This window comes from Acinonyx jubatus, chromosome B1, assembly GCF_027475565.1.
Source record: "Acinonyx jubatus isolate Ajub_Pintada_27869175 chromosome B1, VMU_Ajub_asm_v1.0, whole genome shotgun sequence".
NCBI lineage: Eukaryota > Metazoa > Chordata > Mammalia > Carnivora > Felidae > Acinonyx > Acinonyx jubatus.
The window spans coordinates 47,867,100-47,986,542 of record NC_069382.1 but is presented as its reverse complement, the minus strand read 5'-3'; the positions used below and the strand labels follow the sequence as shown (position 1 = coordinate 47,986,542).

Sequence of the window (119,443 nt, the reverse complement as noted above, 5' to 3'; positions counted from 1 at the left end):
CATCTTGAAGGATAATTGCAACTAATTCATTATTTTGAAAATTGATAAATGGAAAGAATGAAGCATTTATTCAGATTCTTTAACTACACAAAAAATAGTAGCTGAGAAGATGGGGTGCCTGGGTGGCTCTGTCAGTTGAGCATCTGACTTTGGCTCAGGTCATGATCTCATGGTTTGTGGGTTCACAACCCACAAGAGCACAGAGCCTGCTTCGGATTCTCTGTCTCCCTCCCTCACTGCCCTTCCCCTGTTCATTCTCTCTCTCGCTCAAAAAAAAATAAGCATTAAAAAAAATTTTTTTAATAGTAGCTGAGAAGAAACCACTAAATGAAAAGGAACTGGTAGAACTAAAATATCAACTTTATGTAATCTCCAATAAGTTAATGGACCTAGGGACTGAGCATCAGTAACTACTGTCATTAAAAGGGACACAACTGGATATTCTGTGCCTCTCAATGAAAAAACGTGTGACCACTTAGGGTTTAATACACTTGAAGCAAAAACTAACAAAACCAAAAGAAAGAAGAGACAAATCTACAATCATAATTCAAGATTTTAGCATCCTTCTCCAAACAATTGATAGAAAAAGTAGACAGAAAATCAGTAAGGATGTAGAAGTCACTTATGTAAATAGAATCTATGTTGTTCTACATTTAGAACAACTCCATCAATCAACTTGATTTAATTGGCCTTCATAGAGTAATCCACTCCAAACTGCAGAATATACTGTTTCTAAACATGAACATGGAAATTTCTCTAATATAGACCATGTGTTGGGTCATAAAAATAAGTCTCAATAAATTAAAAAAAAATCTTATAAAGTATGTTCTCTGACTAAACGGAATTAAATTAAAAATCAATAATACTAAGATATCAAAAAAAACTCTTTTAATGTTTGGAAATTAATAGTCATACTTCTAAATAAGCCTGAATTAAAGAATAAGTCACTAGAGAAATTAGAAAATATTTTGAATGAAAATATAATGAAAATGCAATATGTCAAAGTCTAACTAAAAAACAAAAAAACAAAAAAGGGGGGGGCGCCTGGGTGGCTCAGTTGGTTGAGCATCTGACAGGGGCTCAGGTCTTGGTCTTACTGTTCATGAGTTTGAGCCCCACATCGGGCTCTGTGCAGACAGCTCAGAGCCTGGAGCCTGTTTCACATTCTGTGTCTCCTTCTTTCTCTGCCCCTCCCCCACTCACGCTCTCTCTTTCTCTCTCTCTCTCTCAAAAATAAATAAAAGTCAAAAAAAATCTATCTGATGCAGCTAAAGTAATGCTTAGAGGGAAGGCATGGCTTTAAATACTCATATAAAAAAAAGAAAAAATATTTAAAATTAATTATCGTAATCTCCACCTTAAGCTAGGAGAAATATTAAAATCATTTTATTTTATTTTATTTTAATTTACATCCAAGTTAGTTAGCATATAGTGCAACAATGATTTCAGGAATAGCTTCCTTAATGCCCCCTACCCATTTAGCCCATCCCCCCTCCCACAACCCCTCCAGTAACCCTCTGTTTGTTCTCCATACTTAAGAGTCTCTTATGTTGTTGCCCCCTCCCTGGTTTTATATTATTTTTGCTTCCCTTCCCTTATGTTGATCTGTTCTGTGTCTTAAAGTCCTCATATGAGTAAAATCACTGTATGCGAATTTTGATTCAACACGAATGAAAATAAACGCATTTTTCAAAGTAGACCTCTCCCCGATTTTTTTTTTTTTTTAAGAAACTTAACAGAAGATGCAAAAAGGCATGCTTTCAGTCTTGATCTGGCCTGGAATTTCTAACTATGTACAAATGAATTTTTTACATCTAAACCACAAGGGAAACTCAATGTGATGTCAATTCAGCTTGGTGTAAGCCTTTCCTAGCTTCCTTTCCTTCCAGCTTTCAGTCTCTCCCCACCACAGGGGAACAATATGTGGGAAAGCCCTTTGGCCTTTTCCCTCTTTCCACCGCATTCCAATACTCTTCCTGAGAGACTAACCTCCTTTTGTTTTGGCAATAGGCCTCTAAAATCCTCTTACGAGTTGATTCTGCCCAGCAAACACTGTCCAGATTAATTTTGTCCACCCAGCCCACCGTCACTGGCCAGTTTAACCCTCCTCGTTTCTCACCTGGACAATCTCCAGTTGTCTGCCCCAGCAACACACACCGAGGAGATCTTTCCATCTAACATCTGAATCTGATTGTACAACAATCCTGCTTTAAACCCTTCTATGACTCCCTACCACCTGCCAAACAAAATCCAAATTCCTACCATTAGAAAAGCCTATGATCTGACTTCTACCTATTTTCCCAGTCACATTCCCTGCTCTGTACTGCTCTAAGACTATACGTCCTTTCTCATGGCTCCATCCCTCTGTCCTCTGCTGGGAGAGCCCTGCCACTCCTGTTCCACCCACCAATCAGGATGGTAGGGCAAACTTTTCATCCTGCAAGACCCACATCAGAGAAAGCTTCCCCACCCTTCAAGCCGAGGCTCTCAGTTTTCTACTTGACACACTGTAGGGTATGTATTTGTTAAGGAGCCTATGGGCTTCCTGAAGGCAGGGTGTTTTTGTTTTTTGTTTTCAGCTTCCTAACCTTTAGCACCTGGGTCAGGATCATTTGTGCAACAAAGAAATGAATGAGTAAGAGAAGGAGGGAGGGGATGAATGAGTTCACCCACTTCTGGAATTCTCAGGAGCCCGTTCTTAAAGTGTAGTTTCTCTTTCCATGCACAGGAAAGAGCCTCATCAAAGTCTACCTAGTTCCGGTTTCCACTTCAAAGAAATAAATAATTCACTCCTGTTCACTGTAACACCCACTTCTTCATAGCTATATAGCTAGCTTAAGACTGATCCAGGATTACTGAATTTGTGCTGAGAATATTAACAGGTACATGAAGGGTCATAACTTTGGGGATTTTGGAGGGTCCTTCCCTTCTGACATCCACTTAGCTCTTCACAGTCCCTAAGGAGTAATTATTTTAAAAACTGGGTGTGTTATGTTACTGGAAAAATGATCTCTGGTTGGTGTTTTGGTGGTAACATGCTTTGGGCTTGTTTTTATGGTTCTGCTTCATTGGTTTTAATATATGGTGCACGTGACCAGCTTCTCCATTGAACTATCTTCCCGGGGAAACGGCCCTGCACCTATGATTTTCAGATGCCTTGAGATCATCTGGTCTATTTCTCATCACACAATCTGTTGAGTAGATGCTGTTGCCTTGTGGCAGGATAATTTCCAGGAGGACGAAGCAAGCAGGCCTTCCGATACCTTCATGCTCCCTATACATTCCAGGTGGGTATTGAGTAGTTAAAATATAAACCACCAAAAACTCCCTCCTATTACTCACTGTATTGATTCATCCCAGGAAGCTGAGCATCAGGAAAATGTTTTCTGGCTGAATTAGAAAGCAAAGAACACTGTGGAGCAAAAACAATGTCAGGGTGCCCAAACTGTGGCCACATGTCAGGGCCAGCCCAGAAGTCTCCCACAATCACAGAGGCTGGAATACTCATCTTTGTTAGGCATTAAGTAGGCTTCTCCCCAGAGGGAGGTTAGAGTTCTCTGCCACATCTTCTCAGGTCTCTGGACCACAGTGGAGGAAGGAACTCATCAATTACAGGCCACTCCGATCCCAGCACATTTTCCAAAGCACTTCTTGTTTTTCAAGCCCCGTATTCCCAGAACCAGCAAAATTTCCCTTCTCATTGGGCGGTAGGGAAAATCAGAGAGCGGCAAGTGGAAATCTTTAGCCACTGAGGATGAGTAAAGACTGGTGGAGTTCAGCCTTCCTAGAGGCAGCTGTGTGGATGGCTTCCCAGCCCCTGCTTTGCTCCAAGGCCGCAGCTGAACCCTCTCCCAGATCCTCAGCCTGAAGACGCCGCTCCAGCCAAGCAGAGTCCCTCTCAGAGTTCACTGATATTCCCATTCCTGTTTTCGCTTTTCTATCCTCGAACGTCTCCATCTCTTGATCACAATCTATCTGAACTGATGGCCCTTTTTTCTGTCCTCAGGGGGAGGGGGCAGAGTATGAAGCCAAAAGTAGTTAAACTATGCCCAGTGTTTTACCACTTCCCGTCTTCACATAGGTGCCTCCATGAAGCAGACGACAAAAATTAGGCCAAGGTGGTTTCTTTGTGAGAGTAAGTGCAAAGGGCAAAGGTGATAGAAACGTTGTCCCGAGGCTGCAGCAGGCTTTGGCCGGCATGTGGATCCTTGTGGAATATGGTGTGAGTGAGGAGGGTCAATCCACACTTCACCTCCCCCAGCTTCTGATGGCTGCTGGTGTTCCTTGGCTTGTGGCCACAGGGCCACATCTTCAAATTTCTCTCTGCCCATCTTCGCATTACCTTCCCCTTTGCGTGTGTACGTGTGTATGTGTCAAATCGCTTTTGCCTCCTCGTAGAAGGGCACATGGGATTGCATTTAGGGCTCTCTGGATAATCCAGGATAAATTCCCCATCTCTACATCCTTTAACTTGATCCCATCTGCAAAGACTTGATTTCAAATGAGCTAATGCTTACAGATTCCAGAGATTAGAACCCTGGGTCTTTGGGGGCCATTAGTTTAGCCTTTTACAATGTCTTTTGCCCATTTTCTGTCTGGACTGTTGGTTTTCTCCACTGTTGAATTTTCAGAGGGTTTTATTTCAAAGTCTAGATACAAATCCTTTGCAGATATGTGGTTCACAAATATTTTTTTTTCCCACTCTCTAGTTTGTCTTGTCACTCTCTTACAGGGTCTTTTGCAGAACAAAAACTTTTTGTTGTGATGAGGATCAATTTATCACGTTTCCTCCTTGTAGAGCATGCTTTTAGTGCCAGGGCCACAAACTCTTCACCTCACCCTTGGTTCTGAATTTTTCACCCAAGTCGCACCAGTTTATGTCTAGAAGTTTTATGGTTGTGCGTTTCATATATATTTTTAAAAGTTTTATAGCCTTATGTTTTACATATGTTTTTCCTGTTGTTTGCCATAATGAACTTTATTACAGTTATGAAAATCTCTAGTATATCATGGTGGACTGTATTGCTACTTGCATTATTCATTCTCCCTCTTTCTTTTTTTCTTTCTTTTTTTTTAACGTTAATCCATTTTTGAGAGACAGAGCATTAGCGGGGGAGGGGCAGAGAGAGAGGGAGACACAGAATCTGAAGCAGGCTCCAGGCTCTGAGCTGCCAACACAGAGCCCGAGGCAGGGCTTGAACTCACCAGCCGTGAGATCATGACCTGAGCCAAAGTCGGATGCCCAACCAAGTGAGCCACCCATGTGCCTCTACTCTCCCTCTTTCTTTTAGGAGGATTTTATATCGGTGCCCATTGACAGGCAGGAAATTGAGACTGGGAATGTCAGGTTCAAGGATATCTACCATAGGTGTAATCCAGGGGTCAAGAGACCACCATTGCCATGCAGATGTCTTTTAATGCCCACAGGAGTGAGTGACTACACACTAGAACACAGCTGCAGAAACCCCCCAAACCCCACAATCTGCTTACCAGGGGACAGAGGTGAAGGGGTAGGAAGGGCGATTCAACTCACTTCTGCCTTCCAAACTGCACCAAGTACATCTCAGTGGAAGTCAAAGTCAGAATCAGAGCCCATGCACTGTGTCCACTGAGCAGGTTACCCAACTTCTCAGCCTGCCTTCCATCACACATTTTCTTCTCCTTCCTTTACTTTGTTTTAAAGCTCCTTTGTTGTAAAATATAACAAAGAAAGTCAGGGCGCTTTGTGTGTTCGAGCCCCGTGTGGGACTCTGTGCTGACAGCTCAGAGCCTGGAGCCTACTTCGGATTCGGTGTCTCCCTCTCTCTCTCTCTGCCCCTTCCCCACTCTGTCTGTCTCCCCCAGAAAAAATAAACATTAAAAAAATTTTTTTTAACAAAGAAAGTACTCAAAACAAAAAGTTCAGCTCAATGATTGATCAAAGCCAGCCCTCAGGTAGCATCGCCCAGGTGAGGGTTAGAACGTCAGCACTACAGAGCCCTTCCTGTTCTCCCAATCGACACCAAACCTGATTGTTATGGTCACCACCTTGGTGTTTTTCAGAAACATGCATACAGTAAAACCTTGGATTGTGTGTAACTTGTTCCGCAAGAGTTCCACAGGACGAGCAAACATTTCTAATAAATTTTAACTTGATAAACGAGCGATGTCTTACAGTACGAGTAGTACATGACACCAAACACGACATGATCACAACTGAACCAATGGTTTCTCTCTCTCTCTCTCTCTCTCTCTCTCTCTCTCTCTCTCTCTCTCTCTGTGGTATTGTGGGTCATCTTCTCCCATGCTCGGATACTCGGTCTCGGGCCATGGTGTTTGGCAGAAATCAGCGATTTTTCCGAATGTTGGAAGGTGCCCACAACAAGCACTAGTGTATTTTTTGTCACTTCCAAGAACCTATGGACAGTCCTTTGCTTTTCCATCCAAGAGTAAGCTCAGGAATGCTTTGCTTCATTCTGGATCATTGAATAGGTTCCTTGTTAAAGCTGCACGACAAGAAAAAGATTCCATTGAACCAATAGATAGCAGGGATTCTGTTAGTGATAGTGAAAGTCGTCCTGCACAATAACTCTCCTGTCTCTTGTCTCCCTCACACCAGCCACAAAGGTTTTCAAAGGTAAGTGCAGGTTAATTTGTTTATTTTCCTTTCTATTTTGTAGTTTATTTATTATTTTGTATTACATTACAGTATTGTAATCATTTTTTATATGGATATTTTTGAGTTGTGGAATGAATCATCTGAGTTTCCATTATTTCTTTTTTTTTTAAGTTTATTTATTTTGAGAGAGAGTGTGTGTATGTGGCAGGAGTCAGAGAGAGATGTAGAGAGAGAGAATCTCAAGCAGGCTTTACACCGTCAGTGCAGAGCCTGATGCAGGACTCAAACCCACTAACTGTGAGATCATGACCTGAGCTGAAACGAACGGTCGGACACTTAACCAACTGACCCACCTAGGCACCCCAGAGTTTCCACTACTTCTTATGGGCAAATTTGCTTGGATATACAAGTGCTTTGGATTACAAGCATTATGTTTCCAGAACGAATTATGCTCGTAAACCAAGGTTTTACTGTATATATTTTTTGCCAGTTAAACACATACCTCTAAATACTATGGTTTCATTTTGCCTGTTTTTGAGCTTTATGTAAATGGAATTATGCCATATTATATTTTTGTGTTTGGCTTCTTTGCTCAGCATTGTGAGGTTAATCCCAGTTGGTGCAGATAGTGACATTGTTGTATAGTATTCCACAGTAGAAATATATTACCATTTATTTAGCCTTTCTACTGTCAATGGATGTTTGGGTGGTTTCCCAGTGTGACTATTACAGATAACACTGCTATAAACAGTTATGTCTTCTGGTGCACATACGTGCATTTCATCTGAAAATATATCTGGGTGTGGACCATGTTACATTCTGAGTTAACTTTTTTATAGGTGAGCTTTGGGTAAAGATTCTTCTTTCTTTTCTGTTCTTCTTGCCTATGGATATCCAATTGCCCCAGCATCATTTGTGCAAAAGAAATGACAGGGTTGTTGGTTTTCTTAATGTTTATTTATTTATTTTGAGAGAGAGAGAGAGAGAGAGAGGAGACGGCGCATTAGCGGGGAAGGGACAGAGAGAGAGGGAGAGAGAAAATCTCAAGCAGGCACCTCGCTACCAGCACAGAACCCGACATGGGGCTCAAACCCGTGAAGTGTGAGACCATGACCTGAGCCAAAATCACGAGTCAGATGATTTACCGACTGAGCCACCCAGGTGCCCCATAACAGGTGTTTTTTGTTTTTTGTTTTTTTATGTTCCCTCCAAAGTAATCTTCCTTAACCAAAAACCAGACCATGTTATTCTGCTGTTAAAATTCTTCAATGGCTTCTTACTGCACCAAGAGGCCGCTTAGCTCTCCAGCCTCATCCCGGGCCAACTTTCACATACCTTCCACTATATCCCAGCCACCTTTTCCTCTCTCTTCTCAGCCCCATAAACAATCCAACCGCTTTCGCGCTCACCTTTCCTTCCACTTGAAAGGCTCTTTCCCTGGTTCTACCCAAGGCTGGCTCCTTCTGTTCCCCGAAGCCTGCGTTTAAAACCATTTCCTTAGATAAAGCTTCTCTGACTATCCTATGATAGTAGAACCTTCTACATAAATGCCCATTATTCTGTGTCACAGCAGCCTGCCTATGCTCTCCACAGCCTTGATCAGAATTTGCAAGTGCTTTAATTACTTATCTATTGTCTACCTTCCCCAGTAGACAGTTATACTCTAAGAAAAAAGGGGCCAAGTTGTTGGTCATAGTTAAGGGCACACCTGGTTGGCTCAGTCAGTACAGCCTGTGACTCCGATCTTGGGGTTATGAATTCGAGCCCTGAGTTGGGTCTAGAAATTACTTTAAAAGATATATTAGTTAAATGTTGTCATTAGGCTAGAGTTTGATATACATCCAATTTAAAAAAGAAATTTCCTGAAAACTAGAGCTGTGTGAGAAGAAACAGGCTGCTTGGCATATCCAAAGTCCTCTCCCTGGAAAGGGATGACACAGAGGCATTTCCACATCTTGGGAAGACTGACAAACCGTTCCGGATGCCTAAACAGCACCCTAGGGACATGTCAAATTGACTGGTTGGATATACGGATGTGAGAAGATGAAAATGTTGAAATGTATTTTTCTTCCTCTTTCCAAAAAGTTCCCACCATTCTTCTAGCCAATCATTAGATCCATATGGCCTCAAAGAAAATGCAAATGTGGCGCGCCTGGGTGCCTCAGTCGTTTGGGCATCCAACTTCGGCTCAGGTCATGATCTCTTAGCTTGTGGGTTCGAGCCCCATGTCAGGCTCTGTGCTGACAGCTCAGAGCCTGGAGCCTACTTCAGGTTCTGTGTCTCCCCATCTCTCAGCCCCTCCCCTGCTCATGCTCTGTCCCTCTCTGTCAATAATAAATAAATGTTTAAAAAAAAGAAAGAGAATGCAAATGTAACAGCAGCAGGAAAAAAAATGTTAAGATTTTTTTTTTTTGCTTCCAACTAGGCTCTTGAAAGTCAGAAGAGAAGGCCTTGAACGGAGAAGCTGGAATTTATGCCATAAAAAAGGTGACAATGCAGATATTCCTTTGGGTACAACCAGCCCAGAGCCAAATAGAGTTTGGGGTTCTTTTGCCTAAACCAAGGATTCCAAGCCATTTACACCCTGAAAGAAATAACCAGTCCAAGTGGGAAGCTGTTTCCATGACAACTGACTGGCATGCAGGATTTTGAGATTTAACAATTCCATTTCACAGGCAATAACATTAAGCTTATGAAATTCAGATGTTTCTCTCAATAATCTCTGGAGATACTTTTTTGGTTGCAAGATGGGAAACAGGATGGTTATAAGTCTTTACCCAAAGGCTTTCATTCTTGTGAATATTTTCTGCCTCATGTTACACCTGTGTCAATACCCTCATCTCCCTGGAGTTTTTTCCCACAAGTAGTGGTTAATGAAGCTCTAAGTCTCTAGCTTTAGGCAGGATTTTATTAGCCAGTAAGAATAGAAAATAGAGAATTGTAAAAAAATAGGATTTAATTAAAAATGTAGAAAATTATAGATTTAAAAAAAAATGAGGAAATTAGAGGTGCCTGGGTGGCTCACCCAGTTGAGTGTCTGACTCTTGATTTCACCTCAGGTCAGTCAGCATACCAGGGGCATAGAATGGAGCCCCAAATTGGGCTCTGTGCTGAGCGTGGAGCCTGCTTAATGCGCTCGCTCTCTCTCTCTCTCTCTCTCTCTCCCTCCCTCCCTCTCTCTCCCCCTCCGGGTGCCTGCGTGGTTCAATCAGTTAAGCCTTCAACTTTGGCTCAGGTCATGATTTCGGGTTCGTGGGTTCAAGCCCTACATTGGGCTCTGAGCTCCCAACTCAGAGCCTGGATCTTGTTTCAGATTCTGTCTCCCTCTCTCTCTGCCCCTCCCCCACTCACACTCTGTCTCTGTCTCTCTCAAAAATAAATAGATATTTAAAAAAAGATGATGAGGTTTATATTATGCCTCTATAAAAAAAAAAAAGTTAGCGTGCAAATAGGAAGGTGCAATGAGATCATCTATGCTTAGCAGAGGGTGACCAAATGGGAAGGCTCTGGAGGTGGAGGGGTGTGTGTGTGTGTGTGTGTGTGTGTGTGTGTGTGTGTTGGAAGAAAGTTTGAGCACATTTGTTAAAGAAGGAGTCCAAGTTCAACATGGGTTCAAATTCTGATTCTACCATTTATTAGCTCTGTGACTCTAGGCAAATGACTTAACATCTCTGTGCCATAGTGTCCTTAATTGAAAAATGGGTTTACGATCATAATGACCTACAAAATAGTCTTTTTTGTATAATGGGGTGTGTGTGTGTGTGTGTGTGTGTGTGTGTGTGTGTGTGTGTGTTTTCTTAGGGCATTTCCTCATCCCTCCCCTCCCACTCCTACTCCACAGAGTCTAAGCTCTTCCTGCTCAGGAGGTCATTCTATGACTTCATCTGTGTGCCTCTTGTAGTAACTACTATAGTCCATCCTGTGCAGTGGTGTTCGATACAAACCTGGCAAATGGTAGGTGCTCTATGAATGAAATGAACAAATGTTGAACTGAAAGTGGTCATTACAAGAATTAGCAAGATTTCTAAATATTTTTCTTCATAGCCAAAAATAATTGTTACTCGAGGCTAATGCATTTCTAGTTAGAGTGTTTCATGACCAAATAAATCTGTAATAAAAATTTATATAATGATCATCACACATTTTGAGACCACTGTTTGTAACTGGGGAAGAATTTCAGCCTTAAGTACATGTATAAATATTCTTTTTAACCGGAGTTGTCCCTGTGGAAGGCTGACCGTGGCAATAAAAATCTGTTTGTCCTTTCGTGAGCTTCTTCCTTTTATTTGTCTTCAAGGCGTCCCCGTTTGATAGCAAGATATGCTCGCGGAGACTAGGAAAGGCCGGGAAACGACTTGCGAGAACAAGCAAGAACGGCTTGTTATGTCCTTCGCGCCACCCCGTAGTTTACGGCCTCGCAGGGGCGGCGCGCGCGGTTTTGAAAGCGGGGAGTGTCCCGTCGCAACGACTGTTAGCAAGTTCGCGTGTTGGCAGGTGGCGGGGCGCTGAGGCAGCCGCTGAGGGTCTTGTTGGCGGCCACGCGGGATCAGTGTTCAAGATAGCCTTGGCCTGGACCTCTCCACTCCAGCGCGGCTGCGGTAAGGGGAGCTTTTTGCGGACCCCCGACCACGCGTGAGCCCGGGTTGGAGCCGAACGCGCCCCCGCCCCCAGCCGACTCCTCTGCGTTTGCTTCGTGACCGTTCAGGGGCCTAGAGGGAAAGGTGAAGACGTTGGGAATGTGGCGTTACACTGGGAATGAGTTTTCGAAAAATGTTTGCAACCCAAACCCGAGTCTGAATCACGGATAGGTTGGGGATTTCAAGAAAGAAATTGCCTTTTCTCAAGAGCAGCCTAACCATGTGTACTTTTAAGGAATATCCGCAGGAGAAGGTGATGGTGAGCACCCGTCTAGCAAGGTGTCTGTATTTTACAATTGGTTTTATAGACCGTGTAGGCCCAGGACTCTGGTGTCTGTCTGCTTGAGGCTGGACCCCAGTGTGTAGGTACAGCTTAGATGCACCAGATTCGAACACAGGGGCGCGTGCCTGGTGGAAACGGCGGTTCATTACCCCCCAGCCGAGTGAGTCTCTCTACCTTTCCTGCCCATTTTCCTTTTTTCAATTAACGCTACCAATTCTCTCATTTTGTTGTTTTTTTCTTTTTTTCCTGTCTGTCTATACACTTTAGCTCTACCCAGTAGGATCCATGTATTTGTTTAGTCCTAGGGTGGCTTAGGGTCCAAAAGTTATTGACATCTGATCCAATAGATCTTTTGATTAGCTTGCTGAGCTCTGTTAATTTTTAAATACTGCTTCTTAAACAGTACTTGATTTTTTAAAAATATCCTAAATACTCCATAGACTATGAAATTTTGCCTAGCCCTACTACTCTCATTTCTAATGTATCTTCATGTAAGATAATCACAATTTTATGCTGTTACCTTCGTAAGGATTTTGTGATTTAGATTACAGTGGTTATTTAGCAATTAATATATAGATAGATCTATATACAGAGAGAGATTATATATAATATGAGAGTTTGGGCTTGTGGCCAGAAGCCATCTGTCAGACTGAGACCTAAACTGTGTATAGATGCCTCAGGCATCTTTTTCCACGACAAAACAGTTTAGGCATAGATAGGGTGTGGCCTCTTTAGATGTAAGTAGCTTGGAGTGGAAAGTGGAACTGAGTCCTAGAGTGTTCTAGAAAGTAATGTTAAAAGACTTGTTTAGGGGCCCTTGGGTGACTGTCAGTTAAGTGACCGACTCTTGGTTTCTGCTCAGGTCATGATCTCACGGTTCATGAGTTCCAGCCTCGCATCTGGCTCAGCATCCATGGTTACTCTTGGTTACATGAGTAACATGGTTACATCTCAGGTTACTCTTTTCCTCATTTCTTACATTCATTCCTCAGAGCTCTGTGTTTTCTATCTGTATATACTCTTTAGGTGATCTTATCCAGTCTCTTGACTTTAATACCGTATACATGCTAATGTGCCACAAATTTGTATCTTCAACTTGGATTTCAGACCTATATCCAGCTGCCTACTTCACGTTTTTACTCAAATGTTTAATCAAGCATTCAGAATTGAGTTCCTGATTTCAGTAATGGCACCTCTATTCTTTCAGTTGCTCAGTCTAAAAACTTAGAGCTATCCTTGACTTTTCTCTCATTCCTAACAAAAATCCAAACATTAGGAAATCTTATTGGTTCCAGATTCATAATAACATCCAGAACCCAGCAAGAGCTGAAATCCTTATGGTGACTGAAGCTCTGTGGAAGAAGCTGAAGTCTTTATGGCTTCAGTGCTCTGCTTGATTTGCCATCCTGCATCCCCAAACTCTTGTTTCTTCATTTCCTTCTCCCTTTTCCTAGTCCTGCCCTCTTAGCTTTTCCTTGAACATTTATTTCTGCCTCAGGGCCTTTATATTCACTACTTTTGTCCTGCATACTTCCCCTAGATGCAGCTCCCCTGGGCTAGCTCCCTCACTTCCTTCAAATGAATCTCTTCAGATGAACCTCCTTTGACCACCCTAACTCAGATTTCAAGCCCTTTCCCAATACTCTGCCTCCCTTCACTGGTGTATATCTCCCCTGACTATATATCGTTATCTTATGTATTTCTTCTACTGTTTGTTTGGGTCTTGTTCACTGCTGGGTCTCCAGTGCCTAGAACAGTGCCCAGTACATGGTACATGCTCAATAAGTGTCTGCTGACTGAGTGAATAAAGAATAGCTTCCCTTAGGTAGACAGAAGTCTTAGAAGGTCATTGCAGTGCCCCCTTTACAACTTCTCGTGAGGGTAGATGAATGCAGATGGAAGAAGGGGAATCAGAACCACATGGGGAAATTACTTCCAAAGTAGAAGTAGCTGCTTCAGCCCACTCTGTTAAAATAGTTTATCCTTCCTGAAAAGTATGAAACTTGTTCTGAAAAAACGTGTTCCTCCCTTCCAGTTAAACGTTTCACTTGGTAAAATTAGTGTATATTTGCATGGAAAGGGGATCTTTGGTGTTCTAAATTCAGGTAAATCCAAAGACAGTGGTGACTGTAGCTACATTAAAAAAAAAAACTACAGAGGTCTCATTAATAGACAAAGCTGGGCCTTTAAGGTGATTTTTCTTGGCAGAGTTTTTTAAAATGCTATTTCTTTGGGCTCTATACAAAATTTAAACATATGGTCTCTGTCTCCCAATATTTAATTAATTAATTTATTTTTTAATTATTTTTTTAACATTTATTTATTTTTGGGAGACAGAGAATGAGCAGGGGAGGAACAGAGAGAGAGGGAGACACAGAATCTGAAGCAGGCTCCAGGCTCTGAGCTGTCAGCACAGAGCCCAACACAGGGCTTGAACTCACCAACCGTGAGATCATGACCTGAGCCAAAGTCAGTTGCTTAACTGACTGAGCCACCCAGGCACCCCATATTTAATTTATTTTTTAATTTAAATTCCAGTGTAGTTAGCATACAGTGAATACAGTTAGAATATAGTTATATTCATTTCAGGTGTACAATATAGTGATTCAGCAGTTCTGTATATTACTCAGTACTCAAGAGAAGTGTACTTTAAAAAAAAATTTTTTTTTTTTTACATTTATTTATTTTTGAGAGACAGAGTGAGACAAAGTGAGAGTGGGGGAGGGGCAGAGAGAGAGGGAGACACAGAATCCGAAGCAGGCTCCAGGCTCTGAGCTGTCAGCGCAAAGCCTGATGCGGGGCTTGAACCCACAGACCATGAGATCATGACCTGAGCTGAAGTAGGAAGCTTAACCGAATGAGCCACCCAGGCACCCCAAGATAAGTGTACTCTTAATCCTCTTCACCTATTTCACCCATCCTCCCTATCCTTCCCCCTGGGAACCACCAACTTGTTCTCTATAGTTAAGAGTCAGTTTTTTGGTTTGTTTTGTTTCCCCCTGCCACCTTTGTTCATTTGTTTTGTTTTTTGTAATTCCACATATGAGTGAAGTCATATGGTATTTGTCTTTCTCTGACTGGCTTATTTCACTTAGCATTATACTCTCTCGATCCATCCATGTTGTTGCATGTGGCAAGCTTTCATTCTTTTTTAATGGCTAATATTCTATTGCATGTATAAACCACATCATCTTTATCCATTCATTTATTGATGGACACTTGGGTTGCTTCCATTATTTGGCTATTGCAAATAATGCTGCAATAGACTTCAGGGTGCATGTATCCCTTTGAATTAGTGTTTTGATATTCTTTGAGTAAATACCCAGTAGTGAGATTACTGGATCATAGGGTAGTTCTATTTGCAATTTTTTGAGGAACCTCCATACTGTCCTCCATAGTGGCTGCACCAGTTTGCATTCCCACCAACAATGCATGAGGGTTCTTTTTTCTCCACATCCTCATCAACACTTGTTTCTTGTGATTTTGATTTTAGCCATTCTGACAGGTGTGAGGTGATACCTCATTGTGGTTTTGATTTGCATTACCCTGATGGGGTGATGATGAACATCTTTTCATCATGTGCCTGTTGGCCATCTATGTCTTCTTTGGAAAAATTGTCTGTTCGTGTCTTCTGCCCATTTTTAATTGAATTATTATTTGGTGTTGTATAAGTTCTTTATATACTTTGGATACAAACCAAGCAAGCTTATAGACATGTAGTGACAGTTTGCTTTACAATAGATCTGATATGAAACCTAACTTTTTTTTAAAAAGAAAAAGTAATATTTAAAGTTTTTATTTAAAAGATTCCTTAAGAAATATGTTACAAAAGAAATAAAAAGCTTAGATTAATTGCTTGTATATGAAGTATGTACATTTTCTGTTAATAGATAATTTTTACAGAATTTATTGAGATATAATTCACATAAAATAAAATTCAGTTTCTGAAAGGATACAATTTGTGATTTTATTAGGAATAGTCAGAGTTGAATATGTTAAGTCAATACCTAATTTTAGAACATTTTTATCATCACAAAAGGATACCCCGTACCCACTAGCAGTCACTCTATGTTCTCCATTCTCCTCAGCTCCTGGCAATTACTAATCTAATTTCTGTCTGTGGATTTGCTTATTTTGGACGTTTTGTGTAAACGGAATCATGCATGTGGCGTCTTGTGTCTGGCTTCTTTCCCTTTAGCATAATGTTCTTAAGGTTCATTCACTTTGCAGTATACATCAGGACTCTTTCTTCTGACTGAATAATATTCTCTTGTGTGTGTTGTATACCATATTTTGTTTTTTCATCATCTGATGAATACTTCTATTTCCTTTTTTTGGCTATTATAAATGAATGCCTCTTGCATAGACAAGTTTCTTTAAAGCTTATAAAAGACCTATGAACAATGGCCCCTGGGAAGTGTGAGAGGGAAAGTTAACTACACCTTTTTGTACTGGGTGATTTTTTTTTTTTAACCAAATGTATATATTACCTTTTTTTTTTACCAAGTGCATATATTGCTTTTTAATTCAAGCAAACAAACAAATAAACAGTGACCTTGGGTAAGTAGTTGTACCTCTCTAGATTTTAATTTTCTCATTGTAGATAAAATTAAAGTAAATATTTGTTATGGTCTTTTTCAGTTCTCAAATTTTATGTTTATAGGATAAAATGAGTCATAGTGTTATAGGATTTTTTTTTCATGAATGAGAGTTGTATTCTGCAGAACTGGAGTGCAACTTTCAATTTGTTTTCATCATAGGACCTAGAGTGATTATTACAATGGAAGAAATCAATAATTTCAAGACACCAAGCAAATTATCTGAAAAAAAGAAATCTGGTAAGATATAAAATCTTTCTTCATTGTTACTGCTATTAGAAATGTCTTAGTATTATTAGAGTTTGATCCTCTAGTTATTATTTATCATACACAAGTAATTTTAGCATAAGTCTTCTTTATAATGTTGATTTTAACAAGACTTATTTTGTAGGCCAGGGTTTGGCCATCTTTTGGCTAATTTTGTTGACCTCCTAATAGATTTGGACGTTCTCCCTGGTGAAGAATCAATTTGAACCATTAAGGAACTACTTTATCTTTCCTCTTCTCATACTTGCAGTGCTCCTGGGAGGGAAAGATATTTTCTAAGGCAATTCAGTGGATAAAGGGTAATCTTTTCAACAAATAGTATCCTGAAACCATGCTAAAGTCACTTATTCTATTAGCTTTTTTAGAGATTGCTGAGGCTATTATATACATAGTAGGTACTGTCTTAGATAAATAAATACAGTGTTACTTTTTTTCTTTACCAGTCTGTATTTTATTTCCTTTTTCTTTCTTTATGTCACTGGCTCTAGTATATTTTTTAATAGAAGAGGTGCAAGTGGATACTTGCTTGTTCCTAGTGAAGTTAGATTTTGGTTTTTCATAGTTATCCTTTATCAGGTTGAGGGATTTACTTTATTTTCTTCTATTCTCCTTCATCAGGTTGAGGGTTGTTATGAATGGATGTTGACTTTGTCAAGAACTGTTTCAGAATCTATTGGGATATTTTGCTTTTTTAGTTTTCAAGGTGGTAAATTATGTTAATTTTCGAATGTTAAACCAACCTTTCCTTCCTGGGGTAAAGCCAGTTTGGTCATGATGTATTTTATATATTGCTTCAGTCAGTTTGCTAATATTTTCTATGTTCATAAGGATTATTGGGCTGTAGGTGTCCGTTTTTGGAATATCTTTCTGATTTTGATATCAGTGTATTCTATATTTATACAGTAAGGTGGAAAGTGTTTCTTTCTTCTTGAAGAGTGTATGTAGAATGATAGTTTTTCCTTAACTGGTTTTCTTCCTTTACTGATAGTAAAGCCATGTGGCCTGAAGTTTTCTTAGGAGGAAAATTTTTTTTTTTTGCTTTATATTTTATTTATTTATTTATTTTTCAATATATGAAATTTATTGTCAAATTGGTTTCCATACAACACCCAGTGCTCATCCCAGCAGGTGCCCTCCTCAGTACCCATCACCCACCCTCCCCTCCCTCCCACCCCCCATCAACCCTCAGTTTGTTCTCAGTTTTTAAGAGTCTCTTATGCTTTGGCTCTCTCCCACTCTAACCTCTTTTTTTTTTTTTTTTTCCTTCTCCTCCCCCTTGGGTTTCTGTTAAGTTTCTCAGGATCCACATAAGAGTGAAAACATATGGTATCTGTCTTTCTCTGTATGGCTTATTTCACTTAGCATCACACTCTCCAGTTCCATCCACGTTGCTACAAAGAGCCATATTTCGTTCTTTCTCATTGCCATGTAGTACTCCATTGTGTATATAAACCACAGTTTCTGTATCCATTCATCAGTTGATGGACATTTAGGCTCTTTCCATAATTTGGCTATTGTTGAGAGTGCTGCTGTAAACATTGGGGTACAAGTGCCCCTATGCATCAGTACTCCTGTATCCCTTGGGTCAATTCCTAGCAGTGCTATTGCTGGGTCATAGGGTAGGTCTATTTTTAATTTTCTGAGGAACCTCCACACTGTTTTCCAGAGTGGCTGCACCAATTTGCATTCCCACCAACAGTGCAAGAGGATTCCCGTTTCTCCACATCCTTGCCAGCATCTATAGTCTCCTGATTTGTTCGTTTTGGCCACTCTGACTGGCGTGAGGTGATATCTGAGTGTGGTTTTGATTTGTATTTCCCTGATAAGGAGCGACGTTGAGCATCTTTTCATGTGCCTGTTGGCCATCCGGATGTCTTCTTTAGAGAAGTGTCTATTCCTGTTTTCTGCCCATTTCTTCACTGGGTTATTTGATTTTCGGGTGTGGAGTTTGGTGAGCTCTTTATAGATTTTGGATACTAGCCCTTTGTCCGATATGTCATTTGCAAATATCTTTTTCCATTCCGTTGGTTGCCTTTTAGTTTTGTTGGTTGTTTCCTTTGCTGTGCAGAAGCTTTTTATCTTCATAAGGTCCCAGTAGTTCATTTTTGCTTTTAATTCCCTTGCCTTTGGGGATGTGTCGAGTAAGAGATTGCTATGGCTGAGGTCAGAGAGGTCTTTTCCTGCTTTTAGGAGGAAAATTTTAACTGCGCCTTCACGGTTAATAGGTATAGGGCTCTTCAAATCATTTATTTCTTCTTGTGTAAGCTTTGTTAGTGTTTTTCATAGAATTTTTTCACTTTCAAGTTGTCAAACTGTTATCCATGTATACTCTTAATACCTTATTACCCTTCTAATGTCAGTAGGATCTGTGGTGATATCTCCTTTTTCATGTCTGATACTTGTATTTTATATTTTCTTTCTTGACTTGACGTTTATCTATTTTGATGAATGTTTCAGGCACTTGGAAAGATCATACTTTCTGCTGTTAGGTTCAGTGTTCCATGAATATCATTTAGGTCAAGCTGGTTGATTTACTTAGGTTGTTTCGTTCATATCTTCTGTGTCTTTACTGATTTTATTTATTCTCTTACTGAGAGAGGTGTCTCCACCTACAGTTGTGGATTTACTTACTTTTGAGTTCTATCAGTGGTTACTTTGTGTATTTTGAAGCTTGTTACTGGACACCTATACATTTAGGATGGTTATTTCTTTTGATGATTTACCCCTTTTTTTAATTAAAAAAATTTTTTTTAATGTTTATTCATTTTTCGGAGAGAGAGAGCATGAGTGGGTGAGGGGCAGAGAGAGAGAGGGAGACACAACTTGAAGCAGGCTCCCGGGTCTGAGCTGGCAGCAGAGCCCAGTGTGGGGCTCGAACCCATGAACCGTGAGATCATGACCTGAGCCAAAGTTGGACGCTCAACCGACTGAGCCACCCAGGCACCCCTGATGATTTACCCCTTTACTATTATGAAATGTCTTTCTTTATCCAGTGTTGTACTGTCTGTTTCAAGTTCACTTTATGTGATCGTAATAGAACCAATCCGGTTTAATTTTGATTAGTGTTTGAAGCATATGTTTTCCAACTTTTTACTTTTAACCCGTCTGTGTTTTTCTATTTAAAGTAAGTTTATTATAGACAGCATGTAATTATGTCTTGTTTTGCTTATATCCATTCTGAAACTTCTGCCCTTAATAGGACTGTTTAGTCATTAGCCATATGTGCTGATTTAAATTTAGGTTCAAATGGGGCGCCAGGGTGGCTCGATTGGTTAAGCATCCAACTTCAGCTCAGGTCATGGTCTCCCCATTTGTGGGTTCAAGCCCTGCGTAGGGCTCTGTACTGACAGCTCAGAGCCTGGAGCCTGCCTCAGATTCTGTGTCTCCCTCTCTCACTGCCCCTCTCCCGCTCACACTCTGTCTCTCAAAAATGAATAAATATTAAAAAAAATTTTTTTTCAATTTAGGTTCAAATGAATTAAAATAAAATACAATTACAAATTTAGTTCCTCAGTTGTACTACTTTTCAAGTGCTCAATAACCACATATGCTAGTGACTACCATAGTGGACAACACAGATACAGAATATTTCCATCATGACAGAGAGTTCTATTGGACAACACTGTTTAGACTATTTACCTTTAATGTAATTCCCTGTGATTGGATTAAATCTATTTTGCTATTGTCTAATAGCTCACTGGTGATTTCTTTATATTTTTCCTTTATTTTTATTATTTTTACACAGAGAGAGTATGAACACACACGAGAGCATGTGCGAGCAGGGGAGGGGCAGAGGGAGAGAGAGAAGCTCAAGCAGGCTCCACACCCAGCAAGGAGCCTGACAGGGGACTCTGTCTGACAACTGTGAGATCGAGACCTGAGCTGAAACCACGAGTCAGAAATTTGACTGAGCTACCCAGACACCCCTGTATATTTTTCCTAGTCTTTTTTTTTTTTTCTGTGCTTCATTTTGGTAGTTTTTGTTGCTTTGTCTTAAAATTTAGTTACTTTCTCCTCTAAGGTGATGTTATTCTTATCCATTGTATTTTTTATTCCTTGAAGTCCCATGAGGTTGTTTGGTTTTTTTTTTTTTTTTTACATCTTCTTTGCTTGTTCTGCTCACATTTTCCTTTACATTACTGAGTAAGATTTACATTTTAAGGTTCTTAACCTCCAAAGTCTCCGTTACTGTCATTTTATGGTATATTTCTATTGGTTTATTTTTCTCCTGGTATGGATTATGTTTCTCCTTTCGTGCCTGGTAATTTTTTTTCGGCTGCTGGACATTTTACATTGTTGAGGGCTATATTTTCTTGTTCCTTGCAAAGGTGTGTGATTTTGTTATGGTCCAGTTACCTGTACATTATTAGCTTATTTCTTTTGAGGCTTTGAAGCTTTATTCTAAACCTTTTCCTTGGGCTAAAATATAGCTATACTATTAAATTGTGACCATTTAGAGGACTTTAATCAATACCCTGTGTGTTACAGAGTTACCACACTCTGGCTGATGGTGAGAGAACTATTCCTAGACCTGTGTGATCTCTGACTGTCGTTGAGTCTACTGCTTGCATTTGGTGCTTTCCTTGACTTCGGGATGTTCTATTCATCGTATGTCAGATAACCAAACACACAAAGGGAGACCTCTTTTCAGCTCTCTGGAGCTTTCTCTCTCATTTTCTGGCTCCCTGTAGTTCCCTGCTCCACAAATTCTAGCTTCTGAGGCCTCCTTGACCCTTGATCTCCATCTTCTAAATTTGATTAAGATTTCTGGGCTCTATTTCTTTGTGCTGCAGCCCAGAAAGTGCCTTCAAGCAATAAGTTAGGGCAATGCTAGGCCTTACCTCAAATGTTTTTCTTCTCTCAGACATTTATTGTCAAATGTCTGAAAACTTGTATCAAGTTTTTTAATTGTTCATGATGAGAAGATTGTTCAATTGTTCACGAACAAAAGTAGGACTCCTCTATCTCATCTTTTTTAATGACTATCATGCTCTGTAATACAAATATAGTATAATTATGACTCCAGTGATGACTACTTAGATGTTTTGTTTGTTTTTTGCAGTCACAAAATCAGATCCCCAGTATTCAAATATATATGTGTGCATGCACGTGTGTCTATGATGTCTTTCAATCATTGGCAAACAGCATATAGTAAATAGTTCAGGCTTTGTGGGCCACATAGGGACTCTATGGACTGTTTTATTTCTAAGTAATCTCTACACCAAACATGAGGCTCAAACTCACAACCCCGAGATCAAGAGTTGCATGCTCTACTGACTGAGCCAGCCAGGCACCCCTCATATTCTTCTTTATTTATTTCTTGACAACACTTTCATAATCTAAGAATAAATCTTAGCTTGTGGGCCAAACAAAAATAGGCTGTTTGCTGACCCCTGCTTCGGTGTTGCCATAAGATAGGTCTCCAAAAGTAGACATAGTCAAAGGATATCCATTTAAAATTAGGGTAGATAATAGTATCAGATTGCTCTCCAAAAGACTATGCCAATTAATACTCATATGTTGAAAATATTAGGATGCTTGTGTAGAGGTCTTTTCAAACATTAACTTTCTATTTTTTATTTCTCTTTCTGACATCAGCACTATGTTCAACTCCATGTATAAATATTCCTGCCTCTCCATTTATGCAGAAGCTTGGCTTTGGTACTGGGGTAAATGTCTACCTTATGAAAAGGTGAGTATAACATTCCAGATTAACCTTTTCACATGAAACATAGATGCACTGTACTTGGAGACAAAGAATATGAAAATTCAAATATTTTGATTTGAGGTATGTTCCTGACCTTATCCGACTGCTATATTCCAGTCCTAGAACATTTTATAATTTGTCAAGAGTTTTTCCTGGTATACTTTTCTCCTAACTTCCTGGTGATGGGTTACTGAAGAAGTAATTTACAATTTTTCCTTGGCTTGTGTGGGAAGGGAAAGGGATAGAGGAAAGGGGTTCCTGTATGGTAACAATGCAGGATTCTCAATAAGAAAATCTCAGAAAGGATGCTAATATTGGGGGATGTCAATGACTGCTAATCTCTGGAGAGTGGCCTTCTCAAGATGCTCTCATTTAAAGAAGTAAAGTTTTTTTATTTCTTCTGTCGTTAAGTGAGAAGGGTTTATACAGGATTTTAAAGCAGGAAATTTGTGTTAAAAGAAAAATGAAATTATAAGTGTCAACAAACACATTCTTAAAAAAATTGTTTCTGTAGGGGCGCCTGGGAGGCTCAGTCGATTAAGCGTCTGACTATTGATTTCTGCTCAGGTTATAATCTCACAGTTTGTGGGATCGAGCCCCTTGTCAAGGCTTTGTGCTGAGAGTGCGGACCCTGCTTGGGATTCTGTCTCTCCCTCTGTCTCTGCTCTTCCCCACTCTCTCTCAATAAAAAAATAAAAACTTAAAACAAAAATTTTTTTTTCTTTGACTCATTACTCTGTACCTAGTTTCATGTTTCTTAAGTGGCAAACAACTTAGGTCAATATATATTCTTTAATGCATTCTTAGAATTAGCCTGACTTCCACCGTATCCTTAGCTTCATCTAGGTTTATGTTGTTTCCAAATAGAAATGCTTTCTTCAGTAAAAAGCTAATGAATTGAGGGCCGCCTGGGTGGCTCAGTCAGTTAAGCATCCAACTTCGGCTCAGGTCATGATCTCATGGTTCATGAGTTTGAGCCCCACTTGGGGCTCTGTGCTGCCAGCTCAGAGCCTGGAGCCTGCTTCAGATTCTGTGCCTCCCTCTCTCTTTGCTTCTCCCCTGCTCGTGCTCTGTCTCTGTCTCTCAAAAATAGATACATGTTAAAAAAATTTTTTTTAAAGCTAATGAATTGAGAATAATATAGCAATTATATATAAGTGGCTATTCTTGAAGAATTTTTGCAGTTTAAACACCTTCTTTGTGTGTTTCTGTGCTATTTGTTTTCTGGACATTCTTTAGTGTCTAAAAACTCTTGTCCAAACTATTTTGAAAGGAAAACATTTCTCACAGGTTCATGGTTAGTCTCGTTTTCCCCCCTTTTAAAAAAAATGTCCTTAAATGTAAACTGTGTTGCCAACAAAGTTCTATGTATGAGAGACTTAATTAGAAAGCTTCACATTGTTGATACCGAAAAATAGCCCTCACTGCCTGACCATACCACTCCTAATGTGGCCCTGTCAACCCGGGATTTTCTTTTACTGGGAACCTGGACATTTCCTTTACTTCTCTAGTGAATTGGATCCTGTTTTTCTGTATCTTACATCTTACTGTTTCTTGGTTTACATTTCATTTTGATTGAGGGCATTAGTAGCTCCCCATGAAAAGATGCACAGGAAATAGATTTTTGAGAATTTGCATTTTTGAAAATGTTTTCATTTTACCCATGTACTTGAATGGCCCTTTTTGTTTTTCCGGATCACAATTCTCCTCTGGAAATAATTTTCCTCTAGAATTTTGGGGGCATTGCTCCATTGTTTATTAGCTTATAGTGGCGCTCTTGACATTTCTGGAGCTTTTTATATGATCTGTTTTATGTAATCTGTCCCTCCCACTGTCCTGGAACCTTGTATGATCTGTCTGTCACCAGTGTTCCTGAAATTTCACAATGACATACATGGGTATGGACCTTTTGGAATCTGAAAATTCCTACTCTTAAATTTTAAGATACTATTTTTTAAATTACTTTGTTGATAGTTTTTACCACCTTTCCCCCCTACCCCCCATTCTCTTCTCTATCAGGAATTCCTGTTATCTACCTTTTGCGGGGGGGGGGGGGGGTGGTTCTTTTTTCTCTCTGTCTTTTTGCCCTGTTTTCTGGGAGATTTCTCCAACCTCATCTTCTGATATGTCTATTTTTTCATTTTTATCTCTCTTTTTTTAAAAAATTTTTAGACAGAGCATGAATGGGGGAGGGGTAGAGAGAGGGAGACACAGAATCCAAAGCAGGCCCCAGGCTCTGAGCCGTCAGCAGAACCTGAAATGGGGCTCAAACCCGCAGACCATGAGATCATGACCTGAGTCAAAGTCAGATGCTTAGTTGACTGAGCCACCCAGGTGCCCCTGTCTGTCTTGTTTTTAATGAACTATCTGAAAGTTTTCCATTCTAAAATGGCATCCTAAGTCTTTTGAGGGTGCTATAAGTGCTCTGTATCCGGATCTGGATATTAATATACACATGTGAAAACACATTGAACATTTAGTGTGCATCTGGCCATGAATTACCCTTTCCTCGTGTGGTTCACAGGTTCTCAACTGTGCCAGTACTAATCTCAGTTAAAGACCCTCTGCCTTTATCCCTTCCAAAGCCAGTCACCAGTCTTCAGAAGCCGGGGGATTAGGAGGTGGACAACTGCTAGTGATACAAAATTGGGGAGGGCATCTAGGAATTCATCTGCTTTTTTTTTTTTTAACGTTTATTTATTTTTGAGACAGAGAGAGATAGAGCATGAACAGGGGAGGGGCAGAGAGAGAGGGAGACACAGAATCTGAAACATGCTCCAGGCTCTGAGCTGTCAGCACAGAGCCCAACATGGGGCTTGAACCCATGAACCGGGAGATCATGACCTGAGCCAAAGTTGGTTGCTTAACTGACTGAGCCACCCAGGTGCCCCTGTTCACTGAATTCTAAACACTCAGGAGTTGAGGGGTACCCTTTGAAACTTGAAATACATATTTTTCTTTTTTTTTTTATGTTTATTTATTTTGAGAGAGAGTGTGCATGTGCCTCATTGTGAAGATTCCAAATTTATTTCTAAAAATGACTAGCCTCAAGTAAAATTGTGGTGTATTATTTTTCATATTTTTAAGTTTATTTTGAGAGAGTGCGAGCGCACACCAGCAGGGGAAGGGCAGAGAGAGAGGGAAAGAGAGAATCCCAAGCAGGCTCTGCACTGTCATTGCAGTGGAGCTCGATCTCAGGACCAAGAGATCACAACAACCTGAGCCGATATCAAGAGACGGGCGTTTAACAGACTGAGCCACCCAGGCACCCTGAAAAATATATTTTTCATAATAAAATGGTATGGAAGAGGTCATCTTCAAATACTGTTGTTATCTAAAACTGGAGGTTTAAGAATAGTTCGGATAAACTTGTGTATGATAGATGTATGTAAATTAGCAATCCTTTAAGTGCATGTTTTTTTGATTTAAAAAAAGAGAGAAAAAAGGTCCTGTGATCATAGAGCTGTGTTCATGAAGTGGTAGGTTCTTGGCTCTGTCTATTGTTTTATCTTCCTATTGTTAAACTTTTTATCTCTAACTTTTGAGGCTCTTTCATTAGCTTTTGTGCCCATATGTCGCATACACTTTGTCCTTGTTAATTTGCTGTACCTATAAATAACTACCTACTTTATCAGGTAAACTTTTCCCTGACTTTGTTTTACCTATTTATTTAGACTTCAAAATGTTTACACCTTAAATATTCTTAAAATGGCTGTATCTTCCTAGAAAATAGACACTTTATATTTTTTTCTCATTTGTATGTTTATTATCTCCTTAAACATATATCTTTTGAGTAGATGGTGAACAGTATAGGATGGACTGGCTAGTGTAGGGACACAATATTTGTTGGTTAAGAACAATCTGTTATTCTTTGCATGATCATATATGAGTCAAATGTTTTTTGTACATCTCTTCTTTAAACTTCTTGGACATTAATGTTTATTATTTACCATTCTGTAACTTGCCTGTGGTACATATAGTTAGGTATTTGATAAGTAGTTGGTAGTCTGACATGCTGGAACGGAAAAATTAGAAAATAGTATAATTTTGAAGTTTAAAATTTATAACATTCCATCTTTTTCCTTCTAATTGTCTCTTTTTAACCCATCCCTTTCAGCAATAGATGTCAGGCTTCTCTTATAATTAACAGATATATTAGCTAGATATCTTCCTTAAAAAGGATATGGAGCAGAGGTGTTGATAGTTGAAAGTATTTTTTGAAAATGTTTAAAACAAATTATTATTGAGCTCTTTTCAAAATGTGTAAGTTCTTCCTAGTCATTTGAAATACACTGTGGTTCTTATTCTTTCTATATAATTTTTGATTATTTTTTTAAGATCTCCAAGAGGTTTGTCTCATTCTCCTTGGGCTGTGAAAAAGATTAACCCTAGATGTAATGATCATTATCAAAGTATGTATCAAAAGAGGCTAATAGATGAAGCTAAGATTTTGAAAAACCTCCATCATCCAAACATTGTAGGTAAGTTTAAATTTATTTCGTAGCAGTATGTGTGTTTATTCAGAAACTGTGTAATAATCTCTTAACCAGTTTCACTAATAAAAATGAAGATGATGGTGGAGTTTGGCAAGAATCAAATTATTGTGACTGTTTTAGAATATAAGTTATTATGTAATATTTGTCATTACAACTCGTCAGTGACACGTTTTCGATCACTGTAAAAAAACATAAATACAGTTGTTCTTCCCTATTCTAGTAAGAAAATATCCTGTTTTCTTTAAGGTTATCGTGCTTTCACTGAAGCCAGTGACGGTAGTCTGTGTCTTGCTATGGAATATGGAGGGGAAAAGTCTTTAAATGACTTAATAGAAGAACGAAATAAAGACAGCCAAGATCCTTTTCCAGCAGCCATAATTTTAAAAGTTGCTTTGAACATGGCAAAAGGGTTAAAGGTAACCATGCCATTATGTTTTAAATGACTTCTATGGGACTTTATATACCTAATTACAAGGTGGGATTTTTTTTCCCCCAAAAGAGGTAGTTGCCTTAAGTTAAAGTCTTTATAAACTCTCCTACTGCATAGTGCACTATTTCCTTGTTTTGATCAGCAGAGTATTGTTTGAAGCCTTTACGTAGCCTGAAATAACCCAACCCAGGTAGTTTTGTTTATAGAGATCATGTGTTAGGTGTAGTTAAAAGGATTAATCAGTTTAACACAAATTTAGTAATTATTCCTGGGGGTGCAGCCTAACCCTTCTTTCATGTAAATAAACCTCTTAAGATTGTTTTGTGGGATGTTAAGTTTTGAACATCCGTTTACATGTGTGGGTTAAATGAAAAAAGCTCTCTCAATGTTATGCAAATAAATTGTTGTGACTTTTGATAGATACTGTGTAAAGAAGGAAAACTTTTGTTTTAAAGTTTATTTATATATTTTTAGAGAGTGAGTGCAAGAGAGCAGGGGAGGAGCAGAGAGAGGGGAAGACAGAATCCAGAGTAGGCCCCATGCTGTCAGTGAGGAGCCTGACTTGGGGCTTGAACTCACAAATGGTGAGATCATGACCTGAGCAAGATCAAGAGTTGGACACTTAACCAACTGAACCACCCAGGCACCCGGGGAAAAGAATTCTTTATCCTAATAACCAAACCGAAGTAATGCTGGTTCTAAAACACCGTTGAATGACTCAAAAGTGGATCATGATTGATACTGATATCAAAGTCGCATGTTAAGAGTTAGTATGTAAGCCAATTTGACAATAAATTATATTCATTAAAAAATACATAAAAGAAAAAAATAATTGTATTAGTTTTGGGGCACCTGGGTGGCTCAGTTGGTTAAGCATCTGACTCTTGATTTCAGCTCAGGTCATGAACTCACAGATTGTGAGATCAAGCCCCATGTCGGGCTCTGTACTGACAGTGTGGAGCCTGCTTGGGATTCTTTCTGTCCCTCTCTCTCTCTGCCCCTCCCCAGCTCACTCGTGCTCTCTCTCTCTCTCTCTCTTTCAAAATAAATAAATAAACTTTTTAAAAAAATCATAACTTAAGCACAGTAAGTGTTCCAAGATACATACCAAAAATTGTCTCTGCAGTATTTTCAAACCCAGCTCACAGAGTAGATGCTCAGATGCTGATGAACAAATAACAGTGTAGCAAGATTATTTTTGATTATGCGTGAGTAGCATTACTAAGAAAGAGTTGGTGTGTAAAACAAAATAAAGTCTTAGATTACATTTCTGCTTCCTCTTCTGCTTGTGACCTCTATGTAGGCCTTAGTCATCTGTTCTGCATCACCTCAGTCATTTGAGAAAAGTGTGCCTCATTGTGAAGATCCCAAATTTACTTCTAAAAATGACTAGCCTCAAGGAAAATTTGGTGAATTTTTAAAAATATATTTGTATTATTTAGAGAGAGCCATGAGCAGGGGAGGGGCAGAGAGAAGGAGAGAGAGAATCCCAAGCAGACTCCCCGCCCCGCCTTAAAGCCTGTTGGAGGGCTCAATCTCACGAACCATGAGATCATGACTGACTGAGCCACCCAGGTGCTCCAGTTGTGGTATATTTTTAAAGCTGCAGTGTCTTCTTTTAATAGACAAGTATGAGATGAGTTTGAAAATAAAAAAGTTAGCTTACCTATAAATGGACATTGATTTTCAAAGACTCCTTTGGGTCTGGTCAGTATGGCGGACTATGGTAACAAAGGATGTTCCCTGGTCTGACTTCAGATAGTTTGAAATGATGAACAGATACAATCCTACAGTTCAGGAAGGGAGTTCAAGTTGTTATTTTTGTTTGAAGGTTATGCTATATTTTTATCAGTTTATGTATTTGCTCAGATGTATTAAATTTCAACTGTTTTAGTATCTACACCAAGAAAAGAAACTGCTTCATGGAGACATAAAGTCCTCAAATGTTGTAATTAAAGGTGATTTTGAAACAATTAAAATCTGTGATGTAGGAGTCTCTCTACCACTGGATGAAAATATGACTGGTAAGTAGTATTTTTTTTTATTTTTATGCAATTCTTAGGTTTCTAATTTTTACATATTTAAATAGGTAATAAGTTTATGTACTTAAAATTAAAAACTATGTATAAAAAGTATACAATAAATAATACCACTCCTTTCCTGTCTCTTTTCCACCCAGCCTCCAGCCCCTTGCTTTGTCACACCAATACAAATTATTGCATTTTTATTAATATACTTTAACTGAAGATAACTTTAGGAACTATTTCTAACCTGGCTTGGGATTTTTATGTGGTAAAATATCTGGGAGTAGAAAACAGTTTTAATAAGGTTTTATAAAGGAACTCATTTAGTTTCACATAATGATAAGATTGGGGAAACTGTTAGAAGAAGAAATGGGTGGAAGTAGGAGAGAGGGGTGCTAATAAAGCTAGATCTTCTGCTGCTTGCCCTTTGGCCTGCCCCGACTCCTTCTCTGATGTAAATACTGACCATTCTCGACTCCTTCTTCTCTGATATAAATACTGACCATTCTCAGTGAATTTAAGATCTTGGTAAGAACCAAGAGCCAGCGTCATAAAGAAGGTCCCTGCTTTAAACATGTTATTTAATAAATAACCTTTAAATGTGCGTCTTCATATGAATATGTGGTAAAATGAAGGTTAATGAATGCTGTTTAGAACTTTTGTACACTTTTTTTTTTTTTTATGTTTATTTATTTTCGAGAGAGAGAGCACGAGCAGGGTAGAGGCAGAGAAAGAGGGAGACAAGGAATCTGAAGCAGGCTCCAGATTCCGAGCCATCAGCACAGAGCACGATGCGGGCTCGAACTCAAAAACCGTGAGATATGACCTGAGCTGAAGTCAGACGCTCAACCAACTGAGCCACCCAGGCGCCCCAGAACTTTTGTACACTTTAATTTCTAGTAAAAATCAGCGAGTTAAGTGAAGAAAAAAGCCAAGATGAATAGAGTGACTTTATAAAGATGTCTGTATTCATTCATAAAGATAGGACTGTTATGAGCCTTTAGGCTATATAACTGCTACCAAGTTGAAACTTTCGAAAATAAAGGAGAAATTATGAAACAGGATGCAAGTAAGATATTTTTGGCATAATTTTCTCAATCCTTAGGTCAAATAGACAAAACTAAGATGTAGAATATCTGAGTAGATAATAAGGTGAATCTCTATACATCCAAGTATTTATTAAAACTGAACTCACATAAAGTTACAAGAGAGAACCTGAGATTACATTGTCCTCAGTGCTGCAAATCTAGAAATTAGTGACACAATTGGAAACAAAACACCCACATTTTTCAAGAATTTAAAATATTTGTAAATCTTAGCTGAAATCAAATTCCAGCTATACTGTATTTAGAAAATCAAATCAAAACCTATTCGATATGGTCAATACTAAAAGCAAAACATTTTCATTATTTAACCTTTATGAAACTAAGTTTGAGTTTTGAATTCACATCAGGTAGAAACATAAATGAAGCCTTAGAGACAGAAAGCAGAAGTGAATGAATAAATCCATAAATTCTGCATTATCCCAACATGATCTGTTTTATTTTAGAACATGTCAAAGTTCATGGTTTGTAAACATGTGAAGTTCAACCTTGATACATGTTCAAACATAGCCAGGAAAATTTTGTGAAAGAATGATGAATAGGAATTTTCCTGAGGTGATGTTAAGTATTATAAAGCCACAGTAGTGAAAGCAGTGATATGCCTGCCAAAATAGGCAGAAAAATGTAAGGAGTCCAGTAGTCCCAAATATATCAAATTTACTATGTAACACTGACGTTTAGTAGTATTGAGAAAGAAGTAGTTGAGTCAGTAAATGATGATGTGTGGACATTTTAGAAAAAATAAAGCTGTTTTCCATTCTCAGTCTAATCCTTGTAGGATTAAGATGTGAGGATTAGGATTTTAAGATGTTAAAAAAGAGTAGTGAAAAAAATTACAGGTAAATAATTCATTAAAATTGGGCTTAAGAAGGACACTAAAACTAAAAACCATTTTATGTTATGTTATGTTATGTTATTTTTTCAGGAGTAGGATTTAGTGATTCATTATTACATCTAACACCCAGTACTCTTCCTAACAAGTGCCCTCCTTAATGCCTATCACCCATCTAGCCCATCCCCGCCCAACACCCCACCAGCAACCCTCAGTTTGTTCTCTGTATTTAAGAGTCTCTAATGGTTTGTCTCCTCTCTGTCTTTATCTTATTTTTCCTTCCCTTCCCCCATGTTCATCTGTTTTGTTTCTCAACTTCCACACATGAGTGAAATCATGTATTTGTCTTTGGCTGACTTACTCCCAAATTAGCTCAGCATGTACTCTCATACGCTAAGTATAAGTTGCAATTCAGGTTATCATTCAGTATCATATCAGGTATCATTCATGTTAGGATAAGTTTTGCTGTGGTAGCATACACCCTCAAAAACTTCAGTGGCTTAAAGCAACCACAGCTTATTCAAGCTACAGATCCATTATGGCTATGTTTCATTCTCATTTTTAGGACCTAAGCAGCTAGAACATCCGCTATACGGAACACTGCCGTCACTGTACATATGGAGGGTAAAAAGGCTCCAGAGCTGTGCAGTACAGTAGCCACTAGCTACATACAGTTATTGAAATTAATAAATATTTGAAAAGTTTAAAAATTGATTTCCTCAGCCACCCTAGCCACTTTTCAAGTGCTCAGTAGCTGCCTGTGGTTAGTGCCTACCATATTGGGACAATGCAGATATGGAACATTTTTATTAACCACAGAAAGTTCTGTTGGAAAGTGCTGCTCCACAAGTCTTGCACTAACAATTAATTGCCCCAGATTAGAAATGACACAAGCCACTTCTTTCACAACTCACTGACCAGAACAAGTCAGATGGCTCCATCCAACCTTGACAGGCCAAAAAGTGCATCCATCTTTGTGTCCAGATGGGGGAGAGTATGACCTACTTGATGAACAGCACTGGTAACTGCTACAATGGTACAGTCTTTTCAGAGGGCAATTTGGAAATCTATATTTAAAAAACAAAAACAAAACAAAACAAAAAAACCCCTTTCAAAATGCCCTTTGATCCTGTAATTCATTCCCAAGAACATATTCCAAAAAATAATTGGGCACTGCAGACATTTTTTATAGTAATCCGATATATTAATTTCTGCAAAACCAAGAGACTTAGGCTTGTAGAAGAAATAGAGTTAAGACAGAAGAATCAAAACTCATGCAGTGTTGAAAACACAGCAGTAACAAAAACGATAACAATCCTGATAAAAATACTAACACGTGAAATCTTCACTGGTGCCCAGCATCAGCCCATCCTGTGAAGCCGTAAACCCTGGGTTTGTGCTTCCTTGAAGGTGTATATTTGAGGGCATTTATTTTCAATACATACTTTTAATTAAAAACTTGATCTGGCTTTCTCAAAAAAACATTTGTAAGCCTGGGGGAAATGTCTCCGCAGCTCCTTTACCGGCACTCTCCGCTTCATCAATTTATGCTTATAGTCAGCATAGCAGTTCTTAAAGCTACTAAGCCAGCCATGCATTAAGAGAAGGCAGTTCTTTCTTTTTTCTCTTGGGCTAAGGCTTTCTCTTTATGAGGAAGTTTACTGCTAAGCACTTGAAAAATAACAGGTGCTGGGAGAGAAATTAATCTTTTTACTGAATTGTGTATGTACTAACTTATAAAAATATACATTGTAGCAGAATAGGCCATGCAAAACTTTAGGTGAATGTCCACCAGTAAGGAGTGGTTTAATTTATTGTACCACCACACAATAGAATGTTATTAAAATGATACAGGTTTATATTTGTAGGAATGGTATATCCAGATATATTGAGTGAGATGAACAGATCGTAAAATAGCACTTAAATATGTACACATTAAGAAAAGTTTGGAAAAAAATACACCTAAATCTTTAAAAGTTTTCTCTTTCTTTTCTTTTTTTTTCTTTTTAACATTTACTCATTTTTGAGAGATTGTGAGTGGAGGAGAGGCAGAGAGGGAGACACAGGATATGAGGCAGGCTCCAGGCTCTCAACTGTCAGCAGAGAGCCCAACGCAGGGTTTGATCTCACAGACTGCGAGATCATGACCTGAGCTGAAGTTGGATGCTTAACCAACTGAGCCACCACGGTGCCTCTTTACAAGTTATTTTTAAGTTTTGTGTTTCAATAGGTGGTATATTCCCATGTTTCACAACTATAATATAAGGTTGCTGTGACAAGCCCAGTTTTAACAGTGGTTATCTCTAGATTATTTATTTAACAAATATTGTTAATACTTAGTATGGCCAAGCACTGTGCCAGGTATTATGAATATAGAGGAAAATAGGATAGACACAGTCCTTACCCTTTCTTAAGAATTTTTGTATGTATTTTTTATTGATTTTAATTAATTGATTATAGTTTGATTTAATTATAGTTAGCACACAATATTATGTTAGTTTCAGGTGTATGATAAACCTATACATTACGCTATGCTTTCCCAAGTGTAGCTACCATCTGTCACCATACAATGCTATGCTGTAACTTTCATCCCTATGACTTATTCTTCCCATAACTGGAAACTGTATCTCCCTTTCACTCATTTTGCCCATGCCCTGCATCCCTCTCCCCTCTGGCAACCATCAGTTCTCTGAATTTGTAGGTCTGGTTTCTGCTTTTTGTCTTTAATGATGATTTTTAAAATGATTTAAAATGATTTTCTTTAAAAAAAATTTTTTTAATGTTTATTTTTGAGAGAGAGAGTGAGCTGGGGAGGGGCAGGGAGATAGGCAAACAGAGGATCCAAAGCAGGCTCTGCGCTGACAGCAGAGAACCCAATGCAGGGCTCAAACTTAGAAACTGTGAGATCATGACCTGAACTGAAGTTGGACACTTAACTGACTGAACCACCCAGGCGCCCCTGGAATTGTTTTCTTAATTTCTTTTTCTACTTTGTTATTAGTATATAGAGAGCAACAGATTTCTGTATATTAATTTTATATCCTGAAACTTTACTGTATTCATTTATTACTTCTAATAGGTTTTGGGTGGAGTCTTTAGGGTTTTCTGTGCAAAGCATCTTCTCATCTGCAGCTTACTTCTTCCTTACTAAGTTGGATGTCTTTTTTTTTTCTTGTCTGATTACAATGGCTTGGACTTCTAGTACTAAGTTGAATAAAAGTGGCACAAGTGGACATCCTTACATTGTTCCTGATCTTAGAGGAAAAGTTCTCAGTTTTTCATCATTGAGACTGATGTTAGCTGTGGTTTTCCATTTATGGCCTTTATTATGTTGAGGTATATTTCCTCTAAACCCACTTTGTTTTATGAATTTTCATCATGAACAGATGTCAAATTTTGTCAAAAGCCTTTTCTGCGTCTTTTGAGATGATCATATGATTTTTTTTTAAGTTTATTTATTTTGAGAGAGAGAGAGAGCACACATATGCAAATAGGGGAGGGGCAGAGAAAAAAGGAGAGAAAGAATCCCAAACAGGCTTTGTGCTGTCAGCTCAGAACCCAACACAAGGCTTGATCTGATCTCACAGACTGTGAGATCACGACCTGAGCCAAAATGGAGAGTCAGACACTTTTAACCGACTGAGCAACCCAGGTGCCTCAAGATGATCATATGATTTTTATCCTTTGTTTTGTTGGTATGGTTAATCACGTTGATTGATTTATCAATCTTAAACCATCTTTGCATCCCTGGAATAAAATCCATTGATTATGGTGAAGGATCCTTTTAATTATACCATTGTATGCAGTTTGCCAATATTTTATTGAGGATTTTTACATATATGTTCATCAGGGATATTGGCTGGTAGTTTTATTGGGTTTTTTTGTTTTTGTTTTTTGTTTTTGTAGTGTCTTTATCTAGTTTTGGTATCAGTGCAATGCTGACCTTGTAGAATACATTTGAATTTTTTTTTTTAATGTTTATTTTTGAGAGAGAGAGAGACAGACAGAACATGAGCGAGGGAGGGGCAGAGAGAGGAAGAAACAGAACTTGAAGCAGACTTCAGGCTCTAAGCTGTTAGCACAGAGCCCGACATGGGGCTTGAACTCACGAACTGCGAGATCATGACTTGAGCCAAAGTTGGACGCTCAACTGACTGAGCGACCCAGGCACCCTGTAGAATATACTTGGACGTTCTCCTTCCTCTTCTGTTTTTTTTTAGTTCTTAACCCTTTTACTGTTCATAATCTAGGACAGCAAGCTGCTCTTGAATAATGTACAGCGTAATGACTGTTATGATAGAAGGGATTATATAAACACAACAGTGCCACTTAACACAGCCTAGATGTTGAGAAAGGCCTTCCTAAATAAATAATGTTTCAGCTAAGAATTGAAGAATGAGGAGAAGCTCCAGTTTAATTATTTTTCAGTTTGGCATAATGACCATGAGAACTAAATCAGGTAATGTCTGCTTATCCTTTTTGAATGTAGCAAAGGGCAATAAAATACCATTGTTTCTGTATTGACAAAAAGGAATGAGTCAACCATCAGTTGATTATCACACCAGACTTTTGTCAGAACAATCCATCTTCACAGAGAAGCAGTCTTGATCAGTAACATATGTGGGGGAACCACTTCCATTATGTTTAAATTCTAATCTCACGCTTGGGCAAATATCCGCGTATATATACGAAATGCACTTGGCTGGCATCTCCAATTGGAGCTGATGTATTAGATCCTGAGCTCTAGAAAGCTATTTGGTGTGGTCCATCCCTGTAGGAATTTGACCAACATAGAATGAGGTATGACTGACTCCTTAACCTTACCACCAGACTCACTGCCCTTGTCGACCATGTCTAGACTCTTACCTAGTCGGGCATTCTATTAGGTGCCTCTTAGGTACAAGGTGGGATGGGGGAAAACCTTCAGGGAGCTTATACTGGACATGACTGCCTTCCAATGTGTACTGTCCGAAAGCTGGTGTAAGTGGAAAGGCTCTCATAGAGACATCTTTCGTCCTTGCCACCCGATGCTGGGTGCTGCCCCAGTCTGGCTTCTTCGTTCTCACTCTGTCTTCAGAGTGTACTTATTAGATGTACCCCTCCCCACCAGAATGTTGAATGAATGAATTAATGAGTGCTTGTCTACTGGCTCTTTGGTTTCCTGAGTGCGAGATTCTCATTTTTCTCTCTCCCTCCTCCCATTTGTTCTGTCTTTATTAATGTGAGAGGGAGAAAGGAAAGAAGGGAGGGGAGGAAGAAGGAAATGGAAATATGAGTAGGCCTATGTCATTCCTGGGCAGAAGCTTTCAGAGCCAATGTGTGATTTGACCCTTATCCTTTCCCCTGACATAGCAAGTACAGAAGCAGAGAAATGGTACTTCTCTCTGCCTGATGACAGTATGGTTTGAAAATGGAGAAGCTGGAGCACAGAGATGCATTGATCTGTTCACAGTCACACAACTCGCAAATGTCCTTAAACCCAGGCAAGGCAGTCTGGCTCCGGAGTCTGTGCTCTTGACATCCACAGTCTCTCTGTATTCCTGCCCCCTCCTAAGAGAATTGCTATTTCTCTACACCCTTGCCAACTGACTAGCTTTTTAATATTTAACAATCTGATAAGGAAAAAGTAATTCTTACTAATGAGATTGAGTGTATTTTCATGTTTACTGTCTGCATTTCTTAACCTTTAAAACTACCTGCTAAATCATTTGCCCATTTTTCTTTGGGTTGCTTGCTTTTCTTAGTGATTTCTAGTGCTTGCCCTTATGACCGACTTACTTGTACTCATTTCAGTGACTGACCCCGAGGCCTGTTACATTGGCACCGAGCCTTGGAAACCCAAGGAAGCTTTGGAAGAGAATGGTATTATTACTGACAAGGCAGACATATTTGCCTTTGGCCTGACTCTGTGGGAAATGATGACTTTATCTATTCCACACGTTAATCTTCCAGATGATGATGATGATGATGAAGGTATAACCACATATTTTTTTAACATAAATCCTAGTCTCCAGTTTGAACTAAAGATTAGCTTATAAAATTATATTTTATCTATTACATTGAAATTTAAAACAGATGTTTGATTAAGCGGTAGTGGCATGAGATGTGGATTATATTACTACTGACTAACTTGGTGCTATCTCAGTTTACTCTCATATAAATGAGTTGTAGGTTAATTGATAATAGGGAGATAAATTGAGAAAATCCTACAGAGCAAAACGTTTCCTTAAAAGTTCCTCTTGTCTTGTGGTAGGGTCCCCTCCCTAAGGAAATAAAAAACAAAACAAAACCAAAAAACCTCAAGGCAACCTGGCTGCATGCATATGTGATAACATCCCTCATGACCTTGTAACATGAGACCACTTAATCAGACTGCATGTTTGTGTGTTCGGGTACGAGCCCCACTGAGCCGTGCCAGCACGAATAAAGATTCCTGGAAAGAAAAGCCTCTGTGTCACGACTGTGTGTGAGAATCCTGCCACTACAGTCTAAGGAAAAGATTGGAAAGCTATCACAGTAAGAGGGTGGGGGGTTGTAACCTATAAACCGTGACAGTATCTAATCTTCACCACGGCAGGATAATTGAAGAGATGGCCTGTGCATACCGAAAACATAGTGGACGAGGAGTTCTTGTTTCGGGAGGGTGAGTTTGAGCAGTTGCTAAGCTTTTCCTGACTTAAAAGTTATTTTGTTTGTTTCAATCTCCAACGCTTTCACGAGCAGATAAAACTTTTGATGAAAGTGACTTTGATGATGAAGCCTACTATGCAGCTTTGGGGACGAGGCCACCAGTTAATATGGAAGAGCTGGATGAAACGTACCAGAAAGTAATTGAACTCTTCTCCGTTTGCACTAATGAAGACCCTAAGGATCGCCCTTCTGCCGCACACATCGTGGAAGCTTTGGAAATGGATGTCCAGTGATCACCTCATATTCATGACTGCTGAGCTTTCCAGATGGCTCATGTGTATAACTGTTCTGTTTACTGTAATACATTATATAGTTACTGTGATAATCCATAGTTATTAGACTTTTTGGAAGTGGCCTGTCTTAGGACCGTAGCACCTAGTTAACACTTGAACAGTTACAATATTTCTTAACATGCTTATGATGATAAGCATTTGAGATTGTAGTAGGTTTTCTAGAAAGTTTAAGAAACTAGCTACTCAAATATTTGGATTTGTACATACATACAAATTTAAAACCCTAGCAGTAGTAAAATGCTGTAAACTGTATGTCTAACATTGATTTGGAGTGACCATCACTTTTATTAATGTTTCTCACATATTCTTTATTTTTAATGGATCTGTTGAAAGCACTTTGCGCAGTACAACTTAAGTCTACTTTTGCTTATCTTTTAAACCATTAACCTTTTTGCTGGCCTTTTTGGGCTGATGTGCTCCTTATTAAATATGGTCACTGGAAGCCAAGAGAAATGGCTCAAAAGACTAGCTCCTTGGGTATTTCCAGACGTTTTTGGTTAAGGCTTGTTTTGTGCTCTTGGGTCTCCCCCGATCTTTGGCTTTTGCTTTATTTATTAAATGTATTTTCTGTATTGAGATCCCTTTTTTATTTTTTGTTTAATAATCTATACCTTAAGCATATCACAGTTCTGGTGTAAAAATAATAAAACTCTAATAGAATGATATAGAATAAAGGAGACTGTCGTTACCAGAAGGTGTCTTGTTTTAGATTTCATTAATTTGAGTGTCATTAGGTGTGTTGAGTGAATGTGGTAGGTTTGTTTCTCTCTTGTGGCCTCATTTGTTAATCTGAAATGAAGGTGATGATTTGGATCAGCATCTTCCATCTGTGTGCCACAGAAGCCACCTGGGAATTTTTAGTTAATGAATTGTCCCTGTGACTCCAGGTGATACACCCAGACTTGACTGTGGGAAGCGATGTGGAGAAACGGGAACCCTCTTGCATTGTTGGTGGGAATGCAAACTGGTGCAGCCGCTCTGGAAAACAGTGTGGAGGTTCCTCAAAAAATTACGAATAGATCTACCCTGTTACCCAGCAATAGCACAGCTGGGAATTTACCCAAGAGATACAGGAGTGCTGATGCATAGGGGCACTTGTACCCCAGTGTTTATAGCAGCACTTTCAACAATAGCCAAATTATGGAAAGAGCCTAAATGTCCATCAACTGATGAATGGATAAAGAAGATGTGGCATATATATACAATGGAATATTACTTGGTGATCAAAAAGAATGAAATCTTGCCATTTGCAACAACATGGACGGAGCTGAAAGGTATGCTAAGTGAAATAAGTCAGAGAAAGATCATGTTTTCACTCATGTGGATCTTAAGGAACTTAACAGAAGACCATGGGGGAAGGGAAGGGAAGAAAAAAAAAGTTACAAGCAGGGAGGGAGGCAAACCGTAAGAGACTCTTAAATACAGAGGACAAACAGGGTGGTGGGGGAGAGGGGGAAATGGGTGATGGGCATTGAGGAGGGCAGTTGTTGGGATGAGCACTGGGTGTTGTATGTAAGCGATGAACCGCGGGAATCTACCCCCAAAAACCAAGAGCACACTTTACACACTGTATGTTAGCCAATTTGGCAATAAATCTTATTTTTTTTTAAAAAATCCCCTTGGGGGGGTCTTGGATGGCTCAGTCGGTTAAGCGTTCAACTCTTGGTTTCAATTCAGGTCATGATCTCATGGCTTCATGGGTTTGAGCCCTGCATCGGGCTCTGTGCTGGCAGTGCAGAGCCTGCTTGGGGTTTTCTCTCCCTTTCTCTGCCCCTCCCCAACTTGTACTGTCTCTGTCTCTCTCAAAATAAATAAATAAACTTAAAAAATAATTACTGTCAGGGTGCCTGGGTGGCTCAGTCCGTTAAGCAGCCAACTCTTGGTTTTGGCTCAAGTCATGATCTCTCGGTTCATGAGCTCGAGTCCCAAGTCAGGCTCTGCACTGACAGCATGGAGCCTGTTTGGGATTCTCTCTCCCAATCTCTCTGACCCTCCCCACCTCACACCGGCTCTCTCAAAGAAACAAACTTAAAAAAAAAAAAACCTGAAAGCTGACTTCTAGAAAAATCTGAACAGTTTTGCGCCCTGATATTTAGTTACCCTCACTTTGACTTATATGTGATTTCATTCTTAATAGGTCTGCTAAGCTCACAAGGCAGTGTCTCTCTTGGTCCATTCTCCTGAATTACAGCTTTTTAACACATAATCCAATACTTTTTATCCCTGAGAAATTTGTGTCCACTTCCTACAGTTGGAATATTAAATGGAAACAAACTAATGCCCAAGGACCGCACAATGACCGGGCTTGTCGATGGCAGGCACTGCAAAATGATCCCGCATGCTTTCCATCTTGTGTCTGAATAGAGCCTTGAAGTCCTCAACATGGAGTTGCAGAAAATTTGCTACGAACTGTAAGAAAATTTTTTATTCTTATTCTGGAACTTGTTCTTTCAGATGTTGCCTTCCTTTTGGCCATTTGCCTCATTCGCAGAAAAGTAATGTGACTGGTTTGAGGATACAGTGGGACTAATCTTTTTGCTGTATTAATTGTAATTAATTATAGTTAGCAAATAGGCTCCTCCCAAGTAGCTTTCTCACTTCCCAGAAAATCTCCCTTTGCTATCAGTGTAAGGCCTCCAAGAGCCTATTTGCATCTCTAGAAAATGGAGACAGGGGCGCCTGGGTGGCTCAGTCGGTTAAGCGTCCGACTTCAGCTCGGGTCATGATCTCACGGTTCATGGGTTCAAGCCCTGTGTTGGGTTCTGCACTGCCAGCTTGAAGCCTGGAGCCTGCTTTGGATTCTGTGTCTCCCTGTCTGTTCCTCCCCTGCTTGTGCTTGTGCTTGCGTTCTCTCTCTCAAAAAGAAAATGGGGATAAGTAGCTGCTCAAGAAATGTTGAGGATTATTTATTGCCTCCTGGTTCCTACTTTAATCGACAATTTGTTAATTGAAATTAGAGATTTATAAATAAAATACTATATATAGGGGTGTCTATGTGGCTCAGTCCATTTAGTGTCTGACTCTTGATTTTGTCTCAGGTTATGATCTCACGGTTGTGAGATTGAGCCCCGAGTTTGGATCCGCTCTGGGTGTGAAGCCTGCTTGGGATTCTCTCTCTCCCTTTCCCTCTGCCCTGTGTGCATGTGCTCTCAAAAAAAGCAAATAAAAAATACATATATATAAACTTGTGGGATACAGCTGAAATTGTGATTATAGAGATTTATGGTCTTTTTTTTTTTAAAGTTTATTGAGAGAGACAGCATGAGCAGGGAGAGGCAGAGAGAGAATTCCAAGCAGGCTCCACAGCCAGCAAGGAACCTGACGCGGAGCTCGATCGCATGGATCATATCATGACCTGAGCCAAAATCAAGAGATGCTTAACTGACTGAGCCACCCAGGTGCCCCGAGATATATGGTCTTAAATGCTATTGAAACCTGAAAAATTGGTGAGCTAAGAATATAAGAAAAAGTAAAACTCCCTCCCAAAAGAAAGAAAGAAAGAAGTATAAATTTAAAGACAAAACCTACCATAGAAAATGGAGAAATCTATAATGGATAGGATCAACAATGCCAAAAGTTGTTTTTGAAAATACGAATAAAATTTATAAGCCTAATAAGCCTTAGCAAGAGTCATCTAGAGAGTAAAAGAAAAAAAAAAAGCATCATAAATGAAAAAAGGAAACATCAGTGCATCTCCTATAGATACCCAATCGCTCTCATGAACAGATGAAGAAAATCCTAAACAAAATAGTAGTAAACCAAAGCCAGTAACATAAAAACCTCAGGGCCAAGTTGAGATTATTTCAGCAAGACTAGGTTGACTTAAGAACAATGTAATCACCATATTCATCCAATGAAGAAAAATCAGCTACCTCCAAAGAAGAAAAATTTTGATAAAATCCAGAGTTAAATGTTTAAAAGCCTCTTAGAAAAACAAATGCCTCTTAGAAACCTAGGAATAGAGGAGCTTCCTTAACATAAGAGTGTATATCTAACAAGCTATGGTAAACATTTTATAGTTGCTATGGATTAGAAAGTTTGTCCCTCTGAAATTCGTGCTGAAGCCTAATCCCTAATGTGATGGGATGGGCGCCTTTGGGGGGTGATTATGAAGGCGGAGCCCTCAGGAGAGGGATTAGTATCCCTGACAGAGGAGCGCTGCCATGTGAGGATACAGCAAGGAGACCGCAAGCAAGGCAGGAAGCGGGCCCTCACCAGGTCCTGGATCTGCCAGTGCCTTGAAATTGGACTTAACTGGACTCGGGAACCAACCAGAGAGCTAAATTGTTAAGCCACCCAGTCTATGGTATTTCATGAAAATGGTATTTTCATGAAAAATGAAATGAGACATTACTTCAAAACTGAAAACCCAGGGGCACCTGCCTGGCTCACATCAGTTAAGCATCTGACTCTTGGTTTCAGCTCAGGTCATGATCTCACGGTTCTTGGGATCAAGCCCCGTGTCTGGCTCTGCATTGGGTGTGGTGCCTGCTTGGGATTCTCCCCACCCCCACCCCCTTGCTCCCACATGCGTGCAAGCTCTCAAAATAAAAAAAAAACAAAACCCAACAACCTGAAAATCCAAAAATAATCTGCAAATGAATCTTTAGAATTAAATTTAGAAAGGCTGCTGAACCGAAGATCAATATGGAAAAGTCTGTTGTGTTTTATCAGCAAATGAAACTTTAACAATCTTATTTCCAGCGGTTTCAAAGAAAGTATCAAATGCTTTAAGAGTAAATCCTAAAAAATTACATAACTACACTGAAAACCCCAAATTGCTGAGAAACTAAATGGGGAAATACACCAGAAAAATATATCTTTTACATTCAATCCTCCCAAACGGATCTGTAGATGTGATGCAATTCCAGTAAAATCCCAACAGATTTTTTTTTTTGAATTGGTGATGGCTTTTTGAGGATCTTAAACCGATTGTAAACTGTACATGCAAATGCAAAGGATCAAGAATAGACAAAATACTCCCGGAGAGAAAAAAGGTGGAAGAATTTACAATACCAACTTCAGGAATCTGATAACACAATGTGGTACTGGTGTAAGGATGACCAGCGAGGCTAGAGGGAATAAGCAGGCAGAAAGAGACCCATACGTTGGACGCAGTTTATCACAAAGGTAGCGTATAATGGCAAAGGTAGCAATGCTTATCAATAGTATAAATTATGGTTTTTTTTTTTAACATTTATTCATTTTTGAGAGAGAGCATGAGTGGAGGAGGAGCAGAGGGAGAGGGAGACACAGAACCTGAAGCAGGCTCCAGGCTCTGAGCTGTCAGCACAGAACCTGATGTGGGGCTCGAACTCAAGGACCGCGAGATCACGACCTGAGCCGAAGTCGGACGCTCAACCGACTGAGCCACTCAGCCACCCCAATAAATTACGGTATATTCTTTTAATGGAATATACAACCATGAAAATGGGTGTCAACTAGACAGAATAACATGGATGCATCTTGACAACATATTCAATTTATATTAAGCTCAAAACCAGACGAAACTTTTAGACATCAAAGGGTAGTTACATTTGGGGAAAATGATGATTAAAGAGAATGTGAGGAGGACTCTGGGCAGCTGGCAGTGTTTTACTTTTTTGACCTGGGTAGTAATTACGAAGGCATTGATAATGGAGATGTCCATTTTAGCTTTACAGGAAAACCGCAAAGAGAATTCCCATATACCCTACACCTAGCCTCCCCTATTACCCACGTCTTACATTAGTATACTTGTCACAATTAACATACCAATGAGCCAATACTGACACACTAACGAAGGTATACTTGATTCAGATTTATTTTGCCCTTCTGTGCCGGGACACTGCATTACATTTAGTTGTCGTGTCTCTGTGGCTATGATAATTTATCAGGCTTTCCTTGGTTTTTTTGTTTTGTTTTTTGAAGCTTTCAATTTTTTTTTAGAGCAATTTTAAGTTCACAGCAAAATCAGAGGAAGCAGAGATTTACCACACAAACCCTTTGCCCCTCACATGCATGGCCCCCAACTACCAACATCCCACCACTAGGGACACTTGTTGCAACTGATGAACCTACGTTGACAAATCGAGTTTTTTACTCTTGGTGTTGTCTGTTCTATGGGTTTGGACAACGTTAGAGATGGACCCGTTACAGTATCCTGCACAGTACTTTCCCTGCCCTCAAAGTCCCGTGCCCCACCTAGTTATCCTCCACTCCCCTCGAACTCCTGAGCTTCTCACGGTCTCCAGTTTTGTCTTTTCCAGATTATCATACAGTGGGAATCATACAGTCTGCAGCCTTTTCACATTGGCTTCTTTCACTCAGTAATATTAAGTTTCCTATGTGCCTTTTTGTGGCTGACACCTTGGTTGCCTCCAAGTTTTGGCAATTATGAATAAAGCTGCTATAAACATCCAGTGTGCAGGTTTTTGTGTTGGCTATATTTTCAGTGATTGGTTTTTGGAATCAAGGAGCATGTACTGTTTTTATAATCACAAAAATACAGAAAGAAAATCAATACATTTGGTTGTATAAAAAAATAGACAGAGAATATTGAGAAGAATTTTAATTGATTCATCACAAAAGCACTGAGCAAGCAAAATAATGTTAATAAAAATTTTTAAATAAAATATTTAAAACAAAAACAGCAGTGCAGAAAACAGCATTAAAATGTTTGCAAAATTACATCTTAACACTTCCATATTCTTTCTGGAATGCAGGCTTTTAAATTTTGGAAACATGTTACCTTACAGGCAAATAAAAGAATGCACGTGAACAGATTCTACCAAGTTATAACCTGGAAAACTACTTCCCTAGCATCTTACCACCAGACAGCAGTTAAGTGATTTTTAGAATCAAAACAATATGAGTAATTCTTTGCTCTTCAAAGAAAGTATCCAAGAATTATACTAGAAAAATGTGTGCATATGGAGGTGTATTTACATAATGTTATCACGAATTCTCCGGCCTAGATATATTCATTTACTAACCTCAGTTATATTACTATAAAATAGTAATAGTTATATTACTATTCATTTTGTCACCACCTTCGCCAGATGTCTCAGAACAAGATGTATTTTAAACATGCAAAAATATTAAAAATGTAACCATATGAATCATCTAAACGAAATGGGCATCTATTGTGTTAATGACATCAATCCCCAGTAACAAGTGTACTAAAGATTAGTACAGTTAGCATTTTCACACTGAAATGAATGAAATGACAATAGTGCAATTACTACGGTTAATTTTAATTGGATCTGATGACAAGTATGTCTTGATTGATATGATTTGCAAAAAGATTAAAACATTAAGCTACAGAATTCTGTTCTACATCAAAGGATATGGAAATTTTGCTCATTCTTTATTTACCATAAAGATGGGAAAGCCCTATTACAAATTAAAAATTCGAAACACTTGCTAAATATTTTGAAACTCAGTTTCAACTACAGCCAATACCTATAAACCTATAAACTAAAAATTTTGTGTACAGAATTTGGGAATTACCATTAAAGATTGGGCATGGAACTTATTTGCCTATCTTTAAATTTTATTTGCTTCTGATGGGGCATGAGGTAATCCCTGTGCAAAAGTGTGCTTCATAAGAGAGAAATGGTCACATTTCTGTGGAAACCACCTTGCTTTGTCAATGTTTTGATGAAGGAGGCATGTCATTTTCCAGTTAGAGCTATCAAGTTTCATAATTAAGGATTCCAATGCTAGTCAGTATATATTATCCAGACTTTTCCTTTTTTTGAGTCCCCAGATACTTTTCAACAAATTTATCCCTCACTTTTTGATTCATAAGAAATAAAACTAATACAGGTTTATGTGTATATATGTGTGTCTTAGTATTTTTATTTTGGTATCTATTAAATAGTTCCTATTATAGGATATGGGGCTGTCTGAAATCGTCCACACAGTAACTGTTCTATAGTAGAGACTGGCTTTAACTATTAAAATTATATACAAGGAAATTAGGGGTGTTGCAGTATTTGGTTGCAAATAACTTGCCATCTGGTGTTGGGTCAGAAAATGCTATTTCATCAGTCTTGAGAAAACAGCCAAACATGAAGCAATTCCTAAAAAAGAGGAAAAGACAAGTTAACAATGGAACTAATTTAAAATTCTGATTAAATGTTAGCATACGTATTTTAAAGCAGTCCAAATATATAATTTTGATCTCTTTAAGCACTTTTTTTTTGGTTTATTTATTTTGAGAGAGAGAGTATACGGGAGGGTCAGAGATAGGGAGAGAGAAAGAGAAAGAAAGGAGATGAAGACAAAAGAGTTAAGACAACTACATGCAATGTGATCTAGACAGGAAAAAGAAATGCTATGACGGACGTGGAGACACACGACAAAACTGATATATGGACCATACAGTAGAGGAAAGGATTACATCAACACTAAATACCCGGTATTTGATAACTCAAGTATGCTTACATGAGGAAGGATCTTTGGACTTAAGAAATACACGCTGAAGTACTAAAGGGGCGTAATATACATACCTTACCTTTAAATAATTCAAGAAGAAAGTAAATGTTAAAACTTGATGAATTTGGGCAAAGGTAAATAAGGGCTTCTTTTTCTATTCTTGCACTTTTTTATAGGTTTTATTTATTTTTGAGAGAGAGAGAGAGAGAGAGAGAGAGAGAGAGGCAGAACACAAGCGGGGAGGGGCAGAGGGAGAGGGAGACACAGAATCCGAAGCAGGCTCCAGGCTCCAAGCAGTCAGCACTGAGCCCAACACAGGCTTTGAACTCATCAACTGTGAGGTCATGACCTGAGCCAAAGTTGGACACTTAACCAACTGAGCCACCCAGGTACCCCACAGGTTTGAAATTTTAAAAATATAAAATTAAAGATTGGATTCAATTAGAAGTTAAGATTTAAGTATATGGTATACTATATAATTTCACACAAAGTTTATGGCTGAATTTACTAGAATCTAAAGCAAAATACTGGTTTGATTAAATAGAGCTTACTGTCTCACTTATAAAGTGACATCAGTTATAGAAAGAACATGAGATCTGTGGGTTTGAGTCCTAACTGTCCTTTTACTAGCCTGTGTAAATGTGTACTAATAATCCCTGGTGAGCCTCTGTTGCTTCTTACGTAAAACAACTAGGGGCGATATTCTACCTTTGTAAGGATTTAAACATATGTTGTCTGTATAAACCAGAGAGAATGAAGCCTAAGGCCCCTCTACAGGATAGCTGCCACTTATGTTACCTGTATTTCAACTCACAGATGTGAGAAGAGATGTGTTCATTCTCAGATGCATGTGTTTTTATTTTTCCTTTAAGGGAAACTTCTGCTTACAGATAACCTACTTACTGCCTTAGTACCCAGCGTATGATCTACACTCATCACTACCTGAGAGCATATCAGGAATGCAGAATCTCAGGCCCCACTCCAACCTACTCAATCACACCTGCATTTTAACAAGATCCTCAGGTGATTCATATGCACTTTCAAGTTTGAGAAGCATTGGACTACTGCCTGGTGGAACTAGGTTAGATACTGGTATTTCCCATGCCAAATTTGTATCTCTTAGTATAAAATATTTAACATAAAATATAAAAAATAGAGGTACTTCGGGGCACCTGCGTGGCTCAGTTGGTTAAGCATCCGACTTTGGCTCAGGTCAAGATCTCGCAGTTCACAAGTTTAAGCCCCCACATCGGGCTCTGTGCTGACAATTCAGAGCCTGGAACCTGCTTCCGATTCTGTGTCTCCCTCTCTCTTTGCCCCTCCCCCGCTCATGCTCTCTCTCTCTCTCTCTCTCTCAAAATAAACATTCAAAAAAATAGAGATTTTTCATAATTAACTATCAAATAAAATCATTATAGACACTAATTCTCACTACTCGCCTTTATAAGGTATGTGCAGGTGACTAGGATTATGGCGCAACACTGGATCCCACAGCGGTCTTGGGTGTTCTTTCCTAAAAAGCGTACAGGACTCACAAGGCTAGATCACTCCTCAAAGTATGGTCCCTGGATTGTAACCTGTTCTCTTAAGTATAGAGGTCGAGAGAGTAAGTGTTGTGAAACGAAACTCATCCATCCAACCTAGATCAGGTATGTTAACAAGCAAGTAAGTCATATCACTAACAGTTTAGTGAGTATGAAGTGGTATCTCATCATGGTTTTAGTTTGCGAATCCTTGGTGGCAGCCATATGTATTTCAAAGAAGAACTGTGTATTGGAATCCTTTGCCCATCTTTAATTGGGCCAATTGTCTTTTTATTGTTGTATAGGAAGAGTTCTTTTATATATACTGGTTATACTGGACTCTTATTAGATGAATTTCTCCCATTTTGTGGGTTGCCTGGCTAACTCATTTTTACATTTAGTTAGATTTATAAGTCTTCATCAATTACCGAGTCACACAGTAGTCAATGAACAATGAATGTACAATTTCTGTAGTTTTTTTAAGCCTGTATTTTGTTTGTATAAATTATATTTATTGCAATGTTAAATTTCACATCTGCTGAATCTAATAAAAATGGGGACTTGTATGTCTCATTTTTTTGTTTTCCTATTTCATTTTCTAGCAATTCATTTTCATTTTATTAAAGTGTTGCTGTGCAATTAAACTAGTCTTTCACCACAGGTGGTTTAATAAGCACTGGGCTACAATGTTTCACATTTGGAATGTTGTGCCCTAAACTGAGTACATCTAGTGTATTTGTTTGTTTGTTTTCCAGTGCCATTGCTGGCCTTAGCCTGACTTTGGCAGTATTTAAACATAAGTGTCTTTATAACATCGTTCCCTTTGACTCATAAACCAGGAAAGGTTCTGGGAAAGCCAATCTGGGTCTAGATCCATTTTATTTTATTTTATTTCTTACCTGAGAGTATCCACCAGTCGTCTTGCAATGCGCTTTCTTCGTTTCAGTCTGAAGACCCAGATTCTACTTATTCCACAAACTGCAGGTTCTGGTACATCTGAACATTGCCAAGCCCGATGACATTCTTTAGAGCTTGGACCCGTTGGTTCGGACAGGACACGGAAGGCCTACAATGATAATACAGACGCATCTAGAGCTAATAGTACAGTTGAGTTCACATTTCTTTGTAAAAAAATAGTACAGTTGAGTTCACATTCCTCAAACAAGACTTAAGTATCTAAAATTAATCTTATTACTACCTTCACCAAAAATGTTAAAATTCTGATACTTCCTAGATTCTTATCCACTTATAGTCACACAATGCATGGGGGCACCTGGGTGGCTCAATCGGTTAAGCATCCAACTCTTGATTTTGGCTCAGGTCATGAGATCAAGCCCCGCATTGGGCTTTGTGCTGTCAGGGCAGAACCTGCTTGGGACCCTCTCTCCCTCTCTCTGCCTCTCCCCCGTGTGCAAGCTCCCTCTCTCTCTCTTTCTCTGAAAATAAATAAATATGGTCACACAATGCTTAAAAAAATACTGGTGTTGAGATATTCCCATATTCCAGTGGATTACATACCATTATGGAACTTCCTTCTTCTATTGATTAAAAAATTATAAAAATCAGACTTACTTTTAATATAGTACATAAACTTCTCCCATTCTCTCCAGTCTAAACTGCATTTATTTATGATATCCTAAAAAAAATGATAACACTAAAGATTTTTGCATATTAACTATGAAATCTGGGTGGTATTTAAGGATCTTTAAAATAGTACAGAGGATCCATGTATCCTTCATCTGGCTTCCTCCAATGATTATATATTCTATAGGTGCAGTACAATACCAAAACCAAGGGTTTAACATAGGTATAATGTTTGCATATATTCCCATGTCATGGAACAACTTATCACATCTGTATCCATAACCAGCATACAGAGCTACTGGATCATCTCAAGGATCTTTCTCTTGTTGTCTCTGTGTAATAATGTCCACCTTTTCCCTCAACCATCTCTAAGCCCTGGCAACCTCAATCTATTCTCTAACTCTATAATTCTGTTATTTTGAGGATGTCATATAAATGGCAGCATACATCATGTGGTCTTTGGAGATTGGCTTTTTTCACTAGCACAATGCCCTTGACGTCTGTCCAAGTTGTTGCATATATCAACAGTGTGTTCCTTTTTATTGCTGACTAATATTCCATTGAATGGATGTACCAGTTTGAGTGATCATTCACCTACTGAAGAACAGTTTCTTTGTTTCTAGGCTTTGACCACTACCAAAAAAGCTGCTATAAACTTTCAGGAATGGGCTTTTGTGTAGAGTAGATTTTCATTTCTCTGGGATAAATAACCAGAAGTGGACTGCTGGGTCATATAAATGTAGGATTAGTTTTTTAAGAAACTGTCAAACATTTTGTAGTCCTAACATTTTATGTTCTCTCCAACAATGTCTAAAAGATCTAGTTTTCCCTGCAGCCTTGCCAGCATTTGATATTGTCACTATTTTTTATCTTTTTTTGAGAGACAGAGAGGAAGAGAGAGACTCTTAAGCAGGTTCCACACTCAGCGTGGAGTCCAGTATGGGGCTTCATCCCATAACTCTGAGATTGTGACAAGAGCCAAAATCAAGAGTCAGACACTCAACCGACTGAGCCACCCAGGTGCCTTGTCACTATTTTTTAATATAGCTGCTCTGATAGGTGGGTACTTAAGTTTTAACTACCATCAAGAAAACATTGCTCTTGAAATACGAAAAAGTAGAAGAGAATATATGTTATTTAGCTGTATTTGCTTATTATCACTACATAAATAGTCTACTTCTTTAGAATAAAAGGCCAAATTGACTACTAATACAAATCAGCTGCTTTTCTCTCCAGCTTCTGATAAACACACGAGGGACACTATATTGTGTGTGTGTGTGTGTGTGTGTGTGTGTGTATATATGTATGTATATATGTATGTATATGTATATGTATATATGGTGAAAAAAGAGAAAATAAGGAAGAGTAATAAAGATAGTAGAAATGAGGGGAGAAAGGGAACCACTTACACAAAGGTAAAAAATTTATGCTAGTATCATTTTCAGATGTATTGAGAAATCAAATATTTTTAAAAGGAAGGAGACCTAAGTGTGGGATCCTATAAAGTCAGGTAAAAAGAACACCTCTGAACTATAATTCTCCTTAGCTAAAGATTATACTATAAGCTCCTTGAAGGCAAAAACTCTCTCTATTCTAGAAAAAAAGCTGGCAACCTTTTTCTGTAAAGGGCCAAGTTATAAATATTTTAGGTTCACTGGGCCATGTGATCTGTTATACCTGTTACAAAAACAACCAGATAATATGGAAATAAATAAGCATATCTCTGTTCTAATGAAACTTTATAAAACAAGTGGTGGGCCACACAGGGCCCAGGCGCTGAAGTTTGCCAACTCCTCTTCCAGAACATTGCTCATTAGTACCTAAAATAGATTCTAATTAAGGGACAATAATTATTTTGCCAAATATATTAACCTGCACTAAGCCACATCCTCAATATCTGGGCTCTACAGATTTGCTTATTTAAAAATCACTAGTCCAGGTATGGAAATGACTACATGAACACAGGACAGACTTACTAATCCTGCTTTTTATATATGGCAAAATACCAAATATAATAGAAATAAATGACTTCAATTATCTATATGGTCCAGGATACTTTAGCAGGGGAAAATGTCATCAATGGTAGCATTTTTTTATTATTATTATTTTTTAAGTTTATTTATTTAAAGAGAGAGAGAGAGAGAGAAAGAGAGAGGGAGGGAGGGAGGGAGGGAATGAGCAGGGGTGGGGCAGAGAGAGGAGAGACAGAATCCCAAGCAGGCTCCACACTGTCAGCGCAGAGCCCGATACAGGGCTTGAACTCACAAAACACGAGATCATGACCTGAGCCAAAACCAAGAGTTGGACACTTAGCCAACTGAGCCACCCAGGCACCCCATCAATGGTAGCATTCTCAACTGCTTATTGAAGTCTTCACCCAATTACTTTATTTTGCTCACACATTATGCCAATAATTTAAAAGACATATACCACACCTGTTTGATGGGCTCTGCAATTAAACACCCAACTACTCTCTTTTCATCAGATATGAAGAGAAGAGTCTTGGTTTTGTTTGGACATCTGGGAACAACTTGGTGGAAGCCCAATTCGTTATCAACAAGTTCCTGGACATCTTCTACCTAATGATGTTAAAAAACAAAAGAGATTCATTTGTTTTAAAAAGAACAGAAACTATATATACATTTATGTACAGAAAATGTGTACCTTTTACTTCTATTTCCTAAATTTGCACACCCCCAAAATTATTTTACTACTGATGCATGTATCTGCCACTTTGAAAACAGAGTTTGAAAATCCTATTTTAAAGAGCACGTTCAGCAGAAAGAAATGCAGATGCCTAGGGGGAGTAAGGGGTGGGAAGTGCCAAAACAGATTTTGTTTCAGCTTTATTCAATGTGCACTGAATACATCCAGCCCATGAGACACGCAGTAACAACATAAGAGAGAGACTCTGGGGTCATTAATTTCTCAATACTGAAAAATTTAGTTTATCTTTCACAAGCGAAGACGAAGGTAAAAGATAAGCAATAGAGCCTTATCTGTTCTCTTAAATCTTTGACTGTCACTTCATCTTGTAATTCTAAATTTAGTTTTGTATAAACCACTATGAATTTGACGCCTGCATGAGAACCAGAATCACCAGAATGAATTAGCTATCAGCAAAGGGGTTTTACACTTCAACATGGGTTGAATTCTTGGTGACAGGAGAGGGAGTAGGAGAACAAGGATTAAGAAACTAATGTTCCATACCTTTCTGATAGCATAACTCGGATCATGTGGCAGTACCAACAAAATTTTCCCATCCCAAAACTGTGCTACTATACGTTCTTTTTTCCAGCCCTGACGAAAGAAAAAAAACTCAGTTTAATCTGAAGAGAGAGAAAACACACACACACACACACACACACACACACACAAAACCATTAAACAATTTGGTCTAGAGAGGACAAAAAGATGAACAATGAATGATGCGAAAAAGGACAAAATCTGACTAAAGGAATGTGGGAAGGGAAGTAAAAGATGCCTGAAATAAAGTACCTGTCCTCAAGAGACTGACTGACACCCTACATGCTGGGAGACATTTATATTATCTATTATAAAATAATGGAAAGTCAATTAAGAGGACTTCATAAGAATATAGAGAAAAAATGATGAATTATTAGGAGTGGGAAGGTAGAAGAGGGCTAGGATAAGCAGAGGTTTAATAAACCACACTAAAAATATTATAGAAAAAAAAAGAAATGCATTTGAATAGCAGGTAGAACATAAAGGACAACAGGATGCATCATACTAGAAAGGTGCTTGATGAAAAGGTGGAATCTCTCCTTTCAGAAAAGAAAAAGCCTGGAGAAATCACAGAAAAGCGGTTTTTCTAACCCTATCTACAAATACTCCTACTAACGTGAAGAGGTATGGGGAAGTAGAGTCTGCTCAAGTCTTTGAGTTTTATATCCTAATTGTGCAGCTCCGCTCAAAAGGCTAGAGTTAAGGATGAAGGGTGTTCACTCAACCTAGAACAACACTTATATCAGGATAGAAAGTCTGATATGGCACTTTTATTAAAAGTTAGCTCTTGGGGCGCCTGGGTGGCTCAGTCAGTTAAACATCTAACTTTGGATCAGGTCATGATCTCGCAGTTCATGGGTTCAAGCCCCATGTTGGGCTCCGTGCTGACAGCTCAGAGCCTGGAGTCTGATTCGATTCTGTGTCTCCCTCTCTCTCTGCCCCTCCTATGCTGACACCCTGTCTGTTTTTCAAAAATAAATAAATGTTAAAAAAGAAAATTTTTTGAAGTTAGCTTTTAAGTACCATCAGCCTCAAATATTAAGACAACAAAACTGTAGATGATATTTAAAGATACAGATCTTCCAATATTTAAGCAAAAGATATGTACCTTTTAAAGCAGTTTTACTTTTAGAACAAATTGAAAGACTGTTTTTGACTTACTGTATATTTGATCCCCTCCAGAAATCTGTGGTGATGCTGGACATGTTGCATTTCATCCTCAGGGTTGGATGCGGTGTAGATCATGCCACAGGACTTACACATGGTGGCTCCAAAATGTTTCTGACCTGCGTCCTGTAATTGGGAAAAGAACAAGTCCATCTAAACACATCACAAATAGCTCTATATTTAGTTCATGTAGCCATTCATTCAAATTTCTCCCTATTTTTCTTTTATGCTGGCACAAGTGAAATACTAAATGAAAGTCTGGTTACTATGTCCCTCCCTCCACCTCCTAAACAAAATGGAATGAGACCTAAAAATGCAATAAACTGATGCAAGAAGTGAAATGGTCTCTTTGATGGTATAAAAAAAAAATCAAGATTCTTTCGCTTGACCCATAGTTCTAAGAAGGAATCAAATCAAATCATAAAGATAATGGCTAAGATGAACAAGAGAGCATAATTATTAAGCTCTTAAATGAAGAGACCTGAAAAAGCCTTGTTTCAAAGAGGCAGGGCAAAAATCCTAGGACTTGTATATTCATTATATAGTGTTTTTCCTTAAATGATTAGGAATATTAAAATTCTTTGCCCCAAAAGTTGATAAAAAATAAATACAGTACATAATAAAAGTTCAGAAAAGCACAGATAAATTCATAAATATAGAAAAGTCAGGAATATTCACTGTCATGGCTTATTAACTTCCATTCTATCTCATAACACATTGCCCAACACTATCAGTTTGAAAATCTACTTGACTAGTTTAAATGCTACCACTACAACAAAGCTGGCATATACACAACTCAGAATGTCTATAAACCATGTTAACTCTGCTAAGACAACATGTCTGCCTTCATGTTCTACATGAGAGCCACATACAGGAGGAGCTTTTAAATTTACTCACAATGATGAGCTGGTCTTTAGTTTCTTTATTTGTATCTCTAGTATTAGTACTTTTCTGTGTATTGATCTGTTTCAAGAGGTTAGCAGATATGATGGATCCCACAGAAGACTGTTCAACTAAAGATCTTTGAAATAAAAGTTAATAAACATTATTTAATAAATTGAAATGTCTGAGAAATTACGATGAAAACAGCTATGTCTATAACATTTGCAGAGCACCTTGCAATTTTTAATGCCTTCTATTGACAATAACTTAATGAAGCAATAGGGCTCAGAACAATGAGAAACCGGAGGCCCACTCAGAGAGGATCAGTAACTTACTCAAGGTAACCAGTAAAGAATAGCAGTTGACTTAACTCTTAAAAAGTGATTTTATTTTTTTATTTTTTGCTTTACCGAATTTTAGGGCAATGCTTACCCTAAGCATAAAGAAATCCCTGTAACGCCACAGCAAATAAGAAGATTCTATTCTTGAATCTCACAGTTCCACAGGAAGTCAGCTACCAGTATATTATATCCAACAACTCTATACTTGGGCAGTGAGTGAGGTTAATATATTCACTTGTCCTCACACCTAAAGCATCACCCCACTATTTTCAAACTTAGGAAAAAAATATTTTGGCTGGATAGATGTTGTTGAGGCAACCTGTTCCAATTAGGAAAGAATGTGGGGACTGGCCTAAAGAGGTGGTAAACTGGAGGCTCTTGGGCCAAATACAGCTCGCAGATATGTTTTGATTGGCTTACAGTGTTTAAAACTGTGGATTAGGGGCGCCTGGGTGGCTTGGTCGGTTAAGCATCCGACTTCGGTTCACGGTCTGTGAGTTCGAGCCCCACGTTGGGCTCTGTGCTGACAGCTCAGAGCCTGGAGCCTGTTTCAGATTGTGTCTCCCTCTCTCTCTGCCCCTCCCCTGTTCATGCTCTGTCTCAAAAATAAACAAACATTAAAAAAAAATTAAAAAAAAAAACAAAACTGTGGATTAGCTACCAATATTTTAAAATTTAGAGATCTCACTTAAAAATGTATTTCCAATATTGCAAGAGACACTGTAAGATCACCAGACCATTATTTCTTCAAAGAATGTAACTAACACAATGCATGCTCTTTTATTTGAGGTATGCATTCCCCATTTGGCTCCAATCTCCACCCAATCTCTATAGGCCCTGGGTTTGTAACCCAAGTCTTATAATAAAAGGACCTTTGTTTTCCAAGGACCAAAGGAATAAAAATCTGTGGAGAGTAGAGGTAAAAAAAAAAAAAAAAAAAAAAAAGGCAAGGAAAAAAACCCAGGTGACCAAAGCAAGAGATTCAGAGAAAACTCACAAGAAAAAAAAAAACAAAAAAACCAAAAAAAAAAACAAAAAACACTAGAAAAATAAGTGTCCAGTGTTTTTTAAGCTAAGCCAAACTATCCTGTCATTTGACGGTAAGAAATTTATTTTACATTATGACCAATATAGATACACATATAAAACTAAAACCAGAAAGTTTTACTAAATAACTTACTGTTAATAAATAACTGTGAGAGATGCATTATTCCATTAAAAAAAATGCTGGACGTGACGCTCTTGAACTGCTTTGACAAACCACTAATGGTATGTGCCCGTAACACAAAACACACTCTCTAGGCTGCTTGACTCGTGCCGTTTATACAACCTTTGCTGAGTAACTCAGCAAATTCCCATCCCTGCATGTATGACCACAATCTCTTTATTTCTATCTTAGCAATTTTAACATTTTATTATAATGCCCGTTCTCCTCTAATCATAACTTCCATGATAGGACCATGTGTTATTTATTTTCACATCTCCAAAACTCAGTATAATAGTTCAATATCATATAGCACTCTATAAATGTTTGCCAAATGAGTGAATAAACAAAAAATGAATGTGAGACAATGAACCTGGAGAATCTGTAATCTGCCTAAAGTAAGTCATAGATTAAACCACAAGTGATTGACAAGATCTGACCTTTTGGGTCCTACATAAAGAGAAATTTCAAACAATCCAACCAATAGTATTCTCATATCTCCTTAGGCTAGATTAATTAGTTTATACACTTATATCAGCTAATTGTGGTAGATTTCAATCCTCAATAAATAGGCATGAAAGAAGACATAGATGAAAAAACAGAAAGGTGCAAAAAACTAGGAACATGGCCTTTAAAGAGGGAAAGTTGCTACCCAACCCAATTTCTGAGGTGATGGAGGTACCCTAAAAGTAGAACTCAGCTAGAAAGTTCCTTGCTCAATACCTACAGTTATTTATCATCAAGGGGGGACAGAAGTACCAAAACTACTTAGGAAGATGTTAAGACCATAAGATACTTCTTTGCCAGAGCTTTCTAGCCTATCATTCTCACATTCATGCTTCTCCCCTTCCCAGTCTTAGCTTTGACTAGCATAGTGGCAGCTTCAGCCAGGATTTTTTTTTTATGAAATTTATTGTCAAATTGGTTTCCATACAACACCCAGTGCTCATCCCAACAGGTGCCCTCCTCAATACCCATCACCCACCCTCCCCTCCCTCCCACCCCCATCAACCCTCAGTTTGTTCTCAGTTTTTAGGAGTCTCTTATGTTTTGGCTCCCTCCCTCTCTAACCATTTTTTTCTTCCCCTCCCCCATGGTCTTCTGTTAAGTTTCTCAGGATCCACATAGGAGTGAAAACATATGGAATCTGTCCTTCTCTGTATGACTTATTTCACTTAGCATAAGACTCTCCAGTTCCATCCATGTTGCTACAAAAGGCCATATTTCATTCTTTCTCATTGCCACGTAGTATTCCATTGTGTATATAAACCACAATTTCTTTATCCATTCATCAGTTGATGGACATTTAGGCTCTTTCTATAATTTGGCTACTGTTGAGAGTGCTGCTATAAACATTGGGGTACAAGTGCCCCTGTGCATCAGTACTCCTGTATCCCTTTTCAGCCAGGATTTCTAACAGCACTAAAGCTGCTGTAAGTTACTCACTCCTCTGGCCAGTTTCCTAGTCTATAAAATGGGGTAACACTGGTACCTACATCATGAGGTTGTAAATGCTCATTAAACATGAACTATCATTAATATATTATCACCCAGGAAAGGCAATACAGCTGAATGGGCTTTAATTCAGATACAGATTCTAGTTGTGGCTGCTAAGAGCTGTTGCTTCTAAGAGATGTGAATTACTATCAGTTTCCTCAGCTGAAAATGGAATTATTAATAGTATCAATCTTCTGGGATGTTCTAAGAACCAAGTTAAATAATGGATATAAACTATTTATTATGGGTCAGGTACTGTATAAAAATGTTAGCAATTATTATCACTCAAACCCATAAAGATATTTCCCTTCTCTTAACTCTTGGGTTCTTATGAAGTTTCTAGGAGAGGGCCTGATTTCATCTTATTCTCAATATCCCCTTAGTGGGGAGGAAAAAAAAATACTCTCCAAATTACATAGTGCAAGAAAGAAAGATACCCAGAAGGACTCAATTAAATAAACCTTAAACATTAAAATAAGAGCAATCCTTACCTTTTTGTATTGACTGAAGACACACTGAAGATCGGGTAGACAACAGAATCAGGAGAAACTGGTTGGGGAAAAAAATGACAGTAATTTTGTATTATAAAATAAACTCAAAGCTTTAAATCATAAAACTTTAAATGTTAATAACACCTAAATACTGAAATCACTTGATTTCAAGACTTAACAAATAATCAAGACAGTATGGTCTAGATCAATGGAACAAAATAGAGAGCCCCAACCACACCCACGCACATACAGTCAACTGATTTTTGACAGAAAAAAAGTAATTAAATGGAGAAAAGAGAGTCGACAGATGTGCTGGAACAACTGGACAGTCATATGCAAAAAAAAAAAACCCAACAACACTCTTCTATAGAAATTAACTCACCATGGGTCACAGATCTATTTGTAAAATGTAAAACTATATAACTTCTAGAAGAAAATGTGAGCGAAAACTCCACAACTTGGGTTTGGATATGTTTTTACATGTAACACCAAAAGCACAGTACATGAAAGAAAATATTAAGTTGAACTTTATAAATTTAAACATCAGCCATGATGTTGAGGGATCCCAGGATGGAATGCACACTGTGACGAATGAATCTAACTGTATTAGAACAGGGTGGCATGACCGCGATGAAGGAGGTAGGGGAAGAATGGGCAGCTGACCTAAATATCTTTATCAAACTGTGTTTTAACTAGAAATTATAAGGCTAAAGACAAAAGGACTGTAAATAATAGACTCTAACTGGTAAATATTTCTCACAGGAGTATGAATTAACAATTCTGAAACTATTGTGCAGGTGTACTGGGACTGAACAATTAAGTGGGTGGGTAATGAATAGTGGAAAAGTTTTTCCCTGTCTAAGGGAAGCCATGGATAAACAAGAAAGGATGGGATAAACCCTGTTGTATTGGATTAGAGATCGGGACAGCAAATTTGAACTTACGTTTATTTAGTATATGTACAGATGGAGAGATACAGAAACAATTATAGATGTGTGCATACACGGTACGCATACGTATATTTCCTAGCTCTGTTTGCTGAGAAGGCCTAGAAGCAGTAACACTCCAGAGCAGTGAGCACACTAACTCCAGATCTTGGTTTATAAATAGAAGTCTAACAGAACACACCAGTTTCCTGGGAGAAATGGCTGATTCTAGGACTGGGGCAGAGAAAATACAACATGAGGCTGGAATACCCTGTAGTGCCAGAAAATAAAGAAGTGCTCAAAAGAAACAAAAGGACAAGGCATGCCAAAGAGAATGACTTGAAAAGATGTCCCATTGGTAAAAACTAGAACAATGTGAACAACAGAATAAATAATGTAGTATTGGATTACAACCCAAAATATAAAATATTCATGAGTCCATACTGTTAAGTGTCCATGACTCCATTTACTTCAAGATGGAGGAAACAATTAGGAGAAAAGAGACAACACTTCTTTACATAAGAATTCCAAATAATATATGTGAATATCTCCACTCCCCCAGAAGATGGAGCTTAATCCTCTCCATGAAAGGATGGGCTAGACTTGATGACTTACTTCCAAAGAACAGAGTATGGAAAAGGAGTAAGAGTGACTTTACAGTAGAGAAATCTGACAAACTTGACCTTGACCAAGTGATGTCACATGGACATCTGTAATGTCATATGGACATCAGTACCCCCAATCCAGTGTGGTGAGAAGGGTACTTCACGTCAGGGGCATTCTTTCCCCAAACCCATTAATTCCATTCTGTTGATGAGAAAAGATCAGACAAACCAAGATTCAGGGCCATGATACAGGATAACTGGCCAGTACTCAAGAATGTCAAAATCATGAAAAACATGGAACAAGGAAAAGACTGAGAAAATGTCACAGACCAAAGGACACTATGGAGACATAACTAAAGGCGATATGGTCCCTGGACTGGATTGTAGAACAGAAAGAGGGCATTAATGGAAAACTGCTGAACTCCAAATAAAGTCTAGAGCTTAGTTAATAGTAATGTACTGGTATCAGTCTCTTAGTTTTCACAAAAGTACAATGTTGATATTAGATAGTAACAATGGGGGAAATGAGGGGAGTAATATACAGGAACTCTCTGTACTGTCTTTATAACTTTTCTATAAATCTAAAATTATTACAAAATAAAAATCCTATTAAAAAAAAAAGACCAAAGTTAAAATAGTAGTTGTTTAGAGAAAAATATGGGACAAGCGGGCTACTGAGTAAAAAGCAAACTTTTAACTTTGCATTGAAAAATAGAGCTCATTCTCTAGAAACAAGGCCAAGACAGGTCTGATCTGCTGTGGGTTAGTTACTTAACCTAAGTCTGTTTCCTCTTCTACAAAATGGGCATACAAACCCATTTCCTAAGGTTGTGAGAAATGATAAACTGTAATTATTGTTACAATCCTTTACCATTTGTACACGACCTTTATGAATCTTGCCATACCCTTGTGCCACCTGTATTATTTTTTGTTCATGAAATGTTTTTCTTTAAATGGACTTTAGTATACTGACATAAATCTATTTTCATTTTTTTTTCACTTTTTTTTATTTTTTGAGAGAGAAAGAGAGAAAGAGAAATCCCAAGTAGGCTCCGCACTCTCAGCACAGAGCCCGATGTGCTGACCCATGAACTCTGATCATGACCTGAACCAAAGTCAAGAGTTGGTTGCTTAACCATCTGAGCCACCCAGGCACCCCTAAAATAAATTTATTTTAAAAGCAAACTTTATTAACTACTGTAAAGAGAAAGCCACTATTGTTCTGTTACACGTTCTATTAGGTCAGTAATAGCACAACCCATAGGAAACATAACACATACTAACACTTAGCACTGCCTGGTACATATTCAGCACCTAGTAAATACTAGTTATTAACAGGGTATCTCAGAATTATCATTATGAACAATCCTTCTCTATATATCATTAGGTCCTCTTAAGGGCTATTGCTCCAGACTATGCTCTTTGTTTTATCTGTTTTCTTCCTGTGAACTGCAGTTTAATCACTGTAATCAATATATATACACTCCAAGAATTTTAATTTATTTTCAAACTTATAGCTATAACCAACAAAGTAAAGTTATCCAGAATCTGGTTGGTAAGTAGAATGTTAACCTCTGTGTATGTTCATAGTTTAGTAAATACTGTTTAATTGAACAATGACATTACAAGTTAGTAATGGGATTTCAGAACTAAGAGAAATTTAAAAATGAAGACTAGAGATCTCATCCCTAGACCACATAGTTAATTAGTGGCAGACCTAGACAAAATCCCAAGGTTCCTGATGCCCAAGTGTCCTTTTGATGGCTTCATAAATTATGCTTACTTACAGTAGAGTTTTGATGATGAATATATAACATAAATTGTTTTTACTCCTTTCTATTATTTTGGGTAAAAGACAGGTAGAGTAGGTGTAATGAAAAGACCAAGTTCTAGGGAGCTTAAGTACCCTGGCTACCTCCCATAGACCAATTATTCATCAGTATTTTGTCATAAATTCCAGCCTAAGGTCTCCTTACCTTCCTCGTTTTCAAACTGCACTACATTGCTTACTACAGAAAACAGTGTCACTGAGATAAACATAAAGATACAAATAGAAGCACACATACTGAATAAAAAAAAAAAAACATTATTGTACAGAATTCCATATCGAAACATGTAATGAATTATTACTGTAAGTAAATTAACTCATTTTGAGAAGTTTTATCTTACTTACCCGCCTTGTTTTCACTGAGAAAATCTTCTGAAGGAAAACATTTATTTTCATTAGGTTTACATTCTCTTGAAGAAACTACTCCACCTGATGAATCCTGAAAATGAATAGGGAAAATTAAAAAAAACTCTAATTCTTAACGATTTTCTATTTCATGAACAGATCCCCACAGATCTATTTCTAAAACAAAATATCTAGTTTATTACAAATTACACTTTTTAACTGACTTTAAATCCTCAACTTTCAGACTATTTTAAGGATAATTTCCCCTATATTTATGAAATGTACATAATAGAGTGTGCATATTTAATTCTGTCAAAACATCTATTTCCTGATAGAGATAACAGGATGAAGACTACAGAACATTCCTCCTATGATAAGTAAAAAAAAAAACAAACCCAAAAAACCCAAACAATTAGTAAAAATGGCAAAAATTTCCCCAGCAGCCACCAAATTGGAAGGGACAACCTTCTGTCATAAGCTTTAAAAACAGGCAGCCAAGGAAAGAAAAAGAACATTCTGGACTAGCTGGAGGCTTCTAAATCCCACTTGCTGGGCAATAGCAGGGCAGTGGGAAAGACAAAGGGGAAAGCATTCTGAAATATTTCACTAACACTACTAATTTGGTGAGACTTAAGAGAATATACAGCTTGGGAGGAAAGGAAAAAAAAAAAACAAACTTTTGATTAAAAAAGAACTCCTGGGGCGCCTGGGTGGCTCAGTTGGTTGGGTGTCCAACTTCGGCTCAGGTCATGATCTCACAGCTTGGGGGTTTGAGCCCCACGTCGGGCTCTGTGCTGACAGCTCAGAGCCTGGAGCCTGCTTCGGATTCTGTGTCTCTCTCTCTGCCCCTCTCCGCTCACATTCTGTCTCTGTCTCTCTCTCTCTCAGAAATAAGTAAACATTAAAAAAAAAAAAAAAAAGAACTCCTATTCAAGACCATTACATCTCAGCAGAGATGGGACAATGCATCAGTTTGCCATTTCTCAGGGCTCCATGAGTTGGGGAAAGGTGATATACCCTCTAATGAAAAGAGGAATCATCCTTAGCTAGGAGAGATGAATACTAGTAGTGGGTGTTTAACAAAATCTTAAGAATCTTCAGCAGAGTGGGGTGCCTAGGTGGCTCAGTCGGTTAAGTGTCCAACTCTTGATTTCAGCTCAGGTGATGATCTCACAGTTGGCTGAGTTTGAGCCCCGCATCGGGCTCTGCAATGACAGTGTGGAGCCTGCTTGAGATTTTCTCTCTCCCTCTCTCTCTGTCCCTCCCCCATTTGTGCTCTCTCAAAATGAATAAACTTTAAAAAAAAAAATCTTGAGCTGAGCTCAGTTCCACAAATGTAAGATAATCAAAGCCTAGGTTCTCAAAAATTACTGAAAACTAGACAGAACCCAGTACCTAGCCCATGAAAATGAAGTTTAAAAAAGAAAGTGAGAAGAGAGTGTTGCAGAGAATTCATCATGTCACTGTATAAAGACCGTATCTTCATCACCAAATAGAGAGAAAACTAACTAGGAGATGAATGGATGGAAATGCAGACAGCACCCCCCACCCCCACCACTTTGTTTTGCTAAACTAAGAATTTTAGTGCAAATTGTACATTTAAAAAAAATTGACGTGCATTTATGTGAAGTGCAGATATATCAGTTTTGATAAACTTATACACTCATATCACCAAAACTCCAATCAAGACACAGGGGTGTTTTTTGGTAGAAAAAAATATGAAGAATGAATAAAATCGGAGCATCATGGCTTAGGCAGCAAGAACATGCTCCATTTAACAATATACTTGGCAATACTTGATAAGCAGGCAGAAATATTTAGTAGGGATTGCAAACTTAAATGCCTACAAGGACAGCAGGTAAGTGAAATTGATTCATAGCAAAACTGGACTGATCTAAATACATACACACACGTTGATTTAGTGGAGCTCATACCTGTCAAATGGTAGCCTGATAATCTGTTCCAAGAGTTTGCTATAGAGGAATGAAAGCTTAGCTTGGTCAGATTTCCATTTTTCATGATACATCAGACTTCAACTTTCATGAAACACCATTTCTTTAGAATGCTGGCTCAATTTTTTGTTGTTGTTGTTGTTGTTAAACATTATGTAAGCCTAGCAAAATACCCACGTGCTGGATGTGGCCTACTGGCCACCAATTTATAATTTTTGCTACTGAGACTTGAAATTTAGGTGACTACAAGAGGTAGCAACTGGGGTTGAATTTGAGAGGAGGCAATAAGAACGATAATGAGAGGAGGTGGTGAAGAGGGAAAGGACTGTAGAGAGTTTGAACTGCTCAATAAATAAGCCTCAGAATGTACTGAACAGCATGTGAAAACCTATCATTTCTCTAGCTGCATAGGTTGTGACGAGTATAAACAAGTCACCACAGACATGCAAGCCCCAAACTGGGAGACAGCCTTTCTTAAAGTCTCAATTGCTTTCTGCCCCAGGTACCTGGGCGGGGGGACTTTCCTCTGGTAAGATTACTGATAAGGGGTCACTAATAGAAAGTGTCAGACCCGCACGGTCTGTTAGGGTAGCCACCAGTCACAAGTAGCTAAGAAGAATTTGCAACATGGCTAGTTCCAACTGGGATATGCTGCAAGTGAAAATAAACATGGGCTTGAAAGACTTAGTACCAAAAACAGAATTTAAAATATCTCACTAATCACTCACTCTAAACGTCAATGGATTCAATGCTCCAATCAAAAGACATAGGGTAACAGAATGGGTAAGAAAACAAGATCCATCTATATGCTGTTTACAAGAGACCCACTTCAGACCTAAGGACAATTTCAGATTGAAAATAAGGGGATGGAGAACCATCTATCATGCTAATGGTCAACAAAAGAAAGCTGGAGTAGCCATACTTATATCAGACAATCTAGACTTTGAAATAAAGACTGTATCAAGAGATGCAGAAGGGCATTATATCATAATCAAGGAGTCTATCCACCAAGAAGACCTAACAATTGTAAACATTTATGTGCCAAATGTGAAAGCATCCAACTATATAAGTCAATTAATCACAATCATAAAGAAACTCATCGATAGTAATACCATCATAGTAGGAGACTTCAACACCCCACTCACAGCAATGGACAGATCATCTAATCAAAAAATCAACAAGGAAACAATGGCTTTGAATGACACACTGGACCAGATGGACTTACAGATATATTCAGAACATTTCATCCTAAAGCAGCAGAATATATATTCTTCTCCAGTGCACATGGAATGTTCTCCAGAATAGACCATATACTGGGACACAAATCAGCCCTAAGTACAAAAAGATCAAGATCATACCGTGCATATTTTCAGACCACAACGTTATGAGACTTGAAATCAACCACAAGAAAAAATTTGGAAAGGTAACAAATACTTGGAGACTGAAGAACATCCTACTAAAGAATGAATGGGCTGGGGCGCCTGGGTGGCTCAGTCAGTTAAGCGGCCGACTTCGGCTCAGGTCACGATCTTACACTCCGTGAGTTCGAGCCCCGCGTCGGGCTCTGTGCTGACCGCTCAGAGCCTGGAGCCTGTTTCCGATTCTGTGTCTCCCTCTCTCTCTGACCCTCCCCCGTTCATGCTCTGTCTCTCTCTGTCTCAAAAATAAATAAACGTAAAAAAAAAAAAAAAAAGAATGAATGGGCTAACCAAGCAGTTAAAGAGGAAATTAAAAAGTATATGGAAGTCAATGAAAATGATAACACCACAACCCAAAACCCCTGGGACGCAGCAAAGGCGGTCATAAGAGGAAAGTATATAACAATCCAGGCCTTCCTAAAGAAGGAAGAAAGATCTCAGATACACAACCTAACTTTACGCCTTAAGGAGCTGGAAAAAGAACAGCAAATAAAACCCCAAACCAGCAGAAGACAGGAAATAATAAAGATTAGAGCAGAAATTAATGCTATCGAAACCAAAAAAAAAACCCAGTAGAACAGATCAATGACCAGAAGCTGGTTCTTTGAAAGAATTAACAAAACTGATAAACCACTAGCCAGTTTGATCAAAAAGAAAAAGGAAAGAACCCAAATAAATAAAATCAAGAATGAAAGTGGAGAGATGACCACCAACACAACAGAAATAAAAACAATAATAAGAGAATATTATGAGCAATTATATGCCAATAAAATGGGTAATCTGGAAGAAATGGACAAATTCCTAGAAATATATACACTACCAAAACTGAAACAGGAAGAAATAGAAAATTTGAACAGACCCATAATCAGTAAGGAAATCGAATTCGTAATCAAAAATCTGCCAAAAAACAAGAGTCCAGGGCCAGATGTCTTTCCAGAGGAATTCTACCAAACATCTAAGGAAGAGTTAACACCTATTCTCTTGAAACTGTTCAAAAAAAATGAAATGGAAGGAAAACTTCCAAACTCTTTCTATGAAGCCATCATTACCTTGATTCCAAAACCAGATAGAGACCACACTAAAAAGGAGAACTATAGACCAATTTCTCTGATGAACATGGATGCAAAAATCCTCAACAAGATATTAGCCAACCAGATCCAACAATACATTAAAAAAATTATTCACCATGACCAAACGGGATTTATACCTGTGATGCAGGGCTGGTTCAATATCCACAAAACAATTAACGTGATTCATCACATCAATAAAAGAAAGGACAAGAATCATATGATCCTCTCAACAGACGCAGAGAAAGCATTTGACAAAATACAGTATCCTTTCTTGATAAAAACCCTCAAGAAAGTAGGGATAGAAGGAGCATACCTCGAGATCATGAAAGCCATATATGAACGACCCAATGCTAATATCATCCTCAATGGGGAAAAACTGAGAGCTTTCCCCCTAAGGTCAGGAACAAGACAGGGATGTCCACTCTCGTCACTGTTATTCAACATAGTATTGGAAGTCTTAGCCTCTGTAATCAGACAACACAAAGAAATAAAAGGCATCCAAATCGGCCAGGAGGAGGTCAAACTTTCACTCTTCGCAGATGACATGATACTCTATATGGAAAACCCAAAAGATTCCACCAAAAAACTGCTAGAATTGATTCATGAATTCAGCAAAGTTGCAGGATATAAAATCAATGCACAGAAATCAGTTGAATTCCTATACACCAACAATGAAGCAACAGAAAGAGAAATCAAGGAACTGATCCCATTTACAGTTGCACAAAAAACCATAAAATACCTAGGAATAAATCTAACCAAAGAGGTGAAAGATCTATACATTGAAAACTATAGAAAGCTTATGAAAGAAATTGAAAAAGGCACAAAGAAATGGAAAAAGATTCCGTGCTCCTGGATAGGAAGAACAAATATTGTTAAAATGTCAATACTACCCAAAGCAATCTACATATTCAATGCAATCCCTATCAAAGTAACACCAGCATTCCTCACAGAGCTAGAAAAAATAATCCTAAAATTTGTATGGAACCAGAAAAGACCCTGAATAGCCAAAGCGATCTTGAAAAAGAAAACCAAAGCAGGAGGCATCACAATCCCAGACTTCAAGCTATACTACAAAGCTGTAATCATCAAGACAGTATGGTACTGGCACAAGAACAGACTCTCAGATCAATGGAACAGAATAGAGAACCCAGAAATGGACCCACAAACATTTAGCCAACTCATCTTTGACAGAGCAGGAAAGAATACCCAAAGGAATAAAGACAGTCTCTTCAACAAGTGGTGCTGGGAAAACTGGAAAGTGACATGCAGAAGAATGAACCTGGACCACTTTCTTACACCATACACAAAAATAAACTCAAAATGGATAAAAGACCTAAATGTAAGACAGGAAACCATCAAAATCCTCAAGGAGAAAGCAGGCAAAAACCTCTTTGATCTTGCCCGCAGCAACTTCTTATTCAACACATCTCCAGAGGCAAGGGAAACAAAAGCAAAAATGAACTACTGGGACCTCATCAAAACAAAAAGCTTCTGCATAGTGAAGGAAACAATCAGCAAAACTAAAAGGCAACTGACAGAATGGGAGAAGATATTTGCAAACGACATACCAGATAAAGAGTTAGTATCCAAAATCTATAAAGAACTTATCAAACTCAACACCCAAAAAACAAATAATCCAGTGATGAAATGGGCAAAAGACATGAATAGACACTTCTCCAAAGAAGACATCCAGATGGCCAACCAACACATGAAAAAATGCTCCACATCACTCATCATCAGGGAAATACAAATCAAAACCACATTGAGATACCACCTTATACCTGTCACAACGGCTAACATTAACAAGTCAGGGAACAACAGATGTTGGAGAGGATGTGGAGAAAGAAGATCTCTTTTGCATTGTTGATGGCACTACCAGGCATTTACCCATGGGAGACAGGTGTGCTGTTTCAAAGGGACACATGCACCCCAATGTTTATAGCAGCACTATCAACAATAGACAAAGTATGGAAAAAGCCCAAATGTGCATCGATGGATGAATGGATAAAGAAGATGTGGTGTGTGTGTGTGTATATATATATATATATATATATACCATATATGTATACACACACACCATATACATATATATACCATATATATGTACACACACACACACACACACACACACACACACACACACGCTGGAGTATTACTCGGCAATCAAAAAGAATGAAATCTTGCCATTTGCAACTACGTGGATGGAACTGGAGGGTATTATGCTAAGTGAAATTAGTCAGAGAAAAGACAATAATCATATGACTTCACTCATATGAGGACTTTAAGAGACAAAACAGATGAACATAAGGGAAGGGAAACAAAAATCATATAAAAATAGGGAGGGGGACAAAACAGAAGAGACTCATAAATATGGAGAACAAACTGAGGGTTACTGGAGGGGTTGTGGGAGGGGGGATGGGCTAAATGGGTAAGGGGCATTAAGGAATCTACTCCTGAAATCATTGTTTCAGTATATGCTAACTAATTTGGATGTAAATTTTAAAAAATTAAAAATAAAATTAAAAAAATACCTCACTAATCACTTGTTATGATTATATTGAAATGGTAACATTTAAAATATATTGGGTTAAACACTTTTCACCTTTTTCCCCCCTAGAAAATTGTAAATTTGGTATCCTATTCCTAGGAAACAACACTAGTCCAGGCTGGCTGTGTCAAATATGAGGCAAGAACGAAAAATCATAGAATGGCAACCATGAAAACATACTACATAAAATAAACCAAAACCCAACTATACATGAGCAGTGATCATCTCTAAGTAGTGGGCTTACATAAAAAATGTTTTTAATACTTTCTGTCTTCTCTAAATTTTATGGAGGGGCACCTGGGTGGCTTAGTCTGTTAAGCATCCGACATTGGCTCAGGTCATGATCTCACACTACATAGGTTCCAGTCCCACACTGGGCTCTGTGCTGACAGCTTGGAGCCCGGAGCCTGCTTCAGATTCTGTGTCTCCTTCTCTCTCTGCGCCCCGCCCCCCCATTCGTGTTCCATCTTTCCCTCTTTCTCAAAAATAAACAAAAAAAATTTTTTTTAATTTAAATTTTGTGGAATAATCCAGTACTTTAAATAACAAGCTGAAACAAACAAAAAACAATTATGTCCATATGCTGGAAATCCACTACCTAAGTTTTGTTATTTCTACATTCTAAAAACACCACCAAATAAAAATTGCTAAGCCTCTCTGGATTTTAGTAATAAAGGGATTTAGTGAAATGTATACCTTAATGCAAAAAAATGTTGTAGGCTTCCTTAAGCCAAAAAAAGGAGAAAAGTCCCATCATTGCACCTGCCCTAAATTCTTTCTAGTGATTAAACTATATTATTTGGCTAATAAAAGTAGTCCTCTGGGCTGCAAAGACACCAAAATTTTGTTCAGCCATGTTATATATATATATATATATATATATATATATATATCTTTAGTATATTGAAGTTTTTTCAGATAGCCAACTTAGTTTTTAAAGTGACATATTCGGTTTTCTTTACCTTTATTAATTTCTCTCCATTTTTACTTCTTGCACAAAGCAGTTCAACATTCGGTTCCTTTTCTAGTAACAAGCACTTTGGCACTTGCCTTGTCTCAAAACCTTTTCTTTTACGGACAGTCTCTACACCAGAATCTTCAATCACTTCTGATGGATTCTTTTGCGTGAGTTCCAGTAATGGCTTGTTTTCTGAAGACAATTTTCTAAGACAGGACTTTTTCCTAACAAAAAAGGCTGCTCCACCCTGGAGTGTAACTTGTGGTTTGACTTTTTGGCTTAGAACCCGAGGAGCATTCAGATTATTTTGAGCTGAGTAATAATTATTCTCTTTCTCCACAACTGGTTTATAGGCCACTCGATTTTGCTTGGATTTTTTAGAATTCTTTGATACAGGCTTGATACATTTATATTTCGGTTGATATTTAGAAGTTAAACACTTTTGTGGCTTTTTGTTTATCTTCTTGGAGCAGACTGTCACAATGGGAAAAGATTTATCTTCATTATTAGTTTTTAGACAAATGGATCTACTCTCTTTTATCAGCTTTCTCTCTAATGGATTCAGATACCACTGATCTTTGTTGTAAAAGGATACAGTAGACACAGCAGATTTAAATGGTGAACCTTGCTTTGCAGATGCCAATCTGGATTTTTCAGTTGTTTTGAGTGGACTTGAAATGAAATGGCCTTGCTGAGAGCAAAGTACCTTTTCTTCATTGTTATCACTGCTTTGGGAAATGTATTTTTGATCAGGTGATGGAAGTACGTTTTCAGCAAAGTCCAAAATTAATTTCTTTGATGAGATGTCTGATAATAGGCTATGAAAAGAAACAAAGTCCATTGATAAGTATCATTTTGCTTCAATTTAATGCCAATCTACTAAGTAATAAACAACTATACTGGTAGGTCATACTAAAAACAATCCTCTCTACCAAATAACCATGCATAAACATTGTCTATCAGTTTAACAATAGGATTCTCCGGGTACCTGGGTGGCCCAGTCAGCTGAGCATCTGACTCTTGATTTCGGTTCGGGTCATGATCCCAGGATCATGAGCTTGAGCCCCACATAGGACTCTTCGCTGAGCATGGAGCCTGCTTAAGATTCTCTCTCTCCCTCTGCCCCACTAAAAAAATACATACATACCCACATATGTAAATAAAAATAGGATTCTCAAATTTTGTCTTTACCAAAGCATTCAAATATCTTTCAAAAATAAGGTCCCAATAATGTTTGCAAAAACAAACACTGTTAACAAAGAAGATTTGGGGTGCCTGGGTGGCTCAGTTGGTTAAGAATCCAACTTTGACTCAGGGCACGATCTCACAGTTCACAAGTTCAAGCCCTGCATGGGGCCCTCCGGTGTCAGTGCAGAGCCTGCTTCAGATCCTCTGTCCCCTCTATGCACCTCCCCCGCTTGCGGGCACATACCTGCACACATACTCTCTCTCTCAAAAATAATCTCAAAAAAAAAAAAAAAAGGATTTGATATCATGTGGGTATGTGTATGTTTCAAAACCTATATCTAGGGGCGCCTGGGTGGCTCAGTCGGTTAAGTGGCCGACTTCAGCTCAGGTCATGATCTCACGGCTGGTGGGTTCGAGCCCTGTGTCGGGCTCTGTGCTGACAGCTCAGAGCCTGGAGCCTGCTTCAGATTCTCTGTCTCCCTCTCTCTCTGCCCCTCCCCCACTCACACCCTGTCTCTGTCTCTCTCTCAAAAATAAATAAACATTAAAAAACATTTTAAACCTATATCTAAATTGTGGCCATATACAAATTATAGCCCATACAGTTATAGCTCACCTGGCTTGACAGGCTACATGTCCCCTAAAATGATTAGTTCTATGTAATAAACTGACCTCAAGCCTATTCTGTGGGAAGTAATTTATATCCTGTTAAGACATGTAGTAAGCACTGAGTGAGCAGACTTTCAAAGAATGCTCAAAGATGAGTACTATATGAAAAACACTATGTTAGTTATTACATAAGAGAGCTGAGAGGAGCAAGGAAATAAAAGATTTGACATACATTTCCAAGTCATAGAAAACAGCTCTTTCTGATTCTCTCCAAAGGCACCAAATAATTAATTTTGAAAGCTTACAATAGTTCCAGACTAGAATTAGAATATACTATCGCGGGGGCGCCTCGGTGGCAGAGTCGGTTAAGCATTCGACTTCAGCTCGGTTTCAATCTGTAGGTTCGAGCCCTGCATCTGGCTCTGTGCTGACAGCGCAAAGCCTGGAGCCTGCTTCAGATTCTGTCTCCCTCTCTCTCTCTGCCCCCCCTCTACTCATGCTCTGTCTCACTCTCTCTCTTTCAAAAATAAACATTAAAAAAAAAAAGAATATACTATAGCCACAAGGAGCAGACAAGTGGAATAGTGGAAATTTTAAGAAATAGAAGAGAGAAGATAAGACAGACAAGAGGTTGGATTTTTCTTTTTTAAGAGTTTCTACCCATAAGATGAGACTCACTTGTCACAGCTCAAAGAACGCTGCTTCTTTTTTCTTGGAGTAAAAGCTGACATCTTCTTAACTGAACTCCTAAAATCAATAGGAAAATTATAATAACCAAATGTATCCAATTTGTATAAAAATCACCATATCAAAATTTTACTTTAAGAATCTGAAAAAGTTTTTAAATGGGTGAGGGTATTTTAAAAAGCAAATCACTTTAATAAACATTTAAGCCATGGAGGTTAAAAAAAAAAGGAAAACACTGCATCACAGTAACAATTAGGAACAAGAAATAAAAGAATTAGTACATCTATTTCAGGCTGGAAAATAATCCTCCCAAGGAGGAAGTATTTTTTTTAACCCCATTTCAGGGCACAGTTTCCTCTTTAATTAGCCTGATTAATTCACACCAGGTTAAAATATTCTGCGGGGATATCTTCCTGTGACTGCCCTCGCCAGACCCCACACTTCTTTAATAGGCCATTTAAGGCATTTTCTTGCTGGCTTAACTGTCTTCCCCAACAGCCTGACTGTTCAGTGAAGGCAGAGACCAGTTTCTAGCCTTTCCTTCAGAGTTCAGCAAGAAAACGGGTTTAGCATAATCCCCTCCCATTTTCCTGGCTGAGGAGCCTTGAGCAAGCCGCTTGTTTCCTGGTTTGTAAAATCCTCGGACCTCCTAAGGCTGCTGAAAATAAAATCATGCACGTTCATTCTCGAGCATGAGACAGCATGGTATGTTGGCTCAACAGAAGTTTTCCCCTCCCCTTCCTTCGGATCAGGTACGTTAAGACAAGTATTACACAAGCATGTTCAAGGTTAAAAGGAAAACCAGGGTCTCTGGAACTCAAGGTCCAGCCGCGGCTTAAGAGAAGACTCTTCTGGGGCTGAATGAGAGAAGGCATGACAGAAAAGTGCGTCAGAAAGATGGAAACCCGGTGACCTCTAAGTGCGGAGAACCTGTGGGTGGCTTCGGTCTCCAGCAGCCAAGCCCTGAGCTAAAGCTCTTTGTCCTCGACATGCACCCCCACGTTCCACAGAGTCTCCCGTTCTCTTCGGTCTTCCACCCCACGCCTCGGCCTGCCGCAGCACTCACCTGAACCTCAGAGCCGGCGACCTCTCTCCAGCGGAGCCAGTGTCTCCTCCACTGTATTCAAATTACCGCGCGCCCGTGAAGGCTGAAGCCTCTGCGTTCTGATTCGCCGCTTTTCAGACCTTCCAGAGGGCTGGCTCGGTGATTGGTCGCTCACTAGCGCTGGCCGGGTCCGTGCGAAAGGCGGTCTCCAAACATTCTCCCGCCCTTGGCAGGTGAAACTCACTTTCCCCGCTGGGAATCCACGCCTTCCATAATCCCTTGCGGCAGCGCAGCGCTCCTTTCCCGAGGTCTTGTTTAGATGCATTCTGGGTAATGTAGTTTTCGGCAGAATAAAGGCACCCTCCTGAACTCCAGGTACATTCTGGGGTCGCTTGGCTTAGCATGTTTTTGCAAAGGAGTCTCCCCAAGATTTTCGAGGCAGTTATCTTCCACATTTAAAAGTTTGTCTTTAACTTTTTTTTATTGGTAATAACGTTAGATTTCTAGTTCATATTTTTATTTTTCAACTTAAATTTAAAAAATTAAATCATGACACTGAACATCTGTGATGTGCCAGGCAGTCTCACACGCTTTACGAGTTTTATTTCATTCACTTCTTGTCACAATCTGAGATATGTATTATCTTTCCCATTTTACTGAGAATAAAACTGAGGGCCTAGAAACAATTACTATTTATAGAATATAGCTTAGGTTCTTGCTTTGGGACGCCGTATGGTTCTTAAAGTACTCCTGGGTTGTCAGCTACTGTTATTATCTTTGGATCACTAACTCCTGGTACAGTCTTTGGCACATTCTTAGTTAAGTGATGCACTTCACTTAATAGACTATAGTCTGTTGGAATGAAGAGAAAAAAATCAGGTCAAAACTAACTGCTGAGGAGATTTACGTGAGTACAATTATTCCAACTTGACAAAAGCAGTTAGATCTCGAGGTTCAGAGGTTTGGAATTTGCCCTATCACACACAGGTAATAGATGGGAGATCTCAGATTTAAAGGCAGAACAGTCTAAGAGTCCAAACCTCAATAAGCATATGCCTCTGGGGAATATCACTAACAAACCACTTTGGTTGAGCACTAAGTTCTAAACCCTTTACGTCTATTAACTTACTTAACCTTAGCAAGATAACCTATGTATTAGTTGGTCTATTCATCTCCATTTAGCAGATTAGGTAAGTGAAGCACAGTGTGCTCAAGGAGCGCCTTACAAGTGGCGGAACTAGAATGTGAAAGGTGGAGGAATTCGGGTTCATTTCCAAGTAAAATGAGCTTCTACTCAGTGTCAAGTACTGTGAATAGCACAGTGAACACCTGTGAAGAAGGCAAACGGTTTCTGCCGCCAGGGAACCCATAAGGCGGTGATGGGTGGCAGATATAACCAATACATAAGCCTCAAGATAAGACTGCCCACTCGGTGAAAGTTCTGCAAATAAAGTCGGCCAAAGGTGTTTTTCGACAGAAGACAGAGTTTTCTCGCTGTGTCTTCCAACCACGAATTGCCCTAGCTCCATCTTTCCTTCTCAACCCCCAAGCCAATAAAGCCTCTTAGCCCGCCTATAACTTCCTCCTCGCCAGGATTAAAGATGGCGCCGACGGGCTGGCGTTATGACGCGACCCGACGTCCGCCGGAAGTGAGCGAGGAGTTCCGGGGGACAGGCGGCCTCCGCGATTCTGGTATCCTGGTATCTTGCGAGTTGAGTGCTCCTACACCGCGCTGGAGTCGCTGTGCCGCCACCGGGATCATGGTGTTCTACTTTACCAGCAGCAGCGGTGAGTGGGCGCCGTGACCTCCTCAGTCACAGCTCGACAACGGGGCTCCGAAGCCGGGACCCCCAGGCTGCTGTTCAGCCTGCACTTCGCCTAAAGCGCCTCCTCGTCACTGGGTGCTTCTTCCCGCCCCTTCTCGGTCCCCACTTGGGTCTGTCCTTGTCGTCCCCGTGTGCCCCTGACCACGGCCTGGGGGGAGGTAAATGGACCGTCACACCTGCTGTCTTTGCATTCGGAAGTTCTTTTCCTTCGGAGAGACCTCCTTTCGCTATCTGGAATTGGGCAGAGTTTGTGGGCTTCTTCACACCCCCATCCCAGGTCTCACCCTCACCTCCTTAGCCTTTATTCTGGCTGCGTCCTGGTAATTATCCACTTTGAGGGAGAAAGGAAATACCTGCCAAGAACTCTGCCTTACAGGAAGGGCACCGTACCGTTCTAGGATAGGGTTGTAGGGCTTGGAAGGCAACAGAAAACAATAAAAAGAGGCAGAGTTGATGTCCCAGATATCAAAAATTGATATGTGATAGTGTTTCTGAATTGTCTTTGGCTGACAAGAAAAAGGTGCTTTTAGTTTCCAGGAAATGGTATGGTCTGGACCTCGTTTTTCCTGCTTATGTTGTTCCCTTTGCCTGGTCAATCCCCAGTTAACTTCCTTTAGACAATTCTGGCCCATCTTTTTCAAATGCCTTTCCCGACCTAACTCCCCCCCAGAGATTGCTTAGATAAACCTCTTTGGGGCACCCCACTAACACCGCATGTGTACCTTTGGCGTTGCTCTTATATAGTATTAAATGCTGTCTGCTTGATCTGCATAGAGTGTAAACTTCTTGAGGACAGGGGCAGGATCTCCTTATCTTGTTTCCCTAGCCTAGTGCCTGGCTCATAGCACTTAATAAATACTTGTTGAATAAACTAATGTTTGTTTGTTTGTTTTTTTAACTTAGTCAAAACGCATGCTATTCTATTGCTACTCTCACTTCTTGCTTGTAAAAGGTGAGATTTAAGTTTAGTTCCATGTTGTTTGTGTGGGTTCGAATAGGGTGATACTGTAAAGATGAGAACAGTAAGACCCAAGGAATCTGTAATACAGATAGCTTCCAGTCACCCCTCCTATACCATCACACTGCCACATCGCACCATTTTGTTCAGTAGTCTAGACTGCCACAGTGTGCCATAAGCTATTTCTCTGCCTTTATAGATTTGGCTTGTTTTAGCCATATTATTAAAATTATCAAAAATAAAATTCACACTAGCCTGAAAAATCGTTACAGGCCCCTGGTAGCATTTTCATCCTTCGTCTTTTCTGTTCTGTTTGCATCAGTTTTTAGCTTCCCAACAACACAGACATCCGTACAGGCTCAACAATGGAATAAAAAAATACAGGCTGGGGGGGGAGGGCAGTGCCTGGGTGGCTCAGTTGGTTGAGTCTGACTTCAGCTCAGGTCATGATCTCCTGGTTTGTGAGTTTGAGCCTCACATCAGGCTTTCTGCTGTCAGCGCAGACCCCACTTAGGCTCCTCTGTTCCATTCTCTTCCCCCCCACCTCCCGCTCACTTTGAAAAATGAATCAACATTTAAAAAAATACAGGCAGCGTATATAGGTACTAAATGTATTTTATGCTAGCTGCCTAATTCTCCTTAAAACCATTCTAAATTTTTTGAGCACTAGTCATACTTACCCAGGTGCCCACAGATTATGGGTCATATTTTTCTCATTGACTTCTATTATAAGGTCACAGTTGCTTCCTGTTGGAAAAATATTTGGTCTTTAACAAAAATGCACTTGTGCAGCAAATCTTTTAAAACTACAAAGTTAATGGAAAAATTATAACCTTTTCAGTTGAATAGTGGTAAAACTACATAATTCCATTACAGAAAAGAGCTTGAACATACACAATCTTCAGGAAATGACTTCTTATAGATAGCCAAGCATTTCAACCAACTTATGGTTTACCATTTAGAAAAATTTTTAAAGATATTCTTTAATTTTTTTTAATATTTTATTTTATTTTTGAGAGAGGGAGAGGGAGGGGCAGAGAGAGGGAGACAAAGAATCTGAAGTAGGCTCCAGGCTCCGAGCTGTCAGCACAGAGCCTGATGTGGGGCTTGAACCCACAAGCTGTGAGATCATGATCTAAGCTGAAGTCAGGTGCTTAACCCACTGAACCACCCAGGTGCCCCACTGTTTAAAAATTTTTTAAATGGGGAGAAAATTTCAGGGTTTTTTTGTTTTGTTTTGTTTTTCTGCCTTTCCTTTTAAAATTAGTATCTGACTAAAATCTCTGTAACTTCATCCATGTTTCATGACCTGTCATAATGGAATAATGAAACGTTAGCCTTTCTGTATTTCCACTGTCTAATTCAAGACCATCTGATTTATGGACCCACAAGGTATCAGCACTTAGCTCATTGAGTCCTCCTGTACTTTTAGTACCTTTTAATTGCATCTATCTCCAGATAGATTGCTCTGTAAATTATGAAATTATCAGAGTCTCTAAAGTGGACTGGTGCTATACCTGAATCCAGTACCTTCAAGATAATTACTTCCCATACTAATAAAACATATTATTTGGGCAAGAATAACAAAAGTACTAGAATAATTCAATTTACTTTTCTTTCATCCTATTAACATAGACAGGAACTTCATTGAGACTTCTTGCTCCTTTTTGTTTTTAATTTTCTATTTTGACTAATTTCAGTCTTTAAGAAAAGTTCAAAAATAATAAAAGATTTCCTTTATAACCTCTCCCCCAGATTCTAACATTTTAACTTCTGTTTCTTTCTTTTCCTTTCTCTTTACCTCTCTCTCCAAACACACAAACATTTTTTTCTTGAACCATTTGTTGGTAATTTGCAGTTTACCCCTAAATACTTCAGGTTCCCCCCCCTAAAATCACAAAACATTCCTCATTATCAAAATTAGGAAATTAACATTGCAGCAATACTATGATATAATCAGCAGTTTTTGTTCAGTTTGCATTAGTGTCCTAATGCATTTATAACAAAGGGCAATTACCAATCATTGTTGCATTCCACTGTCATTCATTACTCTTTAGTCTATTCTAATCTGGAGCAGTTGCTCAGCCTTTGCCTTTCATGACACTGTTGTTGAATTATTTTGTAGAATATTCTTCAGTTTGCATTTGAGTAGTAAATATTCTAGACTTTGTGAGCCACATCTCTGTAGCTTTATTCTTCTTCATTTTGTGTTTTCGACTCTTTAAAAATGTAGAAGTCATTTCTTAGCTTGTGTGCTGTCCAAAGACAGGGCTGGATCTGACCTACAGGCCATGTCTTGCAACCCCTAACTGAAGCATTTGTCACTTGATTTTCCCATGAAGCAGTTTTGCTGGGGATGAAGTTATCTAACTGTTTTTTATATTTTTGTTTTGTCTTAGTTAACTCATCTGCTTACACTATTTACATGGGAAAGGATAAATATGAAAGTAAGTTTTCAAAAGCATTTGATTTTGAAATTTCCAACAGGTAAGTGTCAATTGCCCCCTCCCCTCACCCCACATGGTTGGTTGGATATGAGTTTTCAACTAACTACTACTAGTTAGGCCCATTAACTCCAGTGGGTTTCCTTTCCTAGAATTTAGTTATATCAAATAACATTAGAGCCTCTTGGACCATTTGTTGCTGATTAGAAAGTTAACTTTATTAAGAGTTTTTGTGGTATCATTTGATTTAGGGTGATATGAATCAGGTTAACCTATGCTAGTTTATGTCAAGTAAAAATAATCTGTGACTTGGTTGAAAAGCTCATTTTCTGTACATTTTTACCACATTTAGGAATAGAGGAAACATATCTATTATGTTTTTTGAGGCCGAAGATGGCTCTTTTTGAGTCATGAAAAGTTAACAGTTTTTTCAGACTTTATTGACCACTCTCCTCAAAATGAAATACATTATTCCATATTGCATACATTTATGTAACTAAAACAAAAATTTACAAAAAATACCCATACTCTTCGCTGTGCCCTCTTGTTTTGTTTTTAAAAAGCTAGTCTCAACCTGCTTAATTAATTTTTTTACCCACTAATGAATTTGAACTAAAGCTTAAAAGGAAAAACCGTTTAAGGGGATGGCCTTTTGACTGCACAAGTGAAGAGGGAGAAGTTTAGCTTTCTTGCTCTAGAGCATTGAGTTGACAGCACTGGGCTGAGGGAGAAAACATCTGCAACAAGGGAGCTTGGAGAAATGACAGAATTACACTTCTTCACGCTTGGAGAAGATACAATCGCTCTTCTCACAGGGCTAGTGTAATTTCCTAGAAAAGACAGCCCTGAAGTCTGGCCCATCTGGGTTAAAATCCCAGCTCTTAATAAAATAGCTATAGTTACTTAACCTCTTTGAACCTCACATTGCTGAAATGGAAGAAGAGGATCATGGGACAGTATCTGCCTTGCAGGGTCGTGAATGTGAAACCAAAGAGCCTGGATAAAGTGCCTGGCCCAGGGTGGGCACTCAGTAATGGCAGCTGTCACCACTGGAGGTTCTTTAGCTCTTTTTCCCCCCTACAACCATCAGTGTCTGTTCTAGGTGCAGTTTGAAACTGACAACAGTTTAAACTTGATTCTTTAAAAGAGACAAGAATAACATTCTTCAGTATGGGACATTTGACATTAATGAAATAAGTAAGGCCAAAAATTAAAAGATGTCAAAAAACAGTAATGTTATGTATAACTATGATATGTGCAAATATATAACTGTATAATTAATGCATATATATGATTAACATACAATATAACAAACATGTATGCATAACATAAAAAAAATAAACGTGTATAAAACATGTATAAAATATATAATGTGATATATGTAATAGCTATGGAAATCTTATTTTTAAATTTTTTTTGTTTAATTTTGAGAGAGAGAGTGTGTGGGGAGTGGCAGAGAGAGAGAGAGGGGGACAGAGGATCCAAAGTGGGCTCCACACTGACAGCAGCGAGCCCAGTGTGGGGCTCAAACTCACAAACTGTGAAATCATGACCTGAACCAAAGTCAGACCTTCAATCAACTGAACCACCCAGGCACCCCGATATTTAAATATATATAGTTCTTAATCAGATCTATATAAATGGTTTAGAACTGTGTGGTAATACTGGTTTCCATAAGGCAGAATCAGAATAAGCAAGCCTATTACATCCTAGCCAAGAGAAAAAAACCAGCAGAATAAAATAACTAATTTTTAAACAGTTTTTCCTTATAATGAATTCATGACATTGTCTCTAGTCTGACTTAATGGAGGCACCCAGTCTGCAGTATACTTGTTTTTATATTTCCCTTAGTAACTCCTACATCATCAGAGGCAACTTGTATTTTTTTCGTAGCCCCATCCTGATGAATGTAGCTGAGCAGGGATGCTATCTCCTTGTATTACCTCGAGCAAGGAGGCTGTTTATAACCAGCCATGGTTATCTGCAGTAGATACGGATCCACACCTAACCAGATCTACCTTTCTTTCTACCGTATCAAGGATGCTAACCCAAGACTTAGGTTACTGAGAAGCACCTAAAGGAGAGCTGCTACGTATGGTTGCCTGGGTTTTGCACCGTGTAACTCTGGGCAGGGGACTTGATACATTTCTTACAGTGAAGGACTGCCTTGATACTGGCTCACACTGCTGGGCTGCTAGTGTTACTGACCTAAGGCAGCTGTGCCAGTGACATTCCCACCAGGTCTCTTTTTTCCTTCCATTTTAGTTCAGTGTTTGCTAGAGCTTATCTGTGTGGACCCATACGCCAGCCTGTCTGAGCATCCAAAGAGGAAGATGGAATCTGTTTTCATAGTATTAAAGGTGGAGAGGCACATGCAAAAACAAGTATTCGATCATTTTGCTCTGCACCTAGAAACTGCTCTCAAAAATAAAGTCTCATTTAGGGGTGCCTCTGTGTGGCTCAGTTGGTTGAGCAGCAGACTCTTGATTTTGACTCAGGTCATGATCTCACGGTTCATGAGTCCGAGCCCCACATTGGACTCTGCGCTGAGCATGGAGCCTGCTTAAGATTCTCTCTCCCTCTCCTTCCCCCTCCCTGCTCACTCACGCACTCTCAAAAAGAAAGAGTAAAATAAAAAATGTCTATTTTAAAAAGTATAGGTGAAATGAAGCAATATGAATAAGTGCTGTAGAAGTAGAGGAAGGGGCAGCATAAATGTGATTAGGGAGAGCCAAGGAGGAGCAGGTTAGGCTGGGCTTGACGTAGAATCCTTTAAATGTCTGTTGTAGGAATTTATATCTACAGATATAAATCTAAATATAGAATTTATGTCTGCAGATGTAAATTTAGATTCTTTCTAGAGTCCACTTGAGTTTTGCTGTCATTTAAATGTATGTAGAGGGGTGCCTGGGTTGCTGTGTCGGTTAAGAGTCCGACTTTGGCTCAGGTGGTTATCTCACTGTTCGTGGGTTCAAGCCCAACTTCAGGCTTCATGCTGACAATGCAGAGCCTGCTTCATATCCCCTGTCTCCCCTCTCTCTCTGCCCCTCCCCCACTCTGTCTCTCTTAAAATAAATTTTAAAAAAGTAATAAAATGTATGTGGGAAAAAAAAAACCCAGGAGCCCTTGGAGTCATTTGGAGGTGCCAGCTTTCCTAGATTGCTTTGTAAAAAAGAGATTACATTTTTAAAGCACCCTGTTCCCTAGTGCTCCTAGCACATCACACTTATTCCTGATAGCCTTGATGACTTCAGCCTAAGGGCTGGATGGAACATCAGTGCATTTTTAATTGAATGATTTACTTTCTTTCACTAAAAAGCTTTCAGATGTTTTCCTTTTATTAGCCAGCAGGTGTCACCAGGAGGCCAAACATTGCCTGACTGAGGAAAAGAGGTTTTTATATTTCCCTTTCCTTTTTTTGATTACTTGTTGGCTATTGGCTCAGCTTCCCATGTAAGCTAATACAAAGCCCTTCAGAAAATGTATGGTGTCTGCAGTTTTTAAAAAAATTTTTTTAGCATTTGTTTATTTCTGAGAGACAGAGAATGTGAGCAGGGGAGGGGCAGAGAGGGAGACACAGAATGGAAAGCAGGCTCCAGGCTCTGAGCTGTCAGCACAGAGCCCAACGTGGGGCTCGAACTCACAAACCGCGAGATCATGACGACCTTAGCTGAAGTCAGTGGCTTAACTGACTGACCCACCCAGGCGCCCCTAGTGTGTGCAGTTTCTAGGATCATCCAAGATTTATCATCCTTTTACTTTTCTGGAAAATGAATACCCCATTCAAGTTAGATAGATTATACTTTCTTAGGTACATTTTAAGTCATCACATCAATCATTTTGTTTACCTTATAATTTTTAACTTTGTATCTAATACTTTAACGCTTTTGTATTAGACACAATTCATTTCTAATTATTAGCATGGCTATTCGTGTGTATAGGTCTTACCTTTCTGTAGTGATATATGTTATTAGTCTTAAAAATACAGAAGTATACATTTTGAACTAATAATTTACCTTTTAAAAATATAAATATGCTTTAAGGAAATAATCGGGAATATGAACATATTTATTTTAAAAATAGTTATTGAAGCATTTGTAATTAAAACAGCCCAGGGGTACGTGGGTAGCTCAGTCAGTTAAGCATCTGACTTTTGACTTAAGCTCAGGTCATGATCTCCCAGTTTGTGGGTTTGAGCCCCACGTCAGGCTCTGCATTGACAGTGCAGAGCCTGCTTGGGATTTCTCTCTCTCTTCCTTGTTCTCTGCCCCTCCCCTGCTTGCTCTCTCTCTCTCAAAATAAATAAATAAGGTTTAAAAAAAAACAAAACGTGAACAATAGATAAGTTTATTCATATGGTAGAATTAAGTAGTCATTGTTTCCAAAGACCTTTTTACTTTTTAATTTTACTTTTATCTAAGAAATACATAGCTTAAGAATTCAAATAGTAACAGAATATGTATCATAATAATATTTTCCATCCTGTCCTTGTTTTGTCCTGCAGAGACAGTTACTTTTAACTTATAGCTATTTCTTCTATTTTATTTTTATTTTCATATGTGACAGAATTTTAGGTGATTTCTATTTCCTTTTTTATACTTCTGGTGGTGGTTTTATTTTCTAATTTTCTACTATTTTATAATTAAGAGGTCTCTTTTAAGAAGTAAAACACAGTTCACTGATGAACAAAACCATTTTGACAAATAAGTTTATTACAGTGAATCAATTTCCCAAGACCTCATCTAACCTCTCAGCTGCTCTAATTTGAAGTTTAACTAACTTTTAATAGATATATCTTTGGGGGTGCCTGGGTGGCTCAGTCGGTTAAGTGTCTGACTCTTGGTTTCGGCTCGGGTCATGATCTCACAGCTTGTGAGATCGAGCCCCGCATCAGGCTCCATGCTGACACTGCGGAGCCTGCTTGGCACTCTCTCTCTCTCCCTCTCTGCTCCTCCCCCCTAAAATAAATACAATTTAAAAAATTAGAAATATCTTGAACTTTCTTTTAAGTATTATAAAAATTATATCAATTATGACAACTCTAAAAGCTATTTTTACAAATTTTTTTTTCTCTATTTTCAGGCATCAAAGCCTCTCTCAACTACTCTTTTCTCCATTAAGGGAGAGAAACAGTTGTGGGAAGGATTGGTATAAACTCTGGCATATTTTCATTTGACAGGTTTTTTTTTTTTTAACCCTTTCTTTGTTTTCTTGTTTCTCACTCTAGACGAAGATCTAATAAAGTATGGCTGGCCTGAAGATATTTGGTAAGTAACAATTTCGATTCTGCTTTCTATGCATTATATACTTTCTCGGATTTGGCCAACCACCTCACTTTTATGATGAAAACTGAAACTCCTACTTTGTGTTTTGTTCATGTTCGGTGGTAAGTAGCTGACTGCCAGCTCCCTTCATTTCTAATCGCTGTGTCAACTGGGGATGATGTCTCAGCAACCCTGAGGTTGGAGGCCGGACCTCAGAAGCTTTCTTTTACCTCATGATGTGTCTTCTCAGAGTGGTTTCGTGAAACTGCCACACTCACGTGCTCAGACCACTCTTCTCGAGGAGATGGATGAAGGCTTCACAAGAAGTGGTGAGGGAAATAGAAGCTTCCATGTGGATGGAATAGATAGGGCATCTGACCAGGTCCAGCTTTATAGAAAACACAGGCTGGGTTCCCTTTGTCTTCTCAACTCCCTCATGAGGTTAGCCCTGTCTCGATCCAGGCTCTACCCCTCTTTCTAAAATATTTTCTGGAAATTTAAAAAATAATAATCATGCTTTTTTTGCCTTCTGAGATAATTTAATTTGCTCCTCACAAAACCCAGCCCAAAAAGCAATGACAGAACAAACCAAAAACTCACTTTAGTTTTATTCTTTTCTTTTTCTAACTGCCTTAGAATGCCACGTGGGAGTTTCTACCACTCAGACCTGGAACCTTTTAGGAGGACCTGGACTCCCGTTACTTTGATGTAACACTCTCGGACTCAGTTTGCTGAGTCCTGGTGCCTAATTCTACACCTAGAGTGGGGTTTGGTCTCCACAACTCCACAAACACCCCTCTACAAAATGCTGTCCCTGAAGATAAGCACATGGATCCTGTTTGCTTTAATGATAGTAATAATGAACACTGTCATTAGTTATTGAATACCTAACTAGATGCAAAGTATTGGCAGGTGTTTACCTTATTGAGATACTCAATTTCACAGTGCCCTGTAAAATAATTATTAGTACTGTGCCCATTTTTCAGATGAGGACACTAAGGCTAAAAGAAACTGAACAGATCTGCTGTGGTTGTTGCTGCCCCCCAGCCGGCTCTAGTTCTGAATCACCAATTTTGTTCTTCCCTTAGGCTACTGCTCTTTGTCTGAGGGTGACTTCCTTCCTTCCTCAGGCCATTGCTGCAACTCTCTCCGGACCTCTTTTCTCCAAGTGTGGTCCCGAATCCTTCATTTAATTCCCTACAGAGACAGGGTTTAGGTTGTCACTTTTTAGGAGAGTTGCTTTGCAATGAAGTGGACAGTATTGGACATTTATTAGGAAAACTATTACACAGAGACTAACTTAAAAAGCAGGAAATGCTTTCCTGTCTGCCATCTCTAACATCCACACTCCAGGAACCAAGAGGCATGACAAACCTGAGGAATTTTAAAGTCTTTTTTTTTATCTGCCCCCTGTCCCAGCACAGGCCCATCTGCTGAGCTCAGGTAACAATTGTCATCAAGGGAGACACCGCTTGGTACCCCCTTCACTTCAGGTGTTCAGTTTGCACTGCTGAGGGCTTCTGGATTGAGTGCTTCTTCCCTTCCTAGAACCCTAGACCATAAGCCTCACGAGGACAGCGATCACTTGTTTTGTTCAGTCCCACATCCCGTTACCTAGCATAGGACCTGGCACCTGGTACATGTTCAAAAAGTATTTGTTGACTTCCTAATTAACTAACTCTTTGCCTGTGTAGAAATGATCTCTGCTGGACATTTCTTCACAGTAACTGCATTCTGGTGTCTCCATTTTGAGCACCTGTCACCAGGCTGGATTATTCCAGTTGTTCTTAAAACCCAGAGATCTCCAGATCCTGTCAAGGGAGATTAGAGCTACTGCATCTGTTACGTGGCTGCATCTGTTATGTAGTTATCTGCTGTGAAGTTTTAACATGTCAGGTTTGAAGCATAAACACCTGCATGGAAAAGGTTACATATCCAGATGTACCACAAAAGTCAATTTGCCACAGCCTTTTACCTGATTTTTTTTTTTTTTTTAACTTAAGTAAGTGGAAGAGAAATTTCCAATTTACAGCCTACGCCCTGTGTATTCTCAGTTGGGTTTTTGATTTCGTTATGGTTGACTATCTCCTGGAATGCTACTTAACCAAACTGGTGTCTACAGATACCCATTTTGACACCCTGAAATTCATGATTCTTGCTGGAAGTGATTGACTTTTACTTTGAGAAGCTATTCGAGGTCTGCTGTGAGGTAGAATAGCCAGCCCTAAATTTCAAGACTGTTGTGTCAATCCTGGAAACATTCCTGGGCATGCTAAGAATGATTCAGTTGATCGATATTCCCCAGGGCACATTTCAACCTGGTTCACTCTGAGGTAAACCTTAGAACTTCACCTGCGTGGATATCAGCATCTGAGTTTACACCAGAAAACACCTTTAAGGAAAGGATTTTCCCAGGACTAAATGAGAATGGAACTGAATTTATCTTTAAGCAAAAGAAGATAGAAATAGTTTGTGTTTACTGCCTCCAAACCCCCAAAGAATAGTATCTCCAGGGACCCCACTTTCAGGAGTTCAATGGCCCAGCTTCTGAGGCTCTGCGTCCGCATCCCCAGGTCATTGGTGCTCATTTACTGAACTTTTTAGTCTCTGCATTCGGTAAAGAAAACAGTGATTAAGTAGGGAGAGGATGATAACAAGGACCAGAAGGAACTAGGGAACGATACTGCGCATAATTTAAACTTTTCAGAGTAAACATTTTGGGAGGTTTGGAAAGGTTTTTTTTAAGGAACCTCCCCAAGATAGTTTGTTTAGAGAGCTGGCTTTTTTGATTTACAGTGCAACCAAAGCCCCACACTTCCACACATTCCCCCTGCCCTTGTAGCAATATACCTCCCAGCCTGGAGTTGCTCTGTGCATCAGCAGTGATATTCCCGTGTGTGTTTTAGGATTTCGATTACTTATGTATGACTCCATCAGATAGACATTGAATTATTTATGTATTTCTTTGGACAAAATTCCATGTCAGACCTTTAAGAAAAATCAGGATACAATTGATTTACTATGGGTATATAGGAAAGAGTTGTTATAGAGAATTAGCTTAAGACAAGTCAGAATGGGGCAAGTTACTTTTCAACTGAACTTGCTTCCTAAGATCCTGAAAGAGGATAATTAGATACATAATTTCTGGATTTGCAAAAACATTTTTTTTCAGTGGAAAAGGCCAAGCTAAAGACGGTAATCAGTAGGAATCTCTTATAGGGAATATAAATTTTATATGAGAAAAATAAATCAATGTCCAATTCTGGTTACCAGTAATGGATAATAATAAAACCTAGAGGGGGCGCCTGGGTGGCTCAGTCTGTTAAACATGGGACTCCAGCTCAGGTCATGATCTCACGGTCTGTGAGTTTGAGCCCCACATTGGGCTTTGTGCTGGCAGCTCAGAGCCTGGAGCCTGCTTTGGATTCTGTGTCTTCCTCTCTCTCTGTCCCTCCCCTGCTCACACTCTGTCTCTCTAAAATGAATACATGTTAAAAAAAAAAAAAACAACAAAAAAAAAAACCTAGAGGTATCACAGACTGCCAAAAATGTGTAGTATTTTTCTGTATCCATGGTGACTAGCAAAATGCTTAACTTCCTTAAGAGGGCATTAGAAACAGCATAATCTTTTTTTTTTTTTTAATTTTTTTTTTTTAACGTTTATTTATTTTTGAGACAGAGAGAGACAGAGCATGAATGGGGGAGGGTCAGAGAGAGAGGGAGACACAGAACCCGAAACAGGCTCCAGGCTCTGAGCCATCAGCACAGAGCCTGACGCGGGGCTTGAACTCACGAACCGCAAGATCATGACCTGAGCTGAAGTCGGACGCTTAACCGACTGAGCCACCCAGGCGCCCCAGAAACACCATAATCTTAACATTTGTATAGAATCATGCTGTCCACGTCTTACAGTAGGCATGAGTGTGTGACCATTTTCACTTCTAAAAACACATTAATGCTAAGAAAATGTCTAGAGAAATATATAATGGGGTGTAGTGGTGCCTCCTTAGGGTTTTACTGAGCACTCTTCAGTCTGGAAAGGTGAGGAGTAAGGAAGAGATGACTAATGTTATCAGAATCCCAAAGTGACCATCATGTGTTACCGTTGTTTGTTGTGACAATTCTGGGGCATCTCTGGAAGCTGGAAAGAGGGAATGTCAACTTTATTTGGTAAATATCTCCAAATGTTAGACTAGGGTGTAAAAGGAATTAAGTTTAGAAAGATTTCTTTCAATTGGTGGATGATAGAGGCTTAATGAAAGGTAAATTTAGGACATTGGGATTTTTTTAGGACTGTATCATAAAGGGCAATCCCCGTGCTTTCCCAGAAAACATATTAGTGCCATTGTCAGATACAAGGAGGGATGAATTGTTGGTCTGACCCATTTTATGGCTCGTCCAACTCTGTACTTCTCTTTGGATTGTTTTTGAACTTAGGACATCCCAAACCATTCCTCTCATCTTTTTTCCCAAACTGGTGCCTTCTCCACCTGTAAAGTATTTTCCTCTATAGTCCTGCCGGTCTCCCAGGCTTGCAACACCATGGATCTTGATGACTTCTTTCATTCCCTTCTCTCCTCACCTGAAATTCCTTTCCCTGTGTTTTCTCTACGACCTGTGTTTTAGTCAGATACCCTCTGAGTCTCAGTTCATCAGTGAAGTTTGTGATCACTGATAGCTCTTTCTCACTTGAAACAAAATTGCCCTTTCCAAGACATTTCCATTTATTGTCTCTAGTATTCAGCTTGGCACTTAGTCTCATGCAGCTGCAGAACTTGCCCTGTTTACCTTACCTCTCCCAGTTGACAGTGAGCCCTTTGGAGGCAGTGATTGTGTTTTTACTCCCCATGGTGCTTGACATGTGGTAAGCACTGAGTTAATACTTTTTGGATTGGAATGCTTTAAATGCAAGGGGCCTGAGGAGATGGTTGTCTTGTACCTCTTGCTAAAAGTAGTTTTCATTCTTTGTAGGTTTCACGTGGACAAACTCTCTTCAGCTCATGTATACCTTCGATTACATAAGGTAACTGGATTTAAACATGGACTCATGCTTTTTCTTTAGTGATGAGCATCCTCTCTTGTCCTCTGTCCTTTTTTTTTTTTTTTTTTTGGCAGTTAAATTGCTTAAAATAATAAATATGTGCAAAAGATAAAAAAAGGTAGCAAATGAAGAGCTGTCCTACCCCTGACCCAGAAAATGACTAAGGGAAATTCTGGTGACTTTGAAACTTGAAAGGGGACATAGTGTACGTACCTTAGCTAGAACCACTGCCCTAATCATCCTGCAACTTTAGGTATGTTGTTCGTCACCTCTGCTCTCTCTCCCTTTCATTTCAGTTGACAGTTCTGGACCTTCTGTCTTCTCCAGTGGAGATCACATGTGGTTCCTTTTTCTCACACTCATGTGATTGTCCTGCCTCACCAAGGATAGATGTTCCCAGTTATCAGGGGCTTCTTTGGGACTTTTAACACAGCATTATAATAGTAAAGGAAAAAGATGCAATGTTTCCTAGTAACATAAGACCACTATTATTTCTAATGCCTTAACATTTGTATGTTTTATACAGTTGAATCATAGGGTATACATACCTGGTATGTATATTGCCTTTTTTCTTTTTTTTTTAAATGTCCTATTTTGGAATGCTTTTAGATTTACAGAGAAGTTGCAGAAATAGTCTATACTACATGGGGTTCCCATATACCCCATGCCTGGCTTCCCCCATTGTTAACGTCTTAACATGACCATGGCAGGTTTGTCAGAACCAAGAAAGCAACATTGGTATGTTACTGTTCACTAAGCTCCGGGCTCTATTTTGATTTCACCAGTTTTTCCGTTAATGTCCTTTTTCTGTTCCAGGATCCAGTCTAGTGTCCCATGTTGTGTTTAGTTGTCACGTGTGCCTAGTCTCTGGTCTGTGACAGTTCATGCTCTGAAAGTGTGAGATTTTTCCCTGTTTTTCATGAGCATGGCAATTTGAGAAGTACTGGTCAGATTTTTTTACAGAAGGCCCCTCAATTTGAGTTTATCCGATGTTTTTCTCATGACTGGAGTTACGGGTTTGGAAGGAAGAATAGCACAGGAGTGGAGTGCCCTCCTCATCACATCATGTCAGGGGCACATGCATTAGTAGAATTTATCACCAGTGATGCTAACCTTCATCTCCTGGCCAGGCCAGTGTTTGCCAGGTTTCCTCCCCTCTCCCATACTCTGTTATTTGGACACAGATCACCGAGTCCAACCCGTACTCACAGGGGAGGGGATGGAATTAAGCTTCACTTCTTGGAGTGGGGAGTATCTACATAAACTTAGAAGGAAGATTCTATTTCTTCTCCCCTACATATTTAATACAGCAGTTTACGTGTATCAGTATGGACTCATACATTTATTTTATACTTCGGGTTATAATCGGTTCTATGTTATTTGGTTGCTGAAGTTGTTCCAGCTTTGGTTGAGCTCTTTCAGCTTGGCTCCTGTGTTGCTTTGATATGCTCCCGTCCTTTTGGTTTTTGAGCACTTCCTTTCTGACACTCTAAGATGGTGTGGGCTCTTCTTGTATTTTCCCTGCCCCAGTCCTAGAATCGGGCCTTTCTCCAAGGAACCCTGATTCCTTTCACTGGGGAATTGTATTTAGGAGCCAAGATCTGGACTTGGTGTGCTCACTGCTCCTAGAGTGTCATTGCTTCTAGGCCCTCTCAGCAGAAAGAGCTAGGAAGTACATGTATGTATATTAACCCACGTTAGTAATTCATGTGTTGGATTGTTTCTCTGTCTATCTGTATCTATGTTAAGCATGAGCTCAAACTGATGTCTGTGATGAATCTGTTATTATAGAGGCCATTCTAGTCTTTTCTCTTTGCTTCTCTATTAATTCCTTCTCACAGTGAGAAGCCTGGTTCCCACCATCTACCATCTATTTGCTTTTTGACTCCCACTATATGTGGAAATGGTTTCAGATGTGTTAAGCTTTATCCCCATACGAAACAACTTTATCAACTAAAGTATGCTGTTTGTGTGCAATTATTTTTGTCTTTTTGCCTTACAGTTTCCAGTTGAAATGCTGTTTTCCAAAGTTATTTGTAAGCTGCTTTTTTTTTTTTTACCCCATGCCTTTCAGTGATGTCATGCCATGCACTCCAATTCTTTTGTCTCCATTTATATTCCATCCTGTTGATTGTATTATTACAACAATTTTTAATTCCCCTAGCTGATTGTATTACTCTTTAATGTGACAGTTTTGAAAACTTTTTCATGTTACTGTATTATTTTCATATTTATTGTTTTGACTGGCTGCTTTGAGTTTATATGCCACAGTTACCTGGCTCCCCTGTCAGAATATAAGTTGTTTATAGTTTTCAGCATCATGAATCCCCAACGCGAAGTTTTTTTTATGAACCACTTCTGTTTTTCTTTTTGAATTGGGTTTTTTTACAATAATTCTCGGGGTGCCTGGGTGGCTCAGTCGGTTAAGCATCCGACTTCAGCTCAGGTCATGATCTCACAGTCTGTGAGTTCGAGCCCTGCGTCAGGCTGTGTGCTGACAGCTCAGAGCCTGGAGCCTGCTTTGGATTCTGTGTCTCCCTCTCTCTCTGCCCCTCCCCTACTCATGCTCTGTCTCTCTCTGTCTCAAAAATAAAAACATTAAAAAAAATTTTTTTTCAGAAGCAGAATCACTGAGCCAGAAGATAGAAGCATTTGGGAGATGTTTCAAAGACCAGATTGCCCTCTAAAAATACTGCGCTAGCTTAAAATGCTACCTGATATATACAGGTTTTCCAGACCTTCCTGGGATTTTATAACTTAAAAAATATGGCAACCTTTTGACAATTTTTCAATAAATGCAAGATGCTATTTCATTATGGTTATAATATTCACTTCTTAATTTACTAGCAAGGTTAAACATTGTGCCCCATCTTTATTTATACTGTTGATATTTTTGAGAACTGTGTTGTAAAGGAAAAGAGGAAGATTGTGAACTCTGTGCTGGAACAAAACTCTGGATTCTCCTTGGCAACTTCTTGCCATTTTGGAACTACTTTAAGTTTAGAGGAAATAAAGTATGGTATTACCAAGTGTCCTCTTGGTTCAGATTAAACTTCTTTCCTTTAGACTCTGTGTCAGAAAATGGAAGTAATAGCAGTAGTCCCAAGTTGACATTACCACCAGTTTCTCCTTGTGTGAAAAGAAATTTAATTTCACTTTCTTTTGGAAGCACATAATGTGCTCAGTAAAAATAAATGCTTTTTAGGGACCATTTACATGGTTGATCTGTATAGTAAACGGCATAGCCTTTTGTACCTAATAGGTACCAAGTACGTGTTAGTGATGGAATAAGATTAGAGTGGTTCAGGATCCAGACTGCTGGATTTGAATCCTGGCTCTGCTGCTTACTGGCTGTGTGACTTTGAGCAAGTTACCTAGCTGTGCCCGTTTTCTCATCTGTAAAAGGGAGCAATCAGTACCTATGTTACTGAGGATTAAGTGAGCTAGCATGACTGAGGCAGTTAGGATAATGCCTGGTACATGCTAAGCATCGTATGTGTTAATTTTGTTGTTGAATTCAATCCAGACCTTGAAGATCACAGATATTCAGCAGTATTCTTTCCTAGGCTGTTTTGGTTTTTGAAAACCCATAGAAGAGTCTCTAATCTCATTAACATGGATGGCACAAAGCCCACAGTTACATTCTGACGTTTACATATTGAGGGCACCTCACACTCTCCACAGAGTTTACTCTGACTTTACTCATAATGCTAAGCTGAGTGATTTTTTTTTAAGTCTGCTCATATTATATTAGAAGTAGCAAAACAGGAAGATGAGGTTGCTTTAGGAATACTGACAGACACAGGTATTAAGAAGAGCTATCAGGATGTAGCCTGACATCAAGGACCAAGAAAGTACGTTTCCACGAGAATTTCTTAAGCACCCTACTCTGGGCTCAGTTGCTACAACATGGCTTTAGCCCTGGGTTCATGTCTCACCTCTGTCCTGTCACTTACTAGATTTAGGGGACCTTGGCCCAGTTACTTAACCTTGCTAAGCTTCGTTTCTTCATTGCTAAAGTGAAGGTAAACTATTTCACATGGCTATTTACTTAGTGCCTGGCACATGGGTACTTAAAACATGGTAGCTGTTTTGTTTTTTAATTACTCATTTTGATTTATTTAGTGTAGGCTCAGTCTGCTTCTGTGTATTTTAGAAGTCCCTGAAGGCATCATATTATAACCTGGTGTAATGTTTGATATTCTTAATAATGACATTGTGTTATCAAGATGTGAAATTCAGAATCCTTTATTTTAGTGGTCAGAGAATTGCACAGGCTGAGATAGGTCATTAAAGTAATGGCAAACTTAAATCACTTATTTTTTGGTCACAATTTATGTATTTGAGAGATCCCCATTTTCAGACAAAAACAAATTTAGAAACATGATGGCATAAATTAATCTCAAGTATTTAGTAGGAAGAACATTTCGTTCCCATACAGAAGTGCTTCTTTAATCCCATGCCTGGTTGGAGCCAGTACTGAGGTGATTCCATTGCTCTTGCCTCTGAAGTATTTTTGTTGTTTTGGGATGGCTTTGCTTATTCAGCTTTGACTTTGTTACATTGTACAGAAAATGAGTCAATATTATTTTTCCCTTAGGGTGGATGGTTGTATCTAACACACTAAGAGCTGAGTTTCTAATTAAGGCTGATAGATGACCTACCAGATGTTTGACAGCCAAAACTATGAGGTGTCTCTTTGTGAGCAGGGTCGTAAGGACCTCAGCAAAGAAGACTGCCACTTATCAAAAATAGGGCACCATTTCCCTACACGGTTTCTAGAAGTAAGAATGAAGGGAAGAAAGTAACAAGAAAGAGGGGAAAGTTACTCAGGCATAATTATAGTTAACATTGTGGTGGGGGGTTTTCAATACCCTTTTTCCTCACTTCTTAAGTGTTAGTATTTTCTGTATTACTTGTACTGCCTTCTCTCAAACATTCCCATAATAGACTTCATTTTTCAGTGTTCTGAAATATAGTGAAGAGTCTCTGCTTTTAATAAAATTGTGCTTCGTAAGGCACTAAAACCCTGTAAGTGCTCCAGTATCGATCAGTTACAAGGTAGTCGACCATCTGGTTTATTTTTGTTTCAGGGGGAGAAGATAGAAGACATCCCAAAGGAAGTCTTGATGGACTGTGCCCATCTTGTGAAGGCCAATAGCATTCAAGGTCAGTTTTCCTACAGGTGTTTTCAGAATTAACACCGATTTCTGTGTCTGAAGTAGAATACTTTCAGAGAATATGTCGGGGACTTTGGCTGGAGTCAAAGGAATAATATGTAGTATGCCTTTCCCCTGTTTTGTCCTTTCAAGTGGCAGTTCTGCTACCTATCAGAGAACTAAAAACCCATCTCCCCACCCCTCTAATGACGGTGGCCCTTTCTTGGCTCTTTCTACCCTGTCTTCCTTCCTTTGACTAGAAAGTTGTCTAGACCTGCCTACCCTTGAGGTTATGTAGAAAGGCTTTCAGAAATGAGGTTAATGGCTAAGCAAGAGATGTGTCTCATGGTTTTATTTTTAATGTTGTGTGATGTCTTTATTTCTGTCATTTGTCCTTAGATTCTAGAGCTCACGTCTCTACATCCCTGTTTCCTACTTTTTCTTTCTCTCCTTCTCCTCCTAAATACTTCTTTCTCCCTGCGAATTGTGAAGGTATCGAGTCTGTTGATCTTTTTATCTCCCAGAGAATCTTACTTGGTTGGTCTGGGGTGATCCAGGAGTATCCATATTTTTACAGTGCTCTCCGGGAGATTATAATGTGCAGAGAGGGTTGAGAACAATTGCTCTAAGTGTTTTAGGTAAGGCCTGAAATTCTGGGCTTGGTGCTTCTTTGTTTCTACTGTCAGTAGTAGATTTAATCTGTCAGTAGTCAGTATAGGTCAAGAAGGACAAATTTTGGGGAGGAAATGAGAGTTAAAAAGGGGAGCCAGGAAGGAGATGGTATGCTGCTAAGAATGATTAAGCTAGTTAGGAGGTTGGATTTTGGTGTGTAGGACATAGACCTAGGTAGAGTAGAGGTAAGTTTGGTTTGATGTGAGGGTCAGAGGTGATCCAGAGGGTTGGAAAGAAATCTGGTTTGGGTGGAGGATAAGTGCACAGGGCAGACTGAGAGCAGGTACCAGGGGTCGGTGATCACAGGACAGGAGCTGACCCGTGTACCCCTTCTCCATCGCTTAGACTGCGTTTCCTAAATCTAACTTGGGCAGCTTTAATGAGTCAGATACCTAGCCAAAGAAAGTAGAAGGCTGGTCTTGTAGAGCCACTGACTTTCAGCCCCATAAATCATTAAGTTGCAGTTCGTTTTAGGACATTCCATTTTTATGAGTGGGACAGGGTTTCTTAAGATTTCCAGTTAAGAGCTTCTTTTATTAAAGTAAAAATAATAAAGTTAAAACAATCATTATTCTCTGTGTGTTGCAACCTCTTTCACATGTTCTTGTCCCCTTTCCATGCCCCTGGCTAGCAGATGTAACTTTATTAAAGGATCTTTGGACTCTTTATTCTGGGCCCAGTCTCTTGCTTCGTAATCTCTTTATAGTTTACCAGTTCTAGAGAAAACAGAAGAGAATACTGCCTTACTTCGCTCTGCTCTTTGGCCTTCCACAGTGAGAGCTCACTTAGCAAAATAAGGAGCCAAGCCCAGGAACCTCACTCGTGAGTCCCCAGCAGAGGACGCCAAGGAGTGAAGAAGGGGTTCTCCTGCGGGGTTTGCTAGGGACACTCCATTCCCGTTGCGGTGCAGTTGAAATATTTTCCCCCCTGCTTGACCTCAGAACCGAGAGCGTTGGGTTAATCTTGTTTGTCATCATAGAATCTGGTCAGCCAGTTTATTCATTTTAGAATCTTTTGCTAGATTAAACTTTCCAAAAGCTTCGACACTCCCTGTGACACGCCTCGCCTTATCTGTACAATTGAGTCCAGACTTGTTAAGCTGGAAGTGAAGCATCTCTGATCTGACGGCAGGCTTTGTTTCCCTTCAAATTATTTCACACTCCAGCCAAAGCACGTATTTGCTGTTTTCCTACCTTATGCCTTTGCTTATGTTGTCTCCTTTGCCCTCAGTTTTGTCTTCCTTGTCAATCATCCCATGTCTAGCGCCAAACTAAGGTTCAAGGCCCACCCAGTAGTTGTAGTAATGGTAGTAGAGTTACCGTTGAATGTTAATTACATGTTTGGCACTGTGCTAAGAACATTACAAATTAATTCATTTATCAACCCTACTGAGTTATGCATATTATTTTCATCTGTAGATGAGGGAGCTGAGCTTCAGGGAATTAAGGAACCTGCCCAAGGTCTCAGAGCTCTGAAGTGTGGCAGTAGCTGCATTGAAGTCAGACAGTGTCTTTGAAGTCTTCTGTCTTAACCACTAGATTGTATTAACCTCTCCCGTGGAGCCTTTCCTTTCTTCCAGTGTGGGTGACCACTGCCCTTTCTGAGCTACTTCAGCATTCTACCTCTACCTTTCCAATATCATTTGATAAGTTCTGTTTTTCATCATAGTTATTTATGTACTTATCTGCCTTCCTTCAGTTTTGGAAGGCAAGACCCATTGTCTGATCCATATTGGATCTCCCCTAGCACCATGCACATGGAGATTTTTTTAAATCTTAATTTTGAAAAAAAAATTTTAAACCTACAGGAAAGTTACAAGAAAAATATAACTCTTGTATACCCTGTAGTTAGATTCAACAATTTTTCTGTATGTATTTGCTTTCTCTCTATATGCTCTAATTATTAGGCTTTTGGTTTCTTTTTTTTTTTTTTTAGCTGAACCATTTGGAGGAAAATTATAGGTCTTATAACCCTTTAGCATGTCCTAAGAGCAATGACATTGTTTTAAGTGACTGTATTACTGTGATCAAATTTCAGGAAATTTAACATGGATAGAATACTGTTATTTGATACACAGCCCACATGTAAGTTTTTCCAGTTCTCCCACTATGGTCCCTTTATAGCATTTTTTTTTTTCTGATGCAGGATTATGTGTTCTAGTTCCTCACCATGTCTCTGGTCTCTTTTTATCTAAAGGCACTACTTTGTCTTTCAAGACATTGACACCTTGAGTGGAGACCAGTTGTAGACTATCTTGTGATTTGGGTTGGTCTGATGCTTCCACTTCAGCAAGAGTGCATGCATTGCACTCTTCCAAAGCATCTGTGCTTTTATTACTTTGATATGTTTTCTTTGGTAACAGAGTTGCCACTGCTAAAAGAAATTAAAACAAAACAAAACAAAACAAAACAAAAGACACCTCTACTGAACCAGTCCAGTTTCCTCATGTTTCACATGGGATTCTGGGAGCTGTGGGGACTCTCCCTGAGTGACATAGCTGATCATGGTGGTGCAGGTCCCTTAAATCCCAGACCTTGGCCTTTTGCTTTATCTTGCTGTTTAGCCTTTATTGGATCAAGGACTCCTTTGAAAACCTATTCGATCCTTTTCGCTGTTAAAAAAAAAAAAAAAATGCATATCATAAACTTTGCATCCAATATTAGGGAGTCTCAGAAGTCCCTGCTTTCCTTCCTAATACTTTTGCTTGAATTGTGTTGTTCACCTTTGCCATTTGCCATTTGTGGGTGGGTTTAAAAAAAAAAAAGCGTTCTGTGGTTTGAATCACTCGATGGCTATTTATGCGAAGCCTTTTCCTCTGTTGGATTTTGGTAATTTGCCAGTGGGTGAGGGAAGGCATTGCTTAGTGTCCTGCCCGCATGTTGAAGACAGTCTCTCTTGGCAGGCTGCAAGATGAACAATGTGAATGTGGTGTATACACCGTGGTCTAACCTGAAGAAAACAGCTGACATGGATGTGGGACAGATAGGCTTTCACAGGCAGAAGGATGTAAGTGTTGGTTGCCACCGGAAGACACAGAGCGGAGTCCTGGTCTTTTCTGTCTAACACTTTTCATTGTCAAAGGCTCAGCATGATGTATGTTTTCTAAGTCCCTCTCAGCTGCATTGCTCAGCCCCTAGACAGCGACTCCTTTGTTCTGGAGAGGAAAACATATGATTAAGATTTCAGTTTTGGGGGTACCTGGGTGGCTCCGTCACTTAAGTATCTGACTTTCACTCAGGTCACAATCTTGCAGTTCATGGGTTCAAGGCCCATGTTGGATTCTGTGATGACAGCTCAGAGCCTGGAGCCTGCTTCAGAATCTGACTCCCTCTCTCTCCGCCCGTCCCCTGCTCACACTCTGTCTTCTCTCTCAAAAAAATGAATACATGTTAAAAAAATAAAAAATTAAAAAAAAAAAGATTTCAGTTTTGTTCCCCCCTTTCTCAAAGGTGAAAATTGTGACAGTGGAGAAGAAAGTGAATGAGATCCTGAACCGATTAGAAAAGACCAGAATGGAGCGGTTTCCAGATCTAGCAGCAGAGAAGGAATGCAGAGACCGAGAAGAGAGGAATGAGAAAAAAGCCCAAATTCAGGAAATGAAAAGGAGAGAGAAGGAAGAGATGAAGAAGAAGCGAGAAATGGACGAACTTAGGTATGTCTGAGCTACGGTATTGGTGTTGACCTTGGAGATTCCTCACTGCTGATTTTCACCAGGGACCAACCTGAAGGAAGTATATACTGGTGGAGAGAGGGACATAGGACAAGCTCAGGGCCTTAAACAGCTTAGAAAAAGGTAGTTATGCAGATGCGTTGGTCAAATGGCATGCTTTTATAGGGGCAGGATATGAGAGCATGTGAAATAAAGTAGCTGGTTTTATTCTTAGATAAACTATCATAGGTTATCTTTAGAGTTTGGTTTGTAAGCATCTTCAGGAGAAGAAAATATGCTATATTAACGGATTAACATCAATTAGTATGATATTTGAATAAGGTTGTCTTAGCCCCAAAGACCAGTGCCTAAAATCTGTTTTTAGAATCGTTTTTGTTAATATTTTGAAAGTTTGAAGTAATTAATGTCATGAGGCCTATCGCAAAACACTCCATTTTAAAATAGTAAACAGGAGGGGGGCCTGGCTGGCTCCGTCAATAGAGTGTGTGACTCTCTCTTAGGATTGTGAGTTCAGTCTTCACGTTGAGCATGGAACCTACTTAAAAAAATAAAAATTTTTAAAAATAAGTGAAATGAAAACATAAGACCAAGGGGGAGAGGAAGGAAAAAAAAAAGGGAGGGAGCCAAACCATAAGAGACTCCTAAAAACTGAGAATAAACTGAGGGTTGATGGGTGCTGGGAGGGAGGGGAAGGTGGGTGATAGACATTGAGGAGGGCACCTATTGGGATGAGCACTGGGTGTTGTATGGAAACCAATTTGACAATAAATTTCATATTAAAAAAATAGGAAGAAAAAGATATATGACAGTATGAATAAAAAGGCTGGTGGTTGATAAATCAAAAAAAAATTTTTTAATAAAAATAAGTAAAATGATAAATCATAGTTAAAATACAATTTGGGTCCTGAAATACTAGTGTATAAAAATACTGACTGTATTAGTTTTCTGTGGCTACTGTAACACATTATCACAAATTTAGTGTCTTCAAACAACATAGATTTATTATCTTACAGTTCCACCTATCCATACATTAGAAGTCCAACATGGTTCTCACTGGGCTAAAAGGAAGGTGTTAGCAGGGCTGTGTTCCTTCCTGGAACTCTAGGGGAGAATCTGTTTCCTCTTCCAGCTCCTAGAGGCCATCCACATTCCTTGGCTTGTGGCGCCTTCCTCCATTGTCAAAACTGGCAATCTGGCATCTCTTACACCCTCCTTCCAAAGTCACAGCCCCCTCTTCGACCTTCTCTGCTTTTGAGGACCAGGGTGATGACATTGGGCCCACCCAGACAATCCACAACCTCTCCAATATAAGATCCTTAACCCAACCACATCTGCAAAGTCCCTTTCGCCAGATGAAGTTACATATTTGCAGGTTCTGGATATTGGGATGTAGACATCTTTGAGTAGGATCATTATTCTCCCTACCACTGGGTATGTTGTGCTATACCTGAGGAGGCTCTTAGGTTTTCTTTGTCGAAGAAGGAATCTAGTCCTGCAACTTCTACTTATAGAATTTCTAGATTTTCCCACATTTTTCCATAGATATCATTTGTGTAAATGTAACAAAAAGAAATTGGGAAAGATGTATTGCTGTGCCTTTGGAAATGGCATAGGATCAAAATGAGCTGTCTTGCCACATGCTGACTTGATTTCCGTAGAATACACTGGATTATTAGAAAGATTGTTGGGTCAGAATGCAGGTATTATGATCAAGTACTGGTATTAGTTATCTGCATGCATGTATTCCTGTTGGGGGTGCTGCTAAAACAGGATAAGTGGCCTCATTTAAAATATAATATTCAAATGGAGAACTCCAGAAGTGTTATCTTGAGTTATAATCTGCTAACATGAGATAAACAAATGCACAGATTTCTTTTGACCTAGATTGTGAGTCTGCTTTGTGTTGTGAGTGAAAGAAAAATTATCAACTTGATCAGTGCAGTAAAATGTGTGTAATTTTGAGCACTGTGGGATTGAGAGTAGCTTACTCATTTTTGTTTTTAGTGTGGAGTGGAGGAAAGATTGAAAACATGCCTTCTGTGCCCTTTACAAACCTAACAATTTTGTTTAGAAACCTAATATGTTAGGCATAATAATATCACTTAATGTACTTGAAAACTTAATAAGAGGGGCACCTGGATAGCTCACTTGAGCGTCCAATTCTTGGTTTCAGCTCTGATCATGATTCCAGGGTGGTGGGATCAAGCCCTGTGTCTGGCTCCATGCTAAGTGTGGAGCCTGCTTAAGATCCTCTCTCCCTCCCTCCCTCTCCCCCTCTCTCTCTCTCCCTCTCTCTCTCTCCTTCTCTCTCCCTCTCCCTCTCCCTCTTTCTCCCTGTCTCTCCTTCTCTCCCTCTCTCCCTCTCCATCTCTCTCTCTCTCTCTCTGCCCTGCTTGCACACACACATTCTCTCTAAAATAAAAAATAGTAATAGTTTTTTTAAAAACCTTAAAAACTTAAGAATAGCTAACATTTTTGGACACTTGTCATCTTCCAAACACTGTACTGGGTTTAGCTGCGTGATCTCATTTAATCCTAGCAATAGCCATGTAAGTCAAATATTGTTATTGGTGTTTTCTAGAAGAGCAAACTGAACCTAAAAAGCAGGTAAGTAACTCACCCAAAGTCACATAACTAATCTGATTCTCAAGTTCGTACACAATATTACCACACTTTTCTGCCTCGTTCAGTCTATTCAGTATTAAAGTAAAATTTTACTATAAATCAAGCAACTTATGGCAATTTATCTTAAAATACATTACATTTTTGTTTCAAATTAAGCTGTGTACTAGTAAAATTTAGGGAATTTTGTATGTTTGATTTTACTAGTTTAAATTAAAACACAATGTTCATATCAAATTTTCTTTTATTGTTTCAACAACACAAAACATTTAAATAAGCTGAGGGGGAAAATTCTCATTGTTATTGAATGAAATTTTTGCTTCAAGAGCAAATTTAATCAGTCCCATTTTCTTTCTTTTTTTAAAAATGTTAATTTATTTATTTGAGAGAGAGCACACGTGTGAGCAGGGGAGGGGCAGAGAGAGAGGGAAAGGGAGAGAATCCCCACAGAGCCAGATGTGGGGCTTGATCCCACCAACCATGGGATCATGACCTGAGCCAAAATCAAGAGTTCGACGCTTAACCAACTGAGCCACCCAGGTGCTCCTAATCAGTCCTATTTTCTAAGCTGTCCCTAGTCACTTGTATTTTTTCCATTTGTTTTCTCAGACACAAATTTTTATCCTCTTATCACTCTGGTAACATATATATCAAAAGGAAAATGTAAGTGGAATAGATGGAAAAATCACTTTTCTGTTCCGTGTTTTTCTACTTCGTCCCTACCGCTTTCTTTTTAATACACTTTCACGGATCTCAGGAAACCAAAAGACCCCACTTTTTTGGTGTTCATTTCTGTGAAACCGACGCCACAAAACTGACTTGCTTTCACAAGCTGCCAAAGGTAGCAGGACGCAGGGCAGAGCTGTGGGGCTGGGGACCGACGCGGTGACCTAGCACGTGTTGGCTTGGCAGGCTCACTGCTGCCGTCTGGGTGCCGTGTTCCGCAGCTTTGGCGAGATCCCAGCAGCGAGCTCCGCGCTTCTGAGCTGTTTTAGAATCTTTTCTCACATCCGTAGGGCTTCGTACGTCACTTTAATTTTGGTCTTTGACTCTTCCACCTGAGAGGTCAAATGCTGTGCCTACAGAAGCCTCTCATTCCAAAGTCTTTCTCTTGGCTTTCTGACAGCAAAAATTTTATTATTAAGTTTCACCAGCAGTTGGTTCTTTTATTTGGAACATCTGGTAGGGAATGTCCACTTTAGTTGCTCTGATTGCTTAAGAAATTGACTTTTGAATCTGCAGGGGATTCTACAGAGAAGCCAGGAAGCTATTCTTATCTTGGAAGCTATCCCCAGTGCTTCCAGATGGTTTCAGTGAAGAAACACTCAACAGCCTCACATCCACAGATCTCCAGCTTCCTTCCAATTCTGAAACCATTATTTAGACTCTGGTCTCCTTTACCCTCTCAGCTTTTTGAACAAGAATGGCAATGGAAAAAAGTGGATCAAATTGCCATTGCGTTGTCCCAAGTTCTTTGAGCTGTAGACAGGATCTTATCCATCAGCCTTCACACTTGTTCAGCAGTGAACAAGGCAAAGCCTACCACACAGAAGGCACTGACTTCCCTTTCAGAGGCACAACAGTAGCCCCTGGAGACAACTCCATCTTGTTCTTGTAGATGGAGCCCTTTCCTCCTTGTCCTCAGTGTGCAGAAATTGTAATGATCTGGTAATGTACATAAGTCTCCATAAAGACCATCCTCTCAGGTAGGTTTTAGAAATATTTGGGTTGTTGGGAGGGTAGTATATTAACACCCTCTGTTAACCATTTTGTAAAAATTCCCCTTCCTTAGACTTTGTGTGTTAATTCTCACTTACCACCTTACTCGTTAGCTCCTTAGACACTTTTTGTAGCTCACACATGTCCTGTCAGGCTAGGATCTAATGGGGTTCTGGTTTAGAGATTCTTTGCATAGAGTTAGGTGTAGGGAGGAATCCTCACATGTTATTTTCTTTCCATGACTGCTACCTTATAAGCCATACATAGAGTAAGAGAAAATAACAGGAGAGACTCCACACAGGTTTTCAAAGTAGTTGGAGTCTTAGAAGTGACCTTGGCTTGGAGAGTGAGAGAAGGAGAACAGCTTCTACTCGGTCTACCTTTGGTTTTAGTGAGCAGGCATTTGGAGAAAACCATTTGGAGAAAACCTTTAAGCAGGTTACCTGGGAGTCTCCCAGTAGACACCATCATTTATTGGCATATACTAGGGAAGAGTATCCATGGCTGTCTTCAGTGTGTCTTCAGTGTGTCCAGTGGTTTCATCTCCATAGCTGAACTTGTTGTCACATCCAAGTAAAAGCTTACCTACTCCATTTCAGTCTTGTGTTCACTTCTTTGGCCTTTGTGGTAGTGTGACAAACACTATTAACATCAAGACCAGGTTCCACCATGTGGATATTGAAGCCAGAAGAAATAAATAATGGAGAAATGTAGCTAACAGAGGGTAAGTGAGTAACAAATCAGAAAAGAAAAAGATAGGGACTATGGCTACCTGAGATAGAAATTTTTCAAAATTGGGAGCCTAGAAGGTTGAAATTTGAACCCAAGTATGATAAAGGTTTATGTTTTGGAAATCTTGCTTTGCTGACCAGATTGGGAAGGGAACCAGGTAGGTGTGGCGAGGCCAGCTAGCAAGCTCATGCAGTCGTCCACACGACAGATGTTGGTAGCTTGAAATAGGGTGGTGATGTGGAGGTGGAGAGAAGTGGACCAGGGAGAAGTAACTTTGTAGATAAAATCACAAGATTTGAAGATAGTTCAGATTGAGGGTGTGGGAGGCAGAGAAAAAGAATGGCTCCTGGGTTTCTGGTCTATGAAATGGAATGGATAGTGATACAGTTCTTTGAGCTAGGGAGTCCTGGAAAAGAACGAAACTTTTTGGTAGTGGGGTGACTATGAGTTGCACAGGGACATATGAATCTGAAAATACCTTTGAGGTACCCAAAAAAGTGTCAGGCCATTGGATGGGTGGGATGGAGCTCAGAGGAGGGGCCCTCAGACCCATTGGTTCTGGAACCTGGCTTGTGAGTACTCATCGTCATTTTAACCTCCACAGGTGGTTTAACAGTGCAGCCATGATTGAGATTTCCTGCCCTGCCCACTCTTTTCTCAGCATGCCTTTCATGTAGTGTATGGATCTCACCTATTTATTTCTTCCAGACACCACTTTGTCTGACATCCTTCACCTGATCTGTCTCCAGTTATCTCCCAGATGGTTGTCTCTAACTGTGACATTTCTTCTCTCCAGTTCTCAGTTTTCAGTTTCTACAGTTCACATCTACTTGGATATCTCTCAGCTGTGGCGTTACTTTCTTCAGATTGCCCAAGCTAGAAACCTTGATGTCATCCTTGATTCTCTGAGCTTTATCCCTTCTTACCAGGACAGCTGCTAACAGCATGGACTCGTGTCCTCAGGTGGGGATGTTGCAGCAGCCTGGAGCATGATGGCAAGAGTGTGAGCTCAGGAGTCTGATGTGGGTGCAAAAGCTTGCTTCTCCACTAGTTGGTTAGCAGGGAGACTTTGGACAGCTTCCTTAACTTCCCTGACTCTGCCTCCTGTATGTTCATTTTTTTTTTTTTTTCATTTCAAATTTTTAAATTCCAGTTAACATGTAGTGTAATTTTGGTTTCAGGAGTAGAATTTAGTGATTCATCCCTTAAATACAATACCCAGTGTTCATCACAAGTGCCGTCTTTAGTACCCATCACCCATTTAGCCCATCCCTCACCCACCTCCCTCCAGCAACCCTCAGTTCTCCATATTTAATCATCTCTCGTGGTTTGTTTCCTTCTCTCTTTTTTTTACCCCCTTTCCATATGTTCATTTGTTTTGTTTCTTAAATTCCACATGAGTGAAATCATAGGGTATTCAGTAGGCATAGTACTATCAATTGCCTTATAAGGTGGTTGGGGTTAGCAGTAATTTTTGAAGCATATAACGCAGATTCTAGCAAATAAAGAATACTTGGTAAATAGTAAATACTGTTATTATTAACTAATCTCCTTGCCTTTATTTCCCTTCTCCCTCTCTTCTGTCTACTACAGATTACCCTTTTTAAAACACTGGTATTATGTGGTCTCACTTTCCTTTGTCTCTTTGTGTATTTTTAATTGAACTTTTTGTATAACTATGGCTTGAATAGGCCTTATCTCCCTTCCTGGTAAGCTCTTTGGGGGCAAGGCTTTGGCTTATTCATCATTTTCTGTTTTCTTCCTGTCCTATCCTCCGCCCAGGCTTAGCATAGGGCTTTATACATCACGGATATTTACTAAATGCTTGTTGAATCTCTTATGTCTCTTCTCTACTCCCATCTTATATTGTGGCTTCTTGCTGTTCACATTGTGTTAACTCACTCAATTAGAACAACATAATTGGGCCCTACACATCCAGCCTAATTCCCTACTTGGCCTTCAGACTCCACTTGAATTGGTTTGAAATGTCATTATAAACACCAACTCTTTGTCTTTGCCCCTACCATTCTCTGCGTCTGCCTCCCTCACTATTCCCACATATTTATTAGGCTCCCTTTGGGTTCTGCCTCATCTGAGGAGAGGGCCCCAGCAGCCCTGCCCACGCTGATGCATTTCCGCTTGAATTCCTGTAGCATCTGCGACCTGGGCAGTATGCCCCGACTAGGAATCCGATCTGCTCTTGGCTGTAGATGGATTTCCTCATCTGAATAATGCCACCTACCTCCCAGTCATTGTGGAGATGACATGAGTCTGAGGAAGCACTTTGTAAACTATAAAGCACTGGGCACATCTTATTTACTGTTCAGAGATCTCTGCCTCTTTTCTGTTGCACTCTCCTTGAGGGCAGTGATTATATTTTCTTCCAAAAAGACCCTCAACAGTGCTGGATGCATGGTAGATGTTCATGAAATACTTGTTGGCTGGATAACCTGATTGCAAATGTGTGTTTCTTCTTCTAGGAGCTATTCGTCGCTAATGAAAGTTGAGAATATGTCTTCAAATCAGGTATGTTCAAGTTATTTGCTCTAATGTTGTGCCTTAAAATAATTAAGAGTTTTTAATATTGAGTTACTAGCCAATACCGACTCGTGTGTTGCTGATGGCTTGACATGATTCGGTAACCATCGTACACTCAAGTGGATTCTATGAGGCATCGCCCCTCCTTCCCTGTGGACTCGCTCATGTATTTAAAGTAGGTCACCTCATGGAAAGAGATTGTTGTACGTTGTTGTGAAGTGTGGTCTGATAGTACTTCCTAAGATAAAAAGCAATGATGATCCATATTACAGTACTGAAAGAATCTTCTTAGCATCAGCACCTAATTATTTTCTTAGAACTATGTCAGAGACTTCTTGTCCATGAGTACTATCTTCCCCGAATTTATTTTCAAGTGACTGGCAATAGCACAGTTTAGCTATCACTTAACAATCTGCAGAAGATTGAAACTGGGTGAATATATTTGCTATATTGCGTATTTTATAGTGTAGTTTACAAATACAGTTGACCCTTGAACAATATGGGGGGTTAGGTACCCCAACCCCTTACCCAGTTGAAAATCTGCATATAACTTTTGACTCTCCCAGAACTTAACTACTGGTAGCCTACTATTGACCACAAGCTTTACCGTAACATAAACAGTCAATTTAACACATGCCCCTTTTTTTTTTAGTTTATTTATTTTTGAGAGAGAGAAAGAGGGAGCATGAGTGAGCAAGGGAGGGGCAGAGAGAGAGAGACTATCCCAAGCAGACTCCACACTGTCAGTGCAGAGCCCGATGCGGGGCTTGAGCTCACACACCAAGAGTTCTTGACCTGAGCCAAAATCAAGAGTTGGATGCTTAACTGACTGAGCCACCAGGCACCCCAATTAACACATATCTTATGTTATACATATTATGTACTGTATTCATACAATAAAGGAAGCTAGAGACAAGAATATAAAATCATAAGAAAAAGTTTATACATTTACAGTGCTGTACTGTATTTATTGAAAAAGATCTGTAAAAGTGGACCTGTGTGGTTCAAAACCATGTTTTTCAAGGATCAACTATATATGCTTTAGATCTGTGTTGTGTAGGATACTAGGCACTAATTACATGTGGCTATTTAAATTTAATTAAAATTTAATTTAATTTAAAAACTCAGTTCCTCAGTCATACTAGCCACATATGGCTAGTGGTTACCATATTGGATGGTGCAGAAATAGAACATTTCCATCATCACAGAAAATACTGTTAAGCAGTATTGCTTCAGATGCTTAGAAATAATTAATAGAATGTAAGATCCCTTAAAGGTCATCTAGTCAAACCCCATATTTAGTTCATAAATTGGAATTGTTAGTAGGACTTTACACCTTGTTCATATCTGGATGTCCTTCTAAAAATGAGTAAGAACAATATTCTTATTCATGTCTCTGTGAAGAACTAAATTTATGAGGCTTCTTTGTGAATCAGAGATGTAGCTTTGTACTTTATCCTGAAACATTCCAGGGTAGCATTATGTAATTAAATACAGCCTTGAATTTGAAGTTTAGAGCCTTAAACTGTCATTTACTAATTGGATAAGCCTAATGAAGTGATGTAACCTCTCTGAGGGAGATTTCATCAGCAGTGGAAGAGACCTGTTACTTCATGGGTCTGCACTAAAATTTAAACAAGGACATATATATGAAAGTTCTTCCTTAGTCTATGAATATAAATGGTCATTGTTATTTTTTATTTTTTATTATTTTTTGAGAGAGATACTGCATGAGCGGGGGAGGGAAGGAGGAAGAGGGAGAGAGAATCTTAAGCAGGCTTCATGCACCAGCATGGAGCCCGATGTGGGGGTCTATTTCAGAATCGTGAGATCAGGACCTGAGCCAGAATCAAGAGTTGGACACTTAACCAACTGAGCCACCCAGGCACCCCAGTCATTGTTATTTCTTACTGATAGAGTCCTTAGTTGCTCTTTTCCCACACAGTATCAGGATTAATGATGATGAGATGTATTTAATCGCTTCTGGAAACTACTCTTAGATTTCTTGGAACTCTTAAAACAGCTTAATAGTCAAACAAGTCTTTAACGTACCCTAAATCTAATGTCTTTGTTTTGTGCTTACTGTTGTTTATCAAAATGTTCTGTTATTTAGAGACTACGCCAGCAGAAATCTGGCACCTATATGATGTTATGTACAACATTAGGCATTTTCATTTCCATCATTGTTGATTTTTAAAGTTTGAGCGTTCTGGAATTAATACACACAGACAAATATACACACATATATCCATACACACACATACATGTGATCTGATCAGTGACAGATGTTAAAAGTTCCAGGATTAGCAAGTCAGATTTGTAGAACAAAGGATCACGAACTCTTCTACCTTTCCCCTTCCCTCTGTTGCTTGTTCCTCTGTCCCTGAGTTCCAGGTTTCAATCAGATTCACATTTCCAAGGAAGTTTTTGCACTGGGTATTTTTATTCTCTCTTGCAGTGGAAGGACTCTTACAGCTTTCCCCCAGACTTCAAAAGAATAGGTTTTAATTCTCCTTGTAACTTTCTGCTGTTGAGGGGATTACAGACCTTTTATGATCTAATTTGGCTGCACACTCAGTTGATTTTCAGTTAAAGCCTAGTGTTTATATAAGATAGGACTTGGTTTTTTTTTTTTTTCTTTTTTTGAGAGAGAGAGCACGAGCTGGGGAGAGGGCAAAGGGAAAGGGAGAGAGGAAGAGAGAATCTTAAGCAAGAACCATGCTCAGTGCAGAGCCCATTGCTGAGTTTGATCTCACGACTCGGGGATCATGACCTGAGCTGAAATCAAGAGTCAGACGCTCAGCCGACTGAGCCAGCCAGGCGCTCATAGGACTTGATTTTTAATTAAGCTCATATAAATTTATCAGGAAAAATATGAGTCTTCCACTCTGAAGTTGGTTTTAATTTTGAGCTTTTGTTCTATTTAGAATAATTCTTTTCAATCTGTAATTTCTACCTAGCCTTTCTAAATTTGGTGCCAATAAACAGTTAACTTTCAATTCAGTTTTATTTGCTTATCACTTTATAGGTGGATGACAGGATACCTATTTTGCTACATTGAAAAACATATTGGGGCGCCTGGGTGGCTTGTTGGTTAAGTATCTGACTCTTGATTTTAGCTTAGGTCATTATCTCATGATTTGTGAGATCGAGCCCCGAGTTGGGCTCTGTGCTGGCCGCTGGCAGCATGGGGCCTGCTTGGGATTCTCTCTCTGCCCCTCCCCCACTCACACTTGCCACATGCTTGCTCTCTCTCAAAATAGATAAACTTTAAAAAAAAAAGAAGGAAAAACATATTGACTCTTAAAGGGAATCTTAAATGTAAAAATTGTCCAAATAAAGTCTTGGTCTCAGACATATATTTAAAAGTTACTGTAATCCCCAGATACAGATCTGCAGACACACCGGAACTCTGCGGATCTGACTCCCGGCCTTTATAGAGAGTGACACACTTTCATTGTCACCAACCCAGATTATCTTAGAGCATTTTTCCTCCTCAGTGTTCCAGATCTAATGCTGACCTTCGAGATAGATGGTGACTCTCTGAACATCTGTAATGCTGTGATTTCAGCGTCAGACTCTAGAGCAGTCACAGTTCTGGTTCTGGCATAGAGTACCAACAGGAGTTTTCTCTGGGTACAGTTATCTAAGACATTTTTACTGTGGCCTGGGTGCATTGTGCTAATTGAAGAAAAGCGCAGAGGAAACTACTGAATGAAACCGGAGATCAAACCAAGACTTCAGACCATTGTTTCCTGCCTATATCTCCTGTTTCCTTACCCATCTTTCATAAGAGCTATTAAGAAGGTGAAAAACATATACACCTGTAAGCCTGAGCCCTCTCCTCTTCTCTAACAGCTCGGGTATCAAACAATGGGAAAGAGAAGCTGCAACAATTGATATGTTCAGGTTGAGACATTTTCAAGCGAATGTCCCAAACTTACACTATTAGTAAACGTTGGCACCCGGAGCAGTGTTCAGGGCATGCGGTAGTTCAAAGTGGAGTCTGGCACTCTTTTGTACTTGGCCTTCAGGACTCGTGTATAAGCCACACAATAAAATCAGCGCCTTTATACTACATACCATCATGTCGGGTTTTTAATCAATAACTTGGCAGGCTAACTAACTTGGTATCCAGCCTGTGGCTTCCTAATCACTTTTCCTATTTAGAAAAAAAAAAAACAAAAAACATCTTGCGATAACCTTGAGGCTCAAAATAATGGAATGTAGACCAAAGAAGGGTTTGCATACTGGCAGTATCATGGGCAGAAGGTTTGAGGCAAGATCTGTTTGGATTCATATCTTGGTGTATTTGTTGAAGGAGCAATTACGTTTTCTTCCCGTCACACTTGTTACGTCCTATACGAGGTCAGTTGAGCCTTACTTCATACTTTGGAAACCGCTGGTCACTTGCACTATGTTATTGACAACTTAGAGAATCCAGCTCTTTTAAACAACTCCTACTTTGAGATAGAGAATTCGTGAGTGAATTTAGTGATTTTACTTTTTACTTTCTGACCGCTGCAGTTACGTGTGAGGAAGCGTATTACTTAAGACTAATTGTGTACATTTTTTAAACGGAGTTACTTATTTTGAAGGCTTTCACAGTGTCCCTTTTCTCTTTCCTACAGGACGGCAATGATTCAGATGAATTCATGTAAATGGAGGAAAGGACCTTTTAAAGATGTGAATTTAGGGACAGTTGCAGACGTTTTGATTTCATCTGTGTTCTGAGTTATAAAAAAATGAGTAAAATTCTACCTTCATTCTACACAAATATTACCAACTTCAGAGTTTAAAAAAAAAAGTGTTTCCTTTTTTGCCAACAGAAAAGGATCAGATATTTATAATATATTTGGACTTGAAAATAGCATATAACTTTAGGAAAGTGAAAATATTTTTGCCGGAACATGTCTTAGTACCTCATGAAAGTTGGCTGCCCTTGTTCCTGGGATAGACTTTAGAATGAACCAGCTCTGAAAAGTATTTGTTACTGTGCTCTGTCCCTGAAAACAGATGTCTTGAAAAGCTTTTCATGTTCTTAAAATAGCTTCTTCTGTTAAGAAGGATGTATTAGTGAGCAGTATATGCGAATGTTCCCCTCAGCCTTGATTTCCTGACTAGAAAAAAAAAGCTTATGGGTTTTGATGGTGGTGGTGATATTTTCAGAAGGTTGCTGGCTTCAGTATTCCCGTTCCATTGTGTCACCTGAGTCTCTTAGCGGAGTTGTCCTCAGCTCCCAGCTTGTCCTAACTTCTCCCTTCTGCATCCTTTCTCTGAGTGAGGGCCTCCCCCCCAGGTACCATTGTACTTAGAGAAGTAGTCAGTGTTCATCAAGGTTGGGCGTGTGGCAGTGTTTACCTGAACGCCACGTAACCCAAGCCACGTGCCTGACGACTTCCAGGCTCTGGAGCCATTTCTCAGCACTTGAGGGGAGAAACCGGAAGGCATGCTCTGCGTCCTTTTGAAGATGTAGGTTACCTGATTTTTGTCTTGGGATGCAGCCTAAAACAAAAAGTCCATGTTGCGGTTATGATTTTAGGAAAAAAAATTAAGCATTTCATGAGCCAGCCAAGTAATTTGTTTATTTACCTTGAAATAATATTTATTTTGATTTGTAACCCCAGAGTTCAGATTTCTCAATTGTAGACCCAGTAACTTAATATGTAACAAGACTGCTCATCTGAACCACCTCCTCTCCAGTGTGATTCCAAATAGAAGACCTATTTTTATTGCAGTCCCTGTAGGAAGAGACAAAACAAAACCATGAAAGGGGAAGAGAATAAAGTCTGCAGGTCAGGAGGCATGCAGATTCACATTTTAACCACACCCAGAGCTCTACACGCAACTTCTTTTATTCTTCACTGTATTCTAACCCAGCAAAAATTATCTCCTCCAACAAATACTCTACCTATAATAGCACTTTGGAACTATGGGTAAAACCAAAAGACTTCAGTGTTTCTATTTATCCCAAATTGGTGTGTGGAGTTGGAAACTGGAAAATTTCCCTGAGGCATAGCTCAGCCAGATTTTTGAGAGGGGGTATGGGAAATGACTCCAGAAATTAGTGATCGTGTGTGTGTGTGTGTGTGTGTGTGTGTGTGTGTGTAATAATATTCACCCTGGGGTTCTGTGATTTTAAAAATATAATAATAAAGAATCATTTTTTATTTGGAAGGACATTGATACATGAATTCTTAGAATCTGCTCATTATCCCCATCCCCACGCTGGTTTGGGGGATGATCTGGCTCTAAAAAAAAATACCCTCATCCATCTGAGACTCAACATGGCAGGTTCTAGAGGGGTATCTTCTTCCTCCCCCACTGTCACATGCATCTCGCACCCACACCAGATGCCCGCTGGGCCAAAGTGCATGACCTTCCCCAAACCCTCTCTGGATTGAGTGTGAGCTGATAGCGGTACCTCTTCAGTGAGCTGGCCGCCTTGCCCGGTACGGAGGCACGTCTTTCATGCTGCGGCAAACACCGAAAACGGGGACATCTTGCCTCTAGCCCCACCTGCATCACCTCACCCTGCCACCACTTCCGAAGGACTCCTCTGTACCCCACGTCACAACAGGTGTAGGTAGGACTTTTGAAGCAGACCTCTATTTTGAGTGCAGTGTGAGAGATCCTGGGGTCCGAATTTCAAACATGTCTTAATTCTCCCCACACTGGTTTACAACGTCAAGGCCTCTCTGAATTCTCCAAGTTGGATTCCTAGCTCCCTGCCTGTGTGTGTTGGGCAGTCTTTTCCCCAGCACCCAGGATCCCAGGAAAAAACAACAACAAGGACATTTTCTCTTGAGGACACTGGTTCAGTAACAACAGGTCAAAATTCTGGCACTGGAGCCATCTCATTTCTTGCTATTGGCATGTTTCCTAAACTTCCTATAGGAAAATTCCCAGTCGTTACTTTTATGAGCTGTGCCCTTGATCAAATCCGTGCCTCCTGAGGGCTTCTCTTATTAACTGTTTCATTTTTCCCACTCACCTGCCTGTGGGTGAGGTTCACATTATTGAATTTACTTCACAAACTCTGCTCTTACTCTTACAGCTAAAGAATTTGTTTCTTATCCACCTTTGTTGACCTGGGCTCACGATCTTCTGGCAGGGGAGCTCTGTCACAGTTCCTGTGCAGGAACACGTATTTGGAAACTTCCCAAAGCACGGAAGGCTTTGACATGAGCAGAATAGGCAATAAGCGTTAGCTGAGCCCCATCGGTAGCTCACGTTTATTTTGTTGTACTGTTTATGACTCTGTCTCGAAGCACGGGTTTGGGTGAGCCTTTTAACTGTTCAGTGCCAAGGTTTCCCCACTCAGGAAGGAAGGCGTCAGGAGTACGCAGAGGAGTGGAGAGAATTTAGCCCTAGCCTCCAGCTCAGAGCCAGTGCTCTCCCTCCACGTTTGCATCTGAGAGGGGAAACCCTTGTTCTCATAGAACAGGTTATGGGGAAAACTGCACAGGGTAGGGAAATAGAACACTTCTCCAGTTCTTCCTAAGCTGTGATGCCAAAGCCTGCTCTTTCTGTGTTTGGTTGGAAGTGTAGCCTGGTGAATAACAAATCCCATACTCAACATGAGTACAGTAAAGTCGGTGGGCAACCTTCTGATGTTAAAGTAGACTATGAAACAGTCTGTAACTTAATAAAATCAGAAGTGTAAAATTAGAAACTTAAATTCCAAGCTGTCAGCCTTGACCCGTGTAACTCCAGCGAGTGTGACAGCTCAGAGATGAGGAAGCCACTGCCAGTGCCCAGGCAGACTCACATTCGAGTTTCACTCCGTGACAGCTCTCTGCTCGGCACACGTGGGCCCGGCACAGGGCAAGAGACTTTATGTGCGCTGTATCATTTCACGAACGAGAAGATGCCAGCTGCATAGTCATCATGTCCCAGATGAATGATACGTAAAATTCAATAAAAGCTTATAGTTTGAGTAGAACCAAGTGTGTAGGGGATTTTACTTTTCACTTTGCTCCTCCAAGCCTCAGGCTCACTGATGGGCTCTGCATGCTTATTTTAGGCCAGTAGGAACGGGGAGGTTCCTGGCTGCCTGAAATGATGCCCTTCAAACAGTTTTGTTTCTTAGTGGGAGGAAAAGAACAAACTAGGGTGAAGGGAAGATTGCCTAGGAATCCGGGAAGAGATTCCAGGAAGAGAAGTCAAAAGCCTGGAGCTCAAGGGCCATGATACTTGAGCTCTGGTATGTGAAGTTCACGACTTGATACCCCGCCTGCCACAAATCCTAGGGGTCTGCTGAGATTTTGACCAGGACGAGGCTACAAATGTGAAGACTTGCTGGAATGATACCCTTGAGGAGTGGAGTGGTCCAGACCAGCGTTGTTGACAGCTGCACCCCTTCTGTGGCAGTGCTTATTCTGTAACTGAGTGCGTTTGCAGGCAGGTATGGGGGTAAAGGGAGCCACAGAAACATTCATGTTTCTCTCCCAGCTGCAAAAGCATATTGGAATTCTTAAATGAATATTAGAAGACATTTGAGTTCTGTTTCTCACTGGTCGGGGCAATACCCACATCCATTTGGTTTTCACCTCCTTCACTATGAGAATTCTGGAGTTTTAAGGTTTTTTTTTTTTACTTTTTTTTAATGTTTATTTTTGGGAGAGCATGAGTAGGGGAAGGGCAGAGAGAGAGAATTTAGAATCCGAACGAAGCAGGCTCCAGGGCCTGCACAGCCCAATGTAGGGCTTGAACTCCCAGAACCGCGAGATCATGACCTGAGCCAAAGTTGGTTGCTTAACCGACTGAGCCACCCAGGCGCCCCAAGAGGTTTAAGTTTTTGAGTAAATTAACCCATATGGGAAAGATAGGTTGAAACCAGAATTTTCATACAAAAACACGTAGAGATGAGTGCGTACCCCTGTTAGAGTCGAGGGTACACTGAAAACACAAATGCTTCTCTGACACTGTGTGTTAACCATGGTTGATCATTAGAATCTACTGCCCTCTGTTTTTCTGCCTCACATTGATTGCTCTACTGTGTCTTTCTGATTTCATGGTATCAATTACTTGAGGAACTTTCCACCTTCATGCCCGTGACTCTAGTTCTGCCCCATGGCCAGGTGAAATAAGAAACCTCCCTGCTGTTGGCACATACTGATTGGCACTGACCTGGCATTTTCTGCTTTTGTTGATGGCCAAGGAATGGAGGCCAAGGGAAATGAAGGCTCACCCTTGAAATCTTATGTAGCTTTTACTCGTTCCCAAACCTGGTGCGTGGGTGTCAATATTTAAGGCTGGGGGGGAAGAAAAACCAACTCTCCCAAGTCAGTATGCGTTTTCATTCCCATGTCAATCCCATCCTGTAACCACTGCAGTAAAAATACAAGACTAATGGCCTGACATTTCACATCCTGCCTAGATGAACCCTTCGCTGCCCGCACTCCTGCTGGTATTTTGGTTTCTGCCTCAGCAGTTTGCCCTGCATAGAGGAGGCTAACATTTGCTTAAGACTTCTGGGATATGCTTATGAGAATAGGATCTTTCAGGTTTTAAAGGCTGGCCTGTTATTCTTGAACCTTTTTAGCTTCTTGGCCAAATCCAGGGTCAACGGGTCAAAATTACAGACTGAAAAAGGTAAAGAGAAAAACAGTGTTAGAGGCAGTGCCCTTTATCCAGTTCAGCCTTGCCAGAATTCTCTTCCATTGTGAAGCGCTTGGCTTTGTTCTGTCACTTCAAACTCTGACTTTTTAATTTTATAGTTAATGTACTCCGTGTCAGTGAGGCTTACATAACCTCTTTCAAAAGTAGAACTGTTTTAAGAGTCTAATCCATTTTCCCTTTATTCCTAAAACCAGTTCAAAACTCCCCTTCTCGGGGCAGCCTTCCCTGCTTGGCCTCACCTGCAGGCGTTCACTGAGACTCGCCCTGGAGTGCCCAGTGGTACTCTGTTCCAGTCCCTGGAGCCACAACTAGGGGATGCCCTGACCCCATTTCCCTCGGCCCGGAAGGCAGCCTGGCCTAGAAGCTGGGCCTGGGCTTCTATCCTCACTGCCTCCAATGTCCTGTGCAACCTTGGAGGGCTCACTCAACCTCTCCGAACTCCATTTCCTCTGGAGGGGGCTCCGAGCTCCAGTGTTCCTTCATCTCTGCTGTCTGGTCCATTACAGAGTAATGGAACCCGGGCCTGAACAGCATGGTCGAGGTGTACCTGGTAGGGAACAGTTCCCAGCACTGTGTCCTCTCCCCGACCTCTGTCCACGGGAAAGCAGACATTCGCATTTGGGTGGCCATCCTCCTGGACTCTGAGACTCCGGACCGCCACAACTTTGACCTCTTTACCAATGAAAGTTTGCCCAACCGTGTGGGCTATGCCAAGGTGAAGATCACCCTCATCGATGAGAATGACAACCAGCCCATCTTCAGCCAGCCACCGTACAGTGCACAAAAGTCACCGTGGGGACCTCCGTGCTGACAGTCCTGCTCCGGACCTCGCATGAAACTGTGCGGGCCCTGCTCTCTTTGCCTTTGCTGTGTGCTGGTCTATCCACGTCACCTCTGAGAGGCTTCATTTCCTCATCTGCAAATGGGCATGAGACATCCCAAGGCTGCTCTCCAGAGGTGTGAATGTTGGATGTGAAGGCATCCCTGGGCAACCGTCATCTCCCAGTCTCCCCCAAGGTGCTTCCAGAGCTCCTAGCAGGTAGTATATTTTGTGGCCACACCTAGCACCCTGCCCCTGCCTTTTCCTGAGGTCAGCCTGGTCTTTCTACCTCCTTTGCTGAAGGAGGAGCTGAAGTTACAGCTACCTGCTTGGGAACTGTGAAATTTCCTTCTCCCTGACCTTTTCTGGGACATTATTAAAAAGTTTGATGTGGGGCGGGGGAGAAGTCTTTGCAAAGGGGTAGAAGGTCTCAAATAGACAGGGCTTAATTTTGGTCACAGAGAAGCCTTTACAGGTGCATGCGGTTAGAAAATGTTTCCTTTTTCAACAAGAAGGGAGAAGGCAGTACATCCATGTTCCTGCCCCTCACCCCCAAAGTGAGGTCCTGCTTGGTCCCTCTTCTGCCATGGTGAAAAGCATTATCCATCATGTTTAAAACCAGTTAACGATTGGAGATTGGTAACAGTAAAACCTTGGTGAACAGAACAATACATTGATTACCTGGACTTGTTTTTTCCTTCGTTTCTATTCAGACAACCTCTCATGCGTCAGGGATTAAAGAAAGTGCTGGAAACACAAACCCTCCCGCACTTCAGTTTGCCCACTCTTCCATGAAAGCGCCGTGAATGAACTCCACTGGAGGAGCCCCCCACCCCCAGGATCTCCTGGGATTCTGAACTGGGAAGAATGTTGTTGACAATGTTTTCAAAAAACAAATATAAAAAAAATGTTTTCAGTTATATTCATTAGATATAAAAGGGCAGAGGGCACAGCTTTTTAGGGCAATGAAGCTACTCTGTGTGATCCTGTATGGTGGATACATGTCAATATCCATTTGTCCAAACCCATGGATGTACATCAAGAAGGAACCCTAAGGTAAACCAGACTCTGTGTCAGAGGATGGGTCAGTGGATGTTCGTCCATGGTAACAAATGTACCCCTCTGGTGGGAATGTTGATAATGAGAGAGGCTGTGTGTGTGCGTGGGGGTAGGTGATAAATGGGAAACCTCTGTATCTTCTCAGTTGTGCAGCAAATGTAAAAGTGTTCTAAAAAAACAAAGTCTACTTAAAAGAAGAAAAGGGTACAGCGGGACAAGTGTTCCCAGTTCTCCTTCTTGGAGGCAACCAGTAAAAACCACCAGTTTTTTTTTTTTTTTTTATCAAAGGTAGAATTTCCCCATCTGGACTCAGCTTTCGCTGGGGGATTTCTGCCTGTTTCTTGGCCTGGATGTAGCAGTGGCTCAACTAACAAGGAGAGGGAGAGGGGCTTCTCTCTGCCTTTGCCTCCTGGGGGCATCTAAGCCAAAAGAAACAGTGCAGCCACTTCCCAGACTTCCCTGGCTGCTGGTGCTTAGGGGAAGGCAGTGAGAGAAATGGAGAGGAACAGGAGGATTAGGAGTGCCTTGGTGTCCCCACCCACAGAACCACCTCTGCTTGGACACTGAGTTAAAGGACAGGCTGTCCCTCAATGAAATCCTGTGTTCCAGTTGAATCTGAGCTCCGTGGAGAATGGACACAAGGAAAGGAAGAAGGCTGCTTGCTTTCATCTCAGTTTGTGCTTGAGGGTGGGAGAGGGGGTGATGGGGACAGGACTGGCCTCGAGCAAGTCAAGATGTCCTTGCCGCCTACTCCCTTAGCTGCCCAACGCCCAGTGCTTTTTCCTCCCATGACACAGAGGATGGGAAAAAAGATCTAGTGAAGAATGTTTAAAGTGTTTTCCAATAAATAAGTAAATAAATAAAATGTTTTCAATTCTATTAATTAGGTTTAAAAGGGCAGAGGGCACAGAAGGGTGAGGATTTGCACAGTAAAATGAAGGAAAAGGAGCCGGACACCATTTCCGTGCCTAGGTTTTATCTTTAGGAGTGTGGACTTCAGGAACACTCAGCTCCTTTTCTATGTGACTTAGCACAAGTCAGTTGTTCCCTCTGGGCTCCCCTTTGCCCGCTGGAAAATGGGGAGTAGGACGACAGCAGGGTAAATTCAAGTGCTGTGGGGATCAGGCAGGTCATGGGAATGAGGGCCCACACACACCCCATGTGAGCTTCTAAATGGGGCAGCTGCCTCTCAGCTCTGGCCAATGATCGCCACGGGGGAAATAAGTTTTTATTAACCGATTCACCAGAGGGGCTAAACTTGACAGGACAGAAAAAAAGAAATGGCTGTTTTCTCCCAGGCCTTTCTTCAGTAGTACTCTGGATTCTCTTGCTCACCCTCTGATGATATCTTGTACCAATAGATCAGATTCCGGGACTTTCTGATCAACTTCCCAAAATGGAACGGTTCCATTTTTAAATTACAGCATCCTTTTAGATATTAAAAACTTGATCATTTAAGTCAAAACTGTAGTCACAAATATAATTCAAAACTTCAACCCACCTGCTAGTTCAGGTCTGACTGGTCACCGCCCCTTCTAGCTCTCCCCAGATGCTCTGATGTTCCCCTCTTCCCCAGCAGTCGCTCCCCTCAAAGCAGGGCAGAGACTAGAAAGATAGACAAAGGCCAAGGGTAGGGATCTTTTGTGACTGTTGTAATCTCACTATTGGTGGGTCTCACAACTGGAATGTGAGTTCACTCACCTACTTACTGCTCTCAGCTTTACGACTTCACGAATACCCAATAAATAGCAAATGACATCATGAATCTGATTTTTAAGTCAAATTTGTACATGCGAGCTCAA

General features: G+C 39.6%; 3 protein-coding genes across 10 annotated transcripts; 2 read left to right on the top strand and 1 right to left on the bottom strand.

The window, feature by feature from the left end:
* Nucleotides 1-11,089: 11,089 nt before the first annotated feature.
* PBK (PDZ binding kinase) lies at nucleotides 11,090-38,652 on the top strand. Of its 6 annotated transcripts, none has more exons than XM_027070016.2 (8): nucleotides 11,090-11,196; nucleotides 16,279-16,356; nucleotides 21,982-22,075; nucleotides 26,429-26,571; nucleotides 26,833-27,002; nucleotides 28,911-29,040; nucleotides 36,769-36,948; nucleotides 37,699-38,652. In XM_027070016.2, exons 2-8 carry the CDS (start codon nucleotides 16,299-16,301, stop codon nucleotides 37,896-37,898), a joined length of 975 nt encoding a protein of 324 aa, XP_026925817.1. In that variant the 5' UTR covers nucleotides 11,090-11,196; nucleotides 16,279-16,298; the 3' UTR covers nucleotides 37,899-38,652. The 6 variants fall into 6 exon arrangements, with proteins under 6 accessions (XP_026925817.1, XP_053072614.1, XP_053072615.1 ...); XM_053216639.1 differs by having other exon boundaries at nucleotides 37,696-38,652; XM_053216640.1 differs by having other exon boundaries at nucleotides 11,090-11,319; nucleotides 37,696-38,652.
* A 5,841-nt stretch (nucleotides 38,653-44,493) lies between these two features.
* ESCO2 (establishment of sister chromatid cohesion N-acetyltransferase 2) lies at nucleotides 44,494-73,952 on the bottom strand. The gene is made up of 11 exons (XM_015070183.3): nucleotides 73,515-73,952; nucleotides 72,440-72,508; nucleotides 69,969-70,782; nucleotides 62,019-62,112; nucleotides 58,315-58,372; nucleotides 54,797-54,920; nucleotides 53,894-54,025; nucleotides 52,697-52,786; nucleotides 51,922-52,065; nucleotides 48,802-48,968; nucleotides 44,494-46,024 (listed from the first exon to the last, which is right to left on the bottom strand). The coding sequence occupies exons 2-11, from the start codon at nucleotides 72,490-72,492 to the stop codon at nucleotides 45,892-45,894; spliced, it is 1,809 nt and encodes a 602-aa protein (XP_014925669.2). The 5' UTR covers nucleotides 72,493-72,508; nucleotides 73,515-73,952; the 3' UTR covers nucleotides 44,494-45,891.
* Nucleotides 73,953-75,131: 1,179 nt separating this feature from the next.
* Nucleotides 75,132-112,315, top strand: CCDC25 (coiled-coil domain containing 25). 3 transcript variants are annotated; one of them, XM_015070180.3, is made up of 9 exons: nucleotides 75,132-75,281; nucleotides 78,677-78,724; nucleotides 83,949-83,988; nucleotides 88,957-89,008; nucleotides 94,120-94,195; nucleotides 97,760-97,863; nucleotides 98,307-98,509; nucleotides 106,081-106,126; nucleotides 110,770-112,315. In XM_015070180.3, the coding sequence occupies exons 1-9, from the start codon at nucleotides 75,254-75,256 to the stop codon at nucleotides 110,797-110,799; spliced, it is 627 nt and encodes a 208-aa protein (XP_014925666.1). In that variant the 5' UTR covers nucleotides 75,132-75,253; the 3' UTR covers nucleotides 110,800-112,315. The 3 variants fall into 3 exon arrangements, with proteins under 3 accessions (XP_014925666.1, XP_014925668.1, XP_014925667.1); XM_015070182.3 differs by lacking the exon at nucleotides 78,677-78,724 and having other exon boundaries at nucleotides 75,156-75,281; XM_015070181.3 differs by lacking the exon at nucleotides 75,132-75,281 and having other exon boundaries at nucleotides 78,677-78,764.
* The last annotated feature ends 7,128 nt before the right edge of the window (nucleotides 112,316-119,443 follow it).

Bases quoted from the DNA above. Each gene is read 5' to 3' on its own strand.
- PBK (XM_053216639.1), top strand. From the start codon at position 16,299: ATGGAAGAAATCAATAATTTCAAGACACCAAGCAAATTATCTGAAAAA. The intron at 22,076-26,428 runs GTGAGTATAACA...TATTTTTTTAAG, and splicing joins AATGTCTACCTTATGAAAAG to ATCTCCAAGAGGTTTGTCTC. The intron at 27,003-28,910 runs GTAACCATGCCA...CAACTGTTTTAG, and splicing joins ACATGGCAAAAGGGTTAAAG to TATCTACACCAAGAAAAGAA.
- ESCO2 (XM_015070183.3), bottom strand. From the start codon at position 72,492: ATGTCAGCTTTTACTCCAAGAAAAAAGAAGCAGCGTTCTTTGAGCTGT. The intron at 54,026-54,796 runs GTGAGTAAATTT...TCCCAATTACAG, and splicing joins CTAAAGACCAGCTCATCATT to GACGCAGGTCAGAAACATTT. The intron at 52,066-52,696 runs GTATGGAACATT...TAACATCATTAG, and splicing joins CGAGTTATGCTATCAGAAAG to GTAGAAGATGTCCAGGAACT.
- CCDC25 (XM_015070180.3), top strand. From the start codon at position 75,254: ATGGTGTTCTACTTTACCAGCAGCAGCG. The intron at 78,725-83,948 runs GTAAGTTTTCAA...TTCTCACTCTAG, and splicing joins GGGAAAGGATAAATATGAAA to ACGAAGATCTAATAAAGTAT. The intron at 97,864-98,306 runs GTAAGTGTTGGT...CCTTTCTCAAAG, and splicing joins GCTTTCACAGGCAGAAGGAT to GTGAAAATTGTGACAGTGGA.